Source organism: Silurus meridionalis, chromosome 11 (genome assembly GCF_014805685.1).
Source record: "Silurus meridionalis isolate SWU-2019-XX chromosome 11, ASM1480568v1, whole genome shotgun sequence".
In the NCBI taxonomy this organism is placed as follows: Eukaryota; Metazoa; Chordata; class Actinopteri; order Siluriformes; family Siluridae; genus Silurus; species Silurus meridionalis.
The window spans coordinates 15272718-15416896 of NC_060894.1; the positions used below are offsets into that span (position 1 = coordinate 15272718).

At 36.8% G+C, this 144179-nt stretch overlaps 4 protein-coding genes across 9 annotated transcripts in view; 2 read left to right on the forward strand and 2 right to left on the reverse strand.

The window, feature by feature from the left end:
• The first annotated feature begins 18249 nt into the window (after positions 1-18249).
• On the forward strand, positions 18250-78545 carry kcnj6 (potassium inwardly rectifying channel subfamily J member 6). Its single transcript, XM_046861981.1, has 3 exons — positions 18250-18446; positions 53675-54599; positions 78035-78545. Exons 2-3 carry the CDS (start codon positions 53699-53701, stop codon positions 78370-78372), a joined length of 1239 nt encoding a protein of 412 aa, XP_046717937.1. The 5' UTR covers positions 18250-18446; positions 53675-53698; the 3' UTR covers positions 78373-78545.
• Positions 78546-87410: 8865 nt separating this feature from the next.
• Positions 87411-103144, reverse strand: dyrk1aa (dual-specificity tyrosine-(Y)-phosphorylation regulated kinase 1A, a). Of its 4 annotated transcripts, none has more exons than XM_046861338.1 (13): positions 103057-103144; positions 99495-99607; positions 99328-99397; positions 94933-95129; positions 94390-94509; positions 94041-94229; positions 93736-93883; positions 92993-93279; positions 92631-92777; positions 91624-91764; positions 91225-91528; positions 90545-90666; positions 87411-90293 (listed from the first exon to the last, which is right to left on the reverse strand). In XM_046861338.1, exons 3-13 carry the CDS (start codon positions 99335-99337, stop codon positions 89709-89711), a joined length of 2250 nt encoding a protein of 749 aa, XP_046717294.1. In that variant the 5' UTR covers positions 99338-99397; positions 99495-99607; positions 103057-103144; the 3' UTR covers positions 87411-89708. The 4 variants fall into 4 exon arrangements, with proteins under 4 accessions (XP_046717294.1, XP_046717291.1, XP_046717292.1 ...); XM_046861335.1 differs by lacking the exon at positions 103057-103144 and adding an exon at positions 101252-101966; XM_046861336.1 differs by lacking the exon at positions 103057-103144 and adding an exon at positions 101252-101966 and having other exon boundaries at positions 99495-99640.
• Positions 103145-103233: 89 nt separating this feature from the next.
• vps26c (VPS26 endosomal protein sorting factor C) lies at positions 103234-109142 on the forward strand. 2 transcript variants are annotated; one of them, XM_046861339.1, is made up of 8 exons: positions 103234-103389; positions 103814-103957; positions 104285-104434; positions 106269-106349; positions 106464-106538; positions 107981-108131; positions 108304-108456; positions 108615-109142. In XM_046861339.1, exons 1-8 carry the CDS (start codon positions 103264-103266, stop codon positions 108695-108697), a joined length of 963 nt encoding a protein of 320 aa, XP_046717295.1. In that variant the 5' UTR covers positions 103234-103263; the 3' UTR covers positions 108698-109142. The 2 variants fall into 2 exon arrangements, with proteins under 2 accessions (XP_046717295.1, XP_046717296.1); XM_046861340.1 differs by having other exon boundaries at positions 107999-108131.
• A 676-nt stretch (positions 109143-109818) lies between these two features.
• ttc3 (tetratricopeptide repeat domain 3) overlaps positions 109819-144179 on the reverse strand; it is a 35316-nt gene continuing 955 nt past the window's right edge. Inside the window, exons 2-46 of one of the 2 annotated variants that reach the window (XM_046861334.1) lie at positions 144032-144104; positions 143897-143939; positions 143641-143800; positions 140513-140591; positions 140338-140403; positions 138268-138397; positions 137857-137942; positions 137672-137766; positions 137531-137593; positions 137371-137425; positions 137122-137284; positions 136917-136965; positions 136743-136839; positions 135554-135587; positions 133240-133291; positions 129744-129834; positions 128333-128488; positions 126167-126247; positions 125979-126088; positions 125762-125888; positions 125025-125135; positions 124587-124688; positions 124398-124490; positions 124249-124310; positions 123965-124095; positions 123515-123832; positions 122943-123179; positions 122804-122850; positions 122126-122182; positions 121966-122033; positions 121717-121872; positions 120680-121274; positions 120514-120591; positions 120155-120304; positions 119921-120060; positions 119057-119125; positions 118828-118924; positions 118631-118734; positions 118299-118383; positions 117890-117991; positions 114010-114293; positions 113206-113332; positions 111730-111882; positions 111534-111626; positions 109819-110530 (exon numbers count right to left, since the gene is read on the reverse strand). In XM_046861334.1, the coding sequence (XP_046717290.1) occupies positions 110396-110530; positions 111534-111626; positions 111730-111882; positions 113206-113332; positions 114010-114293; positions 117890-117991; positions 118299-118383; positions 118631-118734; positions 118828-118924; positions 119057-119125; positions 119921-120060; positions 120155-120304; positions 120514-120591; positions 120680-121274; positions 121717-121872; positions 121966-122033; positions 122126-122182; positions 122804-122850; positions 122943-123179; positions 123515-123832; positions 123965-124095; positions 124249-124310; positions 124398-124490; positions 124587-124688; positions 125025-125135; positions 125762-125888; positions 125979-126088; positions 126167-126247; positions 128333-128488; positions 129744-129834; positions 133240-133291; positions 135554-135587; positions 136743-136839; positions 136917-136965; positions 137122-137284; positions 137371-137425; positions 137531-137593; positions 137672-137766; positions 137857-137942; positions 138268-138397; positions 140338-140403; positions 140513-140591; positions 143641-143800; positions 143897-143939; positions 144032-144097 (5397 nt within the window). In that variant the 5' untranslated portion in view covers positions 144098-144104 and the 3' untranslated portion in view covers positions 109819-110395. Of the gene's footprint in view, positions 110531-111533; positions 111627-111729; positions 111883-113205; positions 113333-114009; positions 114294-117889; positions 117992-118298; positions 118384-118630; positions 118735-118827; positions 118925-119056; positions 119126-119920; positions 120061-120154; positions 120305-120513; positions 120592-120679; positions 121275-121716; positions 121873-121965; positions 122034-122125; positions 122183-122803; positions 122851-122942; positions 123180-123514; positions 123833-123964; positions 124096-124248; positions 124311-124397; positions 124491-124586; positions 124689-125024; positions 125136-125761; positions 125889-125978; positions 126089-126166; positions 126248-128332; positions 128489-129743; positions 129835-133239; positions 133292-135553; positions 135591-136742; positions 136840-136916; positions 136966-137121; positions 137285-137370; positions 137426-137530; positions 137594-137671; positions 137767-137856; positions 137943-138267; positions 138398-140337; positions 140404-140512; positions 140592-143640; positions 143801-143896; positions 143940-144031; positions 144105-144179 lie in introns of both variants that reach the window. The other variant, XM_046861333.1, reaches the window with a different exon arrangement.

The following is a 144179-nucleotide window of genomic DNA, read 5'->3' on the forward strand; positions in this document are numbered from 1 at the left end:
TACATAAAATTTCCAATGGATACACAGTCTCTGAACTACTCAAAACTAAACCAGAACATATATTTTTTTAATTCAGATTTTAACTGAAATTAACTATTGTTGTATCACCTGAGCTTCACTGTATAATACGGCAAACAAATTAATACAAAAATCGCACATGTATGCAACAAATAGAAGAGCACATTTCCAAAAAGACATTTACACTACTCCCCCAGCTAGCTAGTCGATCAAGGTTGCCAGTCACGTACATGCCTACAGGGCAATAACGCATTCCAGAAATGTGTAAAGGGCAGTAAAGGGGATAGATCTCCACTAACCAGAGCCATGCATTGCTAATTATCCCCCACTGTACCCAGCACAGCTGGTGGAGTCAAATGCACAGTACAGGCTTGCACAATAATAACTCTGGCTTTTTGGCAGAATTATCTGTAGAGAAAAGGCTCTATATCGATTTTAGATCTATAGATTCTTTTTTTAATAATCAAGTCGTGTTTAATCTTTTGAAGAATGGTTGGTTATAGTAAAGTGGGGTTAAATCAGTTATAAAAAGCCAATTACTTAGTGAAATTTTATGTTTCAATAATTGAATAAAAGGTTAGACATAAATTAATGAAACATTGCACGCTTAAAGGTATTAAGATAAACAAACAAGTAAATGAATTATTTATAAATTGATTTAATTGTAAAATGTAGCCAAGTATTAGAATTGTTAATATATTAGGTCTATTTGCTATAAAATTGTAAATGAGTGTCACTCAATATAACAAGTCAAAACTTAATTTAATTATAGCAAGAAAATACACCAATATTTACTCCCACTTACATTTTAGTAACAATTATTCATATCAGGGTTGTGGCAGATTACAAATACACCCTGGATGGGGTGCCAATTCATTATAAGGCATTATATGCACATACATTTTCACACATTCACTTACACCTAGAGGCATTTACCTTAGCTAGTCCAACTATTTGGATGTCTTTGTTAGGTGGGACACAACCTTGAGAACCCAGTGGGAACCCATGCAAACATTCAGAAATTCCACACAGAACCTGCAGCTATAAGCCGCAACATTACACACCATGACAACATGGCACTTGTACTGAATAAATTTTTTTTACTTGAATATTTTATGAATTAGTTTCCTCAAATTAAGCAATCAATCAACGTTTTCAATTTCAATATCATCAAAAGCAGAACAACGTTTAATTATATATCTTTGTTACTTTTAAGAGTTTTATTTTAATACTTAATGTTTTATGAAAGACTGTTCTATTCTTACATCCCTAAAGGTTACACTGCAGACAAATTCTTATATTTCCAGATTTCTAAAGGCTCTGTTCTATACAGATTTTTATATAACAATAAAAAACGTTATAATATAGTGGCCTGACTTTAGATTCAATAGTCAATTATTTAAGGTCTCTAGTGAGAAAGCACAATAACATTAAAATATACATTTTTAGGACTAGATCAAATAGATTACACATATAAGATAACAGAATGTGTGAGAGATTTAACAGATCAAGGCTTGTGTGCCAAGCTACAGTCGGCCCTCCACGCCGTAGTTGTAACATTTACAGATTTAATTGGCATTAATAATTAAATGGAAACTATATCAAGCTTATATAATTATGAAGTATAAATAATAATATATTATAATAAATCATAATTATAATAATGCATAAAACATTTATTGTAAATCAATTGTGCTTTACATGCCATGTAACTTTTCCTTCAATGGCTGCTACATACAATGACTTTCATACTTGCTAACAGTTGAAAATAGAAGTGCCTGTTCTATGTTTGCAGTTAGGTGGCTGTGACATTGTGTCAGTCTCTGACTTCACGGTAGAGGTCTCAAGGTTTCAGATAGACTAGAGTTGCATAGACAGACACTCTGTCTCTTTTGGGCTGTTAGCATTAAGAATTCATGACTTAATTTTGTGAGTCATTAAATACAGTTATACTGTAAACCATACAAAATGATAAAACCATACAAAATGATAAAACCATACAATTTTCACTGGTTTTATCCCACGCACTTCACAAGTGACCTCCTAGATCATGTTAAGAACCTATTTAGCTCTAAAGGAAACCAATCAATGTAATGGTGGTATAACAGTGGCCACAGATTGGTCTTTAATTTCCTATAATTGCAGAAATCTTCTATATATCTATTTTAATGTTCATATATGCATTCACCAAACAAAATTACATTTAAGGCATTCGGTAGATGTCTTATTGCATTCATACAACTGAGCAGTTAAGGGTTATGGACCTTGTTCAAAGGTCTAGGAGTGGCAGCTTGGTAGTGGTGGGATTTGAACTCACAACCTTCTGACCAAAAGTCCAACATTCTAACCAATGAGCTAATGCTTTCCCCTGTGGCAGTTACAATAGAAATGCTGTGTTTGATCCACTAAATATAAACCTTTGAAGTAAAACTGTGAACAGACATCTAAAGATTCAGATTTGAACATTTAGAATTCATGTAATATGTTTCGCCCCTCCATATTTAGCATGGCTTTCCTATGTTTTATTTATTGCTTATCATAATTTTAAATTCTATCCTTCTGTCCTTCTACCCAGTTACTGTTCCCAGTACCCCCATACCAAACACCAGAATAGTAACACTGTTACAGAGATGGCATGTTTAGTTTTGGGCAGTTTATGGTTGGTTTAGCAGTCTAAGTATTTAGTAATAGTTAGTAGGCTTTTTATAATGTAATGCCATATCTCACTCATTAGAGTTCTATGAATTATGAGTGAGATCAGACTGGCAATCAGAGTTGAGAATACATTTTCTTGGCCCCAGGGGGTCAAAATATTTGCTGGCAGAACTCCTAAACCAATAGGACTCTCCAGCTTCAGGCATATTTATGAAAAACTGACCTCTTTTTAATATGTGACTATTTGGAGCTCACCCTTAATATAGAACTAGAACAAAATAAAATTTCATTTATGTCATGTTTTGATTCATGCTGCTTGACTCATGCTTAGGAAGAGTGGAGGAGGAGACTGAGGATTTCCTGAAACATGTACTTTTCTAGTTATTTATCTGTCAATGCTGCCTACACCATAATATGTTTATAATTAATTTAAGTCATTTTCAGAACAGATTGAGTTGTCAAAGACATTAACTAAGTACCACAAAAGTATTGTTTGACCTTAACCTGGATTTTACAATTTATTAAATTTTTTTAATGGAAATATCAGTTTCCACATTGCTGTTAATAGGAAGAAGGAAAGCGTGCAGTTTTCCTTCCTGTCGTGCTCTTATATATGCCCTTCCACAAATCACAGCCCCTAAAGTCATATAAAACATCACTTTAGATAGAATAACAACTCCATTTAAATCATACAATGCCTCTTTTTAAAATCATGCATCTCTTAGTGTAGCTCATAAGACATATCTCCCACAAATGAATCAATGCTGCGTAGCAGCACTTAATATTAGATCTGCTTAGTAATTTAAATAGAAGCTCAAATAGCACTAGGATTATTGTGAAAGGTTTGCGAGAGCCAAGAGAGATAGAAACCGAATAAAACAAAGAAGCAGCTGTAAAAAAAGAGAGAAATTGTGCGCATGTCACATTGTCAAGTATTCCATTTGTTATACTCACCTAATTTTAAATGACTTTTAGAATCCTAGAATCCCTAGGTTGTAGAATAATACATATGTGTGTTCTTGTAAATTGTCATTTAAACTGTCATGTAGAGACCAGACACAATTGAACAATTGTAGACAGTTTATAAATTGGAAGCTGTTTTATTTTTGCTGTTTCAACAAAACCAATGTGCAAATTGTTTATTTTCATATTTCTTTCTAGAAGCAAACCCGACAAGGAAAAGCAGCCTGCAGTTCAGTGCAATTTATTCATGCAGAAAACTTACAGAAGAGAATGAAATGCGAAAATGGAAGGTAGAATAATGGTGGAGAGATGGGCTGCATAGACTAGGATTGATGTTATAGCTGAAAGTGTTCAAACTATGGTGGTATTCCAGACAGTGGTGGCTTAATGGTTAAGGCTCTGGTTATTGATCAGAATATTGATCAGAAGACTTGTGGTGTCATGGCTGACAATGTGCTTTGAGACAACTTTCAAGCAAGCTGAATAAATAAATCTCACGCTGCTGTAACGTATATGTATTCTGACATTATATAATATGGTTGAAAGCTGAGCTCTAGACTTACAGTCAGCATGTATCAGTGATTTGCACATGTATAAGGTTTAATCAGCCTTTTCTTACCCAAGGCCTAGACTTGTCAATGAACCTAACATCAGTCTGAAATCATATGCATACATTGATTTATGTGTAAGCATATTTTTCTATTAATTATTTTTAGTAATTCAGACATTAGTACATATGTTTAATCAAGTCCCATTTACCATAATTTTATTAACACTATCATGAAAGAGGCACTACACAGATGCAGATGCAAAATGTCAAAAGTACAAAAAATGTGAATCAAGCTCAGAATCAGAAAACAGGCACTGGGTCATTTGATCACCCGACAAAAGAAACCAGGCTAGACAGGAATCGAAATGCGGGTCAAAAAGAGGTCAAGAGCATCAAAACAGAAAATAAGAAAATATGAAATGGTAATGACAGAGACAAGAGAAACTTAGCGCAAACATTTTTTTGCAAGAAAACATGAGGGTTTAAATATACAAACTAATCAAGTGCAAACAGGTTTAGCCATTACTGGTGCCTTCAGTCAAGGTCTTCAATCGTCGCCTTGAAGGTAGCCAGGGACTCCGCTGTAAGGACATCTTGGGGAAGTTCATTCCACCACCTCGATGCCAGAAAAGAGAAGATCCTTGAAGTATACTTACCTCTCATTCTGAGATAAGGTGGTATCAGTCGCACAGTGCTGGAGGATCTCAGACAGCGTGGTGCAATGTGAGGTGTGATGAGGTCTCTGAGGTATGATGGCGTTGGTCCATTTTTGGCCTTGTAGGCAAACATCAGTGTTTTGAATCTGATACATGCAGCTACTGGAAGCCAGTGAAGGGAGCGCAGCAGTGGGGTGGTGTGGGAGAACTTGGGCAGATTGAACATGAGTCGTGCAGCTGCGTTTTGGAGTCATGAAGAGTTATTTGGAGATCTTGGCCTGGAGATGAATCACCTAGGATAACCAGCAGTTTTGTTTTGCTGGGGTTGAGTTTTAGTTGATGAGCACTCATCCATAAAGATATGTCTAATGGAGGGAAAGAAAAGATTAGTTAAGTGTCATCTGCATAGCAGTGGTAAGAAAACCGATGTGAGGATATGACTTCACCAAAGGAGTGGGTATAGAGGGAGCAAAGGAGGGGACCAAGTACCAAGCCTTGTGGGACACCAGTGGTGAGTCTGCATGGGGCAGATGTGGATCCCCTTCATGTTACCTGGTATAAGCGACCTTCCAGGTAGGAAGCAAACTATTCCCACGCTGTTCCGCAGATACCGAGGCTCTTGAGGGTAGACAAGAGAGTCTTGTGTTTGACTGTGTCAAATGCTGCTGAAAGGTTCAGGAAGATTAGTACAGATGACAGCTTGGCTGATCGAGCAGCATGCAGTTTATCAGAAACAGCCAAAAGGGCCATCTCTGTGGAATGTGCTACTTTGAACCCAGACTGGTTAGGATCATGGAGGTTGTTCTGTGAGAGATAGACAGGCAGTTGGTTAAAAACAGTGCATTCCAGAGATTTAGAAAGAAAGAATAGAAGTGATACCTGACTGTAGTTGTTGATGTCTGATGTGTCCAGAGCAGGTTTCTTTAGGATGGGAATGACCCTTGCTTGCTTTGAGGTAGATGGCACATTGCCAGATGTTAATGACCCATTGATGATTGTGGAGATGAAGGGCAGGAGATCTTGTGTGATTGTCTGAAGCATAGTTAACGGGATTGGATCCAGAGGACAGGTGGTGGGATTGCAGGATTGGATGACTTGCATTAACTCATCTTCTGTTAGGGTTGAGAAGCTTGACAAAGAAGTAGTGGATTGCTGACTGTGTGGTGTAGTCATTGTTGGGGAGGAAATGAGGGACTGGCAGATTTCCTTAATCTTTTCATCATAGAAGGAGGCAAAGTCATTAGCAGTCAGGGAGGATGGAGCAGGTGTGGCAGGGAGGTTGAGTAGTGAAGAGAATAATAATAATAATAATAATAATTCGTTACATTTATATAGCGCTTTTCTGCAGCACTCAAAGCGCTTTACATATGAAAGGGGGGATTCTCCTCAACCACCACCAATGTGCAGCATCCACCTGGATGATGCGACGGCAGCCATATTGCACCAGAACGCCCACCACACACCAGCATATTAGTGGAGAGGAGATAGAGTGATATAGCCAATTAATATGAGGGGATGATTAGTAGGCCAGCGGGCAAGTTTGGCCAGGATGCCGGGGCACACCCCTACTCGTTTTCGAAAGACATCCTGGGATTTTTTAATGACCACAGAGAGTCAGGACCTCGGTTTAACGTCTCATCCGAAGGACGGTGCTTTTTTTTAAATTTATTTATTTTTTACAGTATAGTGTCCCCGTCACTATACTGGGGTGTTAGGACCCACACAGACCACAGGGTGAGCACCCCCTGCTGGTCTCACTAACACCTCTACCAGCAGCAACCTGGTTTTTCCCAGGTGGTCTCCCATCCAAGTACTGGCCAGGCTCAACCCTGCTTAGCTTCAGTGGGCAAGCTGTCTTGGGCTACAGGGTGATATGGCTGCTGGAGAAGATGTTGTGGAGCTTACAAGTATCTTGTGCAGAGGCCTTGAGCTTTTCCTTGTAGAAGGCAGGCTTTAGACTAAAGTACATGTTGCTTGAAACTGTTGCTTTAATTAATCAGATTTTGAGTTATCAACTCCGAGGCCATCAAGCAGGCATACAATAATGTGGGCATTTTCACGTCTTTTGATTGGATGGTCAGAGAGCTGGCAAAGTGCATCTGTAGCAAACCGCTATATATGAAATATATTCATGTGGATTTAATAGCAGTTTTTTCTTTCCACAATGGCTGACAGAGGAGAAGAATTGGATTTGGTTGCAAATACAGTTACAAGGCCAGTTTTTTCATAAACCAGTTATATTTCTGTTTTCTCTCCTGTAGAATTTGCACACAAAGACACAATTCGTCTCAATTTCCATTTCCCAGAAAAACCATAATGTACAGAAAAATGCACAAAAATGCACAAAAAGCCTAAGGTCATTTGTTTTTTGTTTGTGTTTTTCTGTATGATATCGATGATTTCTATAGCTGTGGCATCATAATGATGGAATTTAGACATCAACTGTTCCAGGTAGGACACCACTCGTGAGTGAAATACGGTTCCACAGTGGCAAGTATTACAGTCGAACCCACTTATCTCGACCTCGGTTATCTCGCCAACTCTATTAAGTCAACGTTTTTGAAGTGAAACCACCAAATTCTCGCTTTGTCTAAGCATTTTCTCATGGTTATGTCGATTCTTTTATGTTTTATGTCGATTCTCGATCGGCACTGTGCAGCCGCAGAAGAACTCGCGGAAGTGGCGGAAAAAATCAAGCCTTACAGATGCTACAGGTGTAGGATACTTTTCAGAGTTGTGTCAGAATGAAATGACTCGAGAATTTAATTTTGACACTGGTTAGCTTTTTGTAAAAACGAACTACACCCCGCACGTTTTTAGTGGCAGGTGGTTTCCTGACAGTTAACAAACATGTATGTACATATTTTTAGCATGCCTTCATCAAACAAATCGCAGCAACGCTGTTGTGTAAAAAAAACTCAAAAAACACGTGCATGTACATTCTCATTTAATAACGCACATCATGTACATAAAGAAATTTTAAGCACGTTAATATATTGCCGCCATATTGGTTTTCATTTTTCTCGATCATCGGTTATCTCTACGCTTTTTGGCATCCCCTAGGCCCTCGACATAACCGGGTTCCACTCTATAAGTATTCAAGCCAAGAAAAACTGAAATTACCTTTGACTTCGCACTATTCGCCTAACCAGACTTAGACCAGACCATGCTCCTACCAGATTTCTCTTAAAATATATCAGTTGAATTAAACCAAGAAACAGTTTTCTTCATTATTGGGTTTACATTTTGTGTATTCAAATCTAAAGACGGTCCAATTTTTTCCCAACTCTTTGTCAAATTTCTTGAAAAAGACTTGAAAAAGAAGAAAACCTGACAATAAAGAATATCCTTTATTTGCCACATACAGTATACATTACAGCACAGTGAAATTATTTCCTTTCCAAACTTGTTTGGAAGCTGGGGTTAGCCATGATACAGCACCTCTGGAGCACAGAGGGTTAAGGGCCTTACTCAAGGGCCCAAGAGTGGCAGCTTGGCGATATTAGGGAATGAACTCCCAACCATCCAATCAGGATCCCAGTGCCTTAAATACTGAGCAACCACTCTCCAGTTTCAGTAATTCCCCATATTGCAGCCAGAACCATGAACAAGCACTGCCACTTGGAGAAAAAAGGTAGAATTGGGGGAAATTCACAATATAGCCTGAGCTAGTTTCTGTTCAAGTTTTGTACACAAAATATGTGCTGGGAGAAAAACTGTGCTAAGCAGTCAGCAGAAAATCACAGAAAAAGGAATTTCATCATGTTGTCTCTAGCTAACCATGCACAACAGTTGTTCTTTTCAAAATCTCCTACTGACTTGGTTGTTTGTTTGTGGGTATTTACAATAATACATAAATAATTCAAATGATAATATTTAAGGCTAGTAAAAGTCAGAATAGCAAATCCACTTATAAAGCCACAAAAAGAGGAGCTAGCTTAGTGGGAAACCTGTCCATAGTGTGAGTAAAAACAGCCTGAAACTTTTAATGAGTTTCTCATCTTCAAAGCATTTGTCTGGCCAGTACAGAACACAGTCTCCTGCCAGTTTGCAGTCGTGTCCTGATAAAGATGATGAGTGAAATATGACTGACTACAGCCATTTCTATTGGAAGAAACACAACAGCATTTTAATCTGTTTATTGATATTGGATTGAACTTTTTTAAATATGTGGTTTATGTGATTGTTTATGCCTGAAAGGAAATAGCAGGCTATTTGTCATGACAAAACAGGAAACAGAAATGGGGACAGTATGAATAATGTGTTCTAAATGAATACAAATCTAGATACAAATAGCAGGCACAGGTCTTTGGTTTTCGTTTTAGAAAGCTTAACAAAAAAGCTTTACAATAACATTATTTGTGTGCATCAGGACAAGGACCCCATAATCTTCACATGTTTTATTTATGTATTTGTTTCTTTGCATGTTTATTTATTTAAACATTTTTAAGAGGTTTTTGAATGCAGAGTTTAAATGGCATCAGTGTAAAGGTGTCAGGCAGAGTTGCCAGGTCTCTGAAAAATTTACAACACAAACAGTGCACCAAAAGACAATACACATTTCTGATTTGTGGTAAATGTTAAACACAGACATTGCCCACATATTTTCCTTTTCTCTCTCCCAATCAACACAATATGTTCTAAAACAAAATGGAAAAAATGTAAATCTTATACTTATTGTCTGTATTAACTTTACATATATTAAGTTAGTTAAATATATGGCTATATATTGAAAAAGCATATCAATTAAACATACTAGTCACTAGCAATTAATGTACACTCACCGGCCACTTTATTAGGTACCAATACCTACTCGTCCAACTGCTCGTTAACGCAAATTTCTAATCAGCCAATCACATGGCAGCAACTCAATGCATTTCTGTCAGTCAAGACTGTCAAGACGATCTGCTGCAGGACAAACCAAGCGTCAGAAAGGCAATTTAAGTGACTTTGAACGTGGCATAGTTGTTGGTGCCAGACGGGCTGGTCTGAGTATTTCAGAAACTGCTGATCTACTGGGATTTTCATGCAAACCATCTCTAGGGTTTACAGAGAATGGTCCAAAAAAGAGAAAATATCCAGTGAGCAGCAGTTCTGTGGGCGCAAATGCCTTGTTGATGCCAGAGGTCAGAGGAGAATGGCCAGACTGGTTAGAGCTGATAGAAAGGCAACAGTAACTCAAATAACCACTCGTTACAACCCAGGTATGCAGAAGAGCATCTCTGAACGCACGAAACGTCGAACCTTGAGGCGGATGGGCTACAGCAGCTGAAGACCACACCGGGTGCCACTCCTGACAGCTAAGAACTAGAAACTTAGGCTACAATTCACACAGGCTTACCAAAATTGGACAATAGAAGATTGAAAAACGTTGCCTGGTCTGATGAGTCTCGATTTCTGCTGTGACATTCGGATGGTAGGGTCAGAATTTGGCGTCAACTTCATGAAAGCATTGATCCATCCTGCCTTGTATCAACGGTTCAGGCTGGTGGTGGTGGTGTAATGGTGTGGGGGATATTTTCTTGGCACACTTTGGGCCCATTAGTACCAATTGAGCATCGTGTCAATGCCACAGCCTACCTGAGTATTGTTGCTGACCATGTCCATCCCTTTATGACCACAGTGTACCCGTCTTCTGATTGCTACTTCCAGCAGGATAACGCACCATGTCATAAAGCACGAATCATCTTAGACTGGTTTCTTGAACATGACAATGAGTTCACTGTACTCAAATGGCCTCCACAGTCACTAGATCTCATTCCAATAGAGCACCTTTGGGATGTGGTGGAACGGGAGATTTGCATCATGGATGTGCAGCCAACAAATCTGCAGCAACTGCGTGATGCTATCATGTCAATTTTGACCAAAATCTCAGAGGAATGTTTCATGAAGGATTAAGGCAGTCTCGAAGGCAAAAGGGGGTCCAACCCGGTACTAGTAAGGTGTACCTAATAAAGTGGCCGGTGAGTGTATATATCCAATATTGGCGGTTGTAGCCACTAATATATAGAGAATAGTAAAAGACACTTTTAATAATTTACCATCAATGTAGATGAACAGTGTGAACCAGTAAAGCTAGCAATAGTGTTAGCTGATCAATCACAAGTACACTAATGTTATACTTATAAAGTGGTACATAATTCCATAGCAGTATTTTAAAGTTTACTTTAATATATTTATATTTGGGTATTTTTAGATTTTTGCCAGTTCCTGCATGAGTGCAAGATTCTAATAAACTGCAGAAGTGTAACCCATCTCATAATCTATCTGCAGTAACCATTTCAAAAATAGCATTGCATAACTATACAGGAAAAACATAGAAAAGTCATTTTTCCACATTGTTTGTAGTTCATATAATAACTCACTTCGTTATTCTTCTGAGAGATGAACGAATTAGGAACAAAATAAGCATGCCAATTGTTATATAGCACATCTGTCATTTGAATAAACACAAGTATTTTGATAACGTAGTATTAAAACCTGGCAATTTTTTTTCTGTGGTGTTGCAAATTGCATCATGTGTGTTGTGCAGTGTCAGCAGCTTGAGTTTGACATGAGCTTAATGGCTCTCTGGCCTTTCAAATGACCTGTGTCCAAGAGTCCTCTCCCTGAGCACTGCTCTTCACAGCCACACATCCTTTCTGACTGAGTGAATCTTTCTTGTCAAGACCATGTTGGATCACGCAGAGCTGTGAGGAAATGCCCGAAATAAACCCATCAGCCTGACGAGGTGGGGCAGGGTGGGGTGTGTGTGTGTATGTGTGTGTGTGTGTGTGTGTGTGTGTGTGTGTGTGTGTGTGTGTGTGTGTTGGGGAGGTGGTGGTGGTGGTTTGGGGGGCGGTTTAGACGAGGGAGGACATTCAATTTTGCTCTGCTCACATGCTCTTAGAGGAGATCACCAAGCAGAGAATCCATTGAGTGGTGCCATTAGTAGGTAAGTCCCAGACTGTTAGACTTTGTGTAGGTTGACAACACACACATACACACACACACACACACACACAAAGTATAATTTTTGAGGTAAAAGTAAACTTTTAGCAATTTTTTTTATTCAAATGTAAGATACAGTTTTAAAAAGGCAGTGTTTGTTGTGAAGACCGGCCGAATGTCTACACAAAAGACTAAAAACATGCCCACGCGCACACACACACACACACACACACACACACACGCACACACGCACACACGCACACACGCACACACACACTGCACAACTCTACCATACTTTGAAATTAGAAGGATATAATAATTACAGTGTCCTCTTTAAGCTTTCTTTATAGAGACCAGAATTTTTGTCCCCATTGCTCTGTGAAGTCAGTGTGTGAACAGGATGCTGTCCCTGTGCACTGAGGAACGAACACACAAACACACACACACACAAACACACACACACACACGCGCACTATTATAGCTGTCAGCACAACACCCTCTACTGTCGTATATCTTGATGTTTAATTATACACAAGAATTTAAAAGAGATGATAAATGATTATGTATAATAGTGTACAGTTTAATTGGTAATGCTCCTCTGTGTGTGTGTTTGTGTGCATGTGTGCGCGTGTGTGGGCACATGCCCTTTTTCCAGGACTCAGGCTGAGACAACAGCTGCTCTCTAATATGGAAAGGAAGTTAGTTGTCCTGGTCTTCAATGTCAGTGTGCAGCCACTCATCACACTGGAGATAAATGTGTAAGGAAGTGGGGTATTAAAAGGGGAAGGTGCTGCATGCTTTTACCTCTTTACATAGACCAAAGTGAGGTCTGTGTGAAAATTGGTGCTTATATCTATATAAAAATGTACTATATATTTAAAAATATAATATAGAAACACATAAACTATATGGAGTTTGTGGACACCTGAACATACTATTTGTATGTGCTTTTTAGTCCCTATTTGCTTTTATATTAATCTCCACACTTGTTCATCACTATGTTCATGCATTGTCTTTTCACTGTTTAATTTGGGCCAACTGTAGAGATCTAAATCCAGAGACTAAACTAGAAAGATGTAAATAAGTACCCTTTCCATGTACCATTTATTATATTCATATTGTTTATATCATATTATCATTATTTATTCATTCATATCAACCTGTACTTATGTAAATATTTTACACTGCTACCAGTGCACTTCTACTTAGATGCTACTGTATTTTGTTGCCTTTTAAATCGAATCGAATCTAATATGATCTAGATGTTTGTTTGAGGTCATTATCCTTTGTTTAGGGGAGTCAAGTTATAACCTCCTGGCAAAGGCAATCAGGTATTTGATCTATAATAAAGCACTAGGCAGAACTTATTATATCATCAATGTTCATATGTAAAAAGCCCTGGATCACAAGTCATCAGCAGCACAACAAAAGGATAAATACACATAATTCACTTCATGTGAACAACTTTTCAAGTTCTGTAAAGCTGCTTTGAGACAATGTTCATTGTGAAAAGCTCTACAGAAATAAACTTAAACTTAACCTTGAACAAAGCAAGACATTTCATAACAGACACCTGTGCTTCATTCGGGAGAAAAAAACAGCTTGCTATGAAATGTCTGTCTTTAGTTACTTCTCTGTCTGGCTCAACATCTCACCTCCATTATCCACCTCACTGTGCTTTCTCATTTTGTCACATAATGTTTTTTTGTACTTTTATGAGAATATGTGATTCACACGACTGCAGTGATACGTGTGCGTGCGTGTGTGCATGCGTGCGTGCGTGTGTGTGCATATGGATGCTGTGATCAGGTCTGTTCTTGCCCGCCACTCTGTGATGAGGGAATAAAAAAACAAGTACAGGGACGTTTGTTCTTCTCAGGTGTGAAGACAGGGAATTGATTTTTACCAGAATCTTATTCTTATTACCTTATTTTAAAACCATCCGAGAAAACATCACAAGCTGATGCAATCCTTCCCCAAGGAATGGGATAAAACCTTAACACTCCATTAAAACATACTGCACTTATTGCTAATGCTAGGAATGAGTGTGTGTTTTTACAAGAGCAAAATATATAAATAAAATATATGTAAAAATGTAAAAAAGTGGAGATGTAATCTAAGAATTGTTATGTTGAATACACAGAGACAAAAGTAAGCTACTAGGATTCTACCACAATGTTGATTTTATTTATTTAAAATATCATGGCAATTGAAATATTGAACTAATATTTGGTCTATGCATAATATGCAGTGTGGGATGCTTTTCTGAACACCGTGGTTGTAACGAGTGGTTGAGTTACCATAGCTTTGAACCAGTCTGGCTGTTCTCCTCTAACCTCTGTCATCAAAGATGCATTTCCACCTGCCACTTTTATTTTTTTACACCCTTTTCCTCTCCAGAGAATGAATTGTGTGAAAACGAAAGAGAACACATTTCCCACCCCTGTTGTGATGCTTTACATCAATGTTAACTCCATGCCTTCATGTCCACTTGTGCATGATATATTGCTTTGCACTTCTTCTTTTTGCAGTAACAGGTGTTCCTATTAAAGTGGTCATTGAGTGAATAGTCAGTATGACCATGTTTCACTTTCTTCTAGAAGTAAAAGGAGCCGCACACCCCAGACAGGACACCAATTCATTGCAGCGTGCATTCACACCTCCAGTAGTCAATCTATGTACAGGGTTTTTGGTGAGTGGAGGAAATTGTAGTACCCGGAGAAAACATACACAAACAACACGAGCACATGTGAAATTTCTACACTAACAGTAATTGAAGTTAAGGACTGAACTGCAGTGTGTTCATGTGCATATGTGTGTTCCTGCGATCTGGTCTGCCTACCCCATGGCACTCTGATCACACACTCAAACATGCCACCCAGAGAGTGGCACAGCAGAGGTCGTGCACCGATTCTCTCATCTCTCAGCAGCTCTCTCTTTCACTATGTCCTGCTTTCTCTCATCTCTCTTGTTCTCTCTTTCTTCCTCTCATTCTCTCTCTCACACACTCCATTTGTACCATCTCTCTCATATTTCATATTAGATTTTCACTTGACATTACTTTCTCAATCTGCTTATTATTGTGAATAGATTTAGCTACTTTGAGTAGACACTTTTTTAAAGAGCATGTCTGTTGGCGCGCGCGCGTGTGTGTGAGTGTGTGCGCGTGCTTCTGTGTCATATGTACTAATCTAAGTTACTGTTCAAAAATACTATGAACATTGTCATAGTATTGTCAGAATATTGAGATTTAAATAATTATTACAAAGATCTTGTGTTCTGCTTTAGGTTTGGCTAAATAAACTGAAATAAATACATACCAATTTACTCATGCATTGGATGATATAAATAAAAAAATAAACACAAATAACATTATGTCAGTTATGGCATATGTCTTCTTTTCACATCTTTCCATTATCAATAAATCTAAAAGGAAAATCAATGGGCAGGTCCTAAATATAACATTGACTCTATTAGACATTTTCATGCAGTATTGTAGCCATTTTCTTTTGACTTAATCTACCATGTGCTTTTACTATCAAGTATGAGCATTATGTGAGTTCTACAAAGTCATTTTGTTCTACCCTGCATAGTGAGCATTTTGGAAGGCCCTCTTCTGTATCTGGACATCTAATTAGGACACAAAAAAAGGCTCAACATCTGAATTTCTGGTTTAGGATATCTTCTGTATGTGTGCAGACCCGCAAAACATGGGGAAGTCGTGAAGTCAAATATTGGGAAGTCATGAAATGCTGCAGAGGCTTCAGTGAAGAAGTAATTAAGGTTGAATAGCTTAGTTGGTTTCAAGTGAAGTCAGTTTGAAGAACTGCAGTTATTTCGTGGTAAATATTGTACTTAATTTAAAATGTGAAGTTGATTAGGCAGCATTAAAATAAGGAGCTCAAATAGATCTGCAATCAGTGTCAAAAATAATAGCAGTAATTCTCATTATGGAAAATATAAATGTGTAGTTTTAGTGAATGTTTAGGAATAAACATTTTGTGACCTTAGTCACACGTCTATCAGGGTTAAGATTTGACCATTTAATACTAAAGTTATAATTACTTCTGGCTACTGAGTGGACAAAGTCATTTAAAGGATATGGACGTGTTTTCTCTGTGGAAATGTTCACCTTCCGTACATGTTGTCTGTCCCCTTATGTCCACACAAAACACAAAGACACAAAACATCTTAAGAAGGACAGATCTGTGCAATCATGTATAATTTGATCATCAGTGTACATTTTAGCTAAATGCTGTTTTAACTTTATTATATACTTTCACAAGACACTTTATAATTTTAACTCTTAAGGCAGCAATTTGATATTTGAATCTGCAAGAGTATAATATGATCTATTTAACTTCCAATCAATACATAAGCAACTGGGGTGAAGGGGGGTGGGATATGGGGGGGTTGGGGTTCTTTACCACACACAATAATGTGCATATTATATAACTATTATACATATTATATAATTTACTTATGATTTATTTAATTACATATATAATAAAAATGTAGCTCACTATAATACATAATCAGTGGGAGCTTAATTCATCGATGCACTGAAAAAACTGCTACAGACACAAGTACAGGAAATTGGCATAGGCAGATTATTTTTTATCTTTTGACCATGAAAGTCAATAAAATGGAAATAAAATAAACATATCCTGGCCGTGCATCACAGGACTGTATGATCCTGGTGTTTGGGTGACCCCTGATATAGAGAATAAATATGTATGAGAGTTAATCATCTTGTCATCTTATTAATTTCAACACAGTTGTATATCCTTTTTCAGCAATAATCAAAATTAATATTTATCATTGACAGCTGAGAAGAATTAATTCAGGATTGTTCCCATGATTTATTTCATTTGTAGCCTTTAAAAATCCATGCATCGATCCAAATTGCCAGTTGTTACCCCCTATAGTAACTAGAAAAGGACATGACCTTTTATTTCATTTGTCTGCAAACAGGCAATTAGAGCAATAACTCACGGACACACACACTCACATACAAACACACACAAACGCACACGCACACAAAGCCTGACATGCATCAGGCTTTTTATGACGAAGGTTGAGTGACAGATGTTCATCTGTTACAATATGGGCTGATTCCCAAAGGACAGCCCAGAAGAGATTCACCCTCGCCTCGCTTCCCTCTTTCTTTTTTTCTCTAATTCAAGTCTTGTCTTCCCGTCTGTGTCCTCTCTCTCTCTCTCTCTCTCTCTCTGTTATTTTCTCCCCCCTTCCTCCGCCGCTCTCTGTGATTCACACAGAGCACTTACCTTTAAGTGTCAGTCATCAGTTCCTGATCTGAGAACACCTACAAGCTCTGGGATCTGTGACCTCATCGCTGATCCATTGCTTTAACTCCTTTTCATCACTGGAATGAATTCATTCAGTGGAATAAGGACAAGGACGTGGAAATCAAATGAAACAAGATGTTTGGGAGACAGGCATAATCTTATTTGGAGTAAGATCAAATAAAGCCACCTCAGTTATTTTGGTACATGACATTTAGCCAGTTCTAATAGTAATTACTCCAGCCTCTCTCTCTCTCTCTCTCTCTCTCTCTCTCTCTCTCTCTCTCTCTCTCTCTCATATCTCTGTATATAGATATATAGAGTACATAAGTATATATACTGTCTGTTAATTAATGCTGGCCTTTTATGTACAACATTTTTTGCTTTGACATCAACTTTTTGATGCAAACACACACAACTTCCTATCCTTGTGAAGATCTGCCACTGATGCATTAACTGATGTAGCTAATTCACGTCATGCCCACACCTACATCAAACTTTAAATACAGCAAGCAAAATTAAATGTTTCAGTTTTTAAGAGATGCTTGTCACATATACCTTGCAGCACAGTGAAATTCTTTCTTCACATACTATATCCAAGCGATGTTCGGAAGTTGGGGTCAAAGCGTAGGGTGAGCCAAGATGCAGTGCCCTTGAGCACAGAGGGTTTACTGGCAATGCTCAGGAACCAAAGAGAGCAAATGCTTATTTCTAATGCAACCAGCCAAATATCCCACAAGGCTAAATATATCAAGGGAACACCAATATATAAAGTATCATAGATATAAGATATAACCCCTAGTCAAATAGTAAAAATACTATGATTTGTCTGTGTTCTGTATTTCGATCTTAGGTTATATGATTGTTATGTTATATTCAGTACTTGATCCACACACAAGACACTTTAAATTGTTCCACTCCAGTTTATATAAATGGAATCCATCCCTCATGCAGACAAATTTTGGCAAGACCAGGTTGAACAAACCCCAAACAAGGTCCATAACATATAAACCATTCATTAAATAATATGAGCACCATTATCTTCATTTCACCAACAGAAAGACAAGACTCAGATGCTTTTTCTCACTCCAGTATTCCTCCTCCTCTTCTCCTCCTCTCCCTCCTCCCTTTCTCCCTCACTCTCACTCTCATACTTTGGCTCGATCATACCTCCCCCATCTCTCTCTCGCGCTCACTCGCCTCGGCGGAAGAGAAGATGACGGGATGAGAGGAGATGGATTTTGCGCTGAGATGCAGGGGGGAACGGCGAAATTAGCGACGTGTCCTTATTTACGAGCCACTCGAGTCCGCCGACCGAGGAGTGTGGAATGAAGAAAAATGAGTGAGCGCGGCGTTTGCTGAAGACAGGTATGGAACAGGAGCGCCTTCCTTCTTCTCTCTCTCTCTCTCTATCTCTCTTCTTATCATCTCCATCTCCTCACTCAACACGCATTTTCCAGCCTTCTCGCGTTTGGCTCGGATTATCTCCCCGGACTGTGAGGAGCAGAAGTGGGGGATGTGTATTACATAACGGCTGACACGTCTCACAAGCGACTGGAAGGAAAAAAATTCGGTCCGGTAATCTAAGAAGTCGCCATTGGCTCCCTCTGAAAGTGCGCTCTATCCTCCTAAATAACGCGTGCACCTGAACTGGCGTACTATTTTGACATCCTACTTAGTGCGGTAGTGTGCGCTTTCGGACAGAGCCCAGGATGTGTAAAGGTGGAAGGACGCAACAGTATACAAATTAAGGAGTTTAGGAATTTTATGCACTTGGGGAGGCAAAGATAGAAGGAGGGTGCAAGATAGATTTTTATTTCGTTTGCACGTCTTATAATTAGGATTGGTTAATTTGTGAGATATTTCTTAGTATCTCATTAGCAGAATGTTGTCTTTGTGAGCTTCCAGGGCTCCTTCGATTAACCTGCAGTCTAGATGATGGCACTCTAGGCGCAATGTTAGGAAATCAGTCAGTGATCTCAACAGTTAGGATTAATGTTCTGACTTACTCAGTCTGTTGCTCATGTACATAGCTTTTTCCCAATGTGGTCTGGAATGATCCTGATATAAAATGGATTGGGAGATCTTTGATATATTTTCCTTTACCGTTACCCTTGCCTGATTATGAGACACGTGTAAAAAAATGTGGCCGATTTGGGGTTTTATATAAATATATAATATAATATAATGTGTGTGCGTGTCATAGTGTTCTGAATGCGAGCTCTATCCGTCTCCATGGCGACTCGGCAGTCTCTCATTGGAAAGAGTGAAGGGCGCGCGGTTCGGGTTCGGGACAAAGTGAGTGCACGGGGAAGGAAGGAAACTAGATACAAGGCACATGGACATAATGAGCAAGGAGACAGTTTACAATTTTTGATGAGAGAAAAAAAAAAACCCCTGCAAATTATGCCCTTACGCACTACGCATAGTCCAAACTCAGCAAAAAGTCTTCTGCATGAAAGGATTGAAATAGATTTGCCTGACTAACCAGAAAAGATCATGGGTGTAATATAAATCAACATTCTAGTATTTTACATTTACATTTACATTTGTGGCATTTAGCAACGCCCTTGTCCAGAACGACGTACAAAAGATTTTGGCTTATAAAAGTGATCCAGCCTTTGACAGGTAAATAAATGTGTCACAGTTATCATAATTATGAGAACTAGAATAAAAAAAGGAAGAGCTGCAGCAATGGCAAAGAAGAGTGAGCTTCAAAACGGTGTCTTAAATCTGTGTCTCAATTCATCTTAGACGTGACTGTCTTAGATCATCCTCCTCCTCCGTTTCTCTGTTGTGTGACTCCTGCAGTTGCAGCCTGAGGTAGTCTTCCTAAAATGTACAAGTATATCGTATACTCACACCAAGACTTAGAGCGTGGTCTGACTCTTCCATTGGTCCCACAACTTTACTCATCAAGAATTACACTGTCAATATTTCTGTGATTTTCTTAGTTGATTTAAATAAAAACCTATTCTAGTCAATTACATAATAATAACCATAATTTGCTGTGAAACAGATTATATTTGTAGGAATATAGGAAGAAAGCAGCAGTTAAACCCTAAACCGTCTCTCTTCATTTATAGCAGTGTACGCAGTGTAAATATTTTCAGCACCATGGAGAGCGCGTGGTCCGTTTTTGTTCCCACAATTACTGTGTGTACTTAAACGTTTCTGGAAAGTGACAGTGTGTGCGTATCTGTGCAGAACCAACTTCCACGTACCTTTTTTTATTACAAAAAAGCTCAATAAGTAAAACAATAAGCCCTGTGTCAGTCACTATTATGACAGTGAATGTTTGTTTGCCTTTTTACGTGAACCTTTAGCTGGTAATGACAAGCTCATGTTATTTATTTAGGTTTCTCAATGTTCCCTGGCTGTCTGTTAGGAAACAAGCATTAGGTCCACTCCTCTATTACTGGACTTCCATGTCCAATTCTAAAGGGATTTGCACACAGTCCCTGATTTCGGTAAATGCTTCCCATGGGCATAAACTACTCATAATTAAATAAACGGAAATGTGAACTCCCATGCTAATGTCTCCCACATGTCCTTGTGAGACAAAGCTATATTATAACTGCATGCACAGTTGACAGGTTTGTTATTTTATTTATTATACCATTATTTTCAAGTCATAAGGGATACCATGTAGTACAATGTTTTCCCCCATGTGTTCAGATAGTTAAATTGCAGAACATATCCATAATTGTGAATTAACTAGATAAGGAGCATTTAAGATTTAGAAACAAAATAAAAGTTAAATTAAATGAATTTTTGGTCAGACTGCAATTGTTATACCATCACATATTTAGTCTGGGAAATTAAATTAATAAAAATGCTAACTGTATTTTCTTCCAGATTTCTGCTATCACATGATAGCTAAGGTGAATTCTTGCTCCTTTAAGCCACTGAAAGCTCTAACTGCATAGACAAGCTTACAAATGTCCACTATTGACTAGTGTCATTCTGACTAATAGGGCAAAGAGTAATGCCATGCCTTTCCCAACTATGGATTACAGTCAGTGATCCATCAGTGTGGCACTGATTCAAACTCATGCTCTAGCCAATAACAGGTGTCTTGCTAAGTACATAATGATGGCTGTTAATGCTTTCCTCCAAGTGCATTCAGCTACCCTATGTTAGTAAATGAGAAGCAGTTAGAAGGGATTAAATTGTTGGCTTTACTTTTTGGAGAAAGCTCATGTTAGCTTCTGTCAATGTTATGTGCGAAAAGAGTAGATATTTGTTGTAGCAATTAGCAGTGACTACTAACAAAGTAAAAAATATGTATGAAAAAGTATGGTCAGATCCAAAATAGTACACCATAATCATAACGGGTACTATAAACACACCTTCTATTTGAGTTGGGGTTAGGGTTGGCATTTATACGTAACACTGTTGTACTTACATTGTTCAGTCTGGATCACTATAGCCATTAAGGAGAGCCTACGGCTGTAACGCGTCACTTCACACTGTGCATCTGCCCCTTTGCGTGCTGAGCTGGGTGTTGCCATGGAGATGATGGCTGCCTGAATTGCTTTCCCCAGTGAAGGAGAGAATTTTCCGTCCTGTGAATGAGACGCATGGGAAACATGTGGGAATATCAAACTTGCCAAGTTCTCTGAAAGCAACTGATGACGGTACTCGAAACAGCAAGATTATTGATGGTTCTATTACATATTTCCTTGAATTGCAGTTTCCATTTGTCTAAAAGGGTAGCTTGCAACCAACCACAGCTAGTTCCAGTAGCCTATCTAGGATAAAATGCTCACAACCTTAATCTATTTTAAATGATTAATTTGATGTAAACATCACCACTTGCCAAAGCATTCCAGTTCAGGTCTGTGATTTTCATGGTTCAGTAAATCTAGCAACCTGTTTGCTCGAGTTGACCTGTAACACGAGCCCATAACAACAAGATGCCGGTGAAAACAGTGACCGTTTGTTAATGTGGTGTTGTCACAAACATACACAAGCTAAGCACAGATTCCTGCACCAGCCTCTAATGCTGCTAAACCAATGACCAGAATACCAAAGAGAATCTAAGAATGGTTTTAAAATCAATATTTTACACCATACAGCAACCATAGCCACTACACAAAGGTTACATTCTGATAATAAAAAGACACACTACATTACAAACTACGACCTTTCAAAACGATGACTCCACAGTTTCTTTACATGCTCTTCACTTTTTTTGGTTTGTTTGCTGGCCACTTTAATGACCCGTTGCATGTTAGTTTGTTATTACTCACATGAAGGTAATGAACTGTGACAGATCTGCGCATGTAACGAATGCATTGTCCTGGTGCATCTCTACATGCGCCCAACCTCTGTGATGTGCATGTTGTTTCGTGATGAAAGCCCATTTGCCAGTGTGTTTCAGCACCATGTGGCTGTTTTCTCGACGTTTCAGTATGTTTCTGCTGAGTCAGGCAGATCTGGATGAGTGAGCAGCAGTGCCTGAATTACGCCTTTGTTTCATAACAGTTTTTTAGGCACTGATAGATAAAAACCAGTAAAGGTGTTTTAAAGCAGGTAATGACTCATGTCTGGGTGATAGTTCTGATTAAATGGCTGATATTTCTTGTCTAAGAGTCTCTCAGTTTGTGATTAGTGCACACTGCTCAGAGAGGCTCCCCTCTGCACACTCTCAGCTGGGGAGGGCAAAGGGAATTACTGTAACACTAAAACAGGTAAAAAAACACGTACACTTACACACACTCCTACACACACACATATATATATACACACAGTTCCTGTTAAATAGTACCTGTTGCACGTAGGAGCAGGTGTTTTCAGCTCTGGGTATGTATGTGCAGGTGTGTTAGTGTGTAAGTATGTGTGCTGGTCTGTATCATGCCATTCGTTCAGTAAGGCTCTATATTTCTAAGACTGAAGCACTTTCTTCTTACAGTTCCTCACTTCACTGCTTCTGTGTCAGCGAATAGAAATGCAAACAGAGAGATCATTCATATTATTTCCATCACTGTTAAAGTGTTGCGCTAACAGAAAGGAAAAAGTCTTTCAATCATATTTTGCTAAGGTGCCAGAAAAACAATCTTCCAGTCTCCAATTGGTTTCTCCAATGTAAAGGTAAACTGATCTCTTATACAAAAAAAACAAACTGCCCATGAAGATATAGGAGAGTTATGGAGATATATACATACATATATACTGTACATAGTATATATATTTGCATAGGGTTGTCAAAATGAACGCATTAACGCAATTTAATTTTAACATATATAAATTCCACCGTATGTTAATCAATAAACATATGTTTCCTGATGCTGCAAGTCTCAAATCAGGCACCAAAATCCGCCATGATGCACACATCCGGCAATTAATGCTAAATGCAGCAAATGCAATTAAAACCGTGTGTGTGGAAAGAGCAAAAGTTCAGTTTGGTGTCCTGATGATTAACGTAATTAAAAATAAACATAATTACTTTAAAACATTTACAAGAATCTTTTGACTTCATGCTCTATGTTGACTTTGGTTTCACTAATAATAAACATAAATTTGCATAAAGTGTCCATATTTGTCGATGCCCATGTTAATTACAATATTAAAAACTTAAAAAGTATAGATTTATGGTACATTAAATGTGATAAAAATGTGCGGGTTAGCTAATCCGATTAATCACGATATATATATATATATATATATATATATATATATATATATATATATATATATATAAATAATATGTCACCAGCCTTATAAGTGAAATCTGAGATGGATTTACACGGACTTATACTTGGAATCTTGGGTTAAATATTTACCGGTGATTATATCTAACAGTCATTATCTTTGTACAATTTTAATTGGATTATGACAGGAATGTTTTTTTTTATTGTAGTTTCCAAGTGCATATTACATTGCAACAAAAGTCTATTACAATTCTAGGAAACAATTACTTTTTATGATATTTCAAAACTGATATTGCCATACTTAGACAAAAGTTACTTTTGCACTCATTCAATTTAAGATAAGGCTCTTATCTTTTCAGTTGTAAATCCTTTGCTATTCTGCTATGTACTTCGTAACCACTTTGCTTTCTATTGTTTGCATGTATTTTTTAAGTCACTCTGTATAAGAGCATCTGACAAATGACTAAATGTAAATGTAAACATACTCGTGTATTCTTTTGTCGCTGGTCGTCATAGCTCGCTGTTGTTGTGTGCACAGCTGTCTCAGTCAGTAGGACTACATGAATCAAGAGAGGAGATTGAAATATAGGTGGGAGTAGCCGATATGGCCAGCATGTGCATAATGCGGAATATTACCCCGGTTATTTCCCAGCAGGAGAAATAAGGATTTGTGAATTAAAAAAATACCTGACAAGACAGGGTACAAACCATCACATAACACAAAAGCTCACCATCACAATTTGGCAATCAGCTAACACTGTTGTAGCCACTACCTCCGTGTGCATTTATTGATTTAGAACAGGCATGTAGAAACAGAACAAGCTCTTTCATAAATCAGATACAAGGTCTCGATTGTGGTACTTTATTATATATACAGAAAGATGCAACTGGTTTTATGATTGAACCACTCTGTTCCCACTATCTCTGTTTGTCAAGGCCTGAATTAGAGACGCTTCTAGGCAGAAAACAAAGCTGTCAGGTTTTATTGATCAAAAGTGTACATTAAACATAGGCAATAGGCATTGAGCTAATTAAGACACACAAAAACACACAAAGAGACACACACAGGAGTGCTGTTTAAATTTGCAAACTTTTCAGTTTGAAGCTGTAGGTTGCAGATGACATTGAATGTACCGTGGTGTTAAGCCTATGGGTTTGTGGTGGATGGTTGTAAAGTTGGATAAAGTTGCAGTAAATAATATATGGCATTTTTTATATTAATACTGAGTACACTTTGTGCTCTAAATGTCTTAGTTTAGCAAATATTTTGTAGTTTAGAAAATATAGACCTATATACTGTACACTACATGGACAAACATGTAACAAATGTGGTTCTTCCCCAAATTGTTGCCAGATTGTTAGAAGCAGACAATTGACAATGCCCCTGTGCACAAAGCAAGGTCCATGAAGAAATAGTTTAACAAAGTTATATTGAATGCACACCATTCACCTTAACTGTTGATTTCTGTAAAGCTGCTTTGAGACAATATCTGTTGTGAAAAGCACTATAGAAATAAACTTGACTTGACTTGACTTGACTTGACTTGACTTGACTTGATTGACTTGACTTGACTTAAATAAATGCTCAAGTGATCTACACAGAGCAGAATTTAACTTGAATGCACTAAATTTGACAGCCCTAATATAAATATAAAATTGGCAAAATTAGTGTATTAATAACACATAAACATGGATTCATTTTAATAGCACAAATTTAATCAAAGCATAATTAAGCAGCGAGCATTTCTGTATCGATTTTTATTAAAAATATAAATAAATAAATAACTAAATAAACAAAAAAGAGGCAAAATTAAAACCTTCACAACGCCACAACGTTATTCACAATGATCTTTCTTTATTCAAATATGTACAAAAAAAACCTCCACACACAAATTGCGAGAATCATGCATCAAAATCTGCCTGGTGCACACTTCCGGCAATTAAAACCGCCATATCCATAAATGGATAAGGAGGAAAAATGCTTCTCTCAGGTAATGATGCATCATGTTTCTTTACTGAAATTAAACATTGTTCCCATTGGTGGCAGTTGTTTATGTTTAGCATGTAATGCAGAAAAGTAGGGGAAAGAAATGAGGCTTAAAGTTGTGTTAAGATTACAAAGTGATGATTTAACACAAAAATTGCACACATAGTTATTTAGACCTCAGAGATAAATATGGACACAAACTATTCAGACACTTCAATGGGATTTGCTCACAAAGAGCAGAGTTTGCCAAACACTGGGGCTGACCTTGAATTTAGGCATGTTTTTGTTGTACAATATCAAAAAGTTTTGAATTAATTCCAATGGCATTTTAAAGCAGGTTGATATTTGGCTGAGCTATAAGTGATCTCAGAAAGAAATGCCATTTGATTTAAGGTCATTGTCGATATATGAATATGACACTATTAATAAATAAATAATACTGCCACCTTAATTCCAGAAAAATAATGTCATAAAGAACATTGCAGGAGATGAAATATTTGTCAGAGACATTACTTATTACCAGATATGTGAAGTAATGACGTACTTAGTACTTTACTATTTATTTTTCTGACAATTTTTTACTTTCACTCATTACATTTTTTACGCAAATATCTGTACTTTCTACTTCTTACATTTTCAAAACAGGCTCATTACTTTAGTTTTAATCTATTTGGTGACATGATCAATATTTATTTTTCTCATTGCATGCTGTTTTCAGCCCATCAACCTGTTTCTTGTCATTGCACGGCTTTTTCAATTTACACTGGTGTATCATTTCCTGGCTCTGATGCACCACAGATGCACGCTAGCCTTATGAAACTAAAAATGAGCAAGGCAACAAGATGTATGGGGCTAACATGGATGAGACAGAGGGAGTCAGTGATGGAAACATGACTGAGAACAGAAACATTCCTGATCACCTGATCATCATCTTTTCACTGCTTGTGTTCTATAAGGTGAATATTCGGCCTGGAAAGATTCATTAGATAACAACATTCTTAATTTTTTTGGATCAATACATTAATATGATTTGAGGTCCAGTTACCAGCATGACTCTAAAGCAGGTAGTAGTAAAGGCTACTTTTTACTTAAGTACATGTCAGAGCCCAAACTTCTTTACTTTGACTTGAGTGAAAAAGTGTAGTTACTACTTCTTTTAAAACACTAAAATGTCTACTTGAGTTAAGGATGTGTGTACTTTTGCCATCTCTGATTATCACAAAGATCAAAATCCAAAACCAAAAGCAATATTTTACTAATATAATAACACAAATTAGTGAGTAAGCATGATTTTAAAAAAAGGTCTGTGCACCCATTGCAATTTCAAGACCTTATATTTTATCTTGTGTCTTTAAAAAATTGTTCACATATAAACACGTTCTAAATAATAGGATGTGCCAGAGCCACAATGGTAAATTAAAGCACATTTGCCATGATTAATGTGATAATTACACGTAGGATTATTACATTTTACACTGAAGAAAAAAAAAAGCTATTTTTGTAGATGCTACCCTAAATCCTTGTTGTAGATGCTTCTGTACCAGAAAAATCTGGCAATCTTGGGAAGCCACTTACAGATGATTTGGACAATGGTAAAAGAGTTTCCAGAAATCTGGTTTGGCATAACCCATAACTAAATGTGTACAAATTTCTCCCTATTTAAATAAGATCCTTAAGGCACAAACTCTGATTATCTGATTACAGATATTTGCACATTGTATTTATTTGATCAGTGCATGGAAACAGATTTTATTGATCCATAAGACAGTGGAAGGTAAATTGCAGGCATCTGTAGAGATGTGTTATGCATGCGCTTATGTAAAGCTAACATAATCTGCAGTCCAAAGGTTGCTTGCCAAACATTCGCCATAGAACATGAATCCTCTAAATATAATGGAATCACATGGTTAAAATATAGCACCAGTACCAGTATAATTAGTAGCTTTGTGTTAAGCAAATTATCCCAGATAAAGAATTGACTGAACAGTGTAAGAGAAATTATCCATGGGATAACACAAAAGTAGGTTTTTACTAATGTGTTTTAATCTTCCTTCTTCTTTTCCTAGCAAGTAATTGAAAGGTGAAAATATTTTCACGTCTTTGTAATTTACAATCATGAAAGGTTCATGTTTGAGGTTGTGGTCAATTTCTTTACAATATAAACTGCACTTGCTGCTTTTATAAAGTTTTAAATTGTTTTCTCTTGGGGAAACATTGGGACATTTATAAAAGATAAGCAAACGTAAAAAAAAAATATATATATATATATATATATATATATATATATATATATATATATATATATATATATATATATATATTTATATATATAAATTAGATATCATTTCAGCGATGCGCCGAATGAACACGTGACTTGCAGAGGAAAGACTGTGTTTCCAAGGCAACCATGCTAGATATGTATGTACCTTTGACCTCAAATATTTGTTGTGATTGGCCGAGACTGAGCTTGATCATATGTTTGATTATGAGCTTGGGTCCTTTTTTTTTTTTCTCCAAATTTCCATGGCCTGATTTTTGAACCTACAAGGAACCCAAATTACTACTGTGTGAATACATTTTCATCTGAATTTCTAATTATTAGTTTTTAAATTCAGTAGGAGTCTGTGGTTGTTCGTTTTGCAGGTTTTAGGGTTGTATTTAGGGAATATTTTTTGCATTTGGAGATTGCAGTGGCGCTATGACTGGTTTTAAGAGTTGCTGTGTGGTTATGGCTACAGGTTTGACACATGCAGTGACATAGGTGCAGCTAAAGGTCTCTGTAGTGTGGGTATTGCAATGTGGTTTGGTTTGGAGAAAATTTCAAATGTAACTGCTGGCCAATTAAGCAAGTTGCCATTTTAAGTGCCCATCATTAACTCTCTGAACTATATTCAAAGCCTGATACCAGCAGTTAAACAGCTGACTTCACAATACAATAGACAACACACAATCTACTGCACACACACCATATACTGTGTAATAATTTGCCATAACAAAATCTCTAAAAATGAACAGAACACCACATTAAAAACAAACCCCAATCATTTCATGAATGTTGAAAAACACCAACCTGTTCATAAAATGTAATGCTTTCTTTGTACCCCATTTTTGTATTGTTAGAGGTCAAGTTCTCTTTTGTTAGATTTGTGCATAAAATGATCTAGAGAGAAAGTGGCCAAGTTTATAAGTATCAACAAGGTGGAGGAAACACTGACTAAAGAGACAACATCTGGACATTCTCCACAGCTACTGTTGAACCAAATCAAAATATGGGACAAAAATGTGTTTCCATCTCATTCAACACTAAATGGACAAAGTTTGTGAAAACCTGACCATAATATTTGCAAGTGCTTTTTGAATCTCCCACTCCACATTTAGTCCTCGTTTTTTTATTATAATAAACTATGTTTTTTTGGGAAGATGTGATGTTGTACTTGTGGAAATATGTGCTCGTTCAGCCACAAGGGCATTAGTAAAGTCCGGTACTAATTTATGGTGAAGAGGTCTGTGGTGCAGTCAGCATTCATTTCAAACGTGTTCAAGAATGGCTGAGGATAAAGCTTTACAGCAGGCCTCTCAAGATCTTGGACTATAAATCATGTAAACCATATCTTCATGAATCTGGCTTTGTGCACAGAAACATTCACATGCTGGAACAGGTTTGGATTTCCTATTTCAAGTGAAACAAAATTAAATGCTACCACGTCCAAAGCCATTCTATACAAGTGTGTATAGTGTAACTTTATGGTAACAGTTTGGGGGAAGAACCACATATGGCTGGAAATGTCAACTGGCCCAATACATTTGTCCAAATAGTGTAAAAGGAAAAGACAAAATCTACCATTTATCAAACTTTTTCCTTTTCTATATATGTAAGCTTTTATTGATTTGGTAGTGTGATCTATAGTTACATATTGGCCAGTATAAAATTTATGCCCTTATATTACTGCTCTTTATTTTTTGTTTATAAAGAAAATTGGTGATAATAATAAGCAATGTGCTAATGCTTTGTCAAGTCAAGTAAAGTCAATAAGCTTTTTTATTGTCATTTCAACCATATATAGCTGACGCAGTACACAGTGAAATGAAACAACGTTCCTCCAGAACCCTAGTGCAACATAAAACAACATAAAGCTACAAAACAGAAAACACAGAGCTAAGTACTAGTAAGTGTCCTCACCACATAAAGTGCATCGTGTGCACAAGACACAAGACAGTGTAGGACAAATACACAAAACACAAAATAGTGCCGCCAGTAAACCTACTGTATATTGTACAGAACAGTGTGCAGAGAGAACTATGTACAGGAGTGTACTTGTAAGTAAACAAAATGTAAACAAAAGGGTTGTGCAAATCAGCAACAGCAGCAGTCAAAACGATGCACAAATACAGCATGTAAACAGTTTGTAATAATGAATGTGTTTAAAGGCACTAATCAACTTATTATTGAAAAACATTGTATATATATATATATATATATATATATATATATATATATATATATATATATATATATATATATATATACAGTATATATAGTTCATAATGGATAAGCACATGTAAAACATTACAAATTCATATTATTTAAAAAAGAATTAGCCAAAAAAATAATTAATCACCAACCCTTTCAAACAACAATTGCTTTACTAGACGGTAAAAGTATATTTTGACATTCTTGGTTGAAAAGCATGTGGGCATAATACCTAATAAAAATATATGATTTAAGTCTAAAACTTAAGTCCAAAAGTTATCAGTGTTTGCATGGTTAATGTTACTAATATTCAGAGAATGGTTATGCACAATTAGACTTTTTTTTTGGTTCCGAATTCAGACAGGGATAATTACAGAGATGTACGGAGATCTGCATGCAGCCAGATTTTTTTAGACTACTGGAATACAAGATAGGGTTTTTCAATACTAAGTAGATTATTGCCTTTAAACACTTGATATTTAAACTTCAAAACAATTGGGAACTGAAAGCTCAGATTTTATGAAGCTCAGATTCATTTGCAAAACATTTCATAGAAATTAATTACATGGAAAATCACCAACAGCCCACAACAGAGGCCTATTAGTTAGGCAGCCATGAAGCAGCTACATTTGAATATGATAATAGGAGAACACTAGTCAGCTGAATTTATCTGTTGTAAGCAGCAAATGGAATTGCCTATATTGTTGGCCCCAAGTATAAGGGAAATGTCCTTTAAAACTCACACAAATGTTCAGCAAAAAGGGAAAAGTCAAACAGAAAACCCGTTTTACTGTAGGAATCCCAAATCATGCCCTGATTTGCTCTACTATAATGTATAACGTCTAATGTCTAAACCATATAAAGCCCAGTTTTTACCATACAAATTTATGTTGTAATATATAATACAGCTTTTGGTACTGTTTTGGAATTTTAGCCCTAAAGAACACTAGGGAATAAATGAAAGTGCACCCACATAAGTAATGTTTAGTTTAACTGCCATATCTTATGTATTTTGCATTATATTTGTAAATATCTTTTGTCAAAAATGTTTTAATAGGGCCATCTTTTTTGATTGATAATGCCCAATTTACATCACACAGAACAGGTCCACACTGTCACAACAGTCAGATTAATAACAGTATTCATAGAGTTGAATTTAGTTTTATAAATTCCTTCAGAGATTATATAAATTTCATTCAACAGGTTAACACTGAAGCATATACTGTGTTGTAAATTATTATTAGTTGTCATTTTTAATATCTGATCAGACTGATGGAAAAATGTATTGCATCAAATACAGGACCAAAAAAAGTCATCACACTTGCTGCTGTTTTACATTCAATTAAGCATGACAATGTCTTTTCCTGAGAAATAAAGCCATAACCAAAAGTAGGTAAAAAGGGAGAAATTTGCTTTTTGGAGTTTAAATTAATTTTAGTTTTATCTTAAATATTAAAAGAAATTGCAATGTAGTTAACTACGTGAGAAAATTGTGAATTTATTATTTATTATAGATAATCCCATTTAGTTTTTATGAAACAAATAAACGCTTGTGGGTCGTTTGATATCATTAATGAATTGATTAATGATTATCTGAGGTTTCCCAGCTCTTCTGTAACAACAAAAACACCAATGAAAGCTACTAAATGGCATTGCTCTTCAGTTTTGACTTTATTGTTAAATCGTTCTGGTGTTATTTAAAGAAGTAAGACCTGAGAGGCCAGAGATACAGTATATATCAGGCACAACATACATAAAATAATCTTCTTATCATACAGGAATTAAAGGTTTAATAGTGTTTTTTTTTTTTTATTAGAAATTTTCAGTGGTTGCTCTAGAAAGAGAAGACTCCATTAGCTTGCTATTTTTTTTGTAAGAGTGTAGCTATGGTGTAATATTAACATGTATATAAAACAGTAATCCAAACGCATCCCTTCTTATTTTGCTGACTGTTCTTACACATATGGTCACAGGCTACTGTATGTGAGAACTACACATTATCTCTGTAAGGAAGTGTCATTTTTGCTGTTCAGTGGGCCCGACGTGATTTCTGTTTCACTGCAGCACTAAAGCTGGCGACAGCCTTACACGTGGGGGGATGAGGTTTTAAGTATGCCATTTCAATCCAGCCAATTATGTAACTGAACAGAACCTAGCTGGCAATCAAATTACTCTTTTTCATTTCAGGTTTGATGAACTTATTTCTAATTACTAGTTAACTTAAAGGGAGGCTTGTGACATTTTGTGAAATATAGCATCATCCAATCACACCCTCTAGCAATCATCTATAGTGTTAGTGGGGGCTGGGGAACAGGATTTACCTGGGTGATAAAGTGCTTTTCTCGAATACTGGGCATTATGGGAATACACATGACCCCTGGAACTTGTTATTATTATTATTATTATTATTATTATTATTATTATTATTATTATTATTATTATCATTATTATCATTATCATTAGTATTATTATTATAAAGTATGGTTGGAACCTCCAGCAATAGCTGCTGCCATCATTTGAGGTTTTTCATGCTGTACAAAATAATAGCAGCTCAATGTGAGCATTGCGTGGTCGCTTTACCCCATTAGCTGGTGGTAGAGATGCTATTGTCTTTCCACTAGCAGGAAAAGATTAGCATTCAACCAAATACATGACGCAGAGCAGCAAATGATCCCTTTGGCCAAAGAAATTATCCCATTTGGATCTCAAGCTGAGCACACAGTCACCTGTGTCCAACATGAAAAGTTTTCACCTTCATTATGCTAGAATTTTAAAATGTATGACTGTGGCAGAATTTCTAAAATGTATCTTATTAAAAGTGTTTGTTGTGTTTTCGCATTGCTTCCAGAATCCAAAGCAAATTCTAAAGCAACAAAAAATTTGTAGTAAAATTACAATAAAAAAGAATGATATAGTTACAATATTGAATACATTTGGCACAAAATTGATTCCATACCACACTAACAATTTTTCAACTGAGACATTTAAATCAGCAAACTGTTTTCTGGCATTTAATTGTAAATAGCATTTCCACGATCCCAAACATCACTGTCTACTGCTCAAGACATAAAAAAAAAATTACAAACATTTGCCAATAATTTGTTTGGGAACACAATCAGAGAGAAACTCATTCTGAAATTAAAAACATAGAAAGTACTTTTATATATTTTCTCACACACACACACACACACACACACACACACACACACACACACACACACACACACACATATATATACTGTATATAATAACAGGTTTTAATCTAGAGAGGCCAGAAGCTTCTGGAATGAAGCACATTTACACTGTTGTTATTTGTTTGTATGCATGTGTCTATAAGTGTGTGAAGAGCAACTGCATGTGTAATGCAATTACAGCATGTGTTTAGCGTACTAGTGTGTGCCTCTGTTTCTGCATAGACAACAGCTATGGAAATGTGCTCATTCAGTCTCCTCACTGCATCTGGCTGTACCTTTTCAGTGGCTTCATGAATATTAGTAAATCTTTTTTTTTTTTTTTTAGCCATCCATTTGGACAGCACAGTGACTAAGCAGCCAAGACAAAGCATATTGTCCAGTTCTGAATAAGCGAGGCAGTTCTTTGAAATGAAATGTTATAAAGAGGCCTTGTAAGAGTAGCATGTGTTCGTGTGGTGTTGTTGCTTCATTTGCTTGTCCCAGCCAATACTTTCTCCAGCTGTAGTGAAATAATTATACAATCTATGGTAAGACAAAAACATTTGAAGTAATATTGCATATAAATTAGCATGGTAAAGAAACACACACACAAGAGTGAAGTTTGGATTTGTCAGTTGTCTGGGATCTGCGATTGTGAAAAAGGCAAGCTTATTTAAAAAAAAAAAAAAAAATTATTATAAAGCAGTAATAGCTAACACTAAAGCACTGCTGCATGACTGTAGGCTATAATACAGTGTTATAACACTGTCACACAGCTTTAAAACTGCACTCTACAACATTTTAGACAATGTCGGTAAATGTTACAGAGAGACATATAAAGCAGTGTTAAAGAATTATGTTATAAAGCAGTATTACAGACTTTTATTAATTAAACAATGTTATAGATCAATGTTATAAAGCATAGATTATTGATTGATTATTGATTGATTATAGATTATAAATTGTCGTTATAAAGTGTTACAGAATTCTGTTATATAACAATGTTAAAGAGTGTTCATATACAGCAGTGTTACTGAGACTTGTTATAAAATATTGCTAGAGTGTTAAAATATTGCAGCATTACAGTTTGTTTTTAATTATTACAAAGTGTTTTTATAAAGCAGTGTTCTGTTATAAAGCACAGAATTCAGTTATAAAACAGTGATACAGATTGTTGTAAAAAGCAGCGTTACAAAATTCTGTTAGATAACAGTGTTACAGATTGTTGTTGTTATAAAGCAGTGCTAATAAGATCTGTTATTTAACAGTGTTGTAGAGTGTTGTTATAAATTAGTGTTACAGATTGTTGTCATAAAACAGAGTTACAGAGATCAGATAGAAAGCAGTGTTACAGGATTTTTTTATAAAGCAGTGTTATATAGTGCTGTCTTAAATCTGTTTGTTTTCATAAAGTATTGTTACAAAGTGTTTTTATAAAGCAATGTTACAGTGTTCTGTTATAAACCAGTGTTACAGTGTTCTGTTATAAACCAATGTTACAGTGTTCTGGTATAAAACAGTGTTACAGTGTTCTGTTATAAACCAGTGTTACAGTGTTTTTATAATGCAGTATTACAATGGGCTTTCATAAATGAATGTTACTAGTACTGTTATAAAACAGTGCTACAGAGTGCATTCAGCAGGGTCATGCAATAAGTATGCTGCCTAAATAGAGTTTGAAATTTTTCCCAAGGATGTCTGGTGATTTCAGACACCATTAAATATTAGAGCTCTCAATATATTAATTTGATTGTATACATACCTTAGCTAATGCTACATACTGTATTTGAGGAAGTACTTAAGTTATTAATAAAAATATGTATTAAAAGTTTCATTTAGTTGCAGTGGGCAGTTATTGATTTGATTTGTCTCCCTGTCCGCTTTGAAGGTCGCTGCTGATGGAGGAGACCCGCCGCCTCTCAAGAGGCTTCAACGGCTGCAGGGCAATGCTCCAGCCACTCTGGAAGGGTTGGTTTCTTTAAGAAGCTTTCTGGCAGCTTGGGAATGCTGCCAGGTGTGTCTCACTTGGTCCTGCATACTATAGAGAGGGGCTATTCGATTCAGATCAAGTCCAAGGACTGTTTTTTTCGCGATAGATATGAAAGTTGCATATTTCCACATAGCCATCCTTCCTGCACACAGGTGGTTCCTTAGGTTTGCTTTCGGAAGCTTACCAACACCGTGTCCTCCCATTTGGCCTGGCACTCTCACCCCGCACCTTCCCGAAATGCATGAACTATATCGACGACTGGTTGATATTAGCTCGAACAGAGCTTCAGGCGGTCCGGCATCAACATGTCGTTCTTGCCCGCATGAAGGAGCTGGGGTTAAGATTGAATGCCGGAAAGAGTGTGCGTTCCTTACAGCAGAGAACCATCTTCCTGGGCATGGTGTGGGATTCGACCATGTTGCGGGCACAATTGTCTCCCGCCAGGATCAAAGCTATCCTCACAGTCAGGAGAGTAAGAGTAGGCTAGTCACTCACTGTGAAGCAGTTCCAGAGGCTTCTGGGTCTCATGACAGCAGCGTCCGATGTGATTACACTTGGCCTCCTCCACATGAGAACCCTCCAGTGGTGGCTCCGGGACAAAGGGTTATCCCAAAAGGGCAATCCACACCACACCACCAAGGTCTCGCAGAGAGCCCTACAAACCTTAGATGTGTGAAGAGAACCGATGATCCTGTCCCAAGGCCCGTCCTGGGAACTCCTTGTCATGATGTACAGGGTGGGGAGCGGTCATGAGTGCCCAAGGTCGATGGAGTAAGCCATACTTCTCATGGCACATTAACTGCCTGGAGATGTTGGCTGTGTTTCTGTGTCTGAAACACTTCTTCCTAGACCTGAGAGTGGGAACACAGTGGTGGTCTAGTATTGTAACCACCAGGGGGGTCTCTGTTCTCGCCCCCTATAAAAGCTGGTGTGACGGATTCTCCTGTGGTCCCAGGGAAAATCCTCTCACAGAGAGCAGTTTATATCCCGGGCTGGTTGAATTGGAGAGCAAACGCCCTTTCGAGGCAAAGGCCGAGGCCTGGGGAATGAAGGCTCCACCCCAAGGTGGTGGAGCAGATATGGCAGAGATTTTACAGAGCCCAAGTGGATCTGTTTGCGACCCAGGAGACCTTGCACTGTCCCGTCTGGTTCTCTCTATTTCACCCAGCCTCATTGGGGCTGGACGCCGTGGTGCAGACGTGGCAAAGCTACTGGAGAGTTCTGGAGCGAGTTCGCTGAGAAGGAGCCCATCTCCTCCTGGTAGCACCTCGTTGGCTGGCCAGACCATGGTTCACGGACCTGGTGTCCCTCATCGAGGGCCCTCCTTGGGTAATTCCTCCCAGGAGGGATCTCCTCTCTCAGGCATGGTGAACCCTGGTTCACCCCCACCCAGAGTTATCAAGGCTATGGCTGTGGCCCCTGATGGGGCACAGTTTTTAGCAGCTGGTCTCTCTACTGAGGTAGTGGAGACCATCCTCCATTCCAGAGCTTCCACCATGAGGAAGTCGTATACTGCTGAAGGTTTATGTGTCCGCTATCGTGGGTTATATTACCCCGCCTGCGGGGCAGTAGCTGGGTAGGCACCTTCTTGTGACACATTTCCTCCGCACCACCCGGAGCCTGAGGCCCGGGATGCAACCCAGAGTGCCTGTCTGGGACTTGGCTGTTGTATTGACGGCTCTATATGGGCCCCCCTTTGAGCCCCTGGCCGAAGTAACCCTTGGGTGCCTGTCTGTAAAGACCGCTTTCCTCCTGGCAATTTCCTCCCTGGAGAGGGTCAGACAGGCTCTGTCCGTGGCATCGTCTCGCCTGGAGTTTGCCCCTGGCATAGCCAGTGCATTCCTCTACTCAAAACCTGGGTACGTACCTAAGGTGACTATGGCTCCCTCATGACCTGTCATGCTGCAGGCACTCTGCCCTCAGGCGTTCTTAGCCCCCAACCAAGAGAAGCAAAACCGACTGTGTCCAATGTGAGCACTGGACACTTATCTCCACAGGACAAGTCCGTGGAGGAAGTCGGAGCAACTGTTTGTCTGCTATGGCCCTAACAGGGTTTCCTGCCAAATAAGCAGACTGGATTGTGGATGCTATCTCATCATCTCCTCTGGTCTCTCTGTTTCCTGAGTGTGGTGGCCTCTACGGCCTGGTCTGCTGGAGTCCCCATCCAGGACATCTGCAACGCTGCGGGCTGGTCCACCCCGCTGACCTTCCACAGGTTTTATGACCTCGACCTTAGAGCCATTCTGGGCTCCTCTGTCCTACGTTCTGGTTGTGAAGCTCTCACACACTAGGCAGGGTCTGGTCAGTGTGGCTTGATTAGACACTTGTTCCCAAAGCATTGCGACGCAGCTCGAACATCTCTAGGTTACGTATGTGACCCTAGTTCCCTGAGTGAATGAGACCTGCGTCCCCGGGCCACACTCCCTCCCTGCATCCCTGCGCGCTTACCTTCTCTTTGCCAGAAGCTAATGTCGCTACCATCGCTTAGCCATTTGTAGCTTCCTGGATTAGGCTTCCTTGCCTAGTTGTGATGCAGCGTCTCGTTCCCTTGGGGAACTATTGTTATATACGTAACTTGGAGACGTTAACTTTGCACTCTATTTTGCCCATTATATGGATAGTTACTACAAAGCAGCACATAAATTCTGATGTGATCATAAAAATCATTTAATGAGCTGCTTACAGTATTGTTACAAAGATGGTGGATAAATTGCAGGGTCATACAGTATTAGAGAAATTTTAATAAGCATTGTTTGAAAGTTCTGCTCTGTATTTGTGTCTTCTTGGTTTGAATTTTAAGGAAATGGGACAAAATTGTGCAGCTCTGGTTGTATACAGAAGCCCAGAATAACGAAACTCATTATTGACCTACACAATGCCATACAGTATATGATTATTATTGCCCTGGGTGTTTGCTTATGCATAGCAAAAAGAGAACATCTATTAATCCATTTTGGAGAAAATGTCAATATACCCCCACTCCTTTATTTAGTCTAGATAGTACCATAAACTACAGTTGGGTAAAGAAAAATGGGTGTGACATAACTGTTAGAGGTCACTGCTATTACATTATGAATTATAACCAAGAAATATTACAATGAAAAGATATAGAGAGACATTGCAATGTAAAAATGTAAAGATATCTTTAAATTGCAGTTTCTATTCTTTTTACACTGCACAAATGCCGGCATGATGTATTCACCAAATTATAGTAAAACTGTCTTTTTTTAATCATAGGAAACCTTAGCATTGTTCTATATTGCTCATAGTAAGAAACTGTCCAGAATGTATCAAGTCAAGATAATTTTTTTGTATCTCTTTTTTCATCTCCACAGGAAAAACTATGCTTTAATATTAGTAATAAAAAACAAAATAATAATAATAATAATAATAAATCGACACTCCTTAGCTGTTACTGACAGTGCTATAAAGTGCCATTACACCATGCTTCTGGGTGTATAACCTTAGTAGAGTTTTGGACTGGTACAGAGCAGTTATAAAGACCTATTATGGTGGAATCACATTGCAACAATGTAAAGTCTTTTTTATCTTGGTCCCCATTTATATTCTGTGGAGACAGCTGAAAAACCTGTGTAGAGGATTGTGGGAGCGAGAGCAGCATGCAGCAGGTGATGAGAGTGGTGAAAGATTGAAGAGTTTACGCAAGAGTATATGCAAGTAAGACACAAATATTGCCAGGTGGCAGCCAGTCAGATTTATATGGCATGACTCTTACCATGAGTCACACCTATTGACATGGTCAAGCTGAAAATGACACTGTAGCGGAGTAGCAATTATTCCAAAAATATTTAATTAACCAGCAGCATCTTTCAAAAAAGTTCAGAACAACCCTAAAAACAAAGGAATGTTTGATTATTTGATTATTTGTTTGTTAAACTTGAGATAAATACACTGGTAAAATAAATCATACCAATAATCAGCACATTTAGAACCTAATTAAATTCAAGAAACACAAACAATCTTTAATCATCTTTTATCTTCTATCTAGCCTCCATTTTACTTTTGCATGGATCAAACCTCTAACTTTATAACATTTATAGTTACATAAAAGTGTCAAAATTACAATGCAGTGTCTCAAAGCAGTACTGTATTTGCGAGAACAATTCACAGAGCAGCGTTGTAGTTGTATAGTAGTTATATAGGGTATAAGTAGTTATATAGGGTACTGTTAAATAATACCAAACACACTGAGTGCTATTAGATATCAAATATTACATATTAGTGTTACATGCATCTTTCACTGGGAAGTATTACAAAGTGGAACAGATCTGTTACAAGGCAGAATATATAAAAACACTATTAGATTTATAAAACAATATTAGAGAACAGTTTCGGAGCAGCGTTGAGTGCAGTTAAAGGGATTATTAGGGTGCGATTACAGAGCAGAGTTTTAAAGTATTATTAGGGATGGGGGCAGTAACTGAGTTGACACTGCTTGGAAGTGACTCAGCAGTTGGTCTTGTCTTCAAAAGTGTGGTGAGAAGAGAGGGATCGAAACGAAAGAGTAAGGGAGGAGCTAAAAAAAGAAAAGAGTGCACTGTGTGGCGAGACAGTGAGGGAGCTGATTAATCACATCAGTAAATGTTTACACATCTGTCTCTGTTTCTGCCATGTACTTCTCACTCACTCAGACACACACACATGGCACAGCTTGTCAGAGAACAGGCTAGCCTGGAGTGTCTTTTTGTAAGGGCATCTGGAACATTATGTTTATCTGAGCCGAGAAGCTGATAAACCTGTGGCAAGAGCTTTTATCATCTTAATCTATTTATACCAGATAAACATTAATATTGTGGGTGTGAATGCTATGATTTACACATTTGATGTATTACAGAACCCTTTTCTGTATGTTTAATTACACTCATTGCCTAATTTTATTTATACAGAAAGTCTGTCTGCTCAACTGCGTGTGTGTGTGCGTGTGTGTGTGTGTGTGTGTGTGTGTGTTCTTGTCTCCAATGTCAGTAGTAAATGTGGATGTCTCAGGAGGTTACTTTAGTTTGGGAGCATTTTTTACTATTTGGCAGAGACAGTGATGTAAAGAAGTACTGTGTGTGTGTGTGTGTGTGTGTGTGTGTGTGTGTGTGTGTGTGTGTGTGTGTGTGTGTGTGTGTGTGCGTGCGGGCGTGCGGGCGTGTGTGGGTGTGTGTGTTTCCTTTTTCAGTATTTAGCAGACGCCCTTATCCAGAGTGATGTACAAAAATGCTTTAAAGTCCCTATAAATGCATAAATCAACACTGGTTCACTAAGTTGCAAACTTAGAATACGATGAGCCTAAAATTCTGTTGAGAGGAATTATAGCACACTTTTTTTTAACATAGAGACATAAAACAAACAGGAAAAATAAGTGCTAGTTTAGGTGTTTCAGGAAGAGGTAGGTCTTCACCTGTCATTTAAAGATGAATGATTATTTGTGACTCAGCTGTTCGGACATTTAAGGGAAGTGTATTCCATCACCTCAGTACCAGAACAGTAAAGAGTCTTAATGTATAAATGCCTCTTACGTTGTGAGATGGCAGGACCAGTTTAGCAGTGCCGAAAGATGTGCAAAAAATATTTAAAATATTTAAACTACTATTAAATGATATACACAAGCACACAAAATCACATTCATGTTGATGCTAGATGTCTAGGGTAAAGTTTCTTTGGCGTTCTTGTGATTCTGTCATATTGAACTCCTTTTCCAGCTAATGGGAAGCATGTTATATACAGTATAACAATATGTTAATATGCCATAATTATATGTTTTAAAACTTGAACAAACATATACATGATTAAAATATGATTATCATATAAACATTTTAAATTTGATTACTTTTTTAAGCTGGTATTTTTGGTGTACTGTGAGAAATGTTCAGTATGGACACTCAGGGTTGAGTTAAGCATTCACAGAGAATTTCAAACTTCACCAGATGTTGCACAAGATTTTAAAATGCAGGATGGGATTTACTTCAACAGAAGTGTGTTTCAGTCATTTATGATTCTGCAGAGCAGCATTAATTAAGTCCAGAATTACCATTTTAAATAACCACAATATTTCACACTGAAATTCATATCCTGATCTGCAAATACAATGGAAAAAAATACATATTTCTACATAACATTATTTATTATTATTTTGAATTATTCCAATTTTTTTTTTAAATCAAATCTAACACTAATTGATTAAGAGGGGGCTTTGTTCCTGTTTTCTTTTTTCCCCTGTTTTTTTGTTTTTCGCAAAGAAGAAACAGCATCTTAACCTCGGATGATGAATATTTTCTAGATCATGATTTTACTTGATGTGATCTATAAGCTGTAGCTGATTACGACTCGATCATCTTATAATTCAAACCAAGAGCATGTTTTCTTTACAGAAGAGCACATTCAATTAAACAAAACATCGCTATTATTTTATTAATTCAAGCAGCAAAAATAGCTCATTAAAACCCATGCTAAAATGGCCTACATCCCCCACACACTGTACATTTCATGAGTTCAATTTATGAGCTCAATTTCATGAGCATGTTGTGGCTTCATTAAGTCCACACAGTATAAAAAGTGCAAAATAATATTATGCACTGAAGCAAGTGCTGTTTCATAAGCTGTATCATAGCAATTATTATAAAAAAAATTTCTATCTATCTATCTATCTATCTATCTATCTATCTATCTATCTATCTATCTATCTATCTATCTATCTATCTATCTATCTAGTGAGATTTAAGTGAGTAAAAAATGCGTTATTCATGTTGATGTATACTGGCAAAACATCAGAAGATACTGATTTCAGGCCTTGCCATCTTTTTTATTTTGGATTTTTCATTGTCTCTTGCTTTTATGATATATTGTGTAGCATTTACATTTATTTCATTTGGCAGACGCCCTTATCCAGAGCGACTTACAACTGAACAAGAGAGGGCATAGGGCCTTGCTCAAGGGCCCAGCAGTAGTAGCTTGGTGGTGGTGGGATTTGAACTTGTGTCCTTCCGGTCCAAAGTCCAATGCCTTAACCACTGAGCTAGCACATTTCAGAGAAAAGGGGAAAAAAGCGATTTTCTTCTTCAGGCTAGATTTTCCTTTCCTTGTATATTTAATTAAAGAAGCTCTAGGTCTAGGCCAGGGGTGACCCCAACCATGTTCATGCTGTATTAAAATGTAACTTGTACCCACATGCTTTTTATGGATATGATTGGACACCTGTGGTCTTTTTATGGATATGATTGGACACCTGTGGTCTTAAAGCTATTAAAAAAATAAATAATGTCTCTCACCAGTGGGATGGATTACATGCATTTAATTTACATAATCAACTTCCGTACAGAAAAAATCAAATTGAGCAGATGTTTAAACTATTTTTGAATATAACTATAATATTTCTCAAGTAACTTCTTCTGTGTAATGATTTTTCTTTTGATTTATAAACAAAATATAAGTCCACAGGGTACATGTAAACTTTTACAGCAGATGTTATTCATAGCCAGTAAATGGGTCATTTAATATGCTTTTAGGTTTAAAGTTGGCATTAAAAATTTATCCATGGTAACCTTAAAAAAGAAAATGGAAAAAAACTGATATGAATTTGAATAAATGAGTGCAATGTGTATATATATATATATATATATATATATATATATATATATATATATATATATATATATATATATAAATATTAAGCAATAAATCTTAATTAAGACAATGTTTACTTTTTGTCTGCATGTTTGTGAGTTTATAGTCACAAGAGAGTAAATTCTTCATCAGTAGATCAGTACTGTTAATCTGAAACCTTTAAACCATGGCGATTTGTACATGCAATGCTTTAGGTTTAACAATACATACATGACATTTAACAGAAGTTGTGTTTTCTTGTTTCTTCATATCTAATCTTTAAATTTGACTTCTGTGTCAATTGTGTTTGAAGAGACAGTGGTTGGACAGACAGGGACGATGAGTTGACAAGCCATATGGCATAATGAGACACCTGACCAGACAGATAGCATCTGTTTAAGTACCTTTTTTTATCGTGTCAGGTAAATGCATTTTCAGGTGTATTTAGTGTTGTCATATGATGCTTAACATACAACCTGGAATGTTGTAGGCTTGTATCAGTTGTACTGTGCCACTCAATGCACTTTAAAGTCAATGAATTTTCTTTTTATTCCTTTTGCTTAGTAACACAGCATTTGAACAGTATGTTGGGATGTTAACATACGTAACATAACATAACAAAACAAATATTTCTAACAAAAAATAAGAACAGTGTTTAAAAAATGTTTTGTTGGTGATGAGTTGAGATTAGTGGTGTTTCAGTCAGATCTGACCAGTTATGGAAAATGTATGGTTGCAGATTTAACAAGGTGCAAAATAAGACATCATTCTCTTTCTTTTACTCTCTCTTCTTCTTATGCACACACTTACAAATGCACAATCCTTCTCTGTTCTTCTTTAGTGGGTCCTTAATCACTGCCTTTTCCCTATCCATGTCTCACCTTATCCTCCCTTTTCCTCCCTCACATTGTTCCCTCTTATCGCTTTCTGATTATATTATAGATTAACACTTGGAGCTCACCCAGCATTGTGACTACACATTGACACTTGTATGCATGAACACACATTTGTTAGGTTTGCAAATGAATGTTAATTTGGATTTTTTTTTCTTTGGCACGGTTCAGTTCTCATCTTCATCTGACTAAATTTGCAATGCAGGAAATGTGAGTACCTTGGATAAACTTTGACAAGCCGCCTGGCCTACCAGCTTGAGTGATAATCACTCAAGGTTTCAATCAAGGTTAATTCTCTGGCTGCAAATCTACAGAGCTCCAAATAATAAAACAGCACAGAAATTAGTTTTACATACTATAAATTGTTTGTTATGATAATGAGAGAGAATTGTGTTGTTGAAAAGGTGTGATGCAAGAATGGGTAATAAGTAAGAAATACAACAGAATGGGAATGCTGTAATAAAAAAAAATAATCAAAGTCTAACCATTTATTTCTCTTTTAACATTAAAATTGTCATTACAATAATATTATGGATTACATTTATTTAATTTAAAATAACGATTTAATAGTTGCAAGATATTTATGTATAGCAATTATAAACTCTCACACAACACTCGCTTTAAATTAAAAAATAGTTTTTTTTATCAATTTATCAGTCTTAAACTCCATTTCAATCACGGCATACATCTTGTCAGAGCTGTTTGTATAAAAAAATAATCAATACTTTCTGACCAATAATACTTTAGAAATCAACATAGAAAAGCATTAGGGTTATAGCATCAAGATTGAATGACAAAGCAGGCTTCTAAATAATTTTACTTTTTTTACACTGACAAGGCATAACATTATCACATCATAACATTATGACCCGTGAGGGAATGACGCTGATTATCTTTTCATCATAACACATGCTATATGTTATAAATCTAGCATCAAGTGAACATTTTGTCCTCAAAGTTGACGTGTTATAAGCAGGAAAAATGGTCAAGTGTAAGGATTTTAGCACATTTTACAAGGGCTAAATTGTTATAGCTAGACGACTGGATCAGAGCATCTCCAAAACTGCAGGTCTTATGGGATGTTCCCGGTCTGCAGTAGTCAGTATCTATCAAAAGCGATCCAAGGAAGGAAAAGTGGTGAAACGGCGACAAAGTCATGGGCGGTCAAGACACATTGATGCACGCGAGGCAGGTGGTCAAATGTTATGCCTGATCATTGTTTTTTCCAATGCAAAGGTTATTTTGCCAATTTATAAATTTAAACTGCTTTATTTTGTGCTTTTAATAGAAAGAAAGAAAGAAAGAAAGAAAGAAAGAAAGAAAGAAAGAAAGAAAGAAAGAAAGAAAGAAAGAAAGAAAGAAAGAAAGAAAGGTGCCATACTGCCATTATGGTGAAGGAATAGATCATTTTTCAAGATGTTGGACTTTTTCCACTAAGCTGCCATTGCAGGGTCCTTAATCAAGATCCTTAATTCTCAACTCCTCAGTTGAATGTATAAATAAGATAATTGTAAGTCATAAATGTAGATGTTAAATATAAATAATGCACAGACAAAAATGCATAACTGCTAATAAAATAAAATGGAAAACATGAAAATAAATAAAAAAATAAACAAATTAAAAAAAGCTTAAACAATCTTCCAATTTACAGTCATTCCCATACATAAAACTGAAAACAGTTTGTGAACTGTGACATTTTCCCTTGGCACACATCCATGCAAGTGTGCAGGAAGACTGCTCTGCATTTCTTTCTCAACTGTGGCAGAGCAAGCTGTATGGAAATCTATTTAACGTCAGACAAGGCAATTGCAATATTGCTTTTGATGAGACATTTTTTCTCATTTAGCAGCTGCCAGCCTCAAGAAATTTGTTTTCATCCAAGCAAAGAGTGCACATCTTGCTTTTTCCCCAAAAACATTCTATTAGCCAGCTCGTTCATCTGCTTATTGAGTTATTAAATACAGCACTGTCACTGTTTTTCTTCTGCTCACCTAGACACTTGTTACTTGCTGTTTTCAATATTCCGAACAGTGCAGCTGAACATATTCCTATATGACTTTTCTTTCTTTCACCAGATGTACCATGTGTTGCTCTCACTATGAAAATGCCCTGAAGAAGTAGGAGGAAAATGATAGGGACAGAGCCTAGAATTTGGTCAGATGTTACTTTGCAGATGTTGCATTAGCGGGCATGGTGCCGATCCTACAGATATGCTTAGTTTCCCAACATTTTTATATATTCGTTGCCCTGTCACTGCAGAACACAGTTCTAGAGTTTGGGGATTTTTATTGCAAAAGTGTGTTCAATAAGCACGGATGTGATTGAGTATGAATGCTGTAGGTGCCACCTACAGAAAGTGCTGACTCTTACCCAGAGCTAGAAGGAACAGTGATTAGTGGACGACCAAGCGCGTGAATGTGTGTGTGTATGTATGTGTGTGTGTGTGTGTGTGTGTGTGTGTGTGTGTGTGTGTGTGTGTGTGTGAGAGAGAGTTAACAAAATAGAGATCATAAGGTCTCCCAGCAGGAACAGTGTCATTTTAATGCAATTTGATTGCCATGTGAAATGATGTGACCTTTACAGGGACATTGTTTTTAGAGGCTGTTGTTGTAGTGTGTGTTTGTGTGTGTTTGTATGTAAAGGTCCATCTTCTTCAGACACAGTGCTGAGACACCAGGTGAGTGGTGTAACCCCTACTGCAAGTGTGTGTGTGTGTGTGTGTGTGTGTGTGTGTGTGTGTGTGTGTGTGTGAGCGAGTATGTAGGTGGGTTGATGTATGTGGCTGTTTCTTTGTATCTTTAATAGAGGTGCAGCCTGAATACTTACTCAAGGAACTTAGAGTTTAAGCATAATACTGCACTTAGGTTTTGATGCACTTTCATTCGATCAGAGGTTACAGCAAGTTTGTGGCGCACAAAATACAAATACGCACTTGACATAATTGTACTGCTACACACATATACCAAAAAAAGCAAATATAAATTTTCTAAGTCATGTTGCATTGGTCATGTTGGCAGTCATGAATGCAAGGTATTTAGAGCCGATGTATTTACTTACCTCTTTTGTGTGCTTTAATGTGTGCTTTATGTCAGCCAAAGAAATGCTAAGTGCTCAGGAATGTGAACTATGGAAGAATAGAATACTGCCAGAGCCGAGCACATAATATAAAGGATATTTAAAGAGTCTTGAACTATAACCACCCACAACTCCCTGTTCTAAATGATTGTTCTAACAGACACATTTTAAAGGTCACAACACCCCCAATTCATCACATTCCTGGATCAGTCTTGATCCCCGTATAACTATCTAGTCTGCCCCAGACGGAATTGTTATATTGGAAAAGAGCAATAATGAAATGATTGCAAATAAAGATTGCACAGAGAGCAGGTATGAGCACAGAGCTCCACTTACAGAGAATGGTGTTCCTTATTGTTATATTAACCCTTAGTGATTTGGATAGGTTAGGGTCAGCTTTCTAACAGATATCTTTACAGAACTATTTCCTACACTCTAATCAGCACCAGCTTTAGGGGGCTGCTGGATTGGGCTACTTAAAAACTTTTTCCACATTATAAAGTTCATTAGCTATATTACATGTGGCAGATACAGCCTGCGGATCATCTAGTCACACGTCTGAAATTCTCACGTCAGTGAAACGAGTGCAACTTTTCGGCATGCAACAATTTCACATCTCACAGTGCATAAAATCAACACTTTGAGTGACACCAAATATTGTATTTCATTGGCAAGTATAGATTTAAAAGATGCCCAACAGACATTTTTACTGCCACACAAACACGGCAGCCTCTGACTCCTTGCGACAAAACCAACAATCTTTCACAAACCGGGATTAAACAACTTTTATTTTTGGTCTTTTTGTATTGCTAAATAAATAAGGAATTAAAAGCTTAACCTTTGAACAGGTTTATATGTTGACAATTTGCATATATATTGCACTTCACATGCAATATTAAAACAAATCCTTCACTTAAATTTGAATGACATTTTTTTACATTTACTATAAATCTTAAACCAGGAATGAATCATTACTTATATGCAGAATTAAAGTTTTAAGGTATTAAAGAGTATTAAATTGAAGTGCAAATTAATTAATAGATGAGTTGGTTAAAGCTTGAATTTTGTTCCACCCAGTCTAGAAGTGTACAGTTTGCCCATGTTAATGAGGCCGAAGATCACCAGGTTATGTGATTTCGATGGCTGCACAGGGGACGGGTGGCCGGAAAAAAAATGGAACAACTGCTTTTGCAAAATGTAGTTGAGTAAAAAGTAAGATATTTGTCTTTAAAATGTAGTGAAGCTGAAGTTAAAGTCTTCCTAAATGAAAATACTACGGTAACATACAGATACATGAAAACTTAAGTGCAGTAATGAATTACATTTACTTTGTTACAATCCACAATTCTTTCCACAACGAAGCCATTTAATCATCATCGACTCTCGAACAAGAGGTGTTTAGCGTTTAACCCTAAACTGAGTACGTGCAATGTGGACTTTTTTCTTCACAAGTACCGTGTCAGACTATTTCGAAATATTGTTTGATCTCTATTGATTGACTATTGATGACTATTTTTCAAAAAAATGTTAACGATTGTGATACATTGATGCTACTTTATATGATGACACGATATAATGAACGCGAAATAAAACCCACTTATGAGTTGAATAAAAAAAAGGAACATCATGAAATCATAAGTGTGCTGGTATTTGTATATTCTTCTGTTCTGTGTATGGTGATTGATTTCAGGGGCATAGCTAGAATCGTTACCGTCACACTGTTTTTCAGTGGCAGGCCATACATTTCACACTTAGGCCTTCAGTGGTGTCCTGCTTAAACCAATCCAATTCTCAAAACCCTCATTATAATGCCACAGCTATAGAAACCACCAATATTATACAATAACACAGTATAACAGACCGCTGGATCACAGAGAGATATCTTATGCAGTGTGAATGAATGCTATTACTAAAGCAAGAAACCCAATGAACACAATTCAACAAGTCTCATTTCAGCCACAGATGCCTACAACATCTCTAGCAGCAGAATCGATATAAACCTTATAAAATGACTCTGGGTTTTCCGTGCTTTTTTTCATTTTGTGAATTTTTTCCGTGCAGAACAGTTTTCCTGGGGATTTGAAATGAAGGCAATTCTTAAGAAAAGTATAAATGGTTGAGGAAAAAGCAACTGTTTTGAGGTGTTTTGACTGACCTTTCTTTATGATGTCCATCTTTTCTTGAAAAGTCCGTCTTGTAAATGTTCTTGTATGTATATCTGCAACCAAATCAATTTCTTCCCCTCTGTCAGTCATTGTATAATTGGGCTATGCAGTTCCGACGGACTGCGTAAGAGCTGACTCATAGACTCTCAAGCCATCCAATCAAAGGATGTGAAAATGTCACCATGTTTAGATGCCTTTTAATCTGCCTTGGAATAAGCGAGTCACAATCTGATTGGGTAAAGCAAAAGTTTCAAGTAACATAGATTTGAATCATTACAACACCTACAGTGTTCACTGTCCTACTCTTAGGGCAATTCTCTTTGACCCTGGCAATGCATGATGGCAAATGCAAACTTTACTAAGATGTGCTGCTCAGAAGTGCATACGAGAGAAACGCTATGAGATGATTGGACAAAAATAATATATATATTTTTTGTTTATTATTTTTGGGTTAAGATTAGTTTGGCTACAGACATGGTTGTGTATTTACATTCCAGTCAATCCATTGCCATGGATATGTCCATCCCTTATTTGCAGTCTAATGAGGAAATGTATTGGATTGTGTTATTTTATTATTTTATACTATGTTAGATAAGTACTTTACTATAAACATAGTTACAGTTGTTTACTGCAGTGTTTTACAGTATATACCTTTGATCTAAAGTGTTAATGACTTGAAATACTTATACTTGAAATATGTTAAACTTTCTCAGAAATTTCAGTTCCTGATAATGTTCCTTTCTACTCAGATGGTGCTAATTGAATTACATGCTGTTCCCACACCCAACTGTAATAAAAGTATGCAAATAGTAATATTTACATTTTATGTTCTTACACAAATCCCTTAAGTCTCAATGCATTTGAACAAAAATCTATAAGTGGCACAGGTTGTTCTGCCCTGTATGTGTACAGAGCATCAGGAGACAGAAATCAGCTGCAAGCAGCAAAATCTGCAATATATTGGTTGGTGCTGTAACACCTGGTATGAGTCAGAAGTTTTTCACTCTTGCTTTTGCTAGACTGTCTGTTTTTCAGGTGTGAAATGGGGTGATGGCACTTAACATAGGCCTTTTTATCAAGGGCAAGACAATGTTTAACTATAAATAGAAGTTATATTGTGTTACTTATGTGTAACCGAATTGGCAGTAGACCACTCAGAAGACCCGTTTAAGATCACATTTGAGCTTTTAATTTAAGCATGTGTCTGTTCCACGAGTAGTCAGACAATAATGTAACACTTTTCAACACAAATAGCTTGGCAGCTTTCCAGCACTCTCAGTCACTTTCTGCTCTGCACACAGCCTCGGCCTCAATGCTCATGGAGAAAGAGAAAAAACGAAAAAATCAAATAAATGTACAGGCAAAATAGGGCTCATGTGTGCCCTATTATTCAATACAACATGTCACCCCGAATACCACCACCATCCTGATAAACTAAGCTTAAAATAAAAAAAAGGCAATTTATATCTTTAACTTTAATAATGTGCATTAATTTTCATTTTCCAAAATTGCCTAATTGTAAGGGCCTAGTTAGAACAACTAATGAGGATTAAACTTTTTTATACATCACCTTGAGCACTAAAAGAATTGAAGTCATTTTTTTATTACAGATAAAAAGCTAATTCAATTTATTTGAAAATAAATCAAGTTGCGGAATTTAACCTGGAGTTTAAAACATGCGTTTTGTATGTTTATCATTAATTTTACATTATTATTCACATTATTATTGCATTGTTTACTTCCCATTCTGTGTGGTTGTACCGCATCTTCCCACAAATAGACAGTAAAATAAAGCTTCACTGATGAAGTGATATCCATTCTTTAGCTGCCCAAATTGTTCAGGAAGAAATGTGTCTCCTGTAGACACACTGCCTGTTGATGCTTAAAGGGTTTTGCAGAATTCGTGTTTTTTCAGCACTGATGATGCTGAATAAGCTTGCAAGGTCAGGGAATGAAACGCCTCTGTGTGTGACTAATCAGCAAAGTCGCTGTAAGCAGAACAGAGAAAGAGAGCAGCACTTTGCCTAATGGTCGTGTGTCTGCAGAAGCAGAATTGACTCTGACAGCTCTGTGCGAACAGTACAGTGTGGAGAGGGGATAGGGAACAAAAGGGAAGATTTAAGTGGACTCATGTCAAGATGTAAGCGTTGACTGTCCTTCCCTTAGGACACAGTGTTGAACCAAAAGCCATGCGTCTATACAAGGCATCTTGACTTCAGTTTTAGCCAGAAAGCGATAGATTGAAGAGGTCAATTCTCTCAGAGGTACTGTATATAAGTTTTATGATGCTATGACCCTATACAGAATTAATACAGGTTTAATACAACTTATTTAATGAAGAGGATAATGAGAAGGCCAGCTTAAAATTCAGGGATAAATCAAGCAATATTTATACATAGGATTTCAATCTATCTCTCTTTTTTACTCGTCTAGACCAAAAAGTAAGAAATCTAATTGCCAACAAGGGATATACTATTACAAATTATTTTAAAGATATTACTGTTATTCTCAAATTACTTCTGTCTACTCTTCTGTATATTAAATTGCACAGTTGCTTCATTATTTTATGATGTCTTAAAAATGATGGTCACTTTAACATGTTGTTACATAGAGCATAAGCTGTTAACTGTTTATATGGTGTACTAACATGCTTACTACTTATACATATGGTTAAGAACTTATGTTTGCACTTTGCCTACATTCAACAGTGCTTGAAATCATCATTTTACAGGTTCCTATTTTTTCTTAGGTCATGTGGAGTATTAGGTTGCATTGCCTACTTACAGCTCCAGGGTTCCCAATTCAATCATGAGCTCAGGTTACTGGCTGCTAGAGTTTCTATGTATATCACCCATGTCTGCATCGGTTGGTGATTTTCTGCCACGATCAAAATATCCCAAAAGTCAAAATAAAGATAAATGAATAAATGATTCATCTACACAACAGTAAGAGATTCTCTGTGTTAATTCAGTACACTGCTATTTTAATGGGTATATTGTAATGACCTCCATGTGTGAAATGTAGTACATATAGAGGCTTTTTTTTCACAAACATTACAGCGAATGATGCAGAAAACTGAAGCCTGTTTTATTAATTTTAAAAGAATTTTGCTGTAGCAATGTTATAGAGGAATAATCCAGCACAGAACAGCATAATAAGGTCATGCTGAAATGTCAGTGAGAAGGAGAAATGTCAAGACATGCAGCAAAAAAAAAAAAAAATCATATCAATTGCTTTCTTGACAATCCTAAACAATGGATGGCACATTGGTACCTGTAAGTAATTTGCTTCTTTCTGTACTACTAAGTGATAATTTATTTATTAGTTTGTGTGATTGCTTGTTTATATATTGATTTATTTGTAGGTTATATATATATATATATATATATATATATTTTATACACATATCCAACTATGTTTTGCTGGGTTGACATGTTCCTCTACATTACAACACAAACACTTTATGTGCTTGCTTTTACCTATAGCTACCTCCCAAGTAGCAGAAGAATACTCTTTAGGATCATTATGCTGCTGTTTAGTGAAGAGCTTGCTGTGACAGTAAATCATGCAGGGATCATTAGGAACACTCAGACCTAAGAAGCTGTCGTATGTAACCCTAGGTTAAAGCCACAGTGGGGCAATACTGGTGTAAAAGACTGATGAGATGGTCTGAGCTCCTACTGTTCCACCCCAACACTGATCAGCAGTGACCACAATTTGCCTTATGTGCAAAAAGTGGGTTTGTAGAACACCATCAAAATAGTTTAGCTATAAAGAATTGGGCAGAACCAGTAAGCTTTGACTGACTATAAGCATCCACAATCATCTATTACTGAGCTAGGCCTACAGAAATATTTTTTTAGGTTCTGCTCTGCCTTGATTTAGCTTCTAATGATACAACCAACTTTAGCCCTTAATTAGTTTTTTTTTTTGCCTTTTTTCTTTTTTTTTTTTTTTTTTGTCTACATGCATTCACCGTTTGTATTTGAAAGCACTTTCACTCCTATTAGCCTATTTGTTAACTCATTTGCTAGGTCTAAATCAGAGCTGAATTGATACTGTTGGTTCATTTTGCATTTTTACTGAAAATAATCAAACAAACAAAAAATGGGCAAAGAATCATTGGCTGGGTGGTGAATAGTGCTGAAAACATAGTAAAATTAAATTTATCTGAATAATCGTGACAGATAGAGTTAAACATTGCACAAAAGCTAACGTTTGCAAAGAAACATATAAACAAAATCACCCTGGCATGAATAACAGAATGCCAGCAGTCAGTTTGTTTCTAGATAATAATATGAATAACTAGTGTGAAACTTTTATGCTTTCCACTATTTTTTTTTATTTTAATTTTTTTATTGGTCTAATAAATTGGTCTACGTGTGCTTTGTTTTTTAGATGAGTTTGTGCCTTGTGACTCATCCTGTAACCTAAAATACACAATATGGTGTATTTTCACCTCATGCTGTTGGATGCTGTTGGTTGGATTCAGGATTCAAATAATATATGTATAATTAGCTGATTATGTAAGCTGCAGTATTTGTCAGACGATCTTATCTCATTTATCTTGCACCCTAGGCTCAGATCCTTCCAGAAGGCCAAATGGAGCAGGATGTGGAAAGTCCCGTGACTGTGAGACAGCCACGGCTGCCCAAGCAGGCAAGAGACGACTTGCCCAAGCAGCTTCAGGACAGCGAGCGAGCCAAGCGCAAGATCCAACGTTATGTGCGCAAGGATGGCAAGTGCAACGTGCACCATGGCAACGTCCGCGAGACCTACCGCTACCTCACAGACATCTTTACCACACTAGTGGACCTGAAGTGGCGGTTCAACCTCTTCATTTTTGTGCTGGTCTACACAGTTACGTGGCTCTTTTTCGGCTTCATGTGGTGGCTGATTGCCTATGCACGAGGGGATCTGGAGCACATAGGCGATGATGCATGGACACCGTGTGTCAACAACTTAGAGGGTTTCGTCTCGGCCTTCCTTTTCTCCATAGAAACTGAGACAACAATTGGTTATGGGTATCGGGTGATCACAGACAAGTGCCCAGAAGGCATCGTGCTCCTGCTAGTGCAGTCAGTGTTGGGCTCCATTGTGAATGCCTTTATGGTGGGCTGCATGTTTGTGAAGATCTCACAGCCTAAGAAGCGTGCAGAGACACTGGTGTTCTCTACCAACGCTGTCATCTCAATGCGTGATGGACGCCTCTGTCTGATGTTCCGTGTCGGGGACCTGAGGAACTCGCATATCGTTGAGGCCTCAATTCGAGCCAAGCTGATCAAGTCCAAACAGACCAAGGAGGGGGAGTTTATTCCCCTCAACCAAACAGACATGAATGTGGGCTATGACACAGGTGATGACCGCCTCTTCCTTGTGTCCCCACTCATCATTTGCCACGAGATCAACCAGCATAGTCCTTTCTGGGAGATCTCCAAAGCCAACCTAGCTAAGGAGGAGCTGGAGATTGTTGTCATTCTAGAAGGCATGGTGGAGGCCACAGGTAAGAACACTTCTTTTTTTTTGTCAAAAAAAGACCAGAAGACTGGTAGGATTAAAAAAAAAAGAGGTCTTCTGAGTTCATATGAAAAGATTGCTTTATGTGGAAAGGTTAGAAAAAATGTGCCTTTTAAAGTATGCTTTTGTGCCTGGCGCATTTTATAAAAAATCCTGTATCATGTTTGTAAGCTGTGAGTCTAAAGAATATTTACTTGTGTATGAGGTCAGATATGTCTAACCAGGGAGCGTAAATGAGATGATCTTTCATTAGCACCAGAGTAAATTCCGTCTGGTGTGCTGGAGAGAAACACACTCTGCAGACAGAGATTTTACTGATTCGACAGAAAGGAAAACTAGTGCCATTTAAGTAAAGGGAAAATACATCACGTTGTATCGTATACACAAACAGGGGAATCAAAACATATGCCCACTTACTCACTCATTACTTACTCATGAGCTGTGTAATATAAAGCTAATTAAGTTTATGTTTCATCTAGTCATGACACATTATTTTTTATATATATATATATATATGCAGTATGACTAAGCTAACGTATGTGGAGCTTTGTGTTTTTTGTTTTATTTACAAAGACACAGAATAGTACCTTTCCTGAAAGCAAAAATTAGAAAATATCAAAAAGTAATATAGTATGAGATCATTTTTTTAGGTTTTTAGCAAGACAACAGTGTCACATGCGCTAGGATCCAAATCTAATCCAAATCTATATTATTATTCCAGTGTTTATTGTTATTGTAGTCAGTTAGGCAGTTGGTAAATTATTATTACTATTTACAGTACAATAACAGAACAACATCTCTTATATGTCTGAGCTGGAAATTAAATTTAATGTTGCTCTCAATGTTTGTATTATAGTAATAAAAATGAAAGTAAGGTTTTTTTTGTATACAGATTTTTGAGGGAGAGTGGCTTTAAAAAACACTACAAAATGAGAACGTCATGTTATAATTCAGACATATAAAATAGAAATCCATATCAATACAAGAACAGATGTTATCTTCCAGTGTTAGTTGTGAGAGGAATCCCCTGGCTAGTCTATGATTTAAAAAAAATTAAGGTTTTCCTTGTTTACCTGGAAAAACCTATATGTGAAATGTTTGCATATAATCAATCTTATGAACATTCCACGAAGTTATTTCCCAGATTAGGCGAAAATGCTAATATGTGTATAAAATGTTAACACTGTAATGATGTACCATGAGATAAGGGTTAATCGTGAGGGGCAACAGGTTTACTTTTCACTGGTGTAACATTCTTCTCCGAACAAAAAATAAACTCCCTGTTAACTATAGTTGATGTTAAACCTAATCTGTGCAGGGTTGCCGTTACTAGCATTACCAGTTTTAATGCATGTACAGTTTGAACATCCATGCATATTGAATTAAAGCCGATAAAAACACATCACATATTGGAAAAAAAAAATACTCATAGGAAGATGAAGAGAGACGTTAACAGCTTGAACGGTTCATCAGTTTTCACCCCACCATATTTGTGCGAGTGGTTGATTCTTGATACCAAATGTCTAAAATGAGAGAAAAAAATGTAATAAAAAATGCTATGATGTCAGTGTGGTTGGTATAGTTTACATGAGAACAAAATGAGGAAATCCGCAGCAGCATGCAGAAAGTAAATAACATTTTTATTCATTGTAGTCTTTTCAAGAGTCCCACACCTTGTCATAGATCATTCCAAGGTGAACAAGACTGTCTAAAGAGGAGGATCAGAATGAATCCTGACTCTCATAGATCTTAACTTACAGGATTGTAGCCAGTTTGGAAGGGTCTTTGGAGCAGGTCCAGATAAAAGCTTGCTTCAAAATTAGAGCAAAAAAAAACTTCTAGCTGGTGAGCTCAGCACGGTGGTAGAATAATGTGGTTGTATTCCTTCGAGCCTTTTAAGAGTCTTTCCACGTTTACAGCCTGCAGAACTCTCTCTAGATTTCTACCACATGCTTGATTCAGCTGCAAGATACAATGGAGTTCATTCAAAATTGAACACCGTTCGTTCCACATCTAGCCCGGGTTATTCTCTGGGCAGCAGATGCAAGGCTAATTGGAAGCAGCATTTGACCACCTCAGATTTTCAGGGTAATTGTTGCAGATTACTATTTTATGAGGCCTTTACAGATACTCAAGCTGTGCTAGTGCAAGGAATGCAGATGATCTTTCATTAGCCGCAAATCTGAGGCCACAGCTGCCCGAGCTGTGAACCGCAGGTGAGGCAAAGCGTTCCTCCCAGGGGTAAATGATAGAATATGGAATGATCAGCAGTCCAAGGTGAAATTGCAAGCTCTCATGGGCATGCTGATTTTCATGTTATATTGGAGAGGTTGAGCAAATGAGCTGGAGAATATAAAGCTTACCTCCAGTGATGAGGCTGCATGTGGTCCAAGCTTGCAACTGAAGAGATTCTATAGGGGGTGGACAGCTTGACGTTGTGGGGGCAAAAGTTTGTGGTTGTATGATATTAGACTTAGTTATTTGTGGTGACATTGTTTGAGGTTGTCTGAGGACACAGAGGTTTATTTTAGGAAAAGTTAGTTCTGAATTTCATAAAAGTTTAAGATTGTTAAGAGGAGTAAAATTTGAGGTTGTGAGAAATAAATGTAAGGCTGTGTGCTTTAAAGTTCTATCGCTTGAATCATCGACTGACACACCAGAAGTATTTTAGTGTCCAAACCGAGTACCAAATAAAATACAGCAGCAGAACATGAAAACAAGTTGCATTAGCATCAGCAACTGCACATTTCCAAACAGTACCCAGTTCAGTTTGTGTAGCAGATCCTCGATGAATCATAGGCATTTATGTAAATTATTAAGCTAAAGGCAGATAACTGGACCTGGGACTAGCAACAGGGCTACATGGTATTAGCTCAGAAAAGGCTTTGTTATTAAAGACTTTCTTAATTGATCTCCTTATTCACCCTCTCTCATGGGATTAGCAAACTGATACTGTGAGTTACTTTAAATTATTGTCAAAAAAATAAAAAATATGTTTATATGAATCAACAAACAATGGATATGCTTCCACTTCCATTGTCAAATTAAAAAGTATGTCTCATCGGTCTACTGGCAGTAGTCAAATTGGCAACATTAAGAGACATTATTTTATGAAGTAAGACCTTTAAAAATTTTACATGCATTGGTTGTTAGGCAGTAGAGTTTGAGGTTGTGTGGCAGGAGGGCAGAGTTTCGGCTTCCTATTTTGGGGCAGATGATGTTGCACTTGCTTGCTTGAGTCAGTGAGGCAAGAGTAATTCAAGTGGGTTACTCCCACAGGATTTAACAACATTCTGCACAACCACACACACACACACACACACACACACACACACACACACACACACACACACACACACACACAGACTCAGCCAGTCCATAGGGAACACTCAGACAGACCTGCCCTGCGTGTGCTCCAGCATTTTAGAGCTTATGAATGTATAACCTTCGAGCATTCTGCAATGTCCTTTTTATGTGGTTGTCTGTATTTGATTGTTATGTGTGTCAGTGAAGGAGAGAAGAGCTACCTGAGTGGGGATTTATTATTTATTATTGATAATACTGCAAGCATTTTCCTGCCAAATGAGCAGAATAATTGTGCTACACATGAGCGGCATGAAAAGAAAAGGGCTCATGAGTTTCAATGCACGTCTAACAGAATTACCATAACAGCATTGTGAGTCAGGATTGTAAGTCCCACACCATAGATCTTACTCTTAATTTACTTTCAACAGTAAAATAAATTATAGAGGGGGGAGAGCGGGCTTTCAGGGGCCTTTTTATGTTGTTTGTTTGTTTTGTGGCATGTTTTTAAGGACCAAATATCCCAACAGAAATCTATCTATCAATCAATCAATAAATCAATCTATCTATCTATCTATCTATCTATCTATCTATCTATCTATCTATCTATCTATCTATCTATTGATCGAATAAGATTCTCTTAAAATGAAAGTAATTTGTTTTCTTTTTTAGAAAACTTTACATTTTTATTGCTGAAATTACATACAAGAATATCTGTGAAAACAAAACCCATTCAATGCATTAAATTGCCATATTACATCAAAATGCAAATACAAATATAAAAATAAAATGTAGAAATCAATTTCAAATTACTTAAAAAATAAAAGGTAACTATAGTAGACCCTAAAACAAAGACATACATCAAAATAATAGTTATAAACTTCCAAGTTTCAGCCTAACTACAGCTCTGCCATGACATAAGACTTTGCAATCTTCTTGGAACGCTTTAATTACTTATCATTATATAATATATTTTCTTAATATATTTTTTGTTTTCATATTCTCTTAAATTTTATACTTACTTATACTTTACTTAATGCGCAATTTCTGAGCGGCCGATCTGGGCTTTTTTGTATTCTGCATATATATATATATATCTATGTTTGTGACAAAAATACGAATCTTGACTCTTGAATCTTTCGTAAGAGCCAAAAATAGTGGACAGGAAAGTTGAAGACAAAGAAACTTTGAACAAGAATCCATACACATAAAATAATATTCAAACCTAAACACTGCATTTAAAAATGCACTGTACTGTGTTTTCGTAAGTAATTTTCCAAAACTGTGGAAACTTTGTCATTTTTTGTGGTTGAATCTTCTCCTCAACCCCTCACTCTTTTCTTCCTACTCCTCTATTATTTTTATTCTGCAGCATCTTCTGTGTTACCTGTCCAGAGCGCTCCAGTGTTTAGCAGGTGGTGTGTCAGTAATAAACGGTCCGTGGGGAAACACAGTGCTGCATTTGTATTTAAATGGAATATAAATTATGGAATATAAATTGTATATATATATATATATATATATATATATATATATATATATATATATATATATATATATATATATATATAATTTGCCTCAATGCTTCCATTCATTCACATAGTCCATTTAAATACAAATGCAGCACTGCACTACATACGATGTAGATAGGGACCAAAAAAACACTCGTAAGTCCATCGTAAGTCGAGAAGAGTGATTACTCTTTGATGCGTTCCGAAGTAGACAAGGTACATCCTCCAGAAAAATTGCTTTCCTCTGCTTCTTTTCTCCACCAGCAACAAATGTACTGCTTTTGTGTTTTTCAGCCATGGTAAATAAAGCTGAAAAGGGTAAAACTCTCTCTGAACACGTCTAAACTAGGCAAGGTCACGCCAAATAGACCGTCTCTGATACCCACAATGAATATCTGCCCATCTGTCGTTAGTCAAGTGGTCGTAGGTCGGGGTTGAGGTGTGTACATGTGTGTATATACATTAACATAGATTAATAATTATGTCACTGGAAGGTCCTCACATGAATGTGTATGTGTATGAGTGAGTATGTGTGTGAGTGTTTTGGCAAGTCTAGACTTTTGCATTCCAAGCTGCTGCTCCTGTGTGTCCTTGTAGCTGTTTTTAGACTTCATGGACAGCTGTCATGCCTGAGTCAGTCCTCCACTTTTGTCCTTCCTTTTGTCTGCTCTCTCTCTCTCTCTCTCTCTCTCTCTCTCTCTCTCTCACACACACACACACACACACACACACACACACACACACACACATACACACACGGCTACAATGCTGATTATTCTGGATTTACTGGGGGAAACACTATCACAAAGGCCTCTGTGATCAGCCCCAATCATTCGTTCAGACACTTTTCATAAACGAATGGCAAAATAAATGTTTTTATTGCGGGTGTATTTTTAGAACTCATCATGTAGCCATTGTCAGAAAACCCGACTGATACATTATTTAATCAAGAACAAAGTTGACCCTGCTTGCCCCAAAGCTTTTATTCGGCACAATGATCATCACAAGCACTTGACTGGGGAACTAAATAAAGGCTGAACATGATGGATTTTTGCATCTCGGGTTGGAACAATCAGTCGAAATTTCTGCTTTTCCAGCAACTGTTATTCTATTTTGAGTGGTTTGTGAGAGTGGTTGCTATAGAGATGGTGTTAAGAGTGAGAGAGAGAGCATGTGTGAGTGAGTGGCAGGAAAACCCACTGATGTTACACAAGTCTGTTATCTAAACAGCCAGGAACCATCATAAACACCATTATTATTGTTGATATTATTATTTTTATTATTATTATTGTTATTGTAATTACTATTACTGCACAAAGCTAAATGCATTAATTCATATAAATATTAGTTAATGCTTTCTTCAGTTTCATATTTGTGGGGTCAGAATTTTTTTCATCTGAAGTAAAACATTTATCCTGGTAGTCTTTCGTCTAAAAAACTCTTTTTGCTGTTCAACTGTCTATTTTACCATACCTTAATTTCTTTACACAATGTATAAATATGTTTGCGCTTCAGCTTTCAGAGACGTTACCTAAAGTGATCTGTAACATAACTCAGTTAATTTGCTTTATGAACATTATAGGTTGTCATGAGGTAACTTTTGATTAATCGCACCTCAATTGCACATTTTTATCTGTTCTAAATGTACCTTAAATTAATACTTAAAAATTTTTAATACTCTAATCAACGTGGACTTGGACAAATATGTATGCTTTATGCAAATGTATGTGTATTATTAGTAAAACCAAACTTAACATAGAGCATTAAGACAAAATATTCTTGTAAATATTTGAAAGTAATTATGGTGTTTTAAATTACGTAAGTCATCAGGACACCAAACTAGGGCTGAAGCAATTCCTCGAGTAACTCAATTCAAAAAATGTAACGATTGTTTAGTCAATTTAACTACACACAGAGCATTGTGTTTCTCACGGACCATTATTACTGATGAACCACCCACTAAACACTGGAGCACACTGGACAGGTAACACAGAAGATGCTGCAGAAAAAAAAAAATGGCGGAACGGGGAGAAAATTGCGAGGGGCGAGGAAAATATTGAGTTTTTAAAGTTTGGTATCATTTCAAACAAAAAAAAATTTTCTAAAAAGAAAACAAATTACTTGTTCATTTTAATAGACCTGTCTTATTTTCACTCTCGCATTTAGTATTGCTCTTTAATAAAGAAAGATAAGACTTCTTGTCCGATTACTCGATTAATCACTGGAATAATCGTTACAATATTAAATTAATCGATTGCAGCAGCCCTACACCAAACAGAACTTTCCACACGGATGGTTGTAATTGCTGGATGTGTGCATCATGGAGGATTTCGGTGTTTGATTTGAGACTTGGCACATCAGTAAAATATAGATATATATATATATAAATTCACATTGATTTTTAAAAATGTATTTGCAAGTTATGGTGGAAAATAAGTATTTGGTCAATAACAAAAGTTCATCTCAATACTTTGTTATATACCCTTTGTTGGCAATGACCAAGATCAAACGTTTTCTGTAAGTCTCTACAAGGTTTTTACACACTGTTGCTGGTAGTTTGGCCCATTCCTCCATGCAGATCCCCTCTAGTAATGTTTTGGGGCTGTCACTGGGCAACATGGATTTTCAACTCCCTCCAAAGATTTTCTATGGGGTTGAGATCTGGAGACTGGCTAGGCCACTTCAGGACCTTGAAATGCTTTCTACGAAGCCACTCCTTTATTGTCATGCTGAAAGACCCAGCCATCTTCAATGCCCTTGCTGATGGAAGGAAGTTTTCACTCAAAATCTCACGATACATGGCCCCATTCATTCTTTCTTTTACGCAGATCAGTCATCCTGGTCCCTTTGCAGAAAAACATCCCCAAAGCATGATGTTTCCACCCCTATGCTTATGGTGTAGGTATGGTGATCTTTGGATGCAACTCAGCATTCTTTCGCCTCCAAACACGACAAGTTGAGTTTTTACCAAGAAGTTTTATCTGACCATATGACATTCTCCCAATCCTCTTCTGGATCATCCCAATTTCTCTCTCGCAAACTTCAGACGGGCCCGGACATGTACTGGTTCAAGCGGTGGGACACGTCTGGCACTGCAGGATTTGAGTCCCTGGTGGCGTAGTGTTTTACTGATGATAGCCTTTGTTACTTTGGTCCCAGTTCTTTGCAGGTCACTCACTAGGTCCCCCCGTGTGGTTCTGGGATTTTTGCTCACCGTTCTTGTGATCATTTTGACCCCACGGGGTGAGATCTTGCGTGGAGCCCCAGATCAAGGGAGATTATCAGTGGTCTTGTTCGTCTTCCATTTTCTAATAATTGCCACAGTTGATTTCTCCACACCAAGCTGCTTACCTATTGCAGATTCAGTCTTCCCAGCCTGGTGCAGGTCTACAATTTTGTTTCTGGTGTCCTTTGACAGCTCTTTGGTCTTGGCCATAGTGGAGTTTGGCGTCTGACTGTTTGAGGTTGTGGACAGGTGTCTTTTATACTGATAATGAGGTTAAACAGGTGCCATTAATACAGGTAACAATTGGAGGACAGAGGAGCCTTTTAAAGAAGAAGTTGCAGGTCTGTGAGAGCCAGAAATCTTGCTTTTTTTGTAGGTGACCAAATACTTATTTTCCATCATAATATCCATTTGCTAATACATTTTTTAAAAATCAGACAATGTGAATTTCTGGACTTTTTTTTTCTCATTTTGTCTCTCATAGTTGACGTGTACCTATGATAAAAATTACAGGCCTCTCTCATCTTTTTAAGGGGGAGAACTTGCACAATTGGTGGCTGACTAAATACATTTTTGCCCCACTGTGTTTTATAGATATATATATAACACAAACAGCTGGCATCAGTGCTACAATAGTGTAAAGTCACAAGTGCTTGAAAAAATTTATAGATTTCAGAATTAGGTGCATTCTATCTATCTATCTATCTATCTATCTATCTATCTATCTATCTATCTATCTATCTATCTATCTATCTATCTTTGTATGAATATATGTTTATTTTATATATATATATATATATATATATATATATATATATATATATATATATATATATATATATATATATATATTTGGATACAGAGGAAGAAATTAAAACATAAAATTGCTTGTCGTTTTTTTAATTAACACAGTTTATTATTATTAACATTTGTTGTCAACATTTCAAAAGTTAAAATATTTTTTAAATGTTTAAACAAAATGCCATTTTGGTTAAATAATATATGAAATATTTTTTATTTAAAAATAAAATACAATAAATCTAATTAATGCAATATATTTTTATTGTATTAAGTGAATTAAGTAATCAATTGAATTGGCACAAATTAAATTGATAAAATAAAAGTAAATAAATCTAAAAATGTAATTAAATTGTTTACATTTGTTAGACTCCATTTAGGTACTACAGATGATTGTGTGTTTTTACATGTGATAATTAGTTTTCTAAAGATATGTTTTACTTATTTCAGAATAACTTAACAAATGCCTTCATTTTGTCCATATGTCATTTATTCACTCCCTCTATTTGTGGAATTGTCAGGATTTTTTCCTTTTAGGAGAAGTTGTTTAAGCTAACGCTAAAGAATCCATAGCTCTAGCGTTAGCCTCTAGCCACTTCCTGGTTAAAGGCTAATGCTAGCCCTATGGATTCATTAGTGTTTTCATGCATGTGCAAAACAAATCTTATTTCCGGTGCATAGTGAGCAGCCACAGTGACACTGTGCTCTGTCAACTAGTGACATCTAGCTTCTTTTTTTTTTTTTACCCTTGGCATTGTTGTGTATGTTTTCAAGTTTAATAATAAAAAATACACTCAAAGTGTGAAGCAGAGGCTAAACAAAGAGCTCAGATTATAATTATGTTTCACACGTGAGAAAGGATTGCATTTCTGAAACCAAAAGCCCTGTACTAAAAGATTTTGGTACAAAAACGTGTAATTTTTATATATATATATATATATATATATATATATATATATATATATATATATATATATATATATACAATTTTTTTTTTATAAAAAATATTTGGATTCCTTTGATAATGTCATAGAGGCCCCCCTCCATAAAGTGCAGTTTTTTTAGAGTATAGGGGAACTCGAAAAAGGTAAAGACTGAGTCTTAAAACCATGAAGCACAAAGACATTTGCTGCTGCTGAGGTTCTGGAAATGTGCCTTTGTTGCACAATGGTGAGGATATGCATGAAATGGATGATTGATGACAATGTAAAGGACACTTATTATAAAAGACCTTTGCTCTAACAACAGTGAATCATTTTTTAGGCTGATCCTTGTGTTCTTTCTCAGTTATCAGACACCTTCCTATCTAAAACTGGAAAATTACTGTGGTCTCTATACCCACCTGAGAGATGGAGAGAGACTTAGTGTGGAAAAAAACAATCAAATTGCTTTTATGTCCCAATAGATCTGCTGCCATCCATGAAACAGACATGAAATCAGCCTGTTGTAAGTCACACCTTGAAATTTAATGTATTTTTTTGGATACAAAAAAAACTTAGATATGACTGTGCATAAAGATGAAAAGATGAATATGAAAGACAGGAGCGACAATCATTGATGCGTGGAAACATCGTTGATGTATGTACTTACAAATGCTTTTGTCAGTTGGTGTGAAATCAGCAGTAATTGGAACACTGGCAAAAAGAATCAGAGGAGAATTTTCTAGCAGCATTTTGTTTAGACTCAAAAAAGTAGCGAGCACCTTCCCAGATCACAACATGACTATTTTTTCCATGGCTGCGTAATGTCACGTCCTGTAGCTCTATACACCTGCAGAATGACAACAAAGGCATGAAAACCTGGCTGTTATGCAGAACACTCCACAAGGGTGCAAACAATGGGTTGTGTAAGTTGTGATCAGCTCTTGGGAAATTAACGCTTATTATATCTGTTGAGTATTTGAGCTGTGAAACTGAACAAAATGTATATCTCTATTTCTAAATACGTAATGCGATGTGTCTGAGTGTGAGAGTGAATGGCCTCTCTCACCCCTTCTACAATGATTACATCAAGGCATCCAGTGACATTAATGCTGTTTGACACAGGGATGTAATGAAAGGTTGAAAAATTGTGACACATCTTCTGGCTGCAAAAACAAAGTGAGAGACTACATTGATTTTTAAGCCAGGTTTTTTTTTTCTTTTTCATTTTTTTGAATACTTTCTGCTGAAACTTATATAACTATATAACTTAGTTATAAACTAAGTTTCTTTCTCCGTTCAGCACCTTTCAGAGCTACAAGAAGGCAGTTGAGTTCATAGGTGATTACAAGGTATAATTTGTCTGAGGAGCTTAGCTTTTGCTCTAGCTTTTTTAAGATTAGCTAGATAGAATTCATACTGAGGTCGCATTGTTTATTATTATTATTATTAATAATAATAATAATAATAATAATAATAATAATAATAATAATAATAATATGTGCCAAATCAAACATGGGGATCATGAATAAGGATGATCTGCTGTGGCGACCCCTAATGGGAGAAGCAGAAAGAAAGAAAGAAAATAATAATAATAATAATAACAATAATAATAATAATAATAATAATAATAATAATAATAATAATAATAATAATAGTGTTAATGGCATTTGACTGGGCAGCAACTTTCATTACAACCATATCCTTTAATGTTATAAAAATTCATGCCTTAAATGTGTCCATAAACAAAAAAAATGTGAACATCAAGAGACTTGTATAACTTCTGCATCTCTCTGGTATAGCGGCTCAGAGGTTCTACAAGATATTTATATGTCTAGCTATTGCAGGCTTGGCCAACTCTCAAGATCATTTAGCCACAGACAGGGTGCCAAGCCATAAGGATCTTCTACAGTTACACCGCTTGAAAGTGTTAGTTGGCAGAGTAACATTTCCTGTCTATTAGTGGTAATCCATACTAATAAGTGGATAACGTTTAAGCTAATATCAATCCGATTCCTTTATAGATTCTTCAGTCAGATTATGGTAGTACCGAACTGTGGCTACTCAAATGCTTTTGGCATGTAAAGCTCTTTGATTACTTAAGTAGTCTAAAAGAGTGGTTATCAATTGCTTGTTAATATTGACTGTTTTCAAGAGTGTTCAATTCTGAAAATACTGCACATAAAGCTAAATTGTTCATGTATATAGACACTGGATTCAGTATTTTGAAGTCCATATATTTAAGAATTATTCATTACATGATAGGCTCTAAATCGACTAAATAATTTATGGAAATAAGTGCTGAGTAAACTACCATGTTTTTGGAAATTAAGCTATAAATGAAGTAATATGTTTTGTGGATTTTGTAAAAATGTTTCCCCAAGTGTTCATACTACTGCAGTCAGCAACAGCTATCTGAAAAAATACAGTAACCTAAAATGTTGGAATTACAGAGTAATGTGCAGATGGCCTATAGCAATGCTGATGCAGCAGAAAGTTGTGATGGTGTTATTGAACCAAAATGTACAGCTCATCCTTCATATTGGAATTATTAGTAAAATAAATGAAATCCAATTCAAAGCCTAGTGTTACTGTAAGGCAGTATGAATAAAAACAAATCTGTGTAGATGATGTACACATTGCTGGCTCCAACTTGAGTGACGGATTTCAAAGCAACCAATTGTATGAAGCTGTGTGCAAAAACATTACCTCATCTTCAGGTTTCCCAGGGACCGGAGGTGGAACAATATCGAGAAATTATACTTAACTGAAAGTATTATCTAGATGTGTATATGTGCCAAAGATGCCAGTTACACATTCAAATAATATTATAAAATATACTTTTATATATTTTATATAATTTACTCAAGTACTTAAATGTTTAAGATTGTAGAAAGTGTGCAGTTTTGCCTGAGAACATCATTTAGTCTTGTAGGTTTGATTGTCCTAGCATCACTAATGCCACATAGTTAGCTTATGAATTATTAAGAACAACATTATATAATAGAATAAAAAAGTATAGTAAAATAAAAATATAAAATTTACATAACTAAATAGCTTAGCTGGAATTTCTAAACAATGCATATTCATTACTGAAATCGATGCTAGTCTAACCTGACATTAGCAAAGATACCAGGTTCAAAATTTGTAACTGATAACTTATCTTAGCATTTGCTTGATCAAGTTTGATGGCATTCGAGCCTTCTAGAGAGGCAAATGGGACACCAGATTAGGACCTGGAATACATATCCCAGGGTTGCAGTGACTTACACATTTATAAATGTAAATTAATCTAGTGTTAATAACACTGTGTAAAATTTTAAGGTTGCAGCAGATGAGGAATTAGCAATTATTAGATGCAAAACTATGTCTTATTAATAAATAGCATACGGTTATTGTCTTTTGAAGAGAAAAAGCAACTTTTTTGTGTCCTAATGGGCACTTTGAGGGTCTAAATAAAACATTTTGGTGTAAAAATTGTGTACACGTAGTAAAGAAAAGTACATTTCCTTAACTATTTTCTATCCATGCCCACAAGAGATATAGGAACTAATGGTCTGAATAAATATGTAAATAAAGCAAAGAAACAGCCTTTCAAGCATACAATGGTGATATACCAGAAATCATTTTATACATGTGGAATTACAAATGTGTATGGGAACCTTCTTTAGTATTTGCTGAACAACTTCCCATAGGAAAAAACGTAACATAAGACAAATTCCATTCCACACCACAAATAAATTCTCTGTTTGAAGCACATAAGCACTGAGTGCATTTCACACTGCACAAATATGAGAACTATTTGACAGCAGTGCTGTCTCACGGGTTCTTATTCAGCAAAAATGTATCACGCTGCTTTAAGATGAGGCCTGTGACTAAATAAAAAAGTTTACCAGACTTAAAGAAAGCTGTTTACATAATGGTGAGTTTATATCGATAGGAGAATGCTGAGGACAGAGCCGCCAGGTAGGAGAAAAAGAGGAAGGCCGATGAGGAGGTTTATGGATGTGGTGAAGGAAGACATGCAGGTAGTTTGTTTGAAAGAGGCAGATGTAGAGGACAGGGGGGTATGGAGCCGGATGATCCACTGTGGGAGAAGACGAAAGAAGAAGAAGAAGTTAACATGGTGGTGAGTTCTATTGTGAGGGTGATTTTAAAGCTAGTTCAAGGAGTTTACTCAGTTGCTCAGTCCATGTAATTTGAACAATAAAAAAAAGCTTAACAATCAAATGCAGATGATGGTTAACAGTCTTTCAAATGCAAAATTTCAGCATTCTGCAAGACAGTTTATCCAATCTTCCCCAGTTACACCTGCAGTGGTCAATGACCATGCACATGAGTAGAGTTTGATAAACCAGGCTTTCATGTCAACGAGCCTCCACTTTAGAAATTTGTTCATTGACTGAAGGACATTGTCAGGATTAGGGCCGGTTTCCAGTGGTGGGTCGTGCATTTCACATCTAGGCCTTCGGTGGTGCCCTACCTGAATCAGTTCACCTCTTAATACCATCATTATGACCCACCGCTATAGAAACCATCAATATTATACAAAAAAAGCAGTATAACAGAGTGCCGCATCACAGACAGGTATCTCATGCAGCGAGAATGGATGTCATACTAAAGCAAAAATACCTAATCAACATTCAATTCAACTAGTCTCCTTTCACTACAGCCACATCTGTGCTGCCTGCATACACCATCGCTAGCAGAAGCATCAATATTTACCTCATTAAATGACTCTGGGTTTTCAGTGTTTTTTCTATACATTATGGTTTTCCTGGGATTTAAAATGAAGGCAGATTGTGTCTTTTTGTGCAAATTCTCCAGGGAAGAAAAAGCTAAAGTATAAATTGTTAATCAAAAAGCTTAATAACTGTTTTGAGCTGTTTTGGCTGACCTTTCCATTTTTTCTTGAAAAGTCCGTCATGTAAATGTCCTTGTAGTAATATATGCAAATGAATCAATTTCTTCTTTGTCTGTCAGTGGAATGACAAAACAGCTATTAAATACATGCAGATAGATTTGAGTTTGTGCAGTTTGCTACAGATGCAGGTGCTATCTCTGACTAGTGTGCCCTCTGACCATCCGGTCATATTATGTAAAAATGCTGACTAGAGTGCCTTCTAGAGTCATCAAGTTGAAATCTGATTGGTTAAAACAACCAGCAGCATGTATTGTAAACTACAGCATGCCCACAGTTTTCACTGTGAAGGCTCCAGACAGACAGATGACCTGTCTGTCTTGCAAAACGTGATGTTATGGCTGAAATCTGATTGGATAGAAATTTTAACCAAAACTTACACAGCTACAGCATTGCACCTGGGAGAAAAGCTGAAATGAAGAGAATAGACTAGGGAATAATTTAAGACATATTAATGGACAAAAATATATTAAAACAGTGATTCTGATAGAGTTTAGGCCAGCAGAGAAGGCCATGATCTTCTGACCTTATGGCCTGCTACTACCTGTTTCTTATTTCACCTAATAAGTGGGTATTCATTTATTTTCACTTTAGAAAGTTTTAAATTATCTATTAAGTTTTAAATTATTAGCACTTGCATTCACCTTCATCTTGTTTCATGACAGACAGATTTTCAAGTACTACAATTGACATCTAAAATGTAATGCTTAGCTAAAGAACCGATGCCCCCAAGAAGCTTCAGCTCAACAAACAGTAACTGTAGGCCTTAAACAAAACATGCAAGCTTACCAAAAATCAATTTCAAATATATGGAGCGAATATCTCCATTATTGTCCATGACTGTGTAGTGTGAAAACGTACAGCTTGCAGGAACACTGAGAGAAATAGAATTCTGGTTCAAGAGTTCTTAGACATACTCCAGCTCTCCTGGTTAAGGGCAAACTCTTGTGGATCTGAAGTATGTGCTTCTGCAGGTAATGTTGTCAGTCTCACTGTCAGAGAGGGAGAAACCAGCTGAGAGAAATGCATGATGCTGCACGTGGGAAGAAATTTAACAGATCACATTTCTGGCATCAAACAGATGCGGCAATAGAGCAGATTTGGATGGAAAATATAGCAAATTTCACACAGCAAATGTTGATCATAAATGGGACTTGAAAAATAATTTAATAGTTCTTAGATACCTGAACCCTAGAAAGCAACCCCTCACAACATTCATAAATTTATTCCTTGGCCTTCCTCTTTTCCTCCGGCCTGCTGGCTCCATGCTCAGCATTCTTTTACCGATATACCCCATGTCTTTCCACTGCACGTGACCAATCGAGCCTCTCACCATGTCTCTAAAACGTCCTACCTGCACAGTCCCTCTAATAAACTCGTTTCTAATCCTGACCATCCTTGTCATGAAAAGAATCTTCAACTCTGCCACCTCCAGCTCCTCCTTCTGTCTTTTTGTCAAAAGTTAATTGCAAAGGAGATGATCAAACCCTAATTCTCTAAATGGTATGAAACATTTACATCGTCTCTTTGTAATTGTCTCACGGTAAGACTTAAACATGTCTTTCAAAAAGCAAGTCTTGAGGTCAGAAGATATACATTGGGTATCCTGTAGCATTTGAGCCCTGCACATTGAACAAGCAATGTATCACATTCTGAGTGTGCTGGACACAAACCTTAAAGAGGAACAGTATGCAGTACTCGATCAGTCTTTTGTAATTAACATAACTTTTGTGACAATTGATTCTTTGTTGCATTCTTTCATGCTCTAGATATGTCCCAGTTGCATAATGCTGATCTATTTCCTGTTTCCATCACATCCATGGAGACATGATTTCTTTCAGCTACACACACTTTTATTTATATTATTACTTAGTCTATATAATGTTTGGAAGAGCTATATGATTTCAGATTGCACCCAAATGCTTGGCTTTGTTTAATTATTAAGACTATTTGATTGAAGTAATCTGAATTAGGCATGCATCCAGGAGTAATACTGAACAATGTAAGTCTATTGCATTTTAATAAAGTCACATGAATGAATGAATGAATGAATGAATGAATGAATGAATTAATTAATTAATTAATTAATTAATTAATTAATATTTATAGGAGCATAAACTGTATACAGTATCCAAGTGGTGCAGTATAAAAGCATTTACCTTTTTCATTTGGCAGACAAACCATATATAGAAAGTTATTTTACAGGTTGAGCATAGGGGATGAGGAGCAATGAACTTTCCCAAGGAACCAACAGTGGCAGCTTGGTTATACCAGAATTCAATAGTGGCTTTGCAGTGTCATGATCTCACCAACCTCTGATCAATTATCCTAGAGTCTTATTCACTCAGCCACTACTGACAGAATTTGAAATATCATCAACTGACTGATTTCTAACAAATCTTCCTTCAGACATATTGTATGTGAGGTGTTTAGCTGCATTGTAATATAGTAAAAGTGGTAGTTAGAAAAGATATCCTGTCTTAAGGTGTCTCGAAGGAAACACATGCGGGAATTCACTGGCAAATTATCAAATTAAGAGAATATTTGGTCACTTTCTAAAAAAAAAAAATGAGGCAGTAAATGCAGAAATAACCCAATAATAATTATGTGAATATTAATTTAATGATAAATAACAACTGGATCCAACAGTTAGAAGAAATTCAAAATCAAACTTTTGTTTTGTCAATTTCAGGAGACAGTCAATGAGCCAGGTGGCATGAGAGATGTGAGAGTTTGCTGAGGGTGTGGGCATGAAGTAGCAGGCCTCAATTTGGCCAAACTGAGGCAGGAGATAAGGCATTAAAGCATTTAGCTTTAGTCTTTGCACCATTATTATTTGCACAAAATAAATTGGACTTGAAAGATTTGCAAAAATCCTCTGAACACTGCTGAAATATATTGCAGACCTGTGGGAAATGCCAGCCGAATGTTACTGTTAAGTTGCCTAACACATACTTTTTACACACAAACATTTAGTTCTTGCTCTGAGAATAAAAGCTGTACTTTTAGAAAAAATTCTCTTCAAGAGCACTTTGGATAGTTGGAAGTTTTCTGCTTTGGGCTTCCTCTGAAAGAGTAGTGCTGTACAAAGAGCAGTTAATTGTTCCCCAAAAAGATAGGCTCAGAAATATTATGGTTTTGCTTCTCTTTTTTTTCCCATCACCAGTCTACATGGAACAGAGGTGCTGGTCTTTACAGTTTTGGTAGAGTATCAGTAATAGGTCACATTGATGTCTGGTCTATAGATATTTAATAATTTCCAGCATAGAGCAGATTTAGTACAGCTTCTGGAAGATAATTGTTCTCCACTACACTTGTGATGTCTTTTTATAGATTTGGTTCAGGTTTCTTTTTCTTCCAAGCAAAATCCAGTTGTTTATGAACGACCACAATGTGGAGATGGATCACTTAGCTTATTATTACTAAGAATATCTCCTTTTTTTTAAAAACATCCTATTTAAAATATATATATATTTATACATATTTCTTAAGCTGTGTATATTATGATGTAGGAAATGTGATAGAGCTTAATAGATAGATAGATGAACGTCACCTTTTTTACTACATTTATTTAGGTATTCTGCTAATAAATCAAAAATCAGTAATCAGTAATTTATTCATTTATTGTTTACTGTTCAATCTTGACTTACTTTGCAATAATCATTAGACTTGTTATGCCATATTTCCTATATTATGAATCATTGCTCAGTCTCATTTCATCTAAGAAAATACATTTCATACATTGTAATCCAACAATTAATATCTTGTTTCTTCCTTGAGTATTGATACAAATGCCATATACATGTGCATACACTGCTTGTTAGCATGCATCTCTCACACTTGCACACACACACACACCCACACACACACACACCCACGCAGATAGAAACGGCACTGCAGCCATGCTGAGTCAGTAAGGTCAACTGAAGCAAGGGCACAAAAATAACAGCTGGCAGCATCTTCCATGGGTGACCTATTGCTATGGTGATGAGAAAGAGGAACATGCCTCGCATACTGTGTGTAATTGTAAAGTGACTACATACACGCAGAGGTGGGAAAACATTCTGCAGAAACAGGAGCGAGCACAGATTCTTTACATAATTCATGTATTCATAATTTTTTACCTCACAGCCAATGGTCTTTTGACACCTGCCTGGTGTTCTGCTTTGCTAGCAAAAAAAAAACACACAAAGAATATTATTTAAAAATGTGCATCTATCATAAAAGGATGGATAAATGAATAAATAATTGGATTGATGCATTGGTGAAAAGACAAAAAGGCAGTCAGATATACAGATACTGTAGATAAAGCAGGCAGACAGATACAATAACAGTACATAATTAGTGACCAAAAGAAATAAGTCATGAATAAGTTGAAAGTGAAACATAATCAATAGAGTTAAAGATGTTTGAGTAAAATACTCTATGCTACACTGCACTGACTGAATTAGATGGCAGGAAAACTCATACGCCATGCATATGTTTGCCTCTGATAACAGAAGGAGCACTGATCATTCCTTACAATGACCCTCCTCTCACTATTACATGCCAAGCTGTTTTTACTCCAGCAGTGCAGGACACTAATCCTCAAACCACATTTCCCCAGCTTAGCACTGTCAACCCGCTGATCCTAGATCAGCTCTTCCTCTCCTTCTAATCATATTCACCAGGATATAAAGGGCAAAAACTGCTCCTGCATCAGCCAACGGACTGTGAGGAGTTTGCATAAACATAGCTGAGTGGACTAAATGGATAAACTGAACCATTAAGTGTGGAAGTTTATGTTAATTTGTAGTAGAAGCTAAGCGTTTGAGAAGTGCGCTTTTGTTCTGGTAGTAATGTCCAAAGCTAACCATTCTCAAAGTTCTAGAATACATAATATATACAGTGGTGGACAGTAACATTTACATTTACATTTGTGCCATTTAGCAGATGCCCTTTGCCCAGAGTGACATACAAAAGTGCTTTGAGTCTCTACCAATAAATAAATCTATAATGGTACGCTAGATTACAATCTTAAAATTAATCAGACTACAACTCGTGATTTCAGGAAGAGGTAGGCCTTCAACCATCGCTTAAAGATAGACAGGGACTCCGCTATTTAGACATCTAATTGAAGTTCTTTAGACCACCTCGGTGCCAGAACAGAGAAGAGCCTTGAAGTGTACTGACCTCTTATTCTGAGAGAAGGTGGTACCAGTCGAGCAGTGCTGAAGGATCTCAGATAGCATGGTGCAGTGCGAGGCGTGATGAGGTCTCTGAGGTAATATGGTGCTGATCCATTTTTGGCCTTGTAGGCAAGCATCAGTGTTTTGAATCTGATACGTGCAGCTACCGGAAGCCAGTGAAGGGAGCGCAGCAGTGGGGTGGTGTGGGAGTACTTGGGCAGGTTGAACACAAGTCATGCAGCTGAGTTTTGGATCATTTGCAGTGGACGAATAGCGTTCAGGGGAAGACCAGCCAGCAGAGAGTTGCAGTAGTCCAGTCTCAAAATGACAAGAACACCTGGGCAGCCTGTGTGGAAGAAATGGTCGAATCCTTCGAATGTTATGGAGAAGAAATCGACAAGAACGAACCACATTAGCAACATGTGAGGAGACAGTTGACTGAAGGGGAGAGCAGAGAGTCATGAAGAGTTATTCGGAGATCTTGACCTGGAAATGAATCACCTGGGATGACCAACAGTTCTTTTTTGCTGGGGATGAGTTTTAATTGATGAACACTCATCCATGAAAATATGTCCGTCAAGCATGTCGAGATCCTAGCAAAAGCTGTGGTAAGGGAAAGAAAAGATGAGTTGAGTGTCATCCTCATGTGAGGATATGACTCCACCAATAGACTGGGTATAGAGGGAGAAAAAAAGGGGACCAAGTACTGAGCCTTTTGGGACACCAGTGGAGCACCATGTTGCCTGGTATGAGCGACCTTCCAGGTAAGAAGCAAACCATTCCCATGCTGACACAATAGTAACAAAGTAAATGTAAATCGCTACTGTACTTAAGTAGCTTTTTCAAGTATCTGTACTTTACTGACGTATAATAAAGTATACTATAATTAAGTATTTTTATTTCAGGAGACTTTTACTTTAACTTCACTACATTTCAAAGTCAAATATCTTTTTTTGTCAACTACATTTTGCTCTAATTGGTCAGGCACGCAGCAAGCCACCAATCACAGTAGAGCGCACGGGCTGTTTAGAACTTGTTTTGAATGACGCGTAGTGTTATCTACCTAGCATGAGCATACACTTCAGCATTAGTTCAACAGTAGGCAGAACATTTTGTAAGGCATAAATGAAAGAAGAAACTCCTGAATCTAACTTGCCACAACACCCATGGCCTTATTTGCTTGATTTTTTTTATTTTTAAGTATTTGTAAAGAAGGTTTTGGGCTCATGATCATTTAATAGATATCAATCGGTGTTTGACTAATTAACATAATTCTAGTTGAGTAAGCAAGAGTCTTACAACAAACATGATAATAGGACATTATAGCCGAAATTAATTAATCAAGGTCCCCTGGTGGTCTAGTGGTTAGGATGTGGCGCTCTCACTGCTGCGGCCCGGGTTCGATCCCCGGTCAGGGAGCCAACCCAAGCCACTCTTAGTGCCGGTCCCAAGCCCGGATAAATGGGGAGGGTTGTGTTAGGAAGGGCATCCAGAGTAAAAACGTACCAAATCAAACATGCGGATGATCCGCTGTGGCGACCCCTAATGGGAGATAGCCGAAATTAATCATAGTACTTTGAATACTTAAGTACATTTGAAGGCAAATACTTTTGTATTTTTACTCAAGCGAAAGTTTAAAGGAAGCACAAGTAATATTTTTTTCTTACTGTATCCTCATTACACATTGTGTACTTCATCTACCACTGAATATATACCATGCTATATAGTTTTTCTTACAAACTGCCACCGATTTGGGAAAAAAACTGTTTTAAGATTTGTATGACAAGAATATAGATACATTTATATATATTTTTTTTTATTTGAAATGTTTTTAAATGAAAATAAAAAGAAGAAAAACTACAATTTGCTATTTAATATTTGATTATTTGAAATTTGCTTCAATAAGTTAAAAATTGTAACATCAACTCAGCTTTGTGTCAGTTTATAAATACATGAATAAAATCAATAAAAAAAAGATAGCCACAAAATCCTCTTTTCAGTGTGAAAGTATAATTCACAGATTGGTAGTGATTTTAAAATTGAAACCACTATGAAATGCTGTTCTTTACAGGTAAATATGTAATATGAAAAGTAGCTGAATTTAACTTGGCATGCATTTAACCCTGATGATGGTGTACTTCTGTGGAGGGTAGTTTTGTGTACCAGTGCTGTAATTTTGTGTAATTGTGTAATTGCATTTAATTACACTAGGTAGGTGGACATCTCAGTGTGATACTGGCAAGGTTGCTAAAGCCCTTGTGCGTCTATGTAAACATAATTTTGTATCTCACATGGGCAAATCTGACCAATTTGATCAAGTGGGGAGATTTTGTATATTTTTTTGCTGGTCAAAAAAAAATTTAAGTTAAAAAAGAGAGCCAAAGGGTTTCCTTTTGGTTGCTTAGGTTATAGCAGAGTTTAGATATTTGTGTGTGTGTGTGTGTGTGTGTGTGTGTGAGAGAGAGAGAGAGAGAGAGAGAGAGAGAGAGAGAGACAAAGAGTGATAATAATTAGGATGACCAAAAGAACTTTGACTCTCTCACCTCTAAATCAGTGTTCATTGTTGTGTTTATCACTATGCACAGACGCGCACACACGCACGCACGCACACTTCTTGGTGAATAACTGCCCCCTGGTATCAGTGTGATAAATGGTCATTCGGGCTGCCTGGAAGCATGCACAACTCTGGATTGCTTCTCTATGGCTACACAGTGACAGATAATAAAATCTGATTTAATACAATTCTATAAATAACAATAATTACATGATAAATAAAAAAAAACAAATCTGCATATAGATTTGTTTAGCAGTAGATTAACAGATCGTACATGTTGTGTCCCACCTCATGAAGATTATGGACCTTCAAAGAAGTAGATGCCGACCTGGCAAATCCTGAACCATCTATAGACGTACCAGCGCCACTTGGATCCCACTTCATGTACACATTGACATTGGACCTCTTTGAATGTTTAAAGGCTCTGGCATGGAAAAGCTGGTGTTGGATCTATGATGATCACAAATGTTGAGCTATTTTACGAGTTGCTTAATAGCTCCTGGTTCCATAATGTCAACTGACTGTATAAAGGACATTACTCATAATCACATACTCCAGTACTCACGATAGTTCTCACTCTCCCGTGTTTTGTATTGTTTTAAGATTTATAATCACACTCCTCTTTGAATCTGGTTCCTCTCTAGGATTCTTCCTTATAACATCTAATGGAGTTTTTCCTTGCCACAGTGCTCCAGGCTGCTCATCAGGGATAAACACACATCATTCACTTTAATTCTTAAATTCTGTTAAGCTGCTATGAGACAATGTCCATTGTGAAAAGCGCTATAGAAATAAACTTGAACTTAAACTTGACCATGTCCCTCTTTATAATATTTCATTGAGCAAAGGTACAATTTGAGATTCAGTTATTCAGATTTTCTTAAAATAATGTGATCCTGTGGTTGTTGTGTGGCTGTGCTGTGATTTTTTTTATTTTGTTTAATCTCTCTCTTAATCAATTAGTGTAAGCCTGGCAGAAATGCGCCCTTCATCACTGCTGCTTTTCTTTGTTCTTAACAGGAATGACCTGCCAGGCTCGCAGCTCGTATGTGGCTAGTGAGATCAAGTGGGGCTACCGCTTCATGCCCGTGCTCACGCTGGAGGATGGCTTCTATGAGGTCGACTACAACAGCTTCCATGAGATCTACGAGACAAACACACCGAGCTGCAGCGCACGCGAGCTGGTCGAGATGAGCGCACGTTCACGCCTGCCCCTCTCCTGGTCGGTGGCAAGCAAACTGAGCCAGCAGGGCCTGCTAGACTCACACAATGACGAGCAGGAGAAAGTGAGCAGAGAGACACAAGAGCAGGAGCGCAACGGTGACATTGCCAACATGGAGAATGAATCCAAAGTGTGAAGTGGAACGAGCAGGGCAGAGCAGAGAGTTCGCTTCCTCTGTCTTCATTACACAAAACCGCATACATTCTCAGACATTTATCAGACATCCTCAACACAAGTGGGCGATATGACAAAATGATAGCACAATACATAAAGACATTTGTACAAAATACAATATATATATATATATATATATATATATATATATATATATATATATATATATATATATATATATATATCAAAGTATATGGGCTAGTAGTAGTCTTGCATTTAAAACCCTTAAAAAAGGAGGGAAAATAATTAGAAAATAATCCTTAGAAAATATTAACATTTTACCATTTACAAAAAAATTAAAACAGAACAAACGTCTTATATCTAATCATCTGCTTCCACGTTTGCAATTGTTATAAAATTTATTGAAATAATTGAAAAATGTCTCAGACAAGTATATTGGGACAATTTGTTATGCGGATATTATATCGTCATATTGCCCAGACATTATCCTCAGTCTTAGTCTCTCTATGGGCCCTGACACACCAAGCTGACAGAAAACCAGCTAGATTGTAGTTTTGAGGTGTTGCTCTTGTTAGCACAGACCAGTCCAATTTAACTTGCTGAATATGGCATGAGAAGCCAATTCAGGGAGAAAGAGATCTCTAACAACAACAAAAAAAACCCAGACAATTATAATCCTAAATTATAAATGTATATTAGCTATTAAAGAAATACACTGGTATCTGTTGTACTATTTGTTCAGTACTGTAGTATGCAATTTGGCACACAATACCAAGACTAATACATAATACTGCCGATATTTCTAAAGATGTGAGCCGATCTTTAATTAGTTTTGGTTGGTGCTCGTTTTTTTCAAATTCTGATTGGTGTTTCACTACGGAGAAGATTCTATGCCAGAAAGCAAACCGATCTAATACACTGGTGGTTCTGCTTTACATTTGTGACACAAGTGCAATGTGCCACGCTAACAAGCAAAACTGTCATTACAATACTCTTACATAGCTTTTTTCTCTTTAGTGAGAAGGGGGATTGCTTTATAAAAAAATGAGGGGGAAAAAGTCTCTTAAGTCGTTATATTTCCTTGCATTTTATATGCCACACTGAAATGCAAACGCTGTCCTGAGTTGCATTTAGGGGTGTGGTTGGCCTGTAAGCATCAAATTCCCAAGGAGTGTCTGCCTCAACCTTTTATACAATAGTTTCTTAGAGCCTTTTTTAGTCTCACTTTAATCACTTTAATCATCAAGATTTTAAAATGATTGCTTATGTGTGATAAAAAACTACTTTGTAAACCAATTACTCATTTTCTCATTACTCATTACTTATTTTCATTAGGATGAACATATTTCAATGAAATTTTTACTGAGTTTGCGTATAGCAACAAAGCTAATGTTCTTTTATTAGTTTAAATGACCAAGTATAGGTTCATAGTTATATTTCATTTGTATCATGCATTAGATATATATATGCATATTCCTCCAGAGTGTATATTTGCACCTGAACACATTGCCCTAAAAGCAAGCGCATGAAGTACGCAGGAATGATGCTCTCCTAAAGAATTGCATGCGTTTTACTGATAAAGCTTGAACCTGCACCCTTGCTGGTAGTGTCTTCAGTGAAGTAAATAATCTGAGTAACATACCTGAACATTTCCAGGAAACTGTTACTTATTCAACTTGCAAAAAGAAGGAATAAGGAGAAAAAAGCAGAGCAGCCATGCCTAGTCACACAATACGTGTGGCAGATGTTTTTTAATTAATGTTAAAACATAAAAATCTGTAATAGAAAGCAACTCTGTGAGTTGTTAGTATTTTAGTCTTATTAACAGTCATGTATTAGTAGATTAGACCATATGCAGGAGGAGAAACAAGAAGCATATAATGGGTGCTTCATTATATCAACAGCAACATTTTAAAATTATGAGGACAGATTGGAGCTATGATTTGATAGTGGTTGCATGTCAGTGTGCCACTGCTGCAATGCAGTGACGTAAGTGAAACGCAGTGTGTTAAGTCTGCATTCAATTCAGAAAACGCCTGCGTGATATTTCTCACCAAAGAGATAAGTGTTGCATGAAGGTTTCTGTTTTCACTGCGGTAAGTTGTCCTCACGTCCTACTGTCTATATACTTCAATCCATGTATTCCCCCAGATGCATGTTTATCTGCCACAGATTCTTCTCCTTGTGTTATGGCCCTAACACTCACACACACACACACACACACTCTGACATCTGTCATTCTCACACACATTTGCGCACAGCTTGGACCTCTTAACACCCAATCCTCTCATTCAAGACATTAAACAATCTCTTTGCCTTCCTGTCTGTCTCTGCTTTGCATAGCTGGACACAACAGTCTGAGATCTGCTCAGGAAAGAGCCCTGAAATTCAGGCAGAGCACACAGCCTCCTGCAAGCCCCTGTATCACTTTTCCACTTCCTTGCTTTCCACGTATCTCGTGCCCCAAAGACACTAAAGTCGGACTAAATCAGAGGCTTGGGCAAACTGCATGGTTTTAAATGATACATTTGTTTTCATTAAGATGAAGAAAAAATGGCATTATTTTCTGATTTTTAATTGAAAGATTAAAAGTTATATATGTATATGAATATATAGATCTATTCTAGGGCATTTACATTTGTATTTTTTGTACATATATTTCAATAATTGTTTTGTTTAAGATGAGTGAGCATTTGACAGATGGCTGTTTGATACTATGTTGATTTGGACCGGGTTTGTATATTATGCCTTTTAGAAGAGGATTTCTTTACCTGCTAGGTTTTCAGAAAAAAAAATTATAATTATATATATATATATATATATATATATATATATATATATATATATATATATATATATATATATATATACACACACGCATGTACAAACCTTACCTGTAGTTAATTTACTCTGTATGATGTGTATATATAAACGATTGTAAGTAGTCGTAGGTGAGGCGCAAATGATCTTTCACTGGATGCAAAAAGCTTTAGCCTGGAGCGTGCAAATGATTTCCATTGGAAGACGTGTTTGGCTCTGACGGTGCATGTCTGCTCTAATATCCCACTAAACCTCAATGTTCACCTCTAAGCCCCCTTTAGATTTCTGTTACTTTCTACAGACACTAAGTACTTCACACCTTTAAACAGAAGGCATGTATGTGCGTGCGTGTGCGAGTGTGCCTCAGGTAGCCTCAGGTGCTGTGTGTGTGTGTAGCTCCCAGTTGACTCATGGTGTGCTGTTTGCACATGTTCTCCCTGAAGACTGAGAAACATTTCCTATTTTAATTGTCATTTGATCATCTAGCAGTCATAAACGAAAACATTTTCCCCTTCAGGCCCCTCAGGTAAACTTCCTCTCAAAAAATAGTATATTTCCAATGTGTAATATTTCAGTACTGCTTCGCAAAACAGTTCTTTGCTGTACATTTCGGAGATTTGGGCATTTACCCCCAGCACTGACAAAACATACTTTTTTTTTTTTTTTTTTTTTAAACAAAGATTTTTTTGAACATGAGCAACCAAAGAGACCAAGCCCTGTATCACTGAAGCAATTTGAGAATGAAATGGAAGCCGTTCTTTTTCTCTTTTTAACAGAAGTTCAGATGAAAATGGTTGAAAAAGATGAAATGGGTTGCATCTGAATGGCTTTATTGGGGTTTTTTTCCCACTGAACAAAATGTAACTCAAGTCTAGCAAAGACAGCCATCACTCCTCCAGGACTTTACTATTGATTTCCAACTTCTTCAAGAAAAGTTTTGTTAACTATTAAACTTTTAAAAGGTGCGTTGAAAAGCAGTGGCATAAAGAAGTGTATTTGCAAATTGTCTGGTGTAATATTAAATATAACCTGCAGCTTGGATTATATGTACAGAGGAATAGCATGCCAAACATAGTGAACGAGAGAAAGCGTTTTGACCTGTTTGAAAAGACAAGTTGTAAAGCTGTTAGTATTTTTAGAATCAGAAAGGCAATGTACACCACCTTAAGTGTACATTATATTTGCTGAAGTGCCCTTTAATCGTGCTCCTTGACAGACTAGGGGACCCCTCTCCATTTAAGCAAGCCATCCAGAGGGGAAAGACCGCTCTTACGCACATACACACACACACACACACACACACACACACACACACACACACACACACATACACACACCCCATGGCTGAGGTTTTATCTTCTGGCTCCTCTGCTCATCTGCACAACGTTGACTCCCCTGTAACACGGTTTTCTAAGGGAGAATTACTGTCAGGAACACTGAACATGTTTTACTTTAGTTGCTCCTTTCCTTTCGTTTCTTTTAGATATTGATTTTTTTAAATTTTAACTAAGAAGCCATAATATGGTACAATTGTCATCTTTAGTGTTTCTAGAGGTATTTCACCATGATTTTATTGTTGTTGATTTCTATAAATACTCATGAAATAAACCATATCTTAATATTCCTTTTGTGTTTGCTAAAGATAATAGTATACTGTCTTTATTTCAAGATGTCTATGATAAATGAATAACCCAGCTGCAATGCATGGGATTTGCACAGTCTGAAAAACGTTATTGTACTAATGTGTATGTAAGGTCAAACTTACCAATCTGTCCAACTCAATTTTTCCCATTGAGCGTTCACATGGCTGCACAACAATAGAATCCAGTTTTTATGCTCCTTTGAACAGTTTAAATGCTTTTATTCTAAATGGAAATGCATTAAATGCACTAAATGGCACGTCATTCGTCCTGTACGCTGGTGTTGATGCTTTTATCACTAGAAGTGGTTTATTTTCCTGTAACAGCATGTTGCCTCATTGTCAACATTGTATCTATTTAAGGACAACATGCTGTTTTAGAAAAGCAATCAATCTGACCACTCCGAATCAAAAATATGAATTTCAGCAAAGCTTAAACAAATCGGGTTCTTTGGATATGGTTCTTCAAGGATCCTTTTAATGTGATTCAATACGGTGCCAAACAAAAGACAAATCAGAAATATATGATGTAATGCCATGGCAAGAGACAATAATATACAGAAAGCCAAAAAAATTGGATGCTAACATTGTATGATAGAAGGCCAGTCTGATTTTCAGCGTTTCGACAGCTGTAATCCTCCACTCCACCAGCAGAGCAGAGAGTGTTGAGAGAGGGTTCCTGTACCCATCTAAAGACGCACTGCACTACAGTGCTAATATCTCCATTCATTAGCACTCGGACGCTTTACCAGCAGAGAGCTGATTTTAATTAGGCCTGGGGCAGAGACTTGGGATACTCTCGCACAGTAATTAGAAGGAACTGCTTAATTATGCAGCTACATCGTCCGTATGAGGTGCTTCGAAGAATATTTCTACAGAGATTGCACTAAAACCTTCAATCCTTAACAGTGAATTAGCACTAACCAGTTTTCTTTATAGTCATATTAGCCTTTACTAAACCACTTCTCACAATTCTGTGCTTCGAAATAGCACTTATTGGAAGCTATTTTGATCCAGATGCAACTGGTATTTTTAGAAACAGCCTCATATTGTGCTTTTGTGTGTATTTGGGTTATAACTGTGTGGAACCAAGGGTTTCTTTTTCAAACAGGGCTCCAGGCAGAACTTTTTTAGGAATCTAAGAACCCAATAATGTCCGTAGAACCCTAAGGCTTCAGGAAATTTTAATACGAAGGTGAGTCAATGAAACCATAATAGTGCAACCGAAATTGAATCAATAACCCATATATATATATATATATATATATATATATATATATATATATATATATATATATATATATATATATATATATATTCACCCGCTCTGCCAATGAACTATAGAATCCAGCTCTATAATTAAATCCTCTTATTATATAGGCCCTGTGGAATAGTCTTCCTATCCTAACAATGGCTTTGTCTCTGAGGATTTAGGCCTTAATGTATGCAGTGTTGATTACTAAATATAGAGATAATATATGTGAAAGCTGAATGTGATATAAATACATGAAATAGTCTACACATATCAATCAAAATACTATATAAAAACCATATCTAGTGAATCTTTCTAGAATCCCAAGAATGTTCTAGAAAGTTGGCTGGGAATTCGAACCTGTTTAAGACTTCTGAAGGCAGCATCTGCAGCAACACATGTTGTGACCAGTGCCACTGACCAAAAGCAGAGAACAATATCATTATGTGCACGTGGGCCTGCATAAATCTGCATAAACTCTTTTGATCATCGGGTTATTAAAAAAGAAAAACGGTGCGGCTTTTCAAAATTCTTTGAAAACCAGCAACTTGCTTCATCTTGCATTGGCTAGACGACACATACAATGTGTGAGGTAATTACCGTTAAACACATTTAACATTGAAACAGAGATTATTGTGTATTTTGGCTGAACACACACTGAGACCCTGACAAGTGCTTACAGTGAGTCGAGGTCATTTAAACAGTTGCATTCAGTCAGATGACCAAATGCATAAAAATAAATATGCACATAACAGCTACGGTCATGTGTTGCTATTAAAAAATAAAATCAGCATTGCATACAGACAAAATGAGAGCAGCGGGGCCTGGAAGAGGTGTGAGGCACGGGACAAGTGCGCCATCTAGTGGTTAATTGGGACACTATTCCTCAAGTATTCAGTGTATAACAATATTATATAATGTAGATAAATGTATGAAACCTGTTCTGTTTTTTGTTTTCACGATCATGTTGAGTACCTAAAACGTAAAATACAAGATTGGTTCTTCCATTAGGTGCTGGTAGGGAAAATTCAGCCTGGTGTTGTGGTCAGATTGAATAAAAGAAAGTGTGTAGTGTCTAATGAATGATGTTGATCCATCCTGACGTCCTAGCCCTGGAAGGAGTTCTTTTCAATTGTAGACCCCATCCTCTGTGAAGCTGATTATGGTTTCACATGAACATCCTAAAGGTTCATGAAGTTAGTGACCAACTCAAGAACTATTAGTATGGATTTGGATTCTAATTTAATAAAAACAGTCTGCTACAATGGCTTTGAAATGCAATTTGCATGTATTTAAATATTGTATTGTCTGTATTTAAGGACCCATAAATGAACAGCACACTTAATAAAACTATAACGAATGGACATTCAGTGCCACCTAAATGAGTTCCCTTTTGAGGATTCTTCTTCTGAACATCTCAGTAATGTTTTCCCTTGCTACTGTCACTACTAGCTTATATGCACAAAGATTTAAGATTTACATTTGACCTGTTTTTCTCTGTAAAGCTGCTTTGGCACAATGTCCATTGTTAGAAGCACTAAAGAAATAAAAGTGAATTGAAATGAATGAAGTGGCGATTTTTTTTTTACAGTGATATCGGTAAATACTCCAAACATGGTGTGCAGACAGTATTACATTATTGCCATTACTCAAGTCCAGTTTTCTTCTTCTTCATTTCCAGATGTTGAGGAATTTCCCAACAAAATGGAAATTGAAAATTGCACTTTAGGTGGTAGTGTGTGTGCATCTCTACCACCTGTCCTTCATTAAACTAATGTCTAGGCCTACTCTACACTTGGAGAGCTCATCCTTATGAAAGTCATCTACAACAACTTGGAAGCATTGTCTTAATGAACAGGCATCTTGCATGGTTTTATTTATTTAATATAGCTTAACAACTTCCCCTCACCATTCTTCTTGGAGGAGTCCTCTTTGCCTTGTTTAGCGATTTTCCTTCTCTTTAGCAGCCCCATTTTCTGTTAGTGACCCACTTGAGAAGAGTCAAGCCAACAGAAGACTCAGGAGCAAACAGAATTCTCTTTTGAAGTGCTCAGATTGGTATAAACTTTCTGAATGTTTTCATTTTTTAAAGGGAAGCCAAATAAGAGAATAGGTTATGACTTGCGTTTCTCAAGTTTAGCGCTCAAGGCCTGTACATTTTCCCCCAAATACACTTGTCACCTTATGGAAGGTTTGATGCTTAGCTCATGCGGTGAATAAGATGTAGAGGAACTTCTGGACTGAGCATGCATCCACTTTTATGTCTAATGCACCAGCTTTATACAGCTGCTGTTAGGGCCAGATAAAAATCCTACTTTAAAAACAATCTAACGACCCTTCAGATGAAGTGGAATTTCCAGAAAGATTTACAATTTTGTTGACCAGTATATCATGTGATTATAAAATCAGCCATCAATTTTACATCCATTTGACAACTTCACAGGCCTCCAGGGTTCAACAGAAAGGTCCTCTCTCTCCTTGCTTACCAATGGCGCTATAAAGTGCCCTACAAGAACAATGTTAATCCGCGTCTAGAATTTAGACACGATACAAAAAGAAGAGACAAGCAAAAGTTAAGCAACTTTTTTATGTCATACATAAGACCGCTTGAATATAGTACAAAGGGTTTGTCCATTTTTGCCTCTCAGTAACATTTTACTTTACACAGAAAGTCCTGATCGTACAATCTGTGGATAAAAGGTACTTATCCTTCTGTCATGCTGTTCAGCTCTGCAGTGCACACCAGATGTCCTGGAACCAAAGGGAGGAGGAGTGGAGACTCTGAAGTGGGCGTGGAGGCCTGGGGGACAGGGATCGGGGCAAGGAGGGGAAAGCCGCAGTGGGGTTTTGCGCTCATCCTGGGGTAGTCGCAGTTATGGGATTCGGAGCGAAGAGCCATTGTTTATCGAGGATGCGCGGTTCGGACTGTCGAAAAAGACCGCTGTGCACTTTGCTACATGCACCTCCAGCAATAGCCTACATTCAGTTTTTATACGGACCCATTTTTATTGAAGCATGTGCCAAATTAACACAACAAAAATATCTCCTGTACTAGGCATACATAATCTCTTATGTATACGAATATATGAAAACACTGCTGTCATTCGGATTTGTAGACACACATCCACACACTATATACCCTGTCTATTATATTTAAGGTATGAAGATCTACTCTCCTGTTCGATTGAAACCCTAGAGTTTTGCATTTGTACTAGCATTGTCTACTTTGGGCTGGAAGCACTGATACCCATTTGACTACCACAGAGTTCCACTGCATGGTCACCAAGCTGACTTAAATGTACTCAAAATACCATTAGGAAAAAAGTAGTGAGTTCTAAACTTCCTTTATTTAAAAAAATATAAATATGTACATAAATTCTATTTCAGCTATTAAAATGGGGTCACAAAGTAAACACCTGAAGCCTGGGTTTTTCCATGGACTCCTCCCTTTAGCTGTCCTTTGCTGCTGGCCAAGAACAAGAACCCTATAGGACCATTTACCTTGTATTTATAGGCATCAATCAAACTCATGTGGTGAAAGCAAGAGATGTAGCATGAAAGCAGGACGGGGTATGAAGGTACTTTTAGCGAAAGAAAAAATAAAAATAAAAAATACAGAGAAACGACTTTAGTAGACCAGGCTGTGCTCACACGTCGAACCCAGCTCCTGAGCTACCAAGAGCCAATCTGGAAATCTTATCGGAGCTCGTGAAGGTTGGATGTGAACTCGCACAATGCTTGCTGAGCTGGCAGGGGCTGCACATTTTGTTTGGTGCACTTTCTGCACAGTTTGTTTATGAAAGCACGCTGCTGTACACTTAAGGCAGTGGAACCCAGATAACGGGGCACCTCAGAAATTGGAGTCTAAACTGGATTATGCAGCGCACCGCTTCTTGTCCTCACGTCAAGTTGTTCAGTGGCCACCCTGGAGCTCTGGAACCCGCAGAGCAGGCAATGGCACGGGCATCGACCCTCCCTCCACCTCACAGAATGAAGCAAAACTAAAATCTACAACAGAAAAGTTGTGATTCAGCTGTTTTTCCCCCGATTCAAATATGGGAAGAAAAAAAAAAAAAAAAAGGGGACACTGTTCGGGATCCAGCTCTCAGTAAATATGCCGCATTAACAACAGTTCCAGTTTCAATAAAGCAATAGATACAGCCATTTTACTGACATTTAAAAAAAATCTGATACACCTTGTTTCAAAGTGCACAACTGCTACATTATTGGTTACAGACATCTATGTGCTATAAAAAAAAACTGCTTTGGTACAATAAATTATCAAAAGGGAAAATAAACTCTCCTAAAATTCACAGCATAATTGTGAGGCAAAAAAAAAAAAAGCAGTCACATAAACGTCTGCATGTTAAGATTTCCAGAGTGAAGAAAAAAGGAAAAAAAAAAATGTGCAGAGGCTCGAATGTAAATTACATGCTGAAAAACAACAAAATTAAAATGAAGCAAAGAAGGGAAAGCGAGGGAGAACAAAAATAAAAATAAGCAGTAAGGGACTCGGTAGTAGCTGTTTCCATTCAACTTGCAAGACTATTCTGTGAATTCACAAGGCCAGCAAAAACAGGGAAAAAAAAAAAAAAGGAAAAAAAAAAAAGACTCCCAAATAGTAGATTTCTAGATAAGGAAGGCCTCGAATAACCACTCATACACTCTGTTTCCTATTTTTCATGTGTAAAGACTTGTGTATTCCAGATTTTAAAAAATACAGGAAAGCTATTTTCCCCCCAGTTTAAGGGTAAATGTCCAGCTTTTCTTCATTCAGTGCGTGATAAGGCCATTTTTCAAACGTGCTGTCCACTGCTGCCCAGTACCAGGCTCCTGCCCACTCCACTGCCCACTCTAGAGCTCGTCATACATAAACACCAGCAAACACTGTTGCTCTGGGATACCCATGTCCTGGGAGCGAGCTGCAAAAACCACACCCTCTAAGGGATCAACACCTCACACTCTGCTTTTTATAGGAGATACCCACAAGACTGTGCCCTCTACACGGCATGCCTGCTCTCTCTAGTGCTGCTGCTCTGCTAAACTCAAAATCAGAGAATTACACATGAAGGGTGGGGTGGGGGAGAGACATCCAACAAACAAGCCTGCTGAAGAAAAGGGAAAAAAAAGGTAAATAAAAAATGGCAGTTGACAGAGTAACCGTTAGTGAAGTTTTTTTTGTTTTGTTTTTTTTTAAAAACACATTGCATTTCTGGTGACTACAGGCAGAGAAACGCCCATCTCCAAGACCACTGGACCTTCTCCCAGACCTTGAATGGAAACCTAATTTCATGGTTGCCAGGAAGGTGCATATGTTAATACTCAATTTAAAAGAGCTGAGTGAAAAGGAATAAATGTATGATTTCTTTTAATAATAAAATGAAAATTCAGTTGAAAAACGTTCCAAGCCAAAAACCGGTAACTGACTGAAACAGAGGCCTCCAGCAAGTGAGCAGAGAGGAGTTTTGAGCACGCATGTGGCGTCAGTCATCATCTCCTTTCTCTTTTACAGCAGCTTTTTAATCTCTATGCACTTTTTCGGGAAAAAAAAAAAAAAACACCAGCTTTTTTTTTTTTTTTTAACCCACACACAGAGGAGGGAAAAAAATCGGTCCTCTCAGCGTAGTCAGGAGCTGGCCACCGAGCTCTGCTGCACGCATACACCAGCCATGGGCGAGTCCTCACGGTCCAGGCCCTGGCGCAGGCCCATATGAGTTTCGGCTATGAAGCCCGAGTTCGTAGAGAGTGGGTATGCAGCGTGTCCGGCCGTGCCCGTTTCCTGGTGTGGGTTGGAAAAGGCATGCCCATAGCCTATGCCCAGTGGCAGCGGGCGACTCTGATAGGCCTGGTGGGGGTGGTGATGATGGTGGTTGCCCGTAGATGACGAGGACGTAGATGAGGACGAGGCCGAGGAAGACAGCGAGGTCATGGACAGGTGGCCATGCGATACCTCCATGGAGTCCTGCGTGGAGGCGCCGCTGTGTGATGGAGAGTACATGCGAGGGCGTGGGCGTGCTGGGCCTTGCCCATGCTGGCTGTGATGCGCATGGGGATGGTGGTGATGGTGATGAGAGCTGTGAGGGTGGAGGGGTTTGGGTTGGTGGGGAGGCAAATGGAACGTGGTCTCTTGAACTGGATGAGTCTCTCCGGCTGCCTGCTGGAGTCCATCTCCACCGACCCAACCCAGGGAGGGTCCAAACGCCTGCCTTGCCTGAGACAAACAGCAAATTTTATTAAATTGGAGTAACAAGAAAAAAACTGATAGCAATCTAAAAGCATGCAAACAGAAGCCTTCATCCTCACATGATAATCAATCAATCATGCATGCTTGCATCCATTTTTTAAAAGACTTTAAAGACTTTTCTGGTTACATTTCAAAAGGCTTCATCATTGCAACTCTACAAAGTGGAACAGCATCTTTCCAACTGAAACACCAGACACAGGCTGAGTGTGCGTTTGTACCTGAGGGCAGAGGTTGTGGCAGTCCATCCCTACCGCAGCACTGAAATGGCCTCCACTAAGCCGATGCTGATGGGTGGGATCAGAGCGGGCACGCCCACTGGTGCTTGTTCCAGAAGAACCTCCTGTAAATCAGTCCAAAACACATTGTTTAGCTTAACCTGCTTACAAATTTGAATGCAGATAATAGACACAAATAAAACTGCGGAATTTGGCCTTCAGCTCTAAAAAACCCTGAGACTGACAAGGCACTACAGACAGTCAGTGACATGTGGATCCTGCTGCATGCTTTGAAAGCTACATAAAACATCCTTACTAGTTTTGACTCGCTGAAGTCTTCGAATACACTGAAGTGACAAAATGATTGTTAACGTCAGAGTCTGTGTTAAAGGAGTAAGATACACACTGAGTGTGTCAAGTGCAAGAGATGTCACACACAATGACAGCAAAGAGCAACAGTGTTGCACTGGGAAACCAAACAGAAGATTTAGAAAAGCAGTAAAGGCATGAGACCATGACAGTACAGAATGGTATACAGTCACTTCTAGTCAAATGGGATTTTCATCCTTGGAACTTCCTGGTTACAGTGCAGGGTCACATTTATACACATTCTAAAGAATGCGACTTGTTACTGTCCCAGTAAAAGCCTAATCATGTGTATGTATAAAGTCTAAAGCTGGTACCTGAGCTGGAGGAGGTGCTGGACGTGGTCCCAGAGGACTGAGACTGCTCCAGTGCTGGGCTCGTGGACACACTGCTGCTGGTGTTGGTGCCCTCGTCAGCGGTCTTCTTGAAGAAGCTGTGCTGCAACGCATAGTATGGTTGGATGCGGCCTTTCGGGTCATAGTCCAGCATCCGCAAGATCAGGTCCTTAAATTTCAGATAGTCAGCAACGGCATGGCCCGACTCTCCCGCTCTACGGCCGCCTGGCCCTCCAGCTTCCACACCCAGAATGTTGTGCAGTTTACGCGAGCCTGCCGGCTTATACTAAAAAAAAAAAAGGTTGAAATGAATGATTAGCATTATTCAAACATTATGGTTGGTACACACCTTTTTTTCTTCAAACGGAACGAAAAGCACACCCTTTTCCCGTCTTTGGTCTTCTTCGCACACCACGTGCTATCAGACGTCTTCTCAAAGAACTTCCTTGCTTTTGGCGCCTGGTCCAGTATATGACTGGGAGGGACCCCCAAAACTTCCACTATTTTATTCATTTGGTCCACCTGCCAAAGAAAATTCACACAGAAAGAATACATAAGAATAAATGACAACTACCACATCTAAAACCACTTTCTATTCCTTCACTATTACAAATCACATTCCTTACTAATAAATGAATAATAAATAAATCTCCCAATGCCTAAAGCACTCCACCTGCAGTATGTATTTGATTCCATGAACAATCATTTCCCCGTGCAGTTATTTATTGGTGTGGCAGTGGTTCGCCAGTGGATGGCGGAGCCGGACTAAAGGAGCGGTAAGGACTAGCGAAAGAAAGAACTAGTAAACCATGGAAACTAACTAGATGTATAATGTAGTATGACCAGTTTTTTTTTTTTTTTTAAGGGCTAAAGGGAGCATTTCAATGAGAATTAAAGGTAGTGTTACATGAATTACATGGATCTGAAAATTATCCAAAACTTCTTAAGGCCTAAAATATTTAATTTGAGACTTTTTAAGATCCCACAGAAACACCTGATAAATTATTTTACATTTTGTATGGTTTAAGTTTTAATGAGTTGGATCAAATTTTATAAAAGCAGCTGCTGAAAGACATTCTCCTCCGCCTTTTAACAATGTGTAGCTTTTGCAGATCTAAACAACCGTTCATATTATAAGCAAACACAAAGTACATGTGTTTGCTGTGCTTTGCTCAGGACAACAAAAAAAAATTAAAATTTCATAATTTCTGTTTACTTGACACCTCATAAGCACACTAAATTCAATAAACAATGGTTTTAAACAAATTTAAAAAATACTACATGGAAAAAAAAACAAAAAAAAAAAAAAAAAAAAAAAAGGGTTAACATGACATTACGACTATTTTTTCTTCTGCATTATCTACAGATAACGTTTGCATGACACGTACCTCATTGGCTCCACTAAACAGAGGCTCTCCGGTGTGCATCTCTACCAGAATGCAGCCCAATGACCACATATCTATAGCCAGGTCATACGGCATGCCCAGCAGCACCTCAGGGGAGCGGTAGAAGCGGCTCTGAATATACTGGTATATCTGAGAATACAGAAGAGGTGGAAAAAAAATGCATGTTTAACTCAGAACAACCCTTTCCTCATTTACTTCCTCAGATTATCTTAATCTACTAAAGCTTAACCCTATAATTGTGATGATTACTAAGCATGTCAGCATAAGCTAAATGCAAACTGAAACAAATTTTAAACAAACATTTGAATAAAATAGCCAGCGACTATCCGGTGCTGTCCACGCACCCGTTGTCCCAGTTGGCAGGAGCTGCCAAAGTCGACGATCTTGATGGCTGATCGCTTGGGGTTGCAAAGCAGGATGTTCTCAGGCTTGAGGTCACAGTGGATGATGCTGAGCTCAGGCGTGGCCAAGAAGAGTAGCGCCGTGCACAGCTGCTGCGCAAACTTCCGCGTCAGGTTCAGCGATACCCCGCGGAAATTTGTGTTACGGAGCAGGTCGTACAAGTTGTAGGACAGCATCTCAAACACCAGACAGAGATGGTTTCGAAACATGAAGTGCCGCTTTAGGTGAACTAAGAACATGGATCAATGACAGAGGACAGTCAATGTCATGAGCTTAAATATATCGCAAAGTACATCCAAACATCAAACTGTTTAAATTCTAATTAAGACCACGTTCTAACAAACTGTTGGTTAAAAAAAAATATATTATACATTACATTTATGGCAAAGTATATAATTTATATAATTGAGCAGTTGAGGGTTTAAAGCTTTGCTCAAGGGCCCAGCAGTAGCAGCTTGGTCGTGCTGGGATTAAAACTCACGACCTTCTGGTCAGAGTCCAACATCTTAACCACTAAGCTACAGCTTCCACCTTGTGCACTAGGACACATTTTACCAGAAACACTAGATGGCACCATCACCCATGGAAATGCTTAGTGTCTAATACTGTAGTCATTCACAGGTCCTCACCCAAGACTTATTCTCAGAATGCTTAATATAAAACTCTCAATAATAGCACTCATTACCGATATAGTACTTCATCTCTGTGTCATGCTTGTTCATGAGCTCCAGGAGCCGTACTTCGATCTGTGCTTGGTTCAGAAAAGCCTTTTTATTCTTTATGATCTTAATGGCAACCCACTCCTGCTCCAAGCGGTCGTAGGCCTTCACAACCTGCCAGCAGAGGAAGACAAACACCAAAGTCAATGAACTTCAGTTTATGACAATGCAAAAATTCTATCCTAAACTGTTGAGCAATGTTTACAATTCTCACTTTTCCATAACAATAGACTGCAATGATTTAGAAACAATGTGCAGAAGACAGACTAACCTGTCCAAAGGAGCCTTTGCCTATTAATGAATCAATTTCATAGCGATCCAACCATTTCTCGCCATTTTTAACAATGTAGTCGAAGTTGTCATCGTCATAGCCATCGTTGTAGATTTTCCTCTCCTTCTTATTACTAGAGTCTTCCCCTTGGCCCTGTTGGTGCCGCCGCTTCTTTTTTGCATAGTAAACCTAAAGGCAGGAAACATGGATATAAGCCTCTAACTGGAAAGTAATGTCTAGACAATTACAATTCAGTATAAGAAAAACGAAAATAAACCAACCCACACAACATCAGTTTTAATATAAGCCTTTCAGAGTCGTGCGAGTAGTGTTGGAGCGGTGCTCTTACCTCATTGATGTGTTTGTAAGTTTTGATCAGTTCAATGGAGAGCTTTCTTAAGGGGGCTGTGGCTGGATCCCGAAAGCACTGGGGTATTCGCCTTTGTAACATCACCACATCAGCAGTCACCTGATCAAACACATGCACACAAAAAAAAAACACACACACACGTATTGTTTGCGTTCGAAGATTTGCCAAAGCTCATTTGAAAATTGTACAACTTATTCACCATTATCATTACATTTTATAACATGAGAAGCATCTGTCATGCAGGAATGTGAAATGGAAAAACTAATAATGTTACTTATAATTATTTAGAAAGGAGAAAACCCCAGAATCACTAGATGGATAAGTAATGTTTGGAGAATGGATCAACTGTACATGAGAGTCGCTCTACATCACAGGGTGTGTGCAGAATCAGAAACCTGGCCTGAGCGCAGTAAACGTGGATCATATTAAGCCGTACATAAATACATTACAGTCGAATCGTGCATAATGGGTGAAAGAACATTAGAGTGGTAGAGGCCTCATGTAAGTGGTGTGTCTAGGTACCTGGGTGGTGTTGAGCTGCGGGGCCTGTGGGCCGTAGGGCAGCACGGGGGCCGGCGCCTCAGCGCTTGCCTGGTGGACGTCACTGAATGGCGGGTGAGAATGGGGCGTCTGCGCAGCCATCTGCACATCTGCCGCATTGAACGAAAACGAGGGAGCAAGCCGGACAGACGAGGGTTTGCATGCTGAGGTCTCTCCTCCTATAAGTATATACATTACACAATCAGCACAATGGATCCAAGAGGTCACATAAGTACAATAAATCCCAGCAACAGTATTACATTACTAAAACATGCTGACACATACACATACCACTAGTGTAGTACCAACCAAAAGAATATGAAAGAGACAACACACACACATAATACCACAGTAAATAATAAAAATCCACATGGTAAAACCCAACACAGGGTTCTCACCTGAACCACAGTCCTGAAAACACCTACGTGTCTTTGGTATTCCATCCTACTCTAATTACCATTTTGACTGCCTATCATCCAGCCCATCATGACCTGCATCACAGCAGCAAAACCAGGAAAACCACACACCGGATCGCTACACCAACGTAATAAAGGTTTGTAGTGACCCAAACAAGAGGTATCAAGCCCATTCAGTGCCCTCTAGAGGTAAAATGATAAGTAGGTAAAAGGCTGCTATTGTCTCTCCTAACTCATCGCTCGAAACAGACCAAAGACACGGCACATCACAATATAATTGAACATGTTACGTGCCAAATGCCGGGAAGGTCTAATGTGTTCTTTCGCGAGACTAGTCTGCCTCCGTAACTACAGATCAGGTTACAGCACATCCAAAAAAAGCGCAGACCTAAAACAGAAGTGTGCGATCATGCTTTTGTCACAAGAATACATACAAGCATTTGCTTCAGTCCCTCAAAAGCCGATCTAATACACTTTTTATTTGAATTCATTTTATATTAAACTGTACAAAAAATGTAATGAAAGGAGTTGGGATAGTGGTGGATTATATATATATAAAAAAAAAATATATAGAATAAAATATACATACAATACATTTACGCACACACGTGACTGTGTCGTTGGTGTAATTAATCATTCGCTTTCATCAGTATGCATATCTAAAATTGTTCATTAATTGGATAATCACTATTAAATACAATGCTAATGTTCAGCACCCTAGAACCAGTCTTTGTCTTACTATAAAAGATGCTTCAAGTATATACCAAGATTTCTATAAAAATATATTTATTATATGTGAATGTAAATTACCCAGTCACCTGCATACAGGACTTAACAGTTAGGTTAGGTCAACATTAATCTGGATAAATATGAAAAAGCAACTATTTTCCTATGGTTTGGCCTCCTCTCCAAACTGATAAAACATTTTTGTGTGGCAAAAAAAAAAAAAAAAGCTTTTATCAATAAATATTCCAAGTCGATTACGTGACCCAGTTAACTCAAAATAAACACCTTTATAGTGGTTGGTTTCAAATCTTTGCCCAATAAAAAAAAAAACTTGTCAGCGTCAATGCTATTAGAAGTCCTGAAAGAAATTATGCAGCCCTAAGTTTTTTTTTCCACCCCACACAGAGATTATAGATGCAAGCGTTTTCAGATATTTTAATGTGATTGAGCAATTTGTGAAAAATGTCTGGACTACTGTAGACAGAATTAATTTTAAAAACTTAAATGCAGTTTTCAGATAAATCCAGATGAATAGACATAGCTTTAAACATGAAGCGTTCATGAATCATCTGATCTCTACCGTATGAACTTTGGCTTTCTGAGATTGACCTAATAAATCAGGCCTGAAAATCTTTCTACACATTTCTCTATCAGCGATCTTAGTCCACATCGAATGCACACAACAATTTACTAGAAAAAATTCCCAACCACTGAAAATGTAACATTGACTTACGTTATTGTAAAGTACTGTATTGAAATAATGGTCAAAACATAAATGACCAGAGAGAGCAAACTATGGCTGATGTTCTTTTGCAAAATAAAACAAATATATGCATATATATTAGGATAAAGGCTAACGTGTTTGGAAGACAAGGTTGTGTTTGTGCTTAACTTTTCTCAGCTGATGAACCATAATCAAAGTATTATTATTATTAATAATATAAAATCATTAATATTATATACCTTTAAACTGCATGTCTTTATTCGCAAACAGAAACAGGTGAGGATTAGGCCTACAGGATTTTTTTAATTAAACACAGGCTTAAAACAGAGGCTTTACTTAGTAAGGAAAAGGAAGATAATCAGATCATTTCAGACTTTTAAATACTATTTTTAATTCATTACCCCCACCATGTAAACCTTGCCCAATAAATGAATTACTCTTCTATAATCTTTCAATGATTAAACAATAATGCAACAATAGAAATGTATATATTTTTTTACAAACATGTCAGCTGAACGTAAATAGAAAAACTGCATGCAATGATTGCTTGCATAAGAACAATACAGTAGAAGACGTTTAGTTGATAAGGTTAATTTCCAACATTTAATGTGTAATTTTCAACATTTAATGTGTAATCCCCAGGGCCAGAATATTAAAGATACTGTCCATATGACCAACATAAACTGTAGCTTCTCACACACTCAGTTAAATACTTTTTTGCCTGGTGCCATTGTATAACGAGAGAGAGAGAGAGAGAGAGAGAGAGAGAGAGAGAGAGAGAGAGAACAAGTGCAACTGGAATGATGTGGATGTGTGTGCGTGTGACTCAGCTGGTTCTTCATCACTCTCCAAACCAAAGAGCTCAACAACAGTAGCACGGGATCTATACTTGGAACACACAAACACACATCCTCCCAGTGCTGTTGCAGAACTACACTTCCCATCTCTCCAATACACAAACACACACACGTACATACGCCCATGGCTCAAACCATCCCTCCAGAATCCCTACAGTATTACATTATTGAAGCACGCTGTATCCGAAAAATGAGATGGCATGGCCATACACACTTACTGTAGGCACCTGGCATTCACAGGTGATCTATTGTAATGTTTAATGAAGAGATTCGATTGTGTATTTCAGTCTTATTGAAAAAAAAATGTATATACTGAATAACGTTTAGTAAAAAACTACTCCACAAAACGAGCTGTGCGAGTGTGCCTGCATTTCAGCCGAGAGCACGGGGATTCGGCGAGGAATCGCGCAAAGCAAACAATGAAACAAAACCAGAACTTCGGCGACTGCCTGTTGTCGGTCTGTAGCAATCTGATTTCGCCTGCTCAATTTAACATAGCCACACACTCTGACGTGCGTTGTCAAGAGCGGCATTTTGAAACATTGAACGTGTCTGCAGTGAAAGGGAATTGTGCAGATCATTAAGTCCTCATTTATCACCGTCTCTCACCAGGCAGTCACAATGCACCAGAAGCTCACTGGCAACCGGCGCCTCTCAACCCCCAGCAACAGTGCCTCATTAGCATAGCCTACCACCAGGAAGACTGAGCGCTATTGGCTGCCGCGCAGGAGTGGGAGCCAATCGGGAAAGCGTATGCAAATAACCCACTTTTGTTGCTAGGGCAAAGAGCCGGCACACGAACCAATAGGAAAACGGGTAACAGGCATGAAATTGCATTGCACTTTGACACATTTCCCAGCACAGTTTAACACAGTATTTGCTGACAGAAAAGCTCACGGGTTAGGAACCCGGAATCAGTTTCTCCGAGAAAGGAACTCGGGATAGCTGACCCTGGAGACAGGAGCAGAAAATGTGCGGCAGCTGCCAGGAGGGAGCATGGCCTATATTTTTAAACATTTATAGTTGAGGAGTGTGTTTGCCCTAAATAGAGAACTTCGTGCAAAGCTGATTTACTCTTCTGGTCGAAATGACCCCCCTCCTGATCACAAATAAGGAACCATTTGGGCTTCTTTTACTAATCAAAGACACGTTTCTGGTCTGATAGGCTGGATGGTCTCCAGGAGATTTTTAAATAGCTCAGGAAGTCCAGCACGGCTAAGGCTGCATCTCTGAATGCCTCCACAGCAAGTGGAGGCACAGAGTGGCACAGATTCATCTGAACACAAGAAACCTGGCACTGTGTTCCTAACAACTCTCCCAAGCACCAACACACACTTATAATAAAAGGCTGGCAAAATACATGCTCGGCTTTGGGCGTACAAAAGAAAGCTCTTTTCTAGACTCGCTATAAACCCATCAGGACCCTGATATGATTACTCTGATCACAATCACACATGGACTGGATCCCACTCTTCAGACACGACCTTAACTTAATCCGAGTGGCTGGAAAGCCCTTGCACTCTCTTTCTCCTGCCTGTTTCTCAGTGTCTAATAACAAAAGACAAGGCAAATATGCACAGATGCTCCTAACGGGCCCATCCCAATATTCGCAACCAAGACGCCACGAAACGAACGACTAGAAGGAATGGCTAACCTGTATGCATCGTCCTCTGGCAAATCTCATATCATCCTGGCAGAGGAGTCCATCTGCAAACCACACTTAACTACAACAGAAACAGAAAATATTACTAATTACCATAATTTCCATTTAACTCATGAGAAGAGTTCAGAAGGAAAAAAGGACACATAAATCCAGGTTACCTGAGCCAACTTTGAAGTTGTATGTAAGGCAGAAAAGCCCTGGTGCCTCGGCAGGGTCTTTCAACGGTCGATCTTCAGATTTCTCTTCAACTTGCACGATCATTGGTGAGGCTCTGCAAGAAATATGACCAGGCCATTTATCAAGCCTGCCAACATATAATAGTAGTAGTATCAATAAATGCTTTAAAACTAGTTACAACTAAATGTGTACAAACAAAAAAATAAATAAAATGACAACCATTTGAAAGAATGCCAATTTGCATGTGCACTACAAGTGTAACTTTCTACACCACGAAACCTGGATTACTTAGGGAAGAGTTGTGTTATGCAACACACAGCAGCCTTATGCAATAGACATTAACCCTATATCCCAGCAGGAATTTCATGTCTTCCACTGCACATTTCCTATTTCGAGGCTTTTTAGGCTAAGCAACTGCTGGACAACACTTCCCGTAGACAATTTCTCTGGGCACCTGCTACAATATTGCAGCACCTTGGAAAAGTGTTTCCCCAGCACACAAAGCGTATATGAAGTCATGATGAAGGATCAGCAATGCATCCACTCACAGGGTGATCATTCACAAACCTCCACGCTGATCGTATGCATTGATAAAGATGTAAACAAAAACACTGGGGATCCAACAAGGAGCCTGGGCATGAAGTGCAACAAGGACAACATGACGTCCTGAAGACACTTCAACCTCCAGTTACTAAGCTCCATCATCAAAATCATCATCATCATCATCATCATCATGTATTTGAACGAAGCCAAAGCACAATTTGAACGGACAACCTGCTGCACACTGATGGTCAGTTCGCCAGGCGACATCGTTGACACCAGAAGCATCACTCACATTGATCACGCTCCTTCCTAGTGAATGCACATGCACAGCCTAGTTCCAGACACTTGCGATGTCGATATAGGAGTTACTCAATTTAAAAATAATAATAATAATAATAATAATAATAAAAAAAAAAAAGACACACCAGGATTCGGACAGCGTTTAGAATGGGCAAGGTTGTTACCACTAGCCTGCAACCTGCCGACTCAGAACTCGCTTCAACTTTGGCATGCTTTACGGCATTCATTTCTTCAGCAGCTCGATCGCGATCACATTAAAACGACTGTCTGAAAACGATCACCGACCTGGTTTGTGTTTGTTGATGGAAATGTCCGAGCGCGCCGAGTCCGGGAAAAAGCTGTCACACAGGTAGCATGACTAGCTCCGGCTAGCGCGCTTGCTAGCCGACTTAGCCAGGCAGGCTAAGCTTCGCGCTCAAAAGGCTAACGCGGACCGGTGCGACAACTTCAACCTCAGTGAGGAGTCGAACTGCTGGGGGGGTTTATCCTCCATTTCACTCGAGGATAAATTAAACAAAAAAAAAACCCTGCGAAGTGCACGGCTTGCTAAACGGTCCAATTAGCTGGCTCTTTTGAGCTTGCTAGCCTAGCTAATGAACGTTACCAACACGACGGCCTGCAAAAAATCCAATATATCGAACAATCCGAGCCAAATGTATTAATATAAAGGTGGACGCCAGAAATACACCACATTAAATATATAATACACAAACAATCTAAGAATCATTTCCAAATAATTTCGGGCCAAACACCGCCAAATACAACCAGATCGACTTATTGATCCGCCCGGTAGCGAAATCTTAGCCCTGCTTCTTCTCAATGTATCGGAATCAGTGAGCTACCCCGAGCCTGCTAACATCCTTTAGCTCCTCATCACTCATGCAGCACAACTTACCTTGTTGCTACGTGTCCTTCTGTGGATGCGAGAGAAAATATATATTTATATATATGATCGTTTCAAAATGCGATCCCCGGCCGAGAATCCGCGCTCCTCTTCTTCTTTATTACAATCCGGTATAGTAATTGTTCGATGAAGCCCCCCCTGAGTCGTCTGACTTTTGTGTCAACTCCTTTCCAAATCAACAGCGCCTCTCCGTCAACACAAAACTTATCCGATCAGCAACACAGCTACATTTTGACCCTCGTCGAGAGGAAAAAAAAAAAAAAAAAAAAGGGAAAAAAAAAAGGCATCGGCTTGTCAGTGACGCGCGTCGCCTAATAACGTGACAAAACACACGCATTGGGAACGCACAAGTGGCGAAAAGGACATGTTAACCGACCGCGAGCGAGCCGTGTCTCTCGGGGGAGAGCTCATCCTCCTCCAGCTACTTCTTCCTTTTTTGTGTAAATTTTACAAAATGGCGCGCGTTCCAAACCTGCGCAGCGGACCGGCCCGGCGGACCTCCGACATGCCCAACCGCTTCATCCGCTCAAATCCGACCCCAGTCTCTTACTTCATTCCGAACAAAACAAAAAAAAACCGCAGCGCGCGTTCGTTCGATATTCAGACGGATTGATAATCATCCGAGTCGATTAATTTCCACCCCGCCGACCAGACCTCAACTGTTTCACGGAAGAAAAAGTAAGGAACAAAATGGAAGCCGAGTAAGAACGTTACCATGACGACTGTCAATCAAACCGCCAAGTTCCCGGATGACCTCATGACGTAGACACGTTCCTGGAGTTGCCGTAGAAACTGCCAATCAATTTTACATTTCGAAGGGGCGTGGCTAAATGGGAGGATACGGTCAGCGCCACTGAGAGTTATAGGGCAAACATTTTATACAGTTTTAGGACATCGTTATGTATAATTGCAAGCATTACCGCAAAATAATGTTACTATAAAATAATTTATTAAAAGCAGAACTTTTTGGTATTTAATACAAATAACTTTGTCATTGCAAAGAACTCACGAACTCAGATGTGTGCAAATACCCGCAATGTGCATTCTTTTATATATATATATATATATATATATATATATATATATATATATATATATATATATATATATATATATATATACATACAAAATGACATAAATGCAGGGATGTTTACTGTATTGGTGGACGCACATTTATAGTCTTGCTGGATTTAGTTATTCTAAACAGACCTGTCAATTATTTCTGAATAGATTTTACTCAGTTTTAACTATTTATAAAGCAGAATAGGATTTAATGGAACAATTTCATTGATAATTGGGCAAAGAAGAAAAAAACAAAAACAATCACAAACAACAGATCAGACAGAGAAAAAGAAAATCAATGATCCTGTATATTACAGGAAAAATGAGAATGGGCTGTTTGGGGGACAAAAGAGTCGGTTCGTGTTGGTATTCCGAATCAAATAAATGATTGATTGATTGATAGATAGATAGATAGATAGATAGATAGATAGATAGATAGATAGATAGATAGATAGATAGATAGATAGATAGATAGATGGATGGATGGATGGATGGATGGATGATCGATCTAGGGTTACCCTAACCCAAAATACAATATTGCATTTATATGATGCTACATAGACAAACAGTGCAATCTGACCATTCAGAAAGAAAGAAAAGGAAATAAAATGTGCAAATTGTAAGTGAATGTTTGCGTAAAATAAAATAAGGAATAATGGGATATGTATACAATATTATTATCATGTTACACAGAGGTGTCAAAGAGTCGACTTATTGAAAAGGGACATAATTACCATCACTTGGTTCTAGTTTGTCTCTCTATTTTCCCCTCGTTGCCTTTTCTATTCCTTTTCTTATTCCTTTTTATTTCGTAATGCCTACTTTATCTTTCTTTTCTATTCTTTTCTTTTCTTTGATTTAAATCCTAGGTCTTGTCAGTAACGTCCCGCCGTGACACCGTGGCAACGCGCGCAAAAACAAACCGAGTCATGTGACAGTACATGATCACGTGCTTCCGAAAACCCGGAAGTGACTCTGCTGGAAGACGCGTCTCTGAAGTACTTGAGAAAATGAGCGTTTCCTTGGATTTAAGGCTGAAGCGTGCGAACAAAGTGTATCATGAGGGGGTAACGTTACATTTATTAAGATATTTAGATGCATTTTTCTAAAACAAGTTCAGCTTTGGAGGTTTTTGTAGTTCGGTCTTTGCTAATACAACGTGATTGGAAAAAAAAGGAGTAATGATGATTGCAGCTTTTCAGGTTTCACAAAACAATCTTCAGCTCAGGAAGACAACGGTTTCTTCACTCTCAATGCTAGAAATCTGAGTCATGAATTTGTTAGGAAAAACCCCAATATGATGCTGTTTAATGTAGACATCCTTCTCTCATAAAATATGCAAAAGTCAACTTACAAATATCTATACAACCCATGCTGTGTACATATGCACTGCAATTGTCTATTACTGATCTTTGTTTCTTAGATCTTGTCTCCCTCTTGTTTTTATTATTATTATTATTATTATTATTATTATTATTATTATTATTTTAGGAGGTCTTGTCTGGAGTGGTGGTGATCATCAGTAAAGAAGCTGTGCAGCATCAGGGAATCACTCTCACCATGGAGGGTCTTGTTAACCTACAGCTCAGTTCCAAGAGTGTCGGAGTCTTTGAGGCTTTTTACAACTCGGTCAAGGTGAGCAGTCCGAGTATATTGGTAATCATCTATTATTTTCACTTTATAACCATGCTTAGTATCTGATTCACCCCAGATGTTTTGTAATTGGATTGCATCTGGAAATAAATTCAAGGTCCTCAAAATTAAAAAATGTTGCTGAACCTATAAAAATATTATTTCTATGGAAATATCTGGTATAATAGCATAAAACAGAAATTGGGAGAGGTACCATTATTTGCATAAAACAACCTATTTATCAGGTGATGTCCTGCGTTACTATTTAATGTTTTTGAGAGGTGGATATAGAGTAAGCATTAAAGCTCTGGTTGTCTGTGTGCTTCACAGCCCATTCAACTGATCAACAGTAACATCGAAGTAGCCAAACCGGGCAAGGTACCAGGGGGCAAAACTGAAATACCCTTCGAGTTTCCACTGCAGGCAAAAGGGAATAAAGTGCTGTATGAAACTTACCATGGTGTTTTCGTCAACATTCAGGTAAGTATTTTTTCTTGTTTTTTAAAGGTAATATAGAAGCTATGGGCTTATTGCCACATGTTACCTAAACTGGGTTTAGGTAGCTTCTGTAATGAATGAAAATCCAAGTTCAGAGCTCACATGCTTTGAGTTTCTTAAATATTTTAAAGGCAAGGAAACTGGACTTTCTCTATCTTTACTAGTCGTGTAATGTGATCTGGAGGACCTCTAACCTTTATACCTAGAGAAATCTTTAAACAATTTTATGAACAATGATTCATGTTTTGCTGGACTGACAAATGTATAGATTGTAAAATATAGATTCGAATGTTGACACAAAAATGGGTGATATTAGGAATGAATCATGACAGGGTGATGTGATGTGATTCAATGCAAAGTTAATGATCATACCTTAAAACTGATTTCTAATAACGGCATCCGGTACTGTTTTATTCCCATTATAGCCGAGCAGTTAGTTAAAGATAACGATCACTTACGTAATATCTGCTATAAACAGAGATGGCAAAAGTACACACATCCTTCACTCAAGAAGGAGTACAGATACGCATGTTTTAAAAGATTCTGGTAAAAGTTGAAGAACTCACCCTGGAAAATGCCGAAACCATACGGTAACTTGTGCATGATGATCGTCGGAGAACAATCCACATCACTAGGCAAATTATTTGCCTCGATGCTTTGTTTAGTTCATTTAACTGCACACAGAGCATAGTGGTTCCCCACGGACCGTTATTACTGACGCACCACCCGCTAAACTCTGGAGCGCGCCGGACAGGTAAACACCGAAGACACTGCAGAATGAAAAAAACGGAGGAACGGGGGAAAAAACGGCGAGGGGTGAGAAGATGATTCATATGGAAGCCCGTTTCCAACGAATAAAAAAAAAAAGTTTGCCCAATTCCGACTTTATTTCTGCAATTCCGACTTATTTTCGCCCAATCGGGCAGCGTCATCCCCTCTGTAGTACCAGAAAACTTTACACATTGAAAATGAAAAAGGCTACAATCCATATAATCACATGGTATCAAACTAAGCCTCTGATCCCTGCAGAGAACTCTGTCTAACAATCAGCTCTGGAGGAGACGGAACATGGCAGATGAAGCAGATGAGACCTCGTTCATACACAAACAGCTTGAAACTTCTGGCCGACAACATCGTGGATGCACCAGAAATGCTGGATGTTTACGAAAAAAAGCATCAGAATTGCGAGAAAAAAATTGTCAAATTAAAAAAAAAAGGAAACAAATTACTTGTTGATTTTAAGAGAACGGTCTAATTTTCTCTGGTTTATTTAGAATTTGCCTTATCCGATTAAACGATGTAATAGTCCAGTAGAATACTCATTTACTAAAATAATCGATAGATACAGCCTTAAAATAAAGTACTTTCTTGTAAACAGAGCTAGCCTCATCCTCCCTCCATACAAGTGTTGGGTTAACGGAAGCAAACAAACAAAATAAACCTGTCATTTACTTTTCTGTCAGACCTAAAGAGAAATTTAACTTCTTTTGGACCAATCATGTTTCAGAATTTATCACACTGTGGCCTTAGACAATATAATTCGATATTGTAAAATGACAGTAATTACAATATTTTATTTTTTTATTATTATTTTTTTTTTTTAGAGAATATTGAGTATCATCAGTTCCTTTTTGACTGATTTTTAAAGCCTTTTTCGCATTAATAAATGTACTGGTACACTATTTTCTTACCTAAATGTTGTGATATATAATGTATTAAAAAACGATGACTTTAAATAACATGATATATTGTTAATACACTAAAATGTGTAGCACTGGTTCTTGAGCAATCGTCACCATTTTCTCTCCGTGTCCAGTATACTATTCGCTGTGATATGAAGCGCCCCCTGCTGGCAAAAGACCTGAGCAAAACCTGCGAATTCATGGTCCATTGTCAGGTAAGGTGTTGCTCAAATTTCTGTCGTGTCCATCTCGACTGCATATTTCTGTGAATAAATTCAATCAAATAAGCACAATAGAGTCAATCATACCACGTTTACTTTTAACCGCAGTCACAGAAATCCAAAGTGCAGCCGACTCCAGTGGATTTCACCATCACGCCAGAAACGTTGCAGAATGTGAAAGAGGTAAAACAAATTCACTTTCTTTCTAAAGTGTACCTTAGACATTGATTAAGCTATTTCACTAACACTAGGGTTGTGTAATGGACCAAAGGGTTAGCAAGGATGAAAAAGTTCAAGTTGTGACTTTAAAGAATTATTTGAATATAATTTTTGGATATCGGTGTGAAAACTTTCACCCGAAAATTATATCATGCAGGTTACTGTTTTTTTTTTTTTTTTAAATGTTCGGAAATAAAATCAGGGGGGAAAAAATTTGAAGCTTTGATACAAATAAAAAAAAGAGATAAAAGGTCAAATTTGGAGCCTGGTGGATTTCCAGAGAACACAATTGTGTTAATGTTAAAACACTCGATGTCCAGCTTAACTATTTAGGTAACTCTCTAGGAATATAGGCTTGTGATATGTTCTCTGCGTAATACGAGTCCAGCTACTTCAACCGAACATAACTTTATATGTACTTACCTCATTCCTCTCCACCATCTTCCGAGTCCACTTACCTCCACGTCTCTTCACTTCACTTAATGGATGTGTGAGTGAGAGATGACTGATTTGGATAAATGCCAAGGAAGATTATTCTAATCGACTGTTACTTTTCCCTCGAAGTCCCGACTGCTTTAACTTTAGCCTAAATAAAATCACATATGTATTATTGGATTTTTTTTTTAAATATAAAAACTGCAACCCATTATTTAAAAAGACCATTTTTATTCCAAATTTTAATTGAAAAAAATAAATGAACGAATTCACCAGTGAAATAAAACAGATCAGTTTGACTTGTCATCGAGAGGAGACGGTCAGTCAGACGGTCAGTCTGAAGCAGTGAGAATATTAAGGAGAATTCGAAGGAAGTTGAAGGTAAGCTAATAGAATTGAATTATTAGTGGTGTTAGATATCCAAGTGGTTGAACATCCCGGAAAGCACTGTTAGATCAATAGTGAGGAAGTGGAAGCCGCCAACAACCATTTCAGGATCTCTGCATAATTAAGGACTGAATGGGAGGATGGCAAGGAAGAAAGTGTTGTGTAAAAAGTGCAGTATTGGAAGTACGGGTGACCCAATTTTGTAGAACTACAAATTCTACAGTTCATTTCTGAATCCCTAAACTAAATCCAAAAATCCTGAACATCTTCAGCAAACCCTCCAGGACAAATAGGTGAACATCACTCTCGAGTAGTGTACGGAAAAGACCACTATTTGCTGTTACTGTAACAAAAGGTGGTTCTACCAAATACTATTCTAAAGGTGGTGGATATTTATGCAAGCAGAAATCCTCAGTTATGATTTGTTTCTAATCTATTTACAAATAATACATGTTGTCTAAGTGTAATATGTAAAACCCAGAAGGATTTGATGATTCATTTGAGGAATAGTATATTGTGGTTTTTTTTATTTTTATTGAAGCCTTTAGGGTGTCGAGTTTCTTTTGTCCTTCTGTTCTTATTAGAAAAGTTCCCTCCCAAAGTTCTTGATCAGAGGCCACCTGGACGCCACTAACTGTGTGATCACGCAGCCGCTCACAGGGGAGCTGGTGGTGGAGAGTTCAGAGGTCGCCATCAAAAGCATCGAGTTGCAGCTAGTGCGGGTTGAGACGTGCGGTGAGGACGAGGAACACAAAAGTCTCTAGGACTATTATATAGTAGAAAAGTAGATCGAGCAGCACTGTGTTCTCGTATGAGAAGAAAGAAGCGGCCGAAGATAACTGCTCCTTTATATTGATTACATGGGATCAATTGATTTAATACTGATGATTGCATTTTTCGGATTCAGGCTGTGCTGAGGGCTATGCCAGAGATGCGACAGAGATTCAGAACATTCAGATGGCAGAAGGAGATGTGTGTCACGGCCTCCCCATTCCTATATACATGGTCTTTCCCAGGCTTTTCACGTGCCCTACACTCGAAACCACAAACTTTAAAGTTGGTGAGTCTCATCACGTTTTCTACCGACCCCTTTTTACAGTTCATTTTTAATAATGGTATATGCCACACCTACAGTGGAACATTCTAAAGCAGTCAGGTTATAATGGCCCCCCATACCAAGAATGTAAACTGACAGGATGTCACTTCTTCTTCTTGCAGAGTTTGAGGTGAACGTGGTGATTGTTTTCACTGACGATCATTTAATAACCGAGAACTTCCCGTTGAAGCTGTGCCGAATATGAGATCAGAGCCCGCGGATTCATCGACGTTTTCTGGAAGAATCTGGGAGTGGCCTTCTAACTGTTTAAGTGCCACTTAGAAACGGGCAGCATGGATATTGTTACAGCTACAGACTGACCCTTTATTACATACATGCCCTTTCTGGCATTTCCTGATTGTGAATCTTGGAATCGCCATCAAAAATCAAACCTCTTCCTTCTTTTGATTTTTTTTTGTGGGTATTTCTTTACGCCTGGGGATTTTAGGACACCTATATTTGTTCAAATGTAAACACATCAGATCATTTCACACAATAGTATCATCAGATCCATACATTTCCTCAATACAGCATATGTTCACGTGCAAAAAAAAAAAAAAAAGAATTGTCGCCTTCACGTGGCCTTTTGTGTCTCGTGTATAAATAAATCGTACAAAAATAAATAAGTATTAACGTTTGCATAAAATAAATCCGGTCCCTATCTGTTTTTCATGTTTGTCAAAAAGGTTTTTATCTGGTTACAATGAGGGAAAAAAACCTCCACAAAAATCAGTGTTAAAACAATTACACTAATAATGAAATCACACCAGAAGACGACTCTGCATCTGCCCGTTAGCATCAGACCTATACCATGTAGCAGGATATACATTATATGGACAAAAGTTTGCTATTTGAACATACCGCTAACTACACACTTCTGGGAAGATGTTCCACAACATTTTGCAATGTGCTCATGGAGATTTTTGCTCATTCAGCCACAAGGGTGTTAGTAAATTCAGGTACTGAGGTAGGTGAGGTGATGAGGCCTGAGGTGCAGTCACTGATCCAATTCATCCCAAAAGGTGTTCAGTAGGGTGGAGGTCAGAGCTTCATATCAGGCCACTAAGATCTTCCCCTCCAACCCAGATAAAGCATTTCTGTATGGAGCTCGCTTTGTGCACAGGGGTATTGTCGTATTGCAACAGGTTTAGGTCTCCTAGTTCAAGCGAAGGAAAACATTTTATTCCACAGCATCCTATACAACTGTTTCCAACGTTGTGGTAACAGTTTGGAGAAGAACCACGTATGGCTGGAAAATTCAGGTGTCCCAAAACTTTTATCCAGAAAAGGTTCACAGAAATAGAAATAAACATGACAACAACAAAGTTTCAGATCAGTATGGTTACTTCCAAATGTTTAATATGCTATTTTCTACATTACAAAAAAAATATTATAATAATACAAAAATCTGATTTGGAAACCAGGATACCGTGGGATTTTTGTATCAGGAACTTGTCATTTTCACCAGTCAAAAATGAATTTTGAAATTAACAACAAAAAAAGAAAATGGATCTCTTTGTTAAATTGTAAAATGATATGTACTAAACCAATATAATCAAGAAACTGATCAGAAACAGAAGAAATACAAGTAAAACTAATTAAAACTGATTGGTCCTTAATAACTGTGGTGGAAGAAGTTCACATGAGAAAACTCTTCAATCTTTTATCCCAAATTAAAAAGAAAAAGGGAAAAAATAAAAGCCACCCCCCAGAATTGGGGAAAGTAAATGCCTAAATTTGTCCCAATCACTGTTATATACAGTTTATATGTGGTAAGTGTTATTTTGGTTACATTATATAGCAAATTAGATCTGCTATATAATAAATACTTTTATTAATATTAAACATTTTGTTATTCATTATATAGTTGTAGAGCAGATGTGTGTAGAACATAAAAAAACTGCTAATACAAGAAGGATGCTGCATGCATGTGTCCCCGTCTATGTCGTCCAGGCAACATAGGGAAATCCTCAGGTAAAAGTGCATGCTCTCGGCAGGTGGGACAAGTGCTCTGCTCCTTCAGCCACGACTTTATACACTAATAGACATAAAATAAGTCAAAATACATTCATCATACCAAAAGGTTGTGTAGATTCCATTAATTATAAACTAAAAAATGGCAGAAAAATCTCACTGTATTCAATATGTTGTTCAACATAATTATAATTAAAAAGCAATTTTTAATGATGCAAAAGAGTCATTTTATGATTAACGTTGTCCTGGGTTTCCAATTGATTTCTACCTAAAGCATGGGTGTCGAATTCACATTGCCAAGCCTCGCCATTTTTCCGAACCTTTAACGCAGGGGCCCCTGAACTCCAGCCCGCAGGCCAAATACGACGTGCCAGAGACATATTTAGAAAATGTGATAATTTTAAATATATGTTTTACTCATATCTGTATTAGATAATAAAAGGTTGGCTTTCAAACTAAAATTTTAGTTATAAATGTAGCCTAATTATTTGTTAGTGTGGGAGGTGGTAGCCTAGTGGTTAAGGCTTTTCGATCTGGGGGTTGTTATTTCAAGTCCCAGCCACACTAGGCTGCCACTCTTGGGCACTTGATCGAGGCAGTAATAAGTAGTAGTAAGTAGTAAGCTCTTGAAAAGTTACATATCTCTTGAAAAGTAATGCTCATTTCTCTGTCCGGTGCATAACAAAATAACCTAATCCAGCATTACGAGGCATAAATACATACATTTTATTATGATTTTTAAAATCTCCACAATAATACTGGCAGTCACTAGAGCCCCTGAGACCCGGCCCCCATTAAAGAAAAGTAAAATGATATGGCTCATGTTTAGGGGGCCCCTGCTCTAAAGTGCTATTAACTACAGGCTTTCTTCATGTATTATTATTTACTTATTAATTAACACTAATAATCCACTCTAAAAGTAGAATAGAAATAAACTTCTGGGAAAATTTTCATTAAAATGAATGAATTTTCTCCCATTATACAGGGGTACTAAAGTTTAACGTTTTAATAGGTTTTATGTATAACGCATTACCGAAATGCTCGAAACGTTTAGCCACCGCTCTCACCTCTCTGTGGAAGCTATGGCGACACTCCAGCACGCACATGTCCTCGGGTGTCATATCTTCGTGGCAAATAATGCAAGGGTCTTCCATGTTCAGCTGCGACGCCGAAGAAAGAGAGATTTCAGGGTAGTGTATGAAAATATGAATATAGTTTGAAGTATGACGTTAGTGTCGGATATCAAGTGCTGCAAATTCTTACGGCTCTCGAAGTCTTGCGCTGTGGAGAGGACACGCTCTTCCACACATGTGCAGGTGGGGGAGTTGCTGAAGCTCTGTCGATGGAAGGAGATGGACTTGGTGCTGGTGAATCTCTTACTCTGGGTACATCCCTACTTGGCAAGTTCATCCGCTCCTTCTCAAAAAAACATTTCTTAATCAGATTCTTACCCTTCACTTACATATACACTACCAGTCAAACATTTGGACTTATTTTATTGTCGTCAACATTGTATATTAATTCTGAGGACACTGAAATGATAACAAAAGTAGTATAGAATTGTACAATAGTTGTAGTATCACTATTAGGGCTACTGACTCTGTACTTCCTCTTTCCTCTGTGCAAGACAAGTGAAGGTCAAAAGCACATTAATAATGCAAGAAATGTCACAAATAAACCCTGGACAAGGCAAATGAAGACCGTTCTGGAAAGACTATCAACGGTAAACGTAGCTATTTTTCGACAATCTAAAATAGAAAACATGTTCTGGGTTGTTTAACAATGTTTTTGTTTACTATATCATTCCATATATGTTCTTCCATAGTTTGGATGACTTCAGTATTATTTACAAAAAGAAAAAAACTGTCCAAAGCTTTAATTGGTAATAAAAATGTGATATAAACAGTAATATAAGCATTTAATATAAAACATAGTTTCTGCATGAAATGCGTTCGGATTTTTGGTCTTTTGAATAATGCAAATAAGAACAAAATGAAATCAAATGCATTTGGTTTAAGATCCAGAGAAGTTCTTAAAACACCAGTTTTGACATTGGACTTGTTTGAACATTTAAAAGTTCATAGCATGGAGGAGTAGGTGTTGGATCTATGATGATCTCAGATTTTAAGCTATTTTATGAGCTCCTGGTTCCACAATGTCAACCTACTGTGTCAGACTGTAGAAAGGACAATCACACACACTCAGGTGCCTCTCTCTCTCTCTCTCTCTCTCTCGTTTGGTATATATATATATATATATATATATATATATATATATATATATATATATATATATATATATATATATATATATATATATATATATATATATTTTTTTTTTAAGATTCATAATCATACTCTTGATATCACCCAAATGAGGACGTGGTTCCCTTTTCGAGTCTGGTTACTCTCAAGGTTTCTTCCTTATAACATCTAAGGGAGTTTTTCCTTTGCCATAGTTACCCCAGGTTCGCTCATTAAGGATTAACACACATACACTATTATAAAATAAAAAAAAAAAAAAATAAAAATTCTGCAAAGCTGCTTTGAGACAATGTCCATTGTGAAATTGTGCTATAGAAATAAACTTGAGCTTGAACAAAACAAATAACCATAAACCAGCCACAAATGTGTTACTATACGGGTTATGCTGTATATACAGAAGAAACTGATTTGCCCTGTGTTTTGCAATTTTTATTTTTAAGAAGTTGTTCTTTAGTTTTAATAAGTGAGGTCTTACTTGTGAGTGCTCCTGGTGGTCAAGGATGAGTTGAGCAGCTCTGTTGATGAGTTCTTCATACTTCAGCATGCTCAGAGTGCCACCGTTCATAGAGCGGACCTCCTGAATAAATTTTGTCAAGACTGATCTGAAACATAGAGAGGAAAATACAGGTTACAAAGATGACTGGAAACTGCTTTGCATGCTGAAATGTTCCATCTTCACATCATTTTTAGGCTTGATGGACAGACAGCATACTTAAATTCGTTTCTCTGGGTAACAGGCTTGTCTTATTTTACCTATCCAGAATCAAATCTTATCACGTTACGCTTATGAAATACTTGACGCTTACATGTGAAGTTTCCTTACAGTAAAGCCATATCGAACATCAGTGATATTACAGCGGGGTCAACATACTTTAGGAAGATAGGTTGAATAATGTAGAGACGTTTCACTGGTCAAGAGCATAACACTCAAATATGAGATTTAAACGAGCAAGTCATAAATTTGAATGTCTATATCTATAGTGTAGTGCTTTAAAGTTACTACCAACAAACTCCTCCTCATTTTTATGTACAAAACCTGCAACGCTTTTAAATGTTGGTATAACTTATGGTGTCAAATCTGGATACTGGAACACTTTTGCTTTTTCATCTCATTCCATACATTCTTTTTTATGGTTTTTTACATTTATATGACAATGTAATTTTGTAGCACAAGAAACCCCTTTCCTGCTCCAATATCTAAAACCCCTTGAAAAACGTTGATATCACTGGTTTTGACAAAACATTGTAACACATCGATGTACAGATGTGCAAGTGTCACCTGCTATAATGAGGAAACATGGCGCTGAGACGATCCACGATCCTCTCAAACACAATGAGAGGCTGTGGAGGCTGAGCTGGAGCTGAGACACTAGAGGGCGCTGAAGCAGCAACAACCTCACTGGCTGCTGGAGGTGTGTGCACAGCATGGTGTGTGTTTACTGCCATGTGTGTTTGAGGTCTGGCAGGGTGCTGCTGAACTCCGTATGTGGTGTGTGGCTGTGCATGATGCAAAGGGAGCTGCTGCAAAACTGAATGCTGATTGGAAAGTGGATGAAGAAACGCCTGCAGGACACAAATCATTGTAGTCAAGTTTAAATGACAACAATCATGAAATAGCTCTACACTGGGTTACACTGATTAATCTTTCATGTTTTGGGGACAAATCTGCCCAGCACTGTAAATGAAAATATTTACTTAAAATGTTTATAAGATGACTAAACCATGTTTCTGCTAAGGAGCGCATTATTGCAGTCAACTGGCTTTTCTCAACATTGCCTGAGGGACAGAATGCATCATACTAAAGGTAAAGAATAAAGAAAGTGCATGCAGCAATTATGGCAATCAACCGAAAAGCATGAAGATGGAGCTATAATATTAATAATATAACATTTTGTTACATTAAAACTATTATATTAATAATATAATATTATAATAATAATAATAATATATTAAAATATTATAATATATTAATATAATATTACATTTCTGTAGTAATCCTGTGGAGCTTGTATTCTAATTTATATTCAAATAAAATCTTTACCTTTAATCTGTAAAGAATGTAATATACACACATATAAAGTATTGGGTCACCTGACATTTCCTGCTATATGTGTTAACACAAAACTGGAGGCACTCAATTGTCTTTAGATGCGCTAAAATATAATTTTGCATTCACTTGAACTTGGAAACCCAAACCTGTTCCAGCATGGCACTGCACCTGTGCACACCATGAGCTCCATGATGATTTTTTACATGATGATGGTTTACATGCTTTGAAGAGGAAGATTTTGAGTGGTCTGCTATAGAGCCCTGATCTCATCCGTACTGAACACCTTTGGGATGAATTGGAACACTGACTGCACCACAGACCTCCTCACCTCACCTACATCAGGACCTGCCTTTCATAACACCCTTGTGGCTGATGAACACAAATATCCATAAGCACATTCCAATATCAAGTGGAACAGCTTTCCAGAAGAATAGAGGGAATTAGAAGAGCAAATTGGGAAGAAATGTAGAATGCAGTGCTGAAAAATCACATACCAGCCTATGACCTGGTGACCCAATACGTTTGACAATATAGTGTGTGTTATATATATATTATATATATATATATATATATATATATATATATATATATATATATATATATATATATATATATATATATATATATATATATATATATATATATATATATATATACATACACATATATATACACACACACACACACACACACACACACACATACACACACATATATATATATATATATATATACACGTTTCGACGTGTAACTGTTTAGATGTATTAAATTTCGCCTTTAATTTAAAACACCATAATTACTTTAAAACATTTACAAGAATATTTTGTCTTTATGCTCTAGGTTGGGTTTGGTTTCACTAATATATAGTACAATATATAGTATAATATATAGTATATAGTACAATATATAGTACTTTTATACATTTGCAAAAAGCATCCGTATTTGTCCATTGCCCATGTTGATTAGAGTATTTAAAACTTTAAGTATTAATTTACGGTACATTTAGAAGCATGAACACACGAGTCACCAACCTTATAAACGAAATGTAATGGTGCATTAACAAAGTATTACTGAAAATTTACCCTAATCAAACATTTATTCTATACTTGTGTTTGTTCTACAATCACAAATAAAAAAACAGGGGGTCCACAAAATAATTTTAGAGCTTAATGATTTCCAAAAAATGTGGAAAAATCTGATCACATGGTGAAATGGACTAATGTCTATGAATATTAAAACACAAAATAAAACAGCTATTTAGGAAGCCTGTGTGTTCTGCGAAGACGCAAAATGTAATCAATTACACATACTTAAACCTGCGCGACACCAGTGGTGTTTTCAATGTCTGCTCTAACAATTTTAATGTCTAATATTTATATTATATAATATGCAATAAATTTATTAAAAAACAGAACAGGATTTGATTGAATGTATTAAAATTACTTCTAAGTCTAGATCTAATTGGAATTTGTTTTCCGATGAGGTACTTGTAGCACACACACACAAAAAAAACAGCAGTGCAGTTGCATCGAGCTTAAATGCAGAAACCATTTTGTCCTCTGCCTACACATGCAATATAACTGCTATCTAGAATGATCTTTGTTTATGCCTACAGATAAAAAGTGTAAAGTTGACATTAATAAGGGCTGATTTCAAGAGCTGGAAATCCCAGCTTAACATAGAGCAGGCTGCTTCTCTACAACTAATAATGAAACTGATGGTGTTAACTGAGTTTATTTTTACTTCCCCCCCAACATCATTTCCAGTTAATCAAATACATCTTGGGACTTTTAACTAAAATTCAATTCACATAAATTATTTATTTTCCTAAAACCATTTCTAATTTTTGCAGTGTAGCAGGGATTATACTGCTAAAAGAGGCTTTTGCCATCCTGGAATGCTGTTGCCATAAATGGATGGTAATAAATTAGTGCATTGTCTAAAAAAATTAATAAATAAATAATCCAGAAGTCCAACTTCTAGACTTTCAGCAGGAACTAGACAGAGATGGATATTATTAGAAGGATTGCAGCGCACAAACCAGTCATTACAAAAGCAAACCTACTTTTGAGAAGCGGTGCAAAAACCACAAGCACTGGTTACAGAGATGTGGAAAAGTGATATGGTTAGACAACGCATCTTTCACAAAACTCTAAGAATCTAGCCTCTTTACTTAAAGATAAAGAAAAAACAACAAAAAAAGCTACTGTTAAATCAGAAAATATAACATCTACAAATGTGCACTGAACAGAACATGAGTTTTAAAGCGGCGGTCCCCAACCTTTTTTTGCGCCACGGACCGGTTTAATGTCAGACAATATTTTCAGTGACCGGCCTTTAAGGTGTGGCGGATAAATACAACAAAATAAAACTATACGGTGCCATAAAAACTGGTCTTTTCTAAATATAATAATAAACATGAATCCACTGTGTTGTTTTTTGTTCATTTTGTGAGCTTGGGGGTTTGAATTTAGCAGTAATGTATAATGTGTTATAAAGATATAATCTTAAGATATAAATTTTGGTAATGGCTTCATTGAATGTTGCTTCTCTGGCTTATTAGCAACAATCTTGTCTGTGCACAATAATGCATCTACTGTTTCACGGCCATATCTGTTATTAGCAACAACAAAAAAATCACTTTTTTGGGGAAACAAACATTTTTGCTTGGAATTTATTTTTTATTTCTGTATAGAAAAGATATTTTCTCTTTTACCCAGGATCAGTGTCCATGACTGCTAAACAACTACTGCTGGCACCAACAACCATGCCAAGGTCAATCTGTAACTGGCATTAAATTTTACCCTCATTCTGATGCCTCATGATCAAGATTTTATGCTGCTGCCATATGATTGGCTGATGTGATAACTGCATGACAGTACGAACCGTACAAATAAAGTGGACGGTGAACGTGTCTCTGTAGCCCATGCTGAATATTATAGTGATGAAAAAAAAAACAAATACAACTAAGAATTCTATCAAATTTTAGAGAGAACAATGATGTGACATACTTCATGAATGAAGTGGGAATAAAAATAGAACAGGAGTTTAATGTGTTTTTGCTCAACAGCAGCAAGAAACAAACATCAATCAATATTAACATTCTTACCGGGACACAGGGAGGGGCAGGGGGGCTCGGTATGTCAAATGCAGGGAGAGAAGACAGGCTGGTGCCCTTTTTCACAAGCTCTAACTGCTCTTCATACTGCCTCTACAAACACACACACACACACAGACACACAGACACTTGTTACAAAGGAATACTGGTATTGAGCAAAATTTAGACTTGCCATGGAGCCTCGCCTTACACATGGTAATAAACAGACAATAAAACAACTAGACAATAATGACATCTACGAACGCAAAGGATCCGGAAATCCATGGGATAGTCTAGGTTCAGTTATTTAGGGGCAGTGGGGTGCAAAATGTGGGCCCTTCTGCATCAAATAAGCAGAAAAATCTAAACAAAAGTACAATTTACAACTTTTGAATTGTTATAGACATAATAGCAGTCCAACCTCAGTTCTGATGATCTTCTCCTCAACTTCCTGTATGGATAATTTCCAGGCCTCAATGATTGAACTCAAGCTTGTGGGTGGGTACCTGTAGGCCAAAAAAAAAAAAAGACAAATAAATCCTAGATTTCAAATTAATATTTTAATATGTGCAAGATGCTTATATCAAGGTTTCAAATAATAAATAAATAAATAAATAAATACAGCAGATGACAAATTTTATCGGTCTGATTGTTTTGTACTTGAAAGGATTTACTAAACTGAAAACACTCTACACCTTTACAGAACACATCTGGCTACTTAATGCTTGGGTCCTACATATTGTGTGGTCTTACGTGTGCGACCTCTCAGTCAGGTGTTTTAGAATTGCTTTTCCTCCTGACAAGTACTTCCTCAAGCCTCGTAGCCCGTGCTCTCGTCTGTTTTTCAGGATGGACACCTGCGTGGCGAACAACGTATATTCTTTTTCTATATTCATTTTGAATATTTGAACAAAGAAATTGCTTTAAGTCAATAGCGTTACGATGCTTACCTGTCCTGCGAGTGATCGACCGCTTGCTTTTGCACACAGATCCCTATGTTTCTTTATTTCATCCTCCAAACTCATCTTCTCAGCTGCCCACTGGTTACTTCAGGATAAACAATATAAACACAGACATTAAAACCTTACATCAGCACACTTCAGCTTTTTACTGAGGCACAAGCCACCACATTTTAAAAGAAATCAAATAATGTATAACAGAAATGGTCAAAGTACTTGCCTTTTTGCAAATAATTGCTCAAGTTCTTCCTGATACTCCATATTCTTCTCCTGGATAAGCTTGGAAAAACTGGTAAGTACATAAACAGATGTGGTAATGAAAACAGAGAACAAAGATCATAAACTTCATAGAAAGCCATTGAAATGACAACCTCATGCATTTGCTGTGCCAATTATCTATTTTAAATATTAATCTATGAATTTAATAGTAATGAAGAATTTTGTTTGTACAGTAGCTAGAATAGGTGGTTTATCATAAAGCCAATCCAAGTACTCTGACAGCTTCAATGTACCTCTTGAAACTATGATGATGTATGTGTTCTAGCAATGACAAGTACATGAGGCTGAGTGACAAACAGGGGAAATCTTAAAACAAGTAAACAATTATAATGCATAAAACAAAGGCACATTAATGCACCCCATATTTAGCTGTTGTGAAGGTAATGTGGAGACATTGTGTTGTACACTGTATTGTAATAGAAAACCTATCCTTTTGAATTACTGATAAGATGTTTAATTCCCTTATATAAAGTAATTTATAACTCGATGAACTTCAAAAATAGTGAGAAATGGAAAAGTTGGAATATAGAAACTATGGACAGATTTGATATATTTGTCAAATTGAGACATTTGTCTTTCTCCCCACCTAAATAGTGTGTTGTATTGATTTTTCCCCTCTGCAGTACCATTCGGTTTACTAATTTAACTTAGAATTCCCTTAAAAAATAAAACAAAGATTAACCTAATTTCCAAATGCATATAGGAGATATGCTTATTATATTATATTATATTATATATTATATGAATGAATGAATGGATGAATGAATGAATGAAGGAGTCACTATTTGGGATTTGTTTCTCTCACCTGTCCTGAAAATCCACAAGCTCTTTGATTTCACCTTTCAAACTCTTCAGCTTCTCTTGGTGGTCTCTCTTCTCCTGCTGATCTTTCCGTACCTCATCCTCAAGCTTTTGTTGGAACAAAGTCAACTCTTTGTTGGAAATCTAGACATGCATATGCGAAAAAAAAAAAAAAAAAACGTGTCCTCTGTAGAAGTTTTAATGAAGCAAAAAAAAGAAAGTGTAGTTTGATCTGTACCTCTATGTGGTGATTAATTTCCTTTACTTCATCATCAAGTACAGAATACGACTCTTTTGTTTTGTTTTGTAAAGCGTTTAGGTTTTCCCTCATCATTTGAATGCGTTTTTCAAATTTTATGTTGATTTTTTCTGTTTGGGTCATGTCTCCCTAAAAGCAGAAAGAGAGGTTTAAGAGGGAGGAAAAAAACATATATATATATATATATATATATATACATATATATATATACACACACACACACACACACACACACACACACACACACACACACACACACACACACACACACACACACACACACACACACACACACATTCATACAATTAATAAATCATTTACATGGGGGTAAAACTCACTCTGTTCTTTTCAAACTGTTCATATGGTTCTGTATTAATGGCAACATCATCTCTGGTATCTCTGTTACCTGAATGTGTCTGAATGAAGAGACGAACAAACCCTACATTTTACAACTGATTGACATTTACCAAAGACATTTAAAAAATAATTTAAAAAAGATCTTACCTGAACAGAAACGGTCTTACATTTAGGACTTGATGAGTCTTCATTAAAATTAATATAACTAGCATCAGAGCTGAAAGCCTCAAATAGTGGGACATTTACAAAGTCATCATGATATTGTGATTCTTGTACACCAAGTTTTACAGTTCCAGGCTCAACATGTGGCCCAAATCCATAACTAAAATCCGGAGAAACCATAACATAAGGATTTGGGAGATCAGGACAAGTTGCAAGGTCATAAGATTCACAATCAACTAGACTTGAATGGTTAGACTGTGGCAGAAATTCTTTGGCTGAGGGATTAAGATGGCAGGATCCTTTAGCTTTTGAAATGTCCATGCTGCAATTATTAAAGGGAAAGTTGTCTGATATAGACGCGTCTTCATCCATATTGTGCTGAAAGCACACCGAGTGTGACGTTAATCCAACAGAGTTGTTAAACATTACAAATCGAAGAGAGCCTTGCAAGAAATGTTTGAGTCCCCCAGCAGCTTCAATCTTTTGCTGTGCTTCAGGTGGAAAGTGCTGCAGCTGACCCACAAGCAGGGGGTCGGACACCTCTAGAGGGCCATGCTCCTCCAGAATCTGTGCAAAGTAGCTAAGAATGCGAGAGAAAACAAGAGAAAGAGAATGTGATACAAAATAATGAAAAATCTTTATAAATAGAACTGTTGTATTGTTTTTGGACTCTCTCCCCCATACTCTTATGTATACTTAGTTCAAGTTTTAAATTATAATAGCACACCACTGTAGATGAGCAAAACCAATCTATATTTAGAATTAATATACATTTCACTCTAGCTGACTTCCAGAAAGATAATAAATACATGTCTTTGCAAAAGTGGGCAAATAATTTTTTCCTCGACATTACACAAAATTCTTATTTCAGTCTGGATATAATTTTTTTTCAAAATAATGTGAGGTCACGTCACTAAACAGACAGTTAAATAAGCAGCTAGTGATTATTCTAACACTGCTAAAATGTAAATAACTGCTCAAAACTTATAGTAGTAATAATTAAAAAGTTCTTAATTACTCACTCATATAAAGTCTCTTGAGTTGGGTCTGGGTCATTGTCTATAAATCTCTTATAGTGGTTAAAGTATCTTGAATTGACATACTGCCCCTCGAACTCTGCAACCTGCTCCCTTAAATATACTGGAACACTAAAGGGATCATCACTATCCAGCAGCACTCTAGAGATAAAAATTCATGTGAGTGATTAATGTCAATTCCTGTAATTAATTTATAAGCAATAATTAATGAATATGCAAGTAAACAAATATTACAGTGAATCTTCTTCAGTGAAGAAATCCTCCTCTTCGTCTCTTTTTATCCCCGATAGAAGTAAGACAGACTTAAAAAAAATAAATAAATAAATAAATAAAATCCTTAAATCAACAACAACAGTTTCTCTAGTTCATTCTTGATTTATGTACAACTCCTTACCTTTGGTTCTTTCTGCTTCTTTTTCCGATTTTTGTTTTTACTCTTATAAACAGAACTCTAAAATAAAAATTTTTAGCATTTCAATATATATATTTTTTTACAACATAAGAAGAGCAAATAAAGCAAAACAAATAAGTTTATTATATATATATATATATGCATGCATTTGTGTTTGACCATTTTTATTACGAAAATAAATAATTAAATAAATAATTAAATAAATACATATTTGAAAGAGAAAAATGAAAACCTTCAAACTTCAACACAGCGCACATTTATTTACGATATCCTTTCTTTACTCAGATATATAAAAAAAAAAAATATATATATATAAAATCAAGCATCAAAATCCCGTATGTATGATGCACACATCCGACAATTAAAACCATCCGTGTGGAAACATAGCAAAAGTTCCTGATGATTTACAACACCATAATTACTTAATATTTTGTCTTAATGCTCTATGTTGAGTTTGGTTTCACTAATAATAGACAAATATAGATGCTTTATGCAAATGTTTGTTTATGTTGATTAAAGTATTAAAAACTTGAAAGGAATTAGTAGCAATTAATCACAAATTACCTCATGACAATCACATGATTAAATATTGTAATTGACTGACAGCCCTATAATATATAATATATACACACACACACACACTTATAAAACAATACTTACTAAGTGGTCATCTTTTTCTGTCTTCTTTAATACTAAACATATTGAATCTAAAAAAATAATTTAAAAAAATTAAAGAAATCTTAAATCAAAAGCATTTTAGAGAAATTTCTGCACAATTTCTTATGTATATATTTCCTACCCATTTCAAAATAATCATCAAGGATAGTAAGGCAGGAGGGGTAGTGATCTCGGTATTCCTCTAGAGTCCAAATAAAGAGGCGCTTGTCCTGTGGTGTTGCTTGTCTCAGGTATTCTACAGTGAAGTCCTTATTATGAAATATATCACGTAGTGGGGGAAACTCCAACAGGGAAGAAAAATCCAGTTTTTCTAGCTCATCACCAAACTGACTAATAAATTTCTCTGCTGCTTTTAGACCTGTGGTCAAGACAAAGTCAATGTAAAGAACAAAGCACATAAATCCTAGAGAGTATTTACACCGAAATCATCAACAACCCTTTAGAAGGTACAGTTCAGAATTGTAAACACATCAAAGCAATTATTGTATGAAAAAATATCTCGTTTTATTTGATTTAATTTACAGACTGGTTCTATACACTGCATAATGTACGTTTATTTACATATCCATCTTTTCTAAGAAGAAAATGGTTTTCAACTATATGAAAGGGCTATAAACGTATCTATTTGTTAAGTGTTCATATTCAGCTTGATAAAACAAGGCCCAATGGTGTACATAGAACAAGACTTTTTACCAGCATTGTTAAGTTGTTGAGCCCATTCATGAACTTTAGGCTTGACATCTTGGCAGCTGCTGAGATCATGAAGAAAAAGTCTGGCCCAAACCCTGTTCTTTCTCTCCAGTAGCAGATCCACTATCTCCCTGAGAACTTTTGGTTCTACACGATCTTTTAATATGTTCTCATGTCCCTTGTCCTCATCCAACTTTATCCATGGTCTCAGAGACTCTTGCATACTAGAAAAATTGTGTCTCTCATCATTAAAAAGATCTCGGTTTTTATCAATTTGGTGTAAAACACGATCTCCGTATACAACACAATCCTTGAACGATGCTAGAAGATAAAAAATAAGCGTTAGTTTAGACAGATTCCATAATTCCCCAAGTAATTTCCAAAGGCTAAAAATGTTTATTATTCAGTCTACTAAGTTTAGTATAAAACAAATGTATTTGAATTGGTCAATGCCTTTGTCCGTTTCTTTTTCAGTTTCATCTTCTATTTTTAAATTGTTCATCTCATTTTGTGTTAAGGATATAGCCATCCTCTCTTGTTTCCGCCGGAGCTTTCGTTCCTCTTTAGATTTCAATTTCTTTAGACTGCAAACAGGTGAAAAAAGGCAATAGTCACCATAACTACAGAGGCCTAGATATAGCAGAAATACAATCATATAGTTGGAAATAAAAACTTAATTTGTTCTATGCCTCTACAATATTATCTCATTATAAATTTGGGAAATATTCACAATTTACCTTGTACATTTCTGTTTGACTCTCACCCCAGGAATTTTGCTCTTAGAAATAGGTGATTTAAACTAAACAGCAAAGGAGCAAAGGATTCATTAGAACTTGATGGAATATATGACACTCAATGCATAATGAGTATTAAGTTACAAACCCACCTCACACTTAATAAGACCAGTTGAGTCAAATATTACTATGTGACAGATTGTACCAGTACAGTCAGGAGTAAAACACAAATTCTGCAGAAAATCCTAGAAAAAACAAACAATAAAAAGAAAAACTCAGCACTCTTGAGGAGCAGAGTAAAGTGATCCACATGCTATATTGATCTCAACCCATCTACTTACCTTTTCACTCTTATCCGAAAATGAAGCAGATTTGAACTTTTTCCAACAATTCATATGATACTCCACCTTGCACCTCTGACAGCATGATAAACGAATGAAGCCCTGTGGCAACCAAAGATCAAATTCCCAATGTTACAGTCTCACTCAATTAAATGCAATTGAAAAAGCATGTGGATTAAGAGAGGTGTCTAAAGTAAATCATCATTGTTGGACAAATAATTCATTAGAATGACTGTCAATATGACTTAGACTTGAATCTACAAAAAAATCTGAATAGTCCAGAGACAAAATCTACTCTGTGCCTGGACTAATGGTTTGGCAAACCTGGATAATACAGTTTAGGTATTTTATTCCATCTCACCAACTCATCTATAGTTAAAATTATGATTTTTCCATTAATCAAACACTTTATGCAATAAAATGTATACAGTGCTTCACCTTAAAGTCTGGATCGGTGAAATAGATAATGGCTTGTCCCAGGCAATGCCGACAAACTGCATCCGGCTTAGGTGGAAATTTGCAGGTCTCAATATACCACTCAAGTCGCTCCTTTAAAAAGTTTAAATCAAATCAAATTAAATTTTATTTGTCACATACACATACATACAGAGTACGACATGCAGTTAAATGCTTTGTACGACTGTCCGGCATGAGGATGGGAGAAAAAAAACAAAGAAAACAAAAAACAAAGAAAAAAGAAGGCCGATAAATACAGACAAACTATGTAAAATATAAAATACATAATATATAAAGATATATATAGGAAAAATTGTATATACAGGGTAAGTTTATGGATACAAGGTATGCTAATGTACAGTTAACAGTAATCACATAAGGTGGTTGATGTGATTGTCCTTAAAGTGAACGGTGTGGTGTGGTATAAAGTGAACGTGCGCAGTGTGGTGTGGTATAAAGTGAACGTGTGCGGTTTGGTATAAAGTGAACGTGTGCAGTGTGGTGTGATATAAAGTGAACGTGTGCGGAGGGGGGTGGTATAAAGTGAACGTGTGCGGTGTGGTTTGGTACAAAATGTGCACTGTGCTGTGCAAGTCCGAAAAGATCATCATTATATCCATAAATATAAATGTATATACACATTTATATTTATGAACACACACACACACACACAGTAATGGCAAAGCCTCAAATCAAACACAATCACACATTAAACTCACCTTTAAATAATCAGGACAGGTTTCTTTAACAGTAACTTTAGTGGTGGGCCAGGTCAATTTTCCTGGCATAATCTGCCTCTGAACCATCAAAATAGCTTTCCAAAATTCATCTTTGGCATTGCTAAATCTGTAAAGAGATCGATAATAAAGCAAAAGTAGATTATACAAAGTAAATAACATTTTCTCTTCTGCCTTAAACACCACACGGCATACTCACTTATTCTCCTTCAGAAACACCTTTCCTAAACCATAATGAACCAAAGACTGGAATGTTCTGTTTGCTGAAGTGCTTAGTTTCTCAAACTGCCGCTGAGCTTCAGCCAATTCCTTTAAACAAAAAAAAAATGTAAGACATTTAAAATCAATGTTACATGATTTATTATAAAACTAGGTGTTTTCTGTTACCTCAGGTTGCCCAATTTCTATCAGAGCTGTTGCATAACCGTAGACCAACAAAGTTCTGTCCAGTTCAGATACACCGAGATCCTGCATGGGGGAACAGGAATCTTAGAATGCAACTAGAGAGGTGATTTTTTTTTTTTAAATAAAATTATTTTTTATGATGTAAACAATATATGATGATCCTTCAAAACAGCTTATATTTAATATCTTGAGTATCCAGTTCATTTGCTGATTTCTTTTTGCCCTTTGAGAGTGGCTTTGCCAATGCAAAAGTGTGATTTTATGTCCCTCAAATTCTGTGATGTTTAGCTTTTTGAATGAAATTACATGATTGAAAGTTGATCTTATTAGCAAGTTCCAGTGAATTAAACTCATCAAATATGTGCATGTAATGTTTAAGCATGTCTTACACAAACCAGTTGTAATAGACCTTTTTCACGGCTGTCATTTTGACATAAAATATTCAGACAAATACAGGAATCATTAGCAACGATGTTAAATGCTTGCCACTTTAGCCTATAGAAACACTCTCTCATAAAAATATTTGTATGGAAATATTCGAGTAGTGACTTCCTGAAGCAGAGAGTTTCCACCACAATAGTGACTGCAAAACATTTAGAGAGCCATATTTTATAGTATATATTTTTATATTGAATTTAGGCATTCAATCGTCTACCAAATGAGGTTTTTTTTAGACCTCAACACCAAAAACTTAAGAAATATCCAGTTAAGTAGAATAATACTAGTCACATTATGGTCAGGAAATTCACTGCTCCACTTTGATGATATCTTTGCTCAAACACAATGGCTAAAGTCAGGAATCAGGAAGTTTGATCAGGTGTGTATGAGCAGGCAAACAGAGCTGTACACCCTCAGATAGCATTTCTGAAAATCACATTACAATAAGACGCAGTTTTGTGCTGCAGTACGGGACGCTCATACGGCTCTCAGTGACCAACGGTGCCGCAACGCACTATTACTATTACCAGAGTATAGTAAAACCCTATTGTACAAGCAACTAATAGTACGAGCAAACGCACGCTCCTGGTTCCCCGCTTTTCGGCCGAGGGTAGCATCAGTCGCTCAGTCGCTCTCATTGTTCGGTGCAGCAAAAACGTAACATTTTTTAGTTATATTTTTATTTCACTAGAAATCTTGAAAAATGTCTCCCAAGAAAATCAGTGATGGTGCTGCGAAAACGAAAGTAAATAGAATTACCATTGAAACCAAGAAGGAAATAGTGGAAAAGTACGAGCGTGGTGTGTGTCTCACACTCGCAATCAAACACTACCACATGAGTAAGTGTTAAATAATGTTTACATTAAGGTAATTTGCGGTGTATTTGTTTGTTAAAATAGGCTACAAATACTTTTTAAGTGCAGAAAAAAGCGATCGAATGAGGTTTCGAAACCGATTAAATCATCATTCATTCTTATGGAGAAAACTAGTTCGAAAATACGAGCAAATGGACCCACAAGCAATTTTCACGAATGAATTATGCTCTTCCAATGGCGTTTTACTGTACACAATATACATTTGCATTAATCCGATTAGATTTTTACTACTATACATTTCCAGTTCCAGCGGTCACAAAGATTGAATTATAATTCACCACCGTTTTTTCCTTGGACCACTTTTGATAGATTCTGAGCACAGCAGAACGGGAACAGCCCACAAGACCTGAAGTTTTTAGAGATGCTCTCCAGTTGTCTAGCCATCAGAATTTGGCCCTCGTCAGACTCACTCAAATCCTTATGCTTGCCCATTTTTCCTGCCTCTAACACATCAACTTTGAGAACAAACTGTTCACTTGCTTCCTAATATATCCCATGATGAAGAGATAATCAGTGTTATTCACTCACTGGTCATATTATTATAATGTCATAATGAAATGCCTGGTCGGTGTATTTGTTAAAATTAATTGATATGAGAAGCTTTGTTTAAAAAGGGACTCAGTCAGTATGTCGATCAGAACACTGTTTTTACACTGTCAATCATTTCAATATGTCTGACAAGACTAAAAGCTGCATTTGAACACTATATTGACTAAACAGAAATCTATATAATAATGACAGTACAACAGGCCTCAGATGATCCTATGGCTTCCCGGGTGTGCTTGCTCTACCCTGCCATATGTGTATATGGATTTCTTTTTGGCATCCATCTTACCTTGGTCCCAGTGGTCCCCAGAATCCTGAGAGCCTCAGAGAATGACTGCTCTGCGTTGCGGCACCGTTGGTCACTGAGAGCCGTATGAGCGTCCCGTACTGCAGCACAAAACTGCGTCTTACCGCACACTTCACTGCTGATGCTGATGCTCTGGGGCTTTAGGAATAGCACATTATACGATCAGCACCATTTATTCAGCACACAAACATTGTCAAATATGATAAAAGCATAACAACTTATGTCAATCTATATTTGTGTTTTGTCTTGTCCGGTGTAAATTTGTGTTGATCTATGTAGCACTCTGGTCATGGAGGACCACCATTTCATTACACTATATATACACACCAACTGAAGATAGTAAACATATGACCAAAAAAAAAAAAGCCGCTTGACCTGACTTGAACTGAACCAAAATTTCCCTTCAATTTGCCAAAGTTTTTATAATACTGCAAATATCAATCGCATCATTAATCACTTGTAAATTAGCAGGGGCACGCCCAGCACAGCTCGTTTGCATTATGGGATTTTCACAAATCTCCACGAAAGTTTAAACAAAAGTGAAAGTCAAAAGGATCAGCAGCACACTAGCAAGTAATAGCACTAGCAGGCTTCATTCTTTATTGAATACCTGATCTTATTTTAATTTTTTGACCTTTTTACATTTCAGTAAATGTAAAACAAGTGATTATGGTCTTTCCTTCTATATCTAACTATATATAACTGATTGCAATGTGTGGAAACATAAATTCATTAGGAGAAGGTGTTTTGGGAAAGTGTGGGAAAGCAGGTGTGTTAGTGCGATAACTTTATATTAAAAAGGTCATGGTCCAGGCTTTGGCCCATTAAACACACCTGCTTCCCCCACACATTCCACACACTGTCATCACTTGTTTGGATATAGAATGAGCTACATGTTATAAACATGTTATATTATGTGCTACATGCTGCTTTTGATCCTTTTTTTTTTTTTTTTTACATTTAAAAAAAAAATAATGAAGATTGAAGAAAAATGACAAAACTGTCAGTGGCTGTGAAAAGTCTAGTCATTTGAATCTTTGACATCACAACCCTGGATTCTATTCTTTTTTAATTGGTGTTTTAACTTTGCATTTGTTGATTCTGTTTTCAAATCATCCACTAATCTAAGCATTAAACTTAATGGAAGGTGTTCGGATGGGGTTTATTAAAACTGGCTTTATAAAGAACATTTAAGCATTTTTTTTTTTTCATATCAAAGATACAATTTTGGTAAACTAATATGTCAAGTCAAGAAGGATAATGTGTTGAAAATTTGAATGTCGAGTGACAAAGCACCATATTGCAATCTGAAGGCTTTCCAAATCTTGCATAAAACCACAACGACAAAGATATTTCATGCAAATGTACAGTGAAAGAAAGTCAGATCATGTACTTTTTCCGCTGCAGGTGGCTGTTTATTCTTTACAGACTGCTTCTCCGGAATGCTCGACACTGCTTTTTTCATTTTCCTGTCCCCCATGTCGCTACAAGTCAAGCAGAGAGAGACACAGACAGAGCATATACATGACATACATAAAAATGGACAAATTATTTAATTACACAAATAAAAATAAAATGTGATTGCACAGTCTTGTGGTTACATTCAGGTTCACCCAAATTCATTATTTATTTAAATGCATTAATGCTAAAAAATGTGACAATACTCCTAGAGAAGAGAAAACTCTGCATATTTTGTCCATATTGTGGCAAATCTTTGCCTGAGATATCATTAAGAATAGTTTTTCCCTGCAGTGTTCGTATTTTACTTATATTTGCATGTGGTACATACGCCCATTCTACTTTGCACCAGTTTAGTCTCAATGCTCAGATTTGAGTACTTTAATCCATGCCATATGCACTTTTTCATGCACTATGTCGACCTAATGTACACTGTTCTGCCAATCTGCCCCATGTGCACTATTTGCACTTTGCATTTAAAGACACATAATAGGCAGAAGGAAACCCTACAAGGAAGTGGTCACTGGTTAATTACTGGTTAAGATTTCTGGTTAAGATATTGGTCTTCTGATCAAAAGTTGAGGAACTCAAATCTCAGCAACAGCAAGATGAATTTTGGGCTCTTGAGCAAGGCCCTTAACCCTTTAACTGCGCCAAATGATGTTTTTTGTACTCCTAAATTGAGCTGGATACGTTTTTCTGCCTTAAATAAAATACCTTGAATAAAACGGATTATCTGGGTTTTTTCTTTTTTATTTAGTCAAATTCCAGTGGTATCCATGAACATAAATACTGCTATTAGCAGTGTTGGGCAGTAACGCGTTACCAGTAACGCTTTTGACAGTAACTAATACTGTAACGCGTTACTTTTAAAAATAAAGTAACTTCGTTACCGTATGGTGCGTTACCCGTTACTTTTTAAAATGAATGAATTTCGGTTGAAGTGTAGCCTACAGTCTAACCTGCTTACAGCAGCGACGCATTGTAGGATTGGTGGATGAACCACAGTATACACGAAGAAGACACACTGTGGGCGTGTCTCTGTTTATTCAGGTCTGTGCGGCAGTAATGGCGAGTCGAGGCGAGAGCAAGACGAGTTTCTCAAAGTGGAAATATGCTCATTATTTCATTTTAGTTGAGCATAAAGACAAAAACGTTTTAGTCAAATGTAAGCTGTGTCTTTCTGGTTTGAAGGTCGTATCTACTGCGCTAAACAGCAACTCCAATCTGTCGAAGCTCCTCCAGAAACTCCATGCCTGAGGAGCTAGTAGCTAGAAGCTAACCCGGTGTTCTGTTCTACATTGTTGATAGTTTTCATACTTCAGCTGTGAAAGGAACATTTTTAAGAGCTCAACACAACAGCTTTTATGATGCAGAAGCCACTTTAGTTTTTGATTCTGAATATATTATTCAGCTTGTTTTGTTATTTATTCCAGAAATCCTTGTTATATATACAGTTTGTGCTGGTCTGACTTAAATAAAATAGTGTTTAAAAATTACTTTGTGTTTAAGTCAGTTTTGTTTGTAGACCATAACGCATAAAAGGGCATTAATGGGAACATTAAAGAAGGTTCTTTAAAAAAGTAACTAAAAAGTTACTTTTAACAGTAACGCATTACTTTTTGGTGTAAGTAATCAACAAAGTAATTGAGTTACTTTTTGAATGAAGTAACGAGTAACTGTAACTAGTTACTATTTTTTAGTAACTAGCACAACACTGGCTATAAGGATATTTTAAAAAGTATAGTCATCTCTGTATGCTATGTATTTGTGTCTCCTTTATTCTGAAGTCACTGCACACCAGATATATTTGGGTAAAAGGGCTATTAATAGAGCATCCTGTCCCAAAGACCTATAGTGTTCAATGTCATGGCATTTAACCCGTTTTGACGAGTGCTCTGCATTCTGTGTTTTTGTTTTCTCCCTTGTGTTTAAAATCTAGTTAACTTTTGGTTTCATTTTTAAGTGAAAATACACCAAATAAAAATTTCTAAGTGAAAATACACCAAATGAGGCTACAACATGGTGAACACCCCAAGCTTTCCTCAGATGCATGTTTAACATGCAGTAGATCTTTTCTACCACATTAGTGACATTGATCATACTTAATAATATTCTGCTGCAAACCAACTTTTTTTTAGTTTTTTTTAATCTGTATTTTTTACATGAATTATTGCACTTAACTATATTGTTACTGAGTCTAAATAAGTAATTAAATGTATATATATATATATATATATATATATATATATATATATATATATATATATATATATATATATACACACACACATTTTATTACTTATTTAGACTCTGTAACAATATAGTTAAGTGCAATATTACTTCCACCTTGATTAGAAACCGCATGCATGAAGAAGCATCTCACTACAGTGCAGATAACAACATAATAACAAAAAGCATAAGCTTCAGAAGCAAAAGAGATCCTTAACAACTAGTCTCTTTACTAAACTGAAATTGAAAATGCAATGCCATTCCTTGAAATATCCCCTGACAGCCTTGTAAAATACTTAAATTTTAAGTTCTTTATTGATGTTTCTTTTGATAAATTTTAATGGAAGTAGGTTGTTCTAAAGTGATTTTTTGCCTACGATACATGACCGGAAAAGGAGGTGCATGTGAATCACACATTTTTCCCCAAAATATAGTATTTTTTATTTGTCTTATTATAAATAAATAAAAAAATATACATATATCTACATAGAATATGAAATATGGAAAATGTTTGTAAAAGTAAAGAACTGCTCATAAAACAGAAATATATTCCTAGTCAATCTGACTAATACAGTAGACTCCAGTAAATGAGGGGGAGAGATAGAAAGAAAAAAAAAAAAAGAAAAAAAGTTATAATAATATATAGATAGCTATAAATGTTATGTAATAAAATGGAAATGTTTAAGTATTAAACATTAAATGGGTTCAAGAAAGCAAGTAATTTCAGCAAAATTGTAAGATTCTGAATAAAGACTCCAAAAAAGACTGCTGCAACTTTTCAAGGTATTTACCATCAAGAGAGGAGAGAAACAAAAAGCAAAACTGTCCTAGATAGAAAAGGGACCCAGATATAGACAGCAAATGGTGACAAGAAAATCTGTTGAAGTATACATTCATACGATAATTAAGCAGAAAAGTTGCTAAACCAAAGTGTTAAGAGTTAATACCACATATGTAACATTACACTATGTGAAGCGGTTACCACAGAGCTGAGCTTACTAATATAAACCCAGCCGTCTAATTTCCTTCGAGTTAATAAGATAAAGATGCACTGCCCTGAAAAACCTATGAAGAATTAAGACTTCAGAAGTGTTGCTTGTTTTTTTTTTGTTTGTTTTTTTTAGAGAAAAGAAAGTGCGAAAGAAAGACAAAAGAGAGACAAAAGAGAGAGAAAAAAGTGCCGGTTTAGCTCAAGTTACCTTTTAGGTTCTTCAAAGTTATCCTCGATTTGAGGGTCAGTCAAAGTCGTCCCTGAAAGCAGAAAGTTCAGTTTGTGAAGCACAGCACACAATCACCGCGGGACAGAATGAGCATTCCTTCTGAGACACACAACAAAACTGGCAAGACCTGAATGGCAGAACAGAAATTTGACAACACAAGCATGAGCGCGCCCGCTCCGTCTTAGCCTCTCCCCCTGGCGCGCACACACACACACACACACACACACACACCACACACATTTCTTCAGAAAGAGAAACATAAAAACGCATAATATGCACAGTCATTGTTGCTGCCTCTGAAATCCCAGTCACTGAACACTTGTGGTGCAACATCGGTTATGCATTTGTCTTATCGCTTCCTCTTGAACCAGAGCGGATATGTGGTCTGACTGCAAGAGCAAACTTTGCTCAAATGGGTCACATGGCCTACACTCCCCTGCCAAACCAATTTACCTTCTCTATAATAACTCAATCTGTGCAAACTGCAAAGAGATTCCACTTCCTGTTTTGAAAATACACGCAATCCCAATCATCACACCTAAACAAATCGATGCAAACAGGATTGGAGCGATTCAAATTGTTTATTTGTGTTACTTCATAACCACTTGTGACAGAGTCAGAAAAGATCTACATGCCTACAGTGGATATATGTCTACACCAATCTCACAAAGCAACAAGGGGTTTGTGAAGTCAAAAAAATATTTAAATAAAGTAAAATTATGTAAAAAAAAAAAAGATCCTGATGACAACCACAAACATTGTAAAGGGGGAAAAACCTGGGTGCTTTCATGTATGAGACTCGAGGTAGAAGGTGGCCGAAGTTCTGTCGCTCCTGCGATACCCGGGAACATAACCTGACCTTAATGATGACCTTTTTAGTTTTGTATATGTACTATTAGTACTTTGCAATCGAACCCAAATTTGAGAATCAATTTGCATAAACGTGCTTCAACTAATTATTCCTTTATTATGTTAATACTTTCCAAACAGGTTATTGCACTTATTTCTCATTAGTATTCACTTTCAAAATGAAAGGTTCTGAAATGATGTATTTGTTTTGTTTCTACATAGTAAAAACCCGGCAATTTTCTATTTTGTTTTAATTATTTTTACTCTAAACAAAATGTCATTTTTACACGCTTTGATGTTTCAGCACTTCTCGCACACACACACACACACACACACACACACACACACACACACACACACACACACACACACACACACACACACACACACACTACAGCCAAATACTGACAATTTAACACATGGACATTCATATTAAATTCTAATGGCTTCTCAGATAACATTTATTATAGAATACGGATTTTGGGATAACTTTTATGGGTGTACAAGCTTTGGCACAGAGCCCTATACACAATAAATATTTTAATATAATATAACAAACAACTAAAAGTTTTGTTTTTACTTAGTCAACAACAAAAAAAAACGGGCCAAATTTTTTCTGTAGTTATTCATTATATATACACATACATATATAAGAACCGTATGTATGTATGTATGTGTGTGTGTGTGTGTGTGTGTGTGTGTGTGTGTGTGTGTGTAACTTATGTGTGATCAAGTGTGTAGCAGGTCATTAGTCCCTGGCTGACTTTTATATGGTGATTTGCTTTAACACAAAACATTTATTGTGTGCAGAGCTCTGTTCCAAACCTAACTATAAAACTATAGTTTAATAGTTTATAGCTAACAAACTATAGTTTGTTAACTATAAAATTAAACAAACAACTAAATATTAGTAAACTACTGTGGGTTATATTGCTTCAGTTATTTATTTGGGGTCTAAACAAAATCCACTTTACACATTCTTCTGGTGGTGTCTCAAAAACCCGATGAATGAAACATGATTTTGCGTGTCTGGTTTCTTTGCAGTTTTCTTCTTGACCTGTTAATGCATGACTGAAATGTGACTCATACAGAAATGTAGTGCATTTGTCCTGCCTGTACACCTGGTACGTTCTAGAAGCTACTGTGAATAAACTTGAATGTACAAGTAATTTAATTATTACATTCCTTTGTCAGGAAAACAAAAATGTTATTATAGTTACATTTTTTTGTTGCAACTGACTATTATGTAATACCAACTTACTATTAGTATTATGATGACTTATGTCTATTTGGAGGAGTAAATATTTTATTTCTTTCTAAACAAAGGTTTTAGTTTTTTATGAGAGATATCTTATACTATTTATTCAGTACAAACCTGAATATTATAAATGCACAAAAAACACAGAAGAAAAAGTGGAAGAATACTAAAGTAAATGTAACTCACCTGATGGTTCCTCCTGCTTTGTGTCTTCTGCTTTCTGCTATTAAGAATATGAACAATTCGATAGTTACTCAATAGGCACACCTTTAAAGTAGACCATTTGTAAATTGATTTAGCTGACTTTTATGACTGATAGATAGATAGATAGATAGATAGATAGATAGATAGATAGATAGATAGATAGATAGATAGATAGATAGATAGATAGATAGATAGATAGATAGATAGATAGATAGATAGATAGATAAGGGGATTTGAGAACAAAAATAAAATGTCTTTAATCAACTGGCATTAACACCAGTTGATCAGATTTTTTTTTTATTATTATTATTATTATTATTATTCTTTGAAAAGGCTGCAGACACCAAGATTGTAACACTTTGGCTAAAGAATTCTCACTCTTTTACATTCCTCACTGCAGGGGAAAAAATTTAAAGTTTTTGTCGAATATTAATGACTGTCATAAAGTCTTGGTTGATCTATGCTAGACTGTCCCAGTAAAATAAAGGTTATGGACCAAAACATTTACCTTTAGCAAAGCCCAAATAGGAAATATTGTGATCACAATGTCCAATAGTTCATCATGAACATGAACATTGAGTAATTTAAGCTCTCAGCTTTATATGTGGGAATTTATGGGTAATTTTAGATTGCCAGTTAATCCAACAGGCTAAACTTGGGTTAAAATATTTGCCGAATTGAACAGAAAAACCTCCAGAGAAAAGGGAAGTAGTGGTGCAGCAGAAACCAAAAAACCTGTTCCAGCATGGCAGTGTCCCTGTGCACAAAGTGAGCTCCATGATGATTATGGTTTACATGCTTTGGAGAGGAAGATCTTGAGTGGTCTGCTATAAAGCTCTGATCTCATCCCTACTGAACACCTTTGGGATGAATTGGAACGCTGACTGCACCCCAGACCTCCTCACCTCACCTACATCAGTACCTGCCTTTCATAATAATATCTAGAAGCACACTCCAATATCTAGTGGAACATCTTCCCAGAAGAATAGAGGGAATTATAAGAGCAAATGGAGACTAAATGTAGAATGCAGTGCGGAAAAATCACATGACCCAATACTTTTATAAATATTTATTGATTTTTGAAGATTTATATTAAAGTTGCTTTCCGCTAATGATTTCTAGTTACCGACAGTGAGGAAAATAATTGAATAATATATTTTTGTCCTCTTACCTTATTCTCTGCAGAATCAGAGTTATGGGCTGCCTCTGGAGCTTTATCTGGATCAACATGTTGGGACGTGGGATCGATTCCACATGATGTCTCGGGTCTACCAGAAATCAAACATTATTCAGACACAAATAAATGCATTTCTTACTGTATATTAAAAATTAAACAAAATAATACCTTTTACTGGATCCTTTCTTAGCCTCCGTTTTCTTCTGTTTTCCTTCAGCTTGAAAAAAAATGTAAAATAATACATTTAAAGAGAATAAAATGATTCTGCATATTTTCTTCGTTTATTATGCGTTTCATTATTACTACTTAATTATTATTGTAGTTATGGAGTTTATGCTTAACTTCAGGGAAGGTTTTAAATATCTGCCCTTACTTCTACTCTCAGAAATCTCCATCATGAAGCGACTGTACTGCTGCTGAAGGTCTCTCATTCCCTCCGGATCCGCACTGCAATAGCTTTGAGCTGTAATGTTGGATTCTACTGCTTTGTCTTTAGCTCCATAAAAGAATAAGGCATCACAGAAACGATAGTGGCCCTGGAACATAGAGGACAAACGTGGAAAAATTGGCCAGGAAGGCTGAAAAGCTTTATGATCAGGGTGAAATATCTGGAGAGGTTTACCTTTGCCCAGTCACGCTGCAGTAAAATAGCTCGCTTCCCATCGGCCATTGCTTTCCTGAAAAAAAAAAAACAATTCTAAAATGTTTTTTATAAGGCGAACAATATAATACCGATAAATAACATTATTTAAATGCATTAAAAAATATTCTGTAAAACTTACAGGTATTTTTCACAACGAATAAAGCAGAGTGCTCGGTTGCCATACAATATGTGGTTGTTGGGACTGAAACATAACATGCAAGATTGAAATACAGGCCATAATTTCTGCTTGTATGTATAAGTCAGAGAATTGGGGACTTACTGGTATTTAATGGCCTTCGTGTACCATTTCAATGCAACATCATACTTTCTCTTCTGAAATTGATCGTTCCCTTTGTTTTTCATTTCTTCACTTTTCTGCAGAAACGAACGGAGAGCGAAGGATGTGTAGCTAAACGTAGTTAAGACTCAGCAAGTAAACAGATTCTTACGCTGCTGAATTCTTACCTGTAAACACCATGGCTCTGGATCCAAAGATAGCTCCTTAAACATCCTATTTTTGCTACAAGACATAACTTGTATGAAACGAGAATCTGAGGGGAAAAAATAAAAGGCATTTTCCAGCAAAATCTCTCCCCTTTTTTTGATATGATTTTCATGGAGTTTAAAGTTGAAGATTAAAGCTTTAGCATAAAGGCCAAGCTACAGCTCGAGCGGAATGTGACAGGATTTAAGATCAAATCACAGCCTAGAGTCAAAGAGAGCAAAACTTGGTGTGTTGTCTGGAAGTTAGGGGTGGTACACTCTTTCTCCCCAATCAGTCACAGCAAAACAAGTCAAGTGTGAGCGTCTGTGAGCCATTGCTCAGGACTCACACTGAAATCATTCATTTACAGCAAATACAGTGGGATGACTTACACTCGGAAAACACAAATTCTAAAACTTGGAGGCGTATGTGCTTTGAGCCTAGTTGAAGGATTTTACGACTTAGACCTGGAGGACCAGATTCACTTAGCCAGCTGACTGCCCTCATAAGACCATCATCCTCCTATGGAAAGAAAGAGAAAGAGGTATTTTTTTATAATATATATATATATATATATATATATATATATATATATATATATATATATATATATATACACACACACACACACACATATATACATACATATACATACACACATATACACACACACACACACACACACACACAACAGGGGGGGTAACGGTACACGTATCGAAATTTTTGGGTGCAGGGTTTTCGCTATGTAATGTTTTTACATGCGGAACATATTTAAATCTGAGTTCACTCAAGAACGTATTGAGTGGCAAACCGCAAGTTTGTTTAGTTTCCGCCTTCATGCTTTGAGAGCATTTTATTATTATTATTAAACCTGAAAACATGCACAACAATGCCAGAGGTATCAAACAAAAAGAAACTAGAGTTAGCGCAGTGTCACTGTGGCTACTCGCTCCGTACCAGAAATAAGATTTGTTTTGTGCATGTATGAAAAATGCTAAAGAATCCTAGCATCAGCCGCTAACCGTTTCCTAGTTACATGGATTCTTTAGCGTTTTATATCCAGCTTCAAGAATTTCTCTTAAATTAATAAAATAAAAATAAAAAGTGTATGTGCATTTATTTTATATATATATATATATATATATATATATATATATATATATATATATATATATATATATATATATATATATATACATACATATACATACACACATATACACACACACACACACACACACACACACAATAGGGGGTAACGGTACACGTATCGAAATTTTTGGGTGCAGGGTTTTCGCTATGTAATGTTTTTACATGCGGAACATATTTCAAATCTGAGTTCACTCAAGAACGTATTGAGTGGCAAACCGCAAGTTTGTTTAGTTTCCGCCTTCATGCTTTGAGAGCATTTTATTATTATTATTAAACCTGAAAACATGCACAACAATGCCAGAGGTATCAAACAAAAAGAAACTAGAGTTAGCGCAGTGTCACTGTGGCTACTCGCTCCGTACCAGAAATAAGATTTGTTTTGTGCATGTATGAAAAATGCTAAAGAATCCTAGCATCAGCCGCTAACCGTTTCCTAGTTACATGGATTCTTTAGCGTTTTATATCCAGCTTCAAGAATTTCTCTTAAATTAATAAAATAAAAATAAAAAGTGTATGTGCATTTATTTTATATATATATATATATATATATATATATATATATATATATATATATATATATATATATATCACATATACATACATACATATACATACACATATACACACACACACACACACACACACACACACAATAGGGGGTAACGGTACACGTGTCGAAATTTTTGGGTGCAGGGTTTTCGCTATGTAATGTTTTTTACATGCGGAACATATTTAAAATCTGAGTTCACTCAAGAACGTATTGAGTGGCAAACCGCAAGTTTGTTTAGTTTCCGCCTTCATGCTTTGAGAGCATTTTATTATTATTATTAAACCTGAAAACATGCACAACAATGCCAGAGGTATCAAACAAAAAGAAACTAGAGTTAGCGCAGTGTCACTGTGGCTACTCGCTCCGTACCAGAAATAAGATTTGTTTTGTGCATGTATGAAAAATGCTAAAGAATCCTAGCATCAGCCGCTAACCGTTTCCTAGTTACATGGATTCTTTAGCGTTTTATATCCAGCTTCAAGAATTTCTCTTAAATTAATAAAATAAAAATAAAAAGTGTATGTGCATTTATTTTATATATATATATATATATATATATATATATATATATATATATATATATATATATATATATATATATACATACATACATACATATACACACACACTTTTTTTTAAGCCAAGGTTTCTACAAAATCACTCCAGAAGTAACGAGCATCTTCTTATTAACATACATAAAGACAAATGAATCGTCCTATAAAAGTGAGGCTATAATCTTTCAAAAAGCTGAAGGACTTACCATTCTCAGAGACATGCTTATCATTATCAACTCTCTTGCTCTCCTCTCAGGATCAGTGCCTGCCAGCTATAAAGACAAATAAAAATACTAGATACAGACACTGCATGGACACCTTCATGAGATGTGTTATAAAACATTTTCAAACCATACAAAAGGCAAAAACCTCAATACATACGCTTTTTTCCACAGTGTCAAGGATGAGCTCCAAGATTTCGATTTTTTGCAGCTTTTTCAAACTCAAATCATTTGAAACACTATAAATGAAAGAAAATTAAAGGTTGTATCAAAGATTAAGGCCTTATATAATATATATATATATATATATATATATATATATATATATATATATATATATATATATATATATATATATATATATATATATATTACATGCTTACAGAGGTACATATTTATCTTCCTTTTGTTTAAACGCAACAAACGAGGTCATTTAACATATTTGCTTTGACCAAACAAATATCAATTTACAGTTGTTAAATTTTATTTTCATTGAAAAAAACCCTTAGCATAAATAACAGCTTTACACATGCTCGACATGCAGTCAATTCGATTCAGCCAAACATTCGGCTGAAATGCTTTGCCATGCTTTTTGTAAAACTTGCCAAAGATGTTCTTCTCTACTTAGAGATTTGTTTCTGACCTTGCGATTCAGTTCATCCCAGAGCAGTTCAACAGGGTTTAGGTGCGGTGACTGGGCAGGCCACTCTATGATAGACAACACTCCAGCTGACTGATTGCTCTGTAAATAACACTTGGACGTACACTTGAGTTTATTGTTTAGTCGTATGGTAAAGTTGGTTCTGATTGGTGGGTGGGTGCATCTGTAGGTCACTTTATTCATCCCAATGGAAATTTTACAAGTATAGAATGGTAGCCATGTTGGTTCAGGTTTATTTTCACCTAGAATAAGTCTCCAGCCTTCCCTGCTTTAAAACCCCAAACCCTTAAGCTTCCACCTCCATGTTTGACTGTGGGAGTGAGGTATTCTGCTGAAATCCTCTCCCCTGTTCTTTGTCTCACATAAGTTCTTCTGTTAGAGCCAAAAATGTCGACTTGGACTCATCCGTCTACTGAACTTTCTTGCTGTCATTCAATGTCCAATTCTTGTGTGTTTTTGCCTTTGACCTAGGTTTGTTGCATATAAACAAAACGAACATTCTTGTGTCTCAAAACAATAAAAGACTAAGTGTTTCCAAACAGTTGATACACACACAAAAAAAAAACCAATAGGAAAAAGTTCAGTTAATTTGAGTGTGATTAATGCAAAGACTGTTGAATGTCCTCTCCATTTTTTTTTCTAGGGCAACAAAAACAATACAGAGTTTATGAATGCAACACATAACACGTGATAGACTTGATTCTCACCATAATTTACTTTTGGAAAGTTTTTCTTGTGAGCGAATCGTTAACAATATTTATTTATTTGACCCTCATAAAATCTTTTTTTTTTAAAGTTCAATTTATTAATTGCAGTATAAGTACTTTTACTTGCTCTCAAATTCTAGTGTGTTCTGTGGTGGCTGTGGCATTGAGAAAGACTTGTTTTTAAAAAAAATTATTGTGGAAAAATAAGCAAAAAAATAGCACATTTTTTAATCAACCTTTTGCCCTCAAGCATTTTTTTTATTTATTTATTTTTTGTATTATTATTTATTTATTTTACAGCTTTTGAGGTGTCCCTTGACCATTTCAGTAGTGTGTATTGATCAATATTTATAGCTTTGTCAAGCAACACTGGAATGCGCAATTATCAACAATTATCACAACTAATTATCCAAAACGATTAGACAAACTTGGATTTGCTATTTGATCTCGGATGAAGTAAGTGACGTACAAAAAACAGACCCCTGGTCACCATAAATGACGGTAGCGTCCGATTCACAGAATCAGCATCCACATTAAACCGCTCAGTGAGCCGTCGTGCCCTGTAGATGGAGACCTGATCATCCAGTAGTCTCCACTTCCATTAGCTTTCTATTAGATTATGTTTCATCAAAGAATAGGGATAAAGAAGAGCAAAAACGAAGACACCTCTTTCTAAAGGGACAAGTGGATGCAAACTATGGCGTCGAAATGCAAAGTGTTCCACAAAGCACAAACAGATCTGCTGATGGAAATTTTCAGTCCTCTGTATACAAATGTGTTAGTATTAAGACGGGCCTCACACTAGTTCTCCTAACACACATTCCTATGTTGTCTGTGCAGTGTCTTATAGGAATGTCTTTGTCTGAACTCACGCATCTCTGGAAACTACGTCTTATTACCCAATCAGGAACAGTTTTAACTCCGGTTTAGTCCAGAGAATTTATACTTGTCAGTTTCCCGCATTAAACCGAAAAAGAATGTATGTGTCACTCTGTGTGCTTTGGGATTCTTCCCTGAGCAGAAAAAGAAATCATGATCGCATCGTAGATCGCATAGAAAGCCTCTCCTACACCTCTAAAACTATTTTTTTTGTTTGGACACGATAAAAATCGAACAAAGTGTTTTTCACTTGCATTGAAACCTCTTCATTTAGACTGTTTAAGGAAAAGCCACGATCACCATGTCACAAAACATTCAAACGTATAATTAGCTTTTATAATGATTCAGATTTGGCAGGAATTTTGTTATAATACAATGTTTGTTTTTTTTGCAATTCTATTTAAGCCTTAAATAGATTTGCATCACTTTCTGACTACCTGCATACACAGATGTCTTTTGTAAACCAATTCAATTGTATAATTTGTATAAAGCAGTTGTTAAATATAAAAGAAACAGTACTGAATGTGTTAAAGGGAAGTTCATAATGAGCATCCTGGTCTTTATCATACAAAATGGAAGAGATTGAGATTTGACTATCGAACCCCAGGGCTATTGATTTCCCTTGTTTCCTTCTTTTAGCTCAATACCACCTTTATTTTTCAAGCCCTTACTTATTATGTACATTACCTGCTTGTTTATTCTTATTTATTATATCTCACAGCACAATTTAGGTGCCTTTCTTCATTATTAAAACACCCAAAAATTGTTTTTTATTGAAATGTTGTGTAATATACTGTTGAAATCTACAATAAGGAAAGTTGATACAAAGAATTGAGACACACCTGTATATTAACATCAGCCTGTACGAATTAAGGATTAGTGAAATGCTTTTTTCAAAAAGAGTATTGCTCAATAAGAATGTGATGGGTGTTGTTACAGTGGTGACTCCTCCATTTCCAATTTCATGAATTTGCAGAAATTGCATGACTCATGAAATATTCAAAACATTTTTCGTGCGTATATCGCACAAACAAAACTCACTTGGAATCCAAGAAGCCCATATCTACAGCCCAGGCTGTAGTGCTGTGATTATCCTGTTGCCGGTACAAAATGTGCCACCAGAACATCGAGATATGCATCAAGTGTCCCGCCTCTCTTCTCAGCTCAGGTTTTATTCGACTCCATCTCTCGTACATATCGTCTAGACAATTCAAAGGAAACGTTTGCTTTTAAATCCAAAAGCATTTCAGCTTTTCCAAGCAAAGCAAACAGCTGCTGTGAAATGGTGATATCTTACCAGATTGGTCCATGTGGATCAACGGAAACATTCCATGATTAACCTACATGGTGAATAGATTAATCACGAGGACATCATTATTTCTAGTACATGTAATAATACAGTATATTAATAGATCTTTTGATCCCAACATACGATTGTAGTCTTGTGTCGAACCACATCCGGTCCCTCCTCAAAGTCAGAGTCTTCAGATTCAAACATCTCGAGTCTTAAATAGAACAGATCAATACAAATATTTATATAAAGCCTAAAGGCAATCTGTATGAGAAAAGAACGATATCGT

Excerpts from the sequence above, each read along its gene's own strand:
- dyrk1aa (XM_046861338.1), bottom strand. Across the intron at positions 93,884-94,040 it reads GCAAAGGCTCCTTTGGACAG|GTTGTGAAGGCCTACGACCG; the intron begins GTTAGTCTGTCT and ends CTCTGCTGGCAG. Across the intron at positions 91,765-92,630 it reads TGTTTAGTGGAGCCAATGAG|GTGGACCAAATGAATAAAAT; the intron begins GTACGTGTCATG and ends TTTCTTTGGCAG.
- vps26c (XM_046861339.1), top strand. The coding sequence starts at position 103,264 with ATGATCACGTGCTTCCGAAAACCCGGAAGTGACTCTGCTGGAAGACGC. Across the intron at positions 103,958-104,284 it reads CTTTTTACAACTCGGTCAAG|CCCATTCAACTGATCAACAG; the intron begins GTGAGCAGTCCG and ends TGTGCTTCACAG. Across the intron at positions 106,539-107,980 it reads CGTTGCAGAATGTGAAAGAG|AAAAGTTCCCTCCCAAAGTT; the intron begins GTAAAACAAATT and ends TGTTCTTATTAG.
- kcnj6 (XM_046861981.1), top strand. The coding sequence starts at position 53,699 with ATGGAGCAGGATGTGGAAAGTCCCGTGACTGTGAGACAGCCACGGCTG. Across the intron at positions 54,600-78,034 it reads AGGCATGGTGGAGGCCACAG|GAATGACCTGCCAGGCTCGC; the intron begins GTAAGAACACTT and ends TGTTCTTAACAG.